The sequence below is a fragment of the Molothrus ater genome, chromosome 2, assembly GCF_012460135.2.
Source record: "Molothrus ater isolate BHLD 08-10-18 breed brown headed cowbird chromosome 2, BPBGC_Mater_1.1, whole genome shotgun sequence".
NCBI lineage: Eukaryota > Metazoa > Chordata > Aves > Passeriformes > Icteridae > Molothrus > Molothrus ater.
In genome coordinates this window covers 79,320,900-79,446,832 of record NC_050479.2, presented here as the reverse complement: position 1 = coordinate 79,446,832, position 125,933 = coordinate 79,320,900, and the positions used below count along the sequence as shown (strand labels likewise).

At 38.7% G+C, this 125,933-nt stretch overlaps 2 protein-coding genes across 3 annotated transcripts; one reads left to right on the top strand and one right to left on the bottom strand.

The window, feature by feature from the left end:
- Positions 1-49,199: 49,199 nt before the first annotated feature.
- On the top strand, positions 49,200-89,774 carry DEUP1 (deuterosome assembly protein 1). Its single transcript, XM_054514099.1, has 14 exons — positions 49,200-49,261; positions 53,592-53,763; positions 55,091-55,186; positions 60,356-60,481; positions 63,377-63,490; positions 65,887-66,099; positions 70,134-70,279; positions 70,893-70,998; positions 72,596-72,793; positions 73,783-73,869; positions 76,371-76,570; positions 82,984-83,125; positions 87,866-87,907; positions 89,392-89,774. The coding sequence occupies exons 1-14, from the start codon at positions 49,218-49,220 to the stop codon at positions 89,560-89,562; spliced, it is 1,857 nt and encodes a 618-aa protein (XP_054370074.1). The 5' UTR covers positions 49,200-49,217; the 3' UTR covers positions 89,563-89,774.
- A 6,394-nt stretch (positions 89,775-96,168) lies between these two features.
- On the bottom strand, positions 96,169-124,736 carry SMCO4 (single-pass membrane protein with coiled-coil domains 4). Of its 2 annotated transcripts, none has more exons than XM_036393755.2 (2): positions 124,597-124,736; positions 96,169-97,249 (listed from the first exon to the last, which is right to left on the bottom strand). In XM_036393755.2, the coding sequence occupies exon 2, from the start codon at positions 97,115-97,117 to the stop codon at positions 96,938-96,940; it is 180 nt and encodes a 59-aa protein (XP_036249648.1). In that variant the 5' UTR covers positions 97,118-97,249; positions 124,597-124,736; the 3' UTR covers positions 96,169-96,937. The 2 variants fall into 2 exon arrangements, with proteins under 2 accessions (XP_036249648.1, XP_036249640.1); XM_036393747.2 differs by having other exon boundaries at positions 124,548-124,635.
- Positions 124,737-125,933: the final 1,197 nt, after the last annotated feature.

Sequence of the window (125,933 nt, the reverse complement as noted above, 5' to 3'; positions counted from 1 at the left end):
AATTCACATTTTCATTTCTTGGTAGCCATGACTGGATTCAGCTGTGTTATATATAATATATGCTATACAGCACATAATATGTACTGTGTACCTTATATCTATGTATCTTAGCTTGCTGTTTGAAATTATCATGGCAATAAAAATATATGAGGCATCTAAGAGCAAATGAAGATCCAAATAGTTATTTATCTTTTCAGGCCTGTGAGAATCCTTTAAAATATGGTTTTAGATTTGAGCTTTGTAACAAGGGAAGCCTGTTTGAACCTGGAACTGTGAAGCTCTGCTTGGCAAAAAAAGTGAAGGAAATTTTGAAATAGTTTAATTTTTGACTGGGACTAGGCTAGATGAGTCTTCTGCTGCTGCTTCAGCACCAGATCACCCAGGAGTGGAGAGGCAGAAGCTGACAGGAACAATTTGACAGTGCTTAATGAGAGGACATTTCTCACTCAGCCACTAGATTTTGACAGCTTAGCTTGAAATCTTGTAGTGTTTGCATAAGACAAACAACAAAGAGTATTCACAAGTTAAGCTGACACTATCCATCCAAGTTTTAAAATGTGAAGAGCTTCAGTGCTGGAGAAAGATTTATTCTTAGATTTTACTTTAAAATTGTTGAGCCTGTTTATTTTCCTAATTACCCTGGCAAATAGTCTGGGGTTTATATTTCCATTTCTGTTAAAAATCTTCTGATACTAGTTCTGAAACAGAACTTTCCACATATGTGGGGAAAGGCATTGCCCATCTGATTAGCTGTGGAACTGGCAATGTGAAAGGAAACAGATGAAGTAATATTTTTCTCTGCAAATTTGCCTGACCAGACTAAACTCACTGGCCTAAGTAATTAGAAGAAAAATGCAACAAAGATAGCTGCAGTATTTTTATCTAGTTAGTGCTTGACTTGGTGAGACTCATCTGATATACAGTGATTGTGTCTTTTTTAATTATCACAGTTCTCTTTTCCTCATTTATTGTTCTAAGAAAACTGTTGAAAGAACTTCATTTTAACTCTGGAACCCATAGAATTAGAAATATCAATTTCAATCTTAAAGGAAGTTAACATAATTAATGGTAATTTTAAATTTTTCATTTAAATATGGTGGGACCCGACTCTCACTGTATCATTAATTTTTGTTTTCCAGTAACTTTTGTCTGGAATAAAAAAATGTAAAGGAATTCAATAGATGTGATTTGAGGACTGGAGGCTCAGAATTCCCATAAAGCATGTGTAAGGTTGTCACAGTGGTGACACTGGCTACATACACTCAACTGATGTTCTTGAAGATTTGTACTTGCAGGTCATCTTACCCAAGACCAGACTTCCAAAATAGCTTAGCTTCCATTTAGGCCCAAAAAATACACAGTCAAGTATTTTTGGGTCCATTTCAAGTACTGAGGTGGTTTTGGAGTCTTATTTCCACAGCTTTCCTGAAGCCTAAAGTGTGCAAGAGTGTGGTTCTGATTATGGCGCTGATTCTGGTCTGCCAAAGATATTTGGAAAAATCCCAGCTAGCTCTCTGCCAGGCGATTCTCAAATGTATCTGAGAAGCTCTCCCAGCACAGCTCCCAAAACACAGAGTGGGTGAGACTGCACCAGTTTCTGCCTTGTTCCTTCAAGGGAGAAAAGCTGACAGCTCCCAAGTGCCCTCAAGCCACGTGTCCAGCTGGCAACACATAAGTGCACTTTCAAGTGCTGAAGACACCACACCAGTTGGCTCTGAATCAGCTCTTACACCACTACGGACACCCCAAAATGTGAATATGCAGAAGAGTAACCTCATTGCAGGGCTAAAGGGGCACCAAACATCATCCACAGGAGACCCATGTTCCAGTCTAAGGCAGTGTGGATGCCGATGGACAACTTGCTGTCTGCTGGGTGGACTTGGCCAAGAGTGCCAAGGGCCACACTCATTGAATTGTGAGACTGTGGCCTCAGCATACTGTCTGGATGCTAATGAGCTGTAGCTCTCAGAAATGCAGCCCTCTTCACAGCCTGAGACACATTTAAGTGTACTTTCAAGTTACTGCCAAAACTTGTAGACCACCTGCAGTTGAATCAGAAAGCATGACGAAACTGCTGAGTTAAGGTTGCATCTTCAGTTTATATATACTTTTATTTTCAAAGTTATCCCTCATTTAGATGGTGAAGCAAAAAGAATTGTTTTAGTTGTTTGGAAAACAACCACACTACCAGGCTGTAAGCCCAGAAGTAGAACTACATAATATGAACCATTTCTAGTAGCAGCTTGATACCTTATTTAAAGGATAAGTTTCTGCACCAATGCTACATTCGTTCTGCTGAAGTAACCAGACCTGTACTGACTTACACCAGCTGCTGCTTTGGTCTCTTTGTAAAAGTACATAAATTCTTTAGACATATCCATGGTTGATGGTATGGGTCTTTTATGAGTTAGACCAATGGGTATTAATTTTTCCTTGAGATTTCTTATTTTTAGATCTATACATTAAGTACCATTAAGCAGTCTTTAATTTTAAACTTTTGTGTCCCATTATATTACTTTTAAATTGTCAGCCAGATGATATAACAGGTAACATGATGGACACATCTGGCATCAATTAAGACTTAAAAGCTAATAATAGTCTAAAAATATAGATGATTGGAATTACATGAGAACAATTTTGTCAGAGCATCTTTAGACATGTGTAGGTCTATTATTCTAATGGTAAATGATCTTATCCTATGGCTGTCTTGCTCTACTCAAGTACAGCTGAAGGTCAGACAGATATTCCAGCCTTGAAAGTGGAAGAGACCAATAGAGGGATTCTTGTTCTCTAACTAAAAGTAAAAAAAGTTCCTTCTCAGTTATGTTTGTTGCACATTGGTTGGAGGCACTCTACATCACTCCTGCATGACAAACAAGAAGCAGGTAGAAAGGAGATGAGACATGCACATTGAGACTTGCAGCTTTTACATCTAGCGGAGTTCTCTGTGGGAATGGGAGAAAAGAGAATGTTTCTGGTTTCTTGACTAAAGCCTTCAGTGGAATAAAGTTTCACAGGAAGTTTTTATTATTTTTCTACCTTTTTTCTTTTTGTCTTCTCTAACTTTATCTTCTCTGTACTCCAAAGAGTTTCATTTCCCTCTTGTCAAGCTGCTTTGTTATTTTTCAATTTAAAAAATGCAAAAAATAAAACTGAAAACTGTTAGGATTGTTCATTCTATTGCATGTAATGTCAAAAGATGAGAAATAAAATATTATCAAAAACTATGAAAACTTCTAACATATTTTATTTCTAAAAGTTGAAAGAACAAGTGGTTTTTGTTTAATTGCTGAGATCAATAGATGTCTAAATGAAGAGAGATAACCCACCTGCAGTTGAAGGAATCCAGCTGAATCCATAGGAAATTAGGCTGATACAGAGATCAGTATTTTTTTCAGTCTGACCAGAATAACTTCTATAATTTCTATTCCTCCTGTTGCTCTATTCAGAACTTTATGAGCATAAGTTTTGTTTAATTGAAACTTTCTTACCTAATCTACACAGAAATGATTGAAAGTGTTGGACATAGAAGTCCAATAATGGCTGAATAAAGAAATTTATTCTCCAAAACTTTCTAGCTGTTTCTCATATCTCTGTCACTATACAGCAACTTCAAAAACGTTTCACCCCTAAAAACTGGAATCAGTAGATAATTAACACTTCCCACACAGGAGTAAGTAAGTGACAAAATAAGTGCTTAGGCTATTTAGGCTATTCCTAAAAAGAAAATAAAAATAATTCTTTCCAGAAAAAAAAAGTTTACAAGAAGGGATTTCTATCTGTGTCTGTCTGCATGCATGTGTATGAGGAAGATTCTAGTCTGACAGGAAAATTACATACTTGGCAAAGAAAAGCTTCCAAATATGGGGCTTGCCTTTCTGGGTAGATCTGAATGTCTGATTGTCATATATAATGTTTTGAAAGGTATGAAATATGTAATTTTGTAAGACAGCAGGACCCAGATCCTGCCCATCTCTGAGAAAATGGCCTAACAAAGCCCTGGGTAAGAACTAGCAGTTGCCATTATTCAGAATAACCCTCAATTTGCCTTGTTCTACCACAGCAGTCATCCCCTGAGATACCAGGGATCCAGAGTCTGGAAACCATTATGCATTAAGCAGTGGTGTTTCTATTACTGTCTTTACCAGGTCACACTGAGCAACAAAGGAGGTAGAAAGTCTACTGGCATTTTATTCAAGAGCTGTTCCAGCAGCAGAGCTCAGAGCCCACATCTGACTGATAGTCAAAGACCACACCTTTTCATCTACTATTACGTATTTCTAACTCCCCATGCACAGCACCTTCAGACCCTTTGTAATTAAGTGACCAAACCACACCAACCCCTAGATTACACATTTTTATTCTGTTTCATACAGATGTTAGGTAGTGTGTGGAGCAATAAACATCAGGGTATACCATGGTTTGTAGGAGTGGTAGCACTGAGTTGTAAGAGCCACTCTGCTGACTTACCAACAAGTACCCAGAAAGTCTTAATTTCTGCATGTGGCACAAGGAGACAAGAGAAGATGCTAAGAATTTGTGTCAAAGTACTTGTATTTCCCACTTCCACTCAGCCTCACACTTCTCCACAGGCAAGGCTGTGTCATTCTCTGAGGAGTACCTGGGACACCTCCTACCAAAACAAAGTTAAAGCAAAATGCAGGTGGCCCAGTCTCCATAGCACACATCAAAATAAGCTGCCCATTAGTACCTGAAACTCATTTCCCAGGTAAAATGTATCAGTCATGGCATTCAGCAATATCTGCTTCAGAAAACAAGGTGAAAAAAATCTATCTCCAAAAGATGACTTAACAGTAGGAAAGGTCTCTGTGAGCAGAATTAGCCTTCTCTCCAGTGGAGGCACCCACACCCATCTCATGTGGATTCATTAAGAAGCTCCTGTCAAGATTCCTTGCCTTTGATTGTCACAGGCAAATGCAGCATGGCAGGTTTTGTTCTCCCAGTATCATTCAGCTTGAGTATTAGGTAAATCAGGCAGCAAGGAAGGAAACGTGGTAATGGCACAGCAGAAATCACAGTGAACTGTCGCCTAAACCCCTGTGTACTGCAGGCCAAGAAGGATAAATTCAGCAGAAACAGGTGCTTTGAAAGATGGTCATTTCAGTCAGAGGAGGAGAAAATCTGAGGGGAAAACTCAGAGATGGGCTTGTTTAGTCTAACAAAACAAGAGCTGAGACATGGCTGGCTCAGAAGATAAACAGTGAGCAGAAAATATATGCAAGGGAAAGCTAGAACATGTAGCTATAACAGGTTGTGAATAAGTTTTAATCTTCAAATTGGAGGAATGTCTTTGAACTCTTCCTGAATTAAAACTACTTTTCAATTTTCTGGTTAAAAATGAGGATGATGCATGATGTCTTTCTGTACCATGAGAACCTGAACCCACTGATCCAGCAAAGCTTTTCACAGTTCCCGAACCTCTATTTCAGAATTTTAAAGAAAACTCTCCAAATTTCTTGACAAATTTTCACAAATATCAAAAACATGAAGAACTATAAAGGGTTCAAAAGACCTGAATATTTGTGGAAAAGAAGCTGTTTGTTTTATTATTAGATTTCCATATCTATTTAAAAAGTGACATCTAACCTAAATGCCTTTGCAAATCACTTTCCAATTCATGTCACAATTTCAAACTTTGTGAATAAGAGCAATTGAAATCTGTTCATACCACTAATTGTTACCTTCTAAATAATATCGACAGATCAAATAGATGCATCAATGAACATGTAGGTTCAATTAAATTAAGTATTATGATGCTATAAAAGGAGCAATAATTACATTTAAAGCAGATTATACTACATGGAAAAGGAAATTTTTATTATATCATTCTTTTGATTTAAACAAGAATCAAATGGAACCTATGAAAATGCTGAATGCCTTAATGAATAGTTAAATGCACAACAATAGCTGGATATTCACCAAGAAGCAGTAACTATTCAAGAAGGAATATAGCCATATATAGCCAGAAATATTAAGCAATTATTTATAGGTAACAAATTAATCTGTCAATAGTGCAAAGGAGAAAACAAAGTCTTTTCCGGTTGCTACTGTTTGGAATCTGTCACCAGCTTTCCCTTTGATCTGACCCTGTCTCACTGGCAATAGTGTGGAGTGTTTGCTCAAAAGCTCAGCTGCTGTAGAAGCAGTGCAGCTGCTTCTGGGTGACCCCTCCCTCCTGGGGTCTAGTGCTAACACTGGAGATTGCCTCAGGGGAAATTTCACAGGAATTGTCACCAAGAAGCATTCTGTTGTGACTCCAGTAGGTGAACGCTTATCCATGACCACAGGGTAGAAACTCTTTTGATGTGCTTGTGCTTGATTTACAACTGTAGTGTATTTGTAATGGTTAATAATGTATTAATTCTTTCATAAACCTTTGAGGAACAGAATCTAAAGACCTAAACCAGTTTAAAATTTTTACATTCCTGGCAGTCATGGTTGTCTCAGAGGCTTGTAACATTTTTCCCACATTCCCCAAAGATGATTATAAATTGTGATTCTTGGAATTTTAAAAATGTGTCATGTACTGCAGCCACAGATTAATTTTGGTCAAAAACCAGTGCATATCAATGTAGAAGATGAACACATTTTCTCATACAGTCCTGTCTCAAAGTAGTGAACTAGCAAATCAGAGTTAACGATTACTAGTGTGACAGATACCTATAGTGTACAGAAGTTACTAAACCACAAACATATACCTTATTAAATTAAAAATAATAAAATAGGGAAACACATTTGGAAACAGTAATTTTTAAGAGGTTCAGAATGAGAGTGAGCATCATTCTCTGTGCCTCTGTTGTCTCTGGCAGCTCCCTTGATCATCATCCCACCTCACATGCCATAACCTCTGACAGTCTCTGTAAAGTTAGTCCTGCAGGGTACTTGAAGCAGGGAAAAAAAAATGAAAGCAGAAGCTGGATTGACATGTCCACTCTATAAGGTCTTACTTCATTTCCCTGAGCCTTCCTCATAATGAGCAGAGGAAGAACTTGAAAGTAATTCAGTCTTGAATACCACTGCTATTCCTCTTAACTCCTTCTATGGCCCCTGCAGTATGTGAAACACCAAAATTCCAGTTGAAAGATAAATAGATGTAAGATGAGACAAGGGATTATAAACCCACCTGTTCACCTCTTCAATTTTTGTAACAAAGTGCTTTTTATCATGGCTTTGGTTTTTTAGGGTTTGTGTTCTTTTGAAGGGACACAAGGTGGTGGGGTGGTATATTATATTTAGATTCAAAAAGAGCAAACATTGTCAGGAATGGACTTGTCAGGGAAAGCTGTAGATCGGCTTTCTGGGAATTTCTCATTTCCTCCGTTAAGTTTTTCTGCCCTGCTTTCCAAGCAGCAGAAATAACATGGCACTTTCATTTCCACCTAGAATCCAAGAAAAGAGATGTCCAATGGAGCTGACATTTTGGCATTTTGGACTTACAATGAGAAACTAAGTCTTTTAAAAACTATTATTTATCCTTGCAGGAAAATGGAGAGCCATTAAATAGCAATGGCAAACATTTCCAAGATGATGAGGATAATATTTAATTCACTTTTATACTGGTGTCTGATGTGATTTGAAAAATACATATACTGTTTCTGTTAATGTAACCTTGGAACAAAGACAAGAATGAAAAAAGCAGCCTCTGTTTCAGACCTTGCAATATGCCAACAGAGTTTAAAAACACAGTAAATTATGCAGCTGTCAGGTGACATGTGGGAGATAGGGATCAGAAAAGTTCAAGCTCCTCTAGTTTACTCCAAATGATGTTTTCCTCCAAAGATGATTAGGCTCTTAGGAAACACCTGCAAATGTAGACCTAATTAAAATCCTGACTTGCCTACAGAGCAGCTGACTACCTTGCAAAAATGCTTTTTCTGTAAATCTGTGTCCTTGTTGCACTTCTCTTTTTATTCTGTGAAATTCTTCTCATTTCACTTCTGTGGACACTTCCCTGAAAAGAAGTGGAAAGTCGATGCCAAAAAATGGCTCTGCCTCATAAATTATAAACTTCTGGCTGCCTTCTAATTGCACAGCACACCAAAATTCAGAACAAACCTTTCATACTGAAAGCAGACAAAACTAACCTCAAATATGAAATATTTTCACTGAATTTTCTAAGAAATTTTGATGACACCTGGTCTCATACATAGTTACAGTGGGGGAGATTTCACCTCTTGCCAAAGACCCTGTGTTTGTGCCTCCCAGCTTGGGAAACAGGCAGGAGGACACCAGTTCTTGTCAGAGCTGGTCTCACTGCCACTCTACATTTGCAATCCATATTATTATCTATATATCCAAATTATCCAAGTCCATATTATCCAAATATGCTGAATATTCTTTTCAGGAGCCACGTTTTTGCTGTGAGGGCTCAGTGTCTGCCATTCACCAGCAGTAATAACCAGACCTGCTCTCAGACCTTCCCTGCTGCCGTTACTGTGGGCTCTGCTGCCATCAGGTGGAAACCAGCATGAACTCTAAGGACCTCACCTCAAAAACCGGGGGGTGCTGGTGTATGAATGCCTCAGGAGTCGCCCTGAGGCTGCAGGAATGGATGGATGGATGGATGGATGGATGGATGGATGGATGGATGGATGGATGGATGGATGGATGGATGGATGGATGGATGGATAACCCACAGCAGAGTGTGTCTGATAGCTAATCTGGCTCCTCCAAAATATTCTGCTGGAGACTGTGCCATAGGGCAACCAGTGAGTAGTCATGCAAGTCTGCTCTGTGACAAAGGAGCACCTCCTCATCCTCATTGAAGTGCTTGAGTCAGCAGGGCAGTTTCTAATGCACAGACATATACCCAAAATCTTGCATAGACTGAGATGTCCTTCAGAGTGTCAGGCAGGAGTGCAGCAAGGGCAGGAGAGATGGGGTCTCAGAGTGAGAGTGAGGGCAAGGGCAGTGCCATTCCTGACCACAGAATCATAGAACCAGAGAATGGTTTGGGTTGGAAGGGACCTTAAAGATCACCTCATTCCAAAACCCTGCTGAGGACAGGGATGCCTTCCACTAGACCAGGGTGCCCAGCCTGGCCTTGAAGACTTCCAGGGATGGGACATCCACAACTTCTCATGTCTCACAGTGCCCAGTCAGAAAAGCACAGTAGGTAAAGGGACAGTGACTGGTGTCAGCTGTAGCCCAGCCAATGGTGACAGGCAGGTCTCAGTCTGTCAAGTCTGCCCCCAGCCTGAGCAAACAGCACAAGTATGGGCTGGTCCCAGTGACGCCTTCCCATCACTGCTGCTGAAGCTGAGCTGCTTTGCAGCATAAGCATTCGGACCAGCACCACGATCCCCTTTGCTTCCCCTCCCTCTGGGCATACATATATCTCACAATGACCTTCTTGGTGCAGAGAGTGACTTCTCTGTTTGTGCCACTGACAGCGCCTGCAGACTTACCTGGCTGGCTTCTATGTGCTGCAACATCATTTAGAGTCATATTCAACCCACAGATGTAAGAAAATATGCTAAAAAAGAAAATAGCAGAATAATTTCTGCCTTGTAGGTTTTTGTGCTAGCATGTATTGCATACTGCAAATGGTGCAGAAATATTTTTTAGGCATCAATCAGTGAGTGAAGAGTGCAAGGAGAGCAGCAAACAGCAAGCATTTAACTCTTCACACAGGAGCAGCCCCATTTCCCCTCCAGCACCAGGCACAAGGTTGGCCAACTCTCCAGCACAAATCACATCACCAGCCACAGTAGCCATCCAAGCACCCTAAAATGTTACATCTATGTTCAGCTGTTATCTCTCACAATGATAATTTCTGAGGATAACCTGTCTCTGACAGCAGGTTTCACCTTGGAGCCAAAGACACTTTCCCTAAGCCAACTTAACCACATCTGCAGACCAAACTACAATTCCAAATGTTTAGAATCAATGTTGCCCACTGAGAGGTAATTTGTTTTCAGTTTAGTTTTTCTGGTTCATGCTTGCCCAGGATTCAAGAATTCAAGAATTCAGTTAATCACATGAAAATTTTAGCAAAATATTCATCCATTTGAGTATTTATGTGGTGTATGGGGCAGTAGTGCTGTGATCCCTTGACACATTTAATGCTGGATTTGTAGCTAATGAGAGAACTTCTATATACTTCTTATACTTTTTATAAACTGATCAGGTTCCATCCTAAACATGCTCTTCTATTCACTTTAGTCTTCTTAAATTTGCTTTCCAAGGAGTTAAAAATTTTCCTAACTTAATTCTTTCACGAGGTTGTTTGAGCATTTTCACCAATGTTGCATTTTAAATCGTCTTCACTCAGTGAATATTTTCTCCTTTCCCTGACATGTCAATCCATATATATGGAGCAGCTGTATTACTTGATAACTTTGATTTGGAAGGATAAACAAGCTGAAGTCTTGCCAGATTCTTCTGCATTAGTAATATCAAATAGGCTTGTATTTGCCTTCCATTGCACAAATGTGTATGACCAAGTAAAAGAACGGCAATTGAAAGTAAGAACCAAAAATACTGGAGAAAGGGGTAGGCCACTCAAAGCCCTGTAAACAGGGGTGGGATTGTGGTAGATGTCTGTTCTACAGCCATATTGAAAAACCACAGCAGGGATTTAGTCTGAATGGAAATATAAAAGCACTTATATTCAAATGTTCTACAAAGTAAACTGCGACAAATAGTTTTGGTTTACATGGAAGTCTCTTATTCAGTCCTAAATTAAGTGTTTCATTTAGTTGTCTTTTTAATTATTTGGTCTTTTTGTAGGCCTTGCACTTCACTTTCTTTTTTAGAAAAGAACTCTGTAGGCTTCAGGTAGATAATGTCAAAACAAATAATTTAGCAATACCAAATATTTCATTCTGAAAATGTTAAAATGAAATGTTTTGACATTTCCCCGATTTATCCTCCTCTTCTGCAGTCTTAACTATTTATCAGATTTGATATGACCTCACAGTTTGCTTAACTAAAATGTCAATTTTTGGCAAAGTTATTGATCATCAGAACAGAAAATGGTCCCTATCTACCTACTGGATCTGCCTCATCTTACTCTTCATCCTGTCAAAAAAGGTGGTTTATGGTCATATCAGCAAAATGACAGGTGAAATCTAGAGGGTGAACAGGTTTCAGTTATTATCTGCTTCTCCGAATAGAAAAGCTAAGAAATACCAAATGTGGTCGCAGATGGCAGGTTTAAAAAAAAAAAAAAAAAAAAAGTATTTTTACCACAGAGTTCCTTTATACAAAATATTATGAAGACTAAGAAGTTTACATGGAGGAGAGGGATGAATTTATGGAAAAGAAAGCTTAAGAGGATGGCTGAAAACGCAGACATCACCTGAGGCTCAGAAATACACCAAGCTGCAAACTGTTGAAGGCTGGAATAACATTTTGGCAAATGATTGTTGCATACCTCCTCTGTTCCCTGTGGATGTACCTCTGGACATTTTCTGAGGAAGGATACTGAGCTAGACAAACCCTCGATCTGACCCACTCATCTGGGCTGAAGTGCGTTCATGCAAATAATGCAAAGGAACAGAATTAATGAAAGAACCAAGCTCGGCCGCTCTGCCCGTTGAGCACAGCTGTATTTCAATGGTACAAACCTTATTAAAAATGTCACATTTGATGTCTGCAATGCTCTTCTGAGTTCCTACTGAAAAGTGAGCAGCTGCCCATCTGGGAAGCTTTAACAACCCCGATATTATCTGTGTTATTTCCCTATTGGTAAGCTTATGATAGCTTGACCTATCAAACTGTTTACTGTGCCATACCAGTCTACTTTATTTCTTTTTGTCCTATGAAGAGATTCAGATATATTGAAAACAGCAGTGTCAATAAATAAGCAGATGCATCTGCTAATGTCTTCTGCCAAGAAAAGGAGAGTGGGGAAACCAACATTATTTAATTTAGACATTTACTCAATAGCTTTAAGCCCATCAAACACCATTACTTTATAGTTCCCTTCACTTTGCATAAACATTTAGCACAGCACAGGGGCGGGGCGGGGGGGGAAGCAGCTCCTCAAACCCAGCTCTCTCCACTCAATGCTGATTTCAATGCATCCTTTAAAGAAAGGACTGGCAGCATTAGTCTGCTTTCTCTTCTGAAATGAGCAGAGAGAAAATTAAACTGATAAGTTTTTTTGAAGCCTCAGTCCTTAAGCATCATGGTGACAGCTGTTGGTGTCACTTGAACATGTAGCCTTGAAAAACTACTTGAAAATCTGCTCTGTGATTCATAAACAGCATGTTGGAATCACTGTCAGTGGAGTTGAAGAGCCAATGTGTGGATCACTGCAAGAAGAGTCAGGCTACAGAGAGGAAATTCCTGGTTTTGTAACACCTGTAATAGTTTTTCCATTAATTACAACTCAAAAGACTAATTTTTTTTGCCACTTTTAGAGACATAGGAAGTGTCTCCTCAATGAAAAAGATGGTAATGCAACACTATGGTTAAAATTTAAATAAGCTCTCAAAGCCTTCTTTCATGGATCACATGTTAGAAGTTTGTACACATTTAAAAAATTCAGTTGGTATCTTCTGATTCACAGCTGCATTAAAAAATGCAAATGCTCAATATTGTCAAAATAGTATTTTGTCTGTCAACAGCTCCTGATTCCATTACTGGAATAGTGTAATTCTGAAACTGGGAGTTTATTATCCATGATGGTGAAAGGGGTGACAAATGTCACAAAGGGCTACATGAGTCACATACCAAAAATCAGGGTAAGGTTGCAAAAGAAACATTATGCAATGACTCACTGCTTAAGGACTATGTTAATTAAGTATTAGTCAGGGCCTGAAGTGTCACATTGAGAGCTCATTTCAATTTGTGGCCCCAGTTACAGCTACAAACAGTTGGAAATGAGCCCAGTGAGACACAAAACACAGTGCTGAAGTACTGGGGCACAGCTCTTCAAGTTGTGCATGCTATTGCACGATGGGAGACAAAATGAGGAAGAAAAGCGAGGGTGGAGAAAAACAGTACATCCATAAGCATTTGTACCACAGAGAGATGCTGCTGAAAGAGGAATAGTGAGAGGCAGGTAGGTGTGGAGAAAGAGAGGAGGCCAGTGTTATTAGAGAAGGTGCCAAGAGAAATGGTGGGCTCAGGATGTAGGAAGCCCACCCCTGCCCTGCACTGCAGTAGTCTACGCTTGCCTCTACCCCAGTGCTCCCAATGCAGTGCCAGCCACTCAGACTGGACAGACCTCAATGAGGCTGGGATTTGCTCTCAGCCTAAAGAAAAGTTCTAAACTAAGTCAGCTGTTGGAGTTGCAACTGGGAAGCTGATCCTAAGGGTTTTCTCTGAAATGGGATGTTGTACTGATGCAGCAGTGGCTGCTATGTGGGTGTTCAGGAAGTCCCACTGGGTTCCTTATTTCACCAGGAAAAGGTTTCATTTCTGTTTCTCAGTTCTCATTCTGTAAAATGAGATTGTCTCCCCTCCACCCTAAAGGATTTTGTGACAGTAAATACATGCCTGGATATTCTGGTTATAAAAAATCACATGGAAAGTTGTAAAGCTTTTTTGTTTGTTTGTTTGTTTTCAGAGTAGGCTTTAAAGTTTTAAAGCAATAAAGAATATTGGTCATTCACTGAATGAGGGAAAAGTTGATGATAAAAGACAGCCTGCAGATAAAGTATTTGATAATGCCTGTGATAATTAAAAACCATGCAATAATGCAGCTGGACAAGAAGTCTGACGTGGAATTGTGCAGTGCTAACCTTGCAATTTTAATAACATTCATTTACTCCTGACTGGGTAGCACATCACATCAGATCACATTCACTCCTTAATTGCTCTAAAATATGCAGTAGGTCTTTGCATGTAGTAAGATGCACTTTTTTGAAAATATCTTTTTTCTAAGATGCTATCAAATACTTCAGAGATTAGAATCTCAGAAAACACATAAGGAACTGAAATTACTATTTGCTTCATTGTAGCTTTGTGCATGAGCTTGCTCACAGACACAGTGATAGGGTTGATGAATCCATATAAACTTTTCTGATGTGCAGTCATACATCTACAAGTAGACACACACATGCACACCCCTGCCTCTCTCATTGGAACTTTCTTTTTGCCTGAGTCTCTCTCACTGAAGGTATTTTAGAGTTTCAAAACAGCCTCAGTTTTGTTGTCCTGCACTATATTTTTCTTCAAAAATGTTTTCCAATGTTTGCCATTTCCTCCTGGTTTGGTGGCCTCTGCAAATCTGACAAGAGGGCACATTCTCCAGTCTGTTGGTAAAGATGCTAAATGGGACAGGTCCCAGGACAGGCCCATGCAGTATCCCATGTGTTATTGGCCTCCAAGGTAGAGTGTGACCCATTAAATGTGACCCTTGAAGCCCAATCATGCCACCAGGTTTTCTGATTTTGTTTTACCCCCCTGCAGCTCACAGTACCCTAACTTGAATAATGCTTTTTTTTTATCCTGTCCACATCCCCTGGTGGTATGAACGTTGATAAGGGGCATAAAGGAATTTGTGTTCTCCTGGGAGATAAAGGAAATTGCATCCTAATAAATATCCTTACAATAAGACTTAGCAGTCTTATTAATGCAATGTGCAATTGTGAAAATGCTGCAAGACAGACAAAAATCCAGGTTCACATGGTGTAGGAACACAAGAAGACAACAGTCATTAGTAGAGACGTTGAAAAAAAGAAGATGCCTTAGGAAAAAGGCACTGAATGCTAATTCTCTGCTGCTTGTCATTATTTCAGGGAAACTGGACTCTTTCCAAAGTCAGGCACTTTGTGCATTGCTGTGCAACAATGAAAGAGCCATTTGGGGTCAGCAGTAACTGTAAAATGAATGGACAGCAAAGGAGTGCCTCATTGTGCTTCAGTGCTTGACTGAAGACAGGAGAACATTTGATGATCACTTTTATATTCTGTCTCTGAAGCTGACCAGAATTAAGCCGAGCCAAAATGTTGATGGCTAATGGGATGCCACTGAGATTCAAATGTTACATAGAATCCCATGGTATGTGAAGAGCCATATTTCTGTGGTCTAATTCAAAACAATTACAGAAATGTAATGAACACTGTGTTAGTGCAAAACATTGTTCTAACAAGATAAGATGGAACACTTGTGAGAGCTGAAAAAAAGCCCAGCTGGCTGAAGGATCAAAAGGTTAAACATATTTCACCATTGTTTGTAGTTTCCTGCAGGAGTTATAAACAGAAGGATCTTTGAGAAACTTAAGCAAGAAAAATAGCTACAGCAGCACCTGAAACTACAGTGGGCAGAGGAATTTCAATGGCATTCATTGTAGTCTGAAAGAAGAAATTGCTCACTTCACTGGGTGAAATGTATTAACCTCTAAAAGGCAGTGAGTCAATAAAAATGATTTAAGACTTCTTTCTGGCCTGAAATTCCATGAAGCTATGAATACCAGATGACACCTGTGCAAAGCCAACTGCTTATCATTCACACCATGATCTGCTTTGTTTCGTCAAGTATTAAAAGGACAATGTTCTTCTTCTCTATCTGCCTGTTTGCACATCTTAAAAGAGTTTGTAATCATATACCAGAGACTGACTTGTTGCTGTCCTCTGTGCAAACTGCTTGGAAGCTGTGAACTTGGGATACCTACACAGAATCACAGCTGTGCTGCCACCAGCACATGATAAAAGTGAGAATACGACTAGTCCCTGGTTCTTTTATTTTTACCAAATTCTTCATTCCAAACTAAGGATTTCCCATAAACCCCATAGCTCTCACAACACTGCCAGGACATAAACGGCAACAGTGACTTCAGATTGTGACCCCTGGTTTAGTCCCACTACAAGACACAGAAGGAGACAAGGGCATCTTTGAGTGGAACAATTCTTGAGCCATAAAGTTTTGAAAAGATCTTCCATGATCCAGGAAGAAAATATAAGTGCCTCTTAGGGACTTAGGGAGACTTAGGGGGAATGAATATTTTTCCAAAAGTCAGATGGATTGGGAAGGTTGACAGGCAGAGAGGGGAATCTTCTCTTGGGAATCCTCTCTTGGTGCTCAAGCTTTGGTTTTATGGAAAGCACTGCATGTCTCTCCCTGGCTGCAGCAATCAGTGGCTTCCCTGGAAGATCAGAGGAGATTTTATCACCCTGTGCCACATCCCAGTCAGAGGAGTCAGTCTGCACCTTGTGAAATGCCATGAGTTTTCTGTTTTCACCTCTGCTGCTTTTCCCTCACTTTTTCCAGTACAATCTAACAGTCACCTTTCTGTCCAACTGTGACTCTCATACCTCAAGGGTGCTGGGGCAGTTTTGTACCCCTCTAACCAACATGCTGTCATCCTCCCAGCTTTGCACTCCGTACTCTGGACCATTGCATTGGATTTCTTACGAGAAGCCATCGCTACCACTGTGTGAAACACTCTTTTTGTCCTTCTCTTCCTCTTCACCCCTTGTTTTGTAGCTTTTGATGTATAACATTATGTTAGGGAACATGAATTGCCTAGTAGCTGCCAATAGGAGATAGGTAGCCAACCAGCATTATCCAGTGATACATTTGCAAAAAACTGAGGAGACCATTGGCATGGACAATGTGTATGTAATCAAACCAAGTTCTGAGCAGTATGATTAGCACAAGAAATAAGAATTATTGATAAAGAGGTGGAGTGTGTCAGGGTGAAACCACATAGTTACTGTAGAAGGAATATCTGGGAGAGAAAACCAGACAGAGCACCAGAGACAACTCACAGGGAGTGCCCACCACTACCACCAGTACCAGAACTACCACTTCACCTCCCAGCTAGCTGCCATGGAAGATTCCCTTTTCTGTATCCCTTTCCCTTTTTTCTTTCTCATATTCCATTTCTCCTTTCTTTTTTTTTTTCTTTCCCATTTCCTTTTCCCTTCCTAATTTTGTGGATCTTTTAATCTTTCCTTGAAAATGGCCATTCCTGCCAGAGCTGATGTCCCTCAGCTTTTTTATATCATCAGTCATATACAAACACACTCTCTGTAAAACATCTATGTGGATGTTGTTGGATTAAACAGCTGGGTAATGAATCACTTCAGTGATTTATTGCTGCTGCTTGGGGTGCATAGGGTTTCCATTTACAAGTTTTGTAATGATTTCCCATGAATTAATGCAAATTAATACCTGAAAAGCCTAAAAGGTCTTGATTCTTCTTGTCTGTTCTTTCTGCATTTAAAAACTCTTGTCCACAAAGTTCTGTATCTTTGTCTCCCAACCAAACACTTCTTTCAAAGAACTGCGCTCTCTGCCTCTCTCACTTTCCTCTAATAGCCTGGAAGAATTCCTGCTGGATAGTTACTGTCTCAGGAGTACTACAGGTCATCTCTGAACACTGTTTTGTTACTCATTTGTGGGAGGCAGCAGGCACAGTAGACAGGCAGTAGACAAGGCAGTATACAGAGACTCAGTCTGCTGGGGTCTGCTCCTGTGCATGACTTCCTTTTCCATCTTTGGGCCTTAGTTTCATTATCTGTGGTAAACAGAGTATTGATGCAAGGTTCTGACAGTTATCTGCAAAGTACCTTGACTCTAAAAATGAGAAGGGACTTAGATAAGTATGGGTGTTTTTGCTAGGTAGAGATTGTTGGCAATTTAATCTTTATTAACAAATAGGTCGTAAAATTAGACCATTGTGAGGAGCTTATTTCATTTCACCAAATCTAGGAACTTGGTGACAAAGGAGAAAGGAAGCTCCTGGAAAATGCATGGAGATGTGTCTGGTAAGGTTCTTCTTCTGTTCTTTTATACAATCTGTTCAAATGAAAAATCCCTCATTCACAGCTAATTATTAGAAGTGTGACTTATTTCACCTGATTTATCCGTACAGAAAGTAGGAATCTAATTCAGACATCTAATTTTCTGCTATAGTTGAGAGGGAGATATTCCTGAATGAGCAGTCTATCCAGCTGTGAGGATACTACCCTGCACAATGGCATCATAATCTGGCATCTGTTTTTCTATTAAACCTACTGTAACTGCAATGCCCTGGCATTATTTGTACAGTTTTGTAGTTTTGCATTTCTTTGGTTGCCCATAATCTTTTTGTGAAAAAGCAGTCTGCTGAAATCTCCCTTCTCAGTTTGTTTTTCAAGACATGTCTTGTTCAGTGACTCCAGAAATTCTTTTTACTATTCATTAAATTCATGATTTGACATTTTTTTCCACATATGTGGATTTTTTTCCCATTTCAAGTACTTTGAAACTGAAAATCATCTATTTATTGTTTGTGTGATAGCCTGAAATTCTTCTTTATTAATCATGTTCCATAACACAATTTCATAAGCAATTTTTGTCAGCATGTTTTCATTTAATCCTAAAAGAGTGAAAATAGTTAAGACATCAGTCACTGCACTACTCCTTAAGGAACTCCACTCCTGACTTTCCTCTGCATAGTGCATTCCCCTTCAAAGGGGACTTATTGCTGTCTCTCCTCCATCTAATTCCTATTTGCCTGAAATTTCTTCCACTAATTTGCATATTTTCCAATTTCCCATACGGCTGGTAGGCCAGACAGATGACATTGATGCCATTTCTTTTGTCTAGAAAATAAGTTGGCAAAGAAGGATGTCAGGCTATTCAAATGCGGTTCACATTCAGTAAACTCAAGCTGCAATTTATCTCATTCTCCATTTTTTCATTGTCTTTGGCTCCTTTTTCCATGGAAATATGTGTCAGGGCCCTGAGGGCACTCATAGTAGTTAATTGCCTGATCAGCCTTGCCTGAGGCCTCCACCCACCCCTGCCAGCTCCTCCACAACTGCCAGCCCTGCTTGTTCCCTGACAGTATTTTCTTAAACTTCTCATTCCTTTGGGATCAGAATAATGGGCCTGAGCTACACAAAGAACCATTCCTAAATAACATCACTGGGTTTTCATGTTTTCCCTGACTTGAGGTCTGTGTGGATGCACTGCTATTAGACCAACAGCTTTGTGTATTCTCAGGTTTCTTTGTAGAGGAATCTGTAAAGATCACACTCTGTCCCTGACCTGAACTCACCAATTTCACGGACATTTTTGCATGTGCCTCAGTTCTGGTAATTATTACTTCTACATTCTTAATCACAGAGCTATCCTGCCTTTGCCCATATGTCGAGCATCATCATCTATCTTTACTAACAAGTGAGAAGTTGTAAGTAAACAACAACAATTAATGCTTCATCAGAAAACTCTGTGTAGACCCTCCTTCAGTCAGCTTGTTAGGTAAATCCCAAACTTAGAGGCCATTGAGAAAATTTGAATGTTTAAACACTTCAATCTACTGGAAACCTGCATCCAGTTGCCAAGGTTGCTGTCACAAGATTAGTGACATTCTGCACTTCAGCTCACATATTGCAGTCTTCAGGCATCTCAAGGAGCTGACACAGCTGTCAAGAGACAATTTCCAAGGCTAAATATTGGAGCTTGCATTTTAATACAGTACATTATTACCAGCAAATATTCTCATCTAGCAGCCATGCACCATATGGTTACCTAGTTTCAAGCAGATTGGTAACCCCAGACTGCCTTAATTCAAATAAATCATGGCATCCTCTTAAAATATTGGAGACTGCGTCTGTTATCCTGCACCTGTCACTCCTGCAGCAATAGGATGATTTATGGTTCTCAGCTTCAGGGTGTTATGAAGTGGTAGATGGATAGATGCACATGGCACCATCACAGATGGAAGTGTAGCAGGGTCATAAACTTCAGACATTTCCTGATAATATCAAAGCTCTCTTTTTTTTTGGGAAACACACCTAGGAACTGGTTACTCGCCAACATTTCCATGATTGTTTGATAACTGGAAATGTGCTTAATATCTGGTTTAACAAGCCATATATTACATGAGGTTCACTTAAAAAAAATTTGTCCACACTGGAGAAATTAAGATCAGTACATAGCTTTGAAGTACAAACAAGAAAAAACTCTCTAATTATTTGTTGTTTTCAATTCAATTTAAAGGTGATTTTGGTGGAATTGAGCACGCCTGTGTGTGTGTGTGTGTATGTATGTACACCTTAGAGAAAACAGACCTCCTACTTATTCAAAAAACAGCAATGAAAAATATTCACGACTTGGCAAATAAAAACAACAGCAATCTTATTTTTAAGCTGCTCTTCCTTAAAGATAGAATTAATTACACCTAGCCTGAAAAATTTAATAAAACATGTGTGTCTTGTGGCCCTATGGACAATGAAGGGTAGTTCCAATCAGGTTAATAATACATGCTAAAGAGAACTACCTTTTAAGTAAATGCAGAATACTTTTTTCAATTGTATGCCAAAATTTCATCACTAAAAAGAAGATCAACCCCAAGACTTTTCTAAACATTAAGGTTAGGAATATATTAAGGTTAGGACATAGCGTGACTTGCTCAGTTTAAATTACTAATTCATCTGTTTGCCCTATTTTTTTTCACAAGGTCCTTGCCCTAGCTTTCATCTACCAGTTGATCAAATAATCATATATTATCAAGAACCTCTTGTTGATGTCTGCACTTTTCAAGGTATTTAAATATAGCTGTTAATGTTTTTGATTACAGACTGTTTGAACACCATGAAAATAATTCACGTAGCTTGAAGTATTTCCAAACATCTTGAAGACATTTACTTTGAAGAGTCTTGTTGTTTTTACTTTATGATTTCAGCTTTCATAATTATCCCATTGTATGTTTGGAGAGCAGCAGAACATGGTTTTCTCCATTATCACATAAGATAATACCTTAGACAACAAGGTGAGGAGGATCAGAAACACATTTCTATATAGTCATTCCTCTCTTTAATGACCAAATTGGAGCAACTGAATTTCACAGAATCACAGAATCACTAGGCTGGAAGAGACCTTCAAGATCATCAAGTCCAACCCATGCCCTAGCACCTCAACTAAACCATGGCACCAAGTGCCACATCCAGTCCTTTATTAAACACATCCAGGGATGGTGACTCCACCACCTCCCCAGGCAGACAATTCCAGTACTCAATCACTCTTTCTGTAAAAAACTTTTTCCTAATATCCATCCTATATTTCCCTTGGTGCAGCTTAGGATGTGCTTAACATTAATTTCTAATGCCACATATTTCTAATGTTACACATTAGTACAGGCAGATAATTTTTGATCGTGTTTTTCATTCATTTCAAGAATCTGTAAATGACACCTGAGTTGGTCTGAAATTTTCTGTGAAAAAATGGTTATATGAGAAGCATATAACGCTTCACACTACTTTTTTGATGGTTGCTTGCCTGGTTCCATGCCAACTTGCTTGCTTTCTCAGCAGCTACCAAGGGACCTAGAAAAATTTCAGATTCCTCAGCTTTTGAGCTCTGTGACTACAGAGGATTAAATACAATAGCTAGATTCATCAATTCTTCAGAAAATTATTGGCTGACTAATGAAAGAGCACTAGATTAGTTACCTCTACATTTTGGTTCTTAAGAGCTTCATAGTGTCCCAAACAAAAAACCCTGTTAGAGCTCCAACTGCAAAACTCCCAGACTCTTCTACAGGCCACCAGGCAGAATATTGTGGAGCAGGAGACCTCTAGATCCCTGGAGTATATCTTCAGGTAAGTATTAAGGAATTTTGACTCCATGAAAAGTTCTGGAGTATTAATTACTCATCCCTGTTCTCAAAACTACTTTTTAAGATGCAGAATTTGCTTTTTCAGCAAGCTATGAACTAGACACCATGCACTAACCAGATGTTACTGAACATCTCAGTAGACATCTCACAGCTCACTAGAGTTTTCATATTTTTTGATGCCATGCTGCAAGATTTTCAATGTTTTTACATATGCAAATTTTCAGCTAGAGGACTTTAAAGCCTTTACAGAACAGCCTATAGACATCTCATTCCACTGATTTCAAATGTGCTTTTGCATTCTGTGTAATGAAAACAAACATTTCTGAAGTTATCATTATTGCCTCTGGCAAATACCCTGCAACAGGAGACCATGTTCTGCAAAGTAGAAATTTACCTATATATTACAAGAATTACTGATGTTCTACCATTGGGCTTTAGATCCCAGAAGGTATTCAAAACACAAAATTATTGTCAAACTGTGAGCAAGTTAGCACTGTTTTCTAAAAATTGCATGTATGGATTCCCATTTCTGAATGGAAACTGGTCTTTAATATAACATAAACAAATTTTAGGACAGCCAGACAAATTCTGTCTTGACAGAAACACAGTAAATTCTCTGTATTTTTCTGACAATGAATAGATTGCAAATCAAGACAGATTTACACCAGTACTGAGCAATGGAAAAGTACCAGTCTTGGAAGAGATATAAGTTAATTTTTCTATTAAAATTGAGCTGGCACAGACAAACCACAATTCTCAGTCAACAGCTTTACCCATAAGAGAAACAAAATACTACGCCAACCTTATGCTTTCAAGTGAAAATACATTCTCAATGTTATTAGTTATTTAAGGATGGATCCAAAACCTGTGGAAGCCTGCCATGTATTTTAATAGACTTTGGAAAAAGCCTTTCAGAATCATAAACAGATTAATAGTAAATAGAAAACACTACAGAAAGCAATCTCAATGATTGTTCATTATTTTAGAATGCCTGCTGTTGGAAAACTACCTATAGAATGGAACTAGCTATAGAAGTTATAAACATATTTCTGATTTATGAAACTCTATGTGCAGAGAAACCTGTACACAGAAATAAACATTCTTCATGTTTTATCTTTTGTTTTCTGCATTGTATACATAGGCTATTTCAATCTGAAACTCAGCAGCCTGAAGAAAGCTGTACAGTTGGTAAAAATTCTGAATAAAATATAAAAGGCAAAGAAATCATATGTCTGAAATTCTGAGAGAAAGCTTTGTTAAGTTTAAAATGTTTCTGTAGATTACCAACAATTATATACAAATGGACTTATTTAAGAAATCAATGGTTGTCAGATTTATATTCTTGGAGGAAATTACTAATGTCACCAATTTTCTAAATTTTCATAATATTTTTATATTTAGTGGTATTCTAATAGTTCTAGATTCTTTGAATACAGTAATAATGTAGTAATGCCAGGCTTCATGAGAAGCTAAACTAAGTTTCTAATCCCTAGAGCTAAAGAGAAAGCAGCATGCCAAGGCACAAAACCAAAAAACTAACAACAGCATCAATTAAATCTACAGGGGGGTTTTATCCCAAATCATACTTTTTAGAACTACTAGGATTTAGCAGCTGTTAAGAATACAAAAAATTCTAATCTTGCATAATTTGGGGTGTTATATTCTCATTATGTGATTATATCCTCATTCAGGCTTTGTTAACCAATGTAATTTGGGGCTGGATGTAGGATTTTGTTGGTGAGCCAATTTTTCTTATGTTACTGGCCCTCCGTTTATTTTTCTCCTGAGATGTATACTTGTCTGAAAAGAAGACTGGAATCCCTGGCAGTGCCCCCAAAGGAGTCACTTGAGCAGAATCAGTCAAAGAGAGAACAGCAGCAAGTGTTAATACTTGGTTCAGAAAATATGACCTGCTGGGGGAAGTTGAAAGAATCGGGATTGTTTAGACTAAATGAAAGAAAGGACACCATGTTTGTATGCTCTCACATAAAATATTGCCAAAAAGCAGAAAAGACTAAGTCATTCTGCATTCCTCTGATGGACAGGATGAGTCACAGGATTAAGCTGCAAGAAGGCTCGCTTAGGTTAGGTATTTAGTAAATGTAATTTGACACAGTTTTACAATAGCCCTTTAACGTGTCCCTCAAAAACCCTATCACTGAATATGTGTTAGGGAAAAAGCTGACATAGAGAGGATATTCCTTATACTACTGGTAACAGAAAAAAAATACAGCATTCAATTTTAAATATGATCAGCTTCCTAGGTTCTTTAAAATATGGAAAGAAAAAAGACCAAGAAGGCTGAAGAGTAGAAATTCAGAGGTGACTTACAGATGTTTTTTCTGTACCCTTCAAGAGTACATTTTATCATAATGAATCCATAATTATAATTATAATAATGCAGGATTCCCCACATGCTAGAAGAATTGTCCCATCATTCCCATCCAATTAACAAAAATTAATCATTCTTTTCTTGAACCACACTAATCCTGTCCCTTTTAAGACATTAAGATCTAATATATACACTCAATCACAAGTTTCATATAGCAAGTGTTTGACATAAAGGGCTCATTACGCCAACCACTGAAATTATAAATTAACTTCTGCCAATTGCAACTTCTTTTTTTAATCCACTAGAAAAATTACGTAGTTACATATATTTACTCTTTTTACCTGGAGATATCAAAATACTTGAGAAATTTTAATTATCCTCACAACAATCTAACAAGATAGCAAAGTTTTAGTGTGACCTACTTAAATCATAAGAAAATTGAATGACAAAGACTAAGTCATTTTCCTCAGATCATGCAGAAGATAAGTGACTATCGTTAGAGCATATTAAATAATTCTTCTTTTCTATTTACTAGATAGTGCTTCCTCTCTAACCATGATAATGTCACAATTGCTTATTTATGGCAGAATCATGCAGAAGTAATTCCACTACATTGCAATAACTGATGGAAATAAAATGAGAATCTGGTCCATCAGGTGTGGCATTTCTACTTCTACTGTCATTTGGTCTTTCTCTCAATTTTAACATACAAATTTTGTGTTCCATAACAGCATCTGAACAGATTGAGCTTTCAGAACATCCAATTCACTGAAGCTGAAAGTGGAATACTTCACTAGGGAGAACAGACTCAATGCAAGTGGTTAAAGGTCAGCTGCAAGGTATTCTGCTTTTTAAACTGCAGGTGGAAATCGTATTACTTGTGCAGCACCATAATAGAATAGCTGTCCATTAGACAAAAGTAGCAACGCAGAAACCTCATTGTTATAACACTGTCTTTCAATAATGTAATTACTTCATTTACCTTACAGCTTCATTTAGGTTGGAAAACATCGAGTCCACCCATTAACCCAATACTGTAAGTTCACCACTAACCATGTCCCTAAACTCCCCATCTACCTCTTTTACATACCTCCAGCAATTTTGATTCTACTACTTCCCTGGGCAGTTTGTTCCAGTGCTTGACAATTCTTTCAGTGAAGGCATTTTTCCCAACATTTAATCTAAAAGTCCCCTATTACAAGGCCATTTCTTGTCCTCTTGTTGTTTGTCACCTGGGAGAAGAGACTGACCCCAACCTCTCTACAACTTCCTTTCAGGCAGTTGTAGAGAGCAATAAAGTCCCCTCGAGCCTTCTTTTCTCCAGGTTAAGCACTCCCCACTCCTCATTGAACTTGTGCTACAGACCCTTCCGCCAGCTCCATTTCCCTTCTCTGGACACGCTCCAGCCCCTCAATGTCCTTCTTGCAGTGAGGGACCCAGAACTGAACACAGCACTTGTGCTGTGGCCTCACCAGTGCTGAGTACAGGGGATCAATCACTGCCCTGATCCTGCTGGCCACACTATCACTGATACAGGTCAGAATGCCATTGGCCTTCTTGGCCACCTAGACAACAAGCTCATGTTGAGCCACTCTTGACCAGCACCCCAGGTCCTTGTCCACTGGGCAGTTTTCCAGCCATTCTGACCCAAGACTATAGCACTGCCTGTGGTTGTTGGGACCCAAGTGCAGGACCCAGCACCTGGCCTTGTTGAACCTCATACAATTGGCCTCCGCCCATAATGCAGCCTGTCCAGATCCCTCTGCAGAGCCTTCTAGCCCTCCAGCAGATCGATGCCACCACTGCCTGTGAACTGACCGAGGGTGCACTTAATCAAGATTTCATTTTGGTGAATCCAGTGAATCAGTCTTTGATAAGTTTACATTTAGTTGTCTTCAATATATTTTTGTCTCTTGAAGAGTTTTAAAAGTATATTAAGTTTCTGAATTACTGTTTCTAGGCTTCATCCATACCCATAACAGCATAGAAACTAAAAAATTCTAATAATAACTTTAATCAATATTCAATAACTCTATTTTTTTCTTGTCATTCTGGAGTGATTCTTAGATGTTTCTGAATGCTTCAAGAACTCCAGTTCCAAGTTACTGTAGCAATGACTGTATACCATTGTATACTCATGATATCTTTGACTACACCAGATTTCTCAAAGTCCTGTCTAATCTCACCTTGAATGTTTCCAGGGATGGGGCATCAGCTCCAATCTGGGCAACCTGTTCCAATGTTTCACAGCTCTCATAAAAATTTGCTTTCTTTTACCTACTCTGACCTGACCTCTTGCAGTTTAAAAACATTGCCCCTTGTCCTATCACATTCTACAGGTTCTATTAAAAAGTGTCTCTCCATCTTTCTCCTTTTAAGTACTCAAAGGCCTCAATGAGCTCTCCCTGGAGCCATCTCTTCTCCAGGCTGACCAACCCCAAGCTCTCTCATCCCATCTTCATATGAGAGGTGCTTCAACCTCTGTTCAGCCTCATGTCCCTCCTGTGCACTTGCTCCAACAGGTCTGTGTCTTTCCCATACTAAGGACTCCAGAGCTGGATACAGCACTGCAGGTGGAGTCTCATCAGAGTGGAGTAGAGGGACAGAGTCATCTTCCTCAGCCTGCTGACCACGCTGCTTCTGATGGAGCCCAGGATTCACTTGGCTTTCTGGGATCCAAGCACACATTGCCAGGTCATGTCCTGCTTTTCATTCACCAGTAGCCCCAAGTCCTTCTCTACAAGGCTGCTCTTGAACTGGTCATCCCTCAGCCTGTGCTGATACTAGGGCTTGCCCCAAACCAGCTGCAGCACCTTGTACTTGGCCTCTCATGAGATTCCCATGGACACACTTCTTGAGCTTGTCCAGGTCCCTCTGACACACCTCTCAGGCATGTCAGCTGCACCACTCAGCTTGATGTCTGCAAAATTCCTGAGGGTGCACGAAATCCCACTATGTCATCAATGAAGGCAATAAATTGCACTGGTCCTAATACAGACCACTGAGAGACACCGCTCACCACTGATCTCCATCCAGACACTGAGACATTCTCCACTTACCCTCTGGATGCAACCATCCAACCAGTTCCTTACCCCTGAATAGTCCACCCATTAAATCCATACCTCTCTAATTTTGGCAGAAGGATGTTGTGGGTGGCCATGTCAAAGGTTTAGCAGCAGTCGAGGTAGATTACACCAGCAGCTCTTCACTTGTCCACTGATACACTCACTCCATTGTAGAAAGACACTAGTTTACTCAGGTTCCTCCCTGTCCTCCATTTGCCCCTATGTGTCTTGCTGACATTTGAACCTTTATGCTTCATCCTACTAAGCCATTCAGATTCTTGCAGATAGGAACAGATCTACAGCAGATAGGAACAGATTCTGGTTCTTCAAATGAATGGGTTTTGTCCACCTAGCAGAATACATGCAGTAGGCTTGGTCCAGCTCTGCTTTACTCCTTCTGAATTACTGTGCAAAGTAGTTGTAGAGTGTTTTATTAATAGCCCAGTGGCTTTCATTGAGGGCTCACTTAGCCATCTCTGCACTACTTCTCAGAGGCCCACTTAAGATGGTTCAGCAAATAATTCTCAAATGTCCTAAACTTCCTTCAGTGAAAAACTTTCAACAGCAAACCATTATCATAAAACTGGATCCATAAATTCCTTTGCAAAAAAATACAACAAATCAAACAAAAGAAGTGAGTTAGTCCTATGATATTTTTCAAATAAAACTATATCTTTAGGAACACAAAGATGTTTGTTACTTTATTTCTGAGCTCTCTACAATGACTTTTCGATATTGAGGTGTCCATAACAGTTCATTGTTGTGACAGACTCTAATATCTAATAGCCCTTTAACACCTCTGTGCACTCCAGTCTCCCATATCTTTTCATAGTAGGATCTATACATTCTCCCTGCCCCAAGGGCACTAACAAGTCTACAGTTCTCTTTTGCTCTTATTTTGCTTACTTTTTCTAGGAAGACAGCATGATTAATGTCTCCCTAGAAAATGTCAGGCAGCATTCCACTCTAAGTCAGCCAAACCAGTTCCCTTCTAGATTGATTAAATAAATCAGTCCTTCTATTACTACCAGCACTATTATTACTCATTAGTTGTACTGCAGGAACACTGCAGCACCTCAGTTCATCTTGTTAAGGCACTCCAGCAACATATAGCAAATAACTGAACCTGTTCTCATGGAAAAAAAAAAAGAGAAACAATGGATATGACTAATACATGAGAGGAAATGCAAACTAATAATGGGAAATATTTTATAACAAATTGATTGCAGAGGGGAAAAGAGAAACAATGAATGTAATTTTGGTGACAGGTAGGCAAGCTACTCATTATGTGTAATTACAAACAAATACTGTCTTTTTCAAAATATGAACATGCCAGTCTGGAAAAGGCAGTGCATCCTGGAGCAAAGGGAGAATCCCGTTTTTCTTCTCCAGGCAGGAAGGCTTATAGTAAAGCAGACACAGAACCTGCAACATTTGTAAATTCCTTCTGTCCTATATTGTGACTTTAATTACAAGATGTCCGTGCTCTCCCAGCTCTTCATAACCAGCTTGGTATTTTGATAGTGTGATCTCCCTAAGGGAATAAACAGACCCTTGAATCCTTAAAAGTCCCTGTTGAAACAGAACTTCACTGACATTACTTCTTTTCAGGAGTTCCCATTTTTTTCATATCCAATATCATCTGCCCTCTGGTGCATTCACATCCTGAACAGTGAGTATGGTCATAGTGCTCAAAGGGCAGTAATATTCTGAAAAACAATATTCAGAAAAGAAACCTCAAATGGCACTGTGTGGATGCAGCTTTCACTTTCTCCTTGGTGCCTCTAATGCAAGATGTTTACTTTGGCATATTTGAAAGACCACGCTGTTATTTGTCCTAAAAGTTGCTACAGATTGATTTGATAATCATGCCAAGTTCTTTCTGTTTCTTTCTGTCTTCAGTCCTAATAATTCAACTCATTTATCAATGGCAGTGAAGGAATGCAATGCCTCTTGCTGTGCAGCACTTGCAAAGTATGAATCAAAGAACTTTATCAATTTACTTGTCTAGAAAGTGCTATGAAACACTCAGCATGGTTCTTATATGTTGTGTTTCTGAATTCACACAATTGTAACTACTCTATTTTGCCCACTTTTCTTTCACTGTATTTTTCAGAGCAGTCCTTGACACAGACGCATTCAGCCTGCTGAGGATACCCTACCCTAATATCTGCACTGAAAAGCAGATCACCAGAAACAGAAAGGTTAGCTTCAATCCTTTGTCAATTATAAACTTATATTCTGTTGTAAAGAAAATAAGTTTGAGGAACACTCAGAACTGTACGATCTAAATCTACCTGCACCTATTTCCTGCAACATTTAACTGAATCTTCAGGTGAAATCATCATAAATGTAAATAGAAAGGATCAGTGTTCATCTGGAAAAACTCTGCTCATTTGCACATTGAAAGTGCATGGTTACCATTTGCATGCACTTTCAAACCTCACAGTTCCTTGAAGAATGACTCTTTATATTGCATTGGACACAATCTGAACGAGTGTGACTCATTTGCCTGCGCTTGAGATCTTGACATATCACAACACAAGAGCTCCTAATCTAGAGTCAATATACAGTTCATTTGGAATAGGAAATCAGTTTGCCATGCAACAAACTTAATAGGAGGTGTGGATAAACTCTGAAGTGTCTGAAAGACCCACAGAAAATAGCACTTGATCAACAAGGGCAGGTGATCAGAAAGAAGGTGTGCAAAAATGAACCACTAACACTGGAGCTGTATTCATGGAATTTGATGTCAGAAGGACATCATTATTGTTTAAGTTAATCATAATAGAAAAGAGTTGGTTTAACACATGGCAAAATGATGCAGCTGGCAAGGCAGCAAATGCACTTCTATAATTTGGCTGCCTTTTTATAGGAACTGCATCTTACAAACCTGTGTAGCAACACAAATTCTGCTCTGCAGCTGTGGTAAAATCTACAGCAAATACTTTTTTATTTTCTTTGCAGCTTCAACAAAACTAAAAAACTGAGAGAAAGATTGTAAATAATGCATAATTGTCTTTATTTTGGTTCTTATCTTATAAATACTTTACCTTATTTATCAAATAGAGGTAATGGATTTTTTCTCTATTCCCTTTTAAGTCTGTATGTTCATAAAATTGCAAGTTTTATTGCAAGGATACAAGTTTTACAATCCCCTTATTTTTACAGTGATTAGTATGCATTTAATCATAAGTATTTGTTAATTTTTTCCTTCCAGTCCTACTTCAGTGCTGAAGAATCTCATGTACTGATATACAGTTGGGTCCACTACAAACCAGTAAACAGAGCACTCATATATTTTGATCATTTTAGTCTCAGTAAAGCGAAAATATAAATTCATACTAAAGTATACATATCTTAGGCAGCAAGACAGCTGTTGTGTTAAAGTACAATGTCCCATAGGATAAGGATTGCCACAGCCCCTGGGTCCTTTGAGGAAATTCTCTCTCTTCACAATTTCAGACTGTGCCTATTAATGCTACAAATGTCCTGTTTTCATCCTTCCTGTTGCAGTCTGTTCATACTTTCTCCTGCAAATAAAGCATACCCTGTAATCCGTTTCTTGAGCAGAAGTAAAAGCAATATATTCAAGCCCTGTAACATCCTAGTTTCTTTGATCACAGCTGGGTGGCAATATAGACTAAAAAGACTAATGACTTAGAATGAAAAAATATTCCCCACACATTCAAACACATTTACCTACCATTTGTACACCTTCCTTAAGTAACATGAAGAAATTCATACAGTCTTTTTGGATAAAACAGGAGTTAAAAGCAGTGGGTACCAGATAATTGTGATACTAATTACCTGTGATTTTCTTTCAAGCTTTTGTTTACCTCAGCTATTTGGATTGCACTTTATCATTAGACTGCCTTTTCTTTTCATGGGTATACTTACATTGTGGGCTCTGTAAACCAATTATAACAATGCTTTTGAAAATCATTTAGTCTTTAAGTCTATGAGGCAACAAGGACCATGATACAAGATTCTTTTCCTGTCATCAAAGCATGTCCTCTTCCTACCAGTCTGTAGAATTCATCTCTCATTAGTTTTTCCCTCTGGCTTTGAATTCTTGTACACACAGTAGCTTGATTTATCTCCAACAAAAGTGATAGAAAGTACACCCTAACAGAGACCCTCCAGACTTTGGAGGGGTCAGTTTACCACAACTATTTTTTTCTAAAGTTTTCTAATCTCAAGGTTATGATGCAAGAAATGTCTCACAGCATTAGTGGCAAAGTCCAACATTTGGCCTTCTGATTTCTGAAAGACGCAGAAATCAGACATAAAAAAGATACACACTCTGGTAAAGCCAGGTTACAGTTCAAATATGGCTCTGCATCTTGTGTTTCCTATTGCTTTCTCCAGTGGGACCCTTCAATGTGATATGGAAAGTCAGAACACTGTCAATGTGGTGTAAAAGGACAGTGTAAGAGAATTTTCATGTCAATACTTCTGGCAATGAACACAGGAAAGCAATAGTAACATTATGTAAACTGTGATAATTTCTAAATACTTCTAAAATCCTTAGTCATTATAACAGTCAGTCTTTTGTACACAGAATTTGTTCATCAAAAAGAGGAGACAATAAACTGAATCAAAAGCTTCAAAATGTACTAAAAATGTAGCAGCCATCAAATACAATGTGAGACAATGGGAGAGGAAGAGGGGTTCAGCAAAGCTGGTTGCTATTCAAGGATCACTTCCTCCAGGCTCAGGGAAGATCCACCCCAACAATTTAGAAACCAAGCAAAGGTGGCAGGTGGCCGGTAGAGGTGAGAAAGGAACTCCTGAGTGAACGCAGACATAAAAAGAAGTGTACAAGAGGTGGAAGCAAGGGTGGGTTAGGATGCCAAGGCCAAACCAGAGTTGAATCTGGTGAGGGATATGCAGAGCAACAAGAAAGGTTTCCACAAGTACATTTTCAGCACAAGAAGAACTAGGAAAAACAGGGCCCCACTGCTGAATGAGGCAGAGGAACTGATGACAAAGTACATGAGAAAGGATGAAGTTCTCAATGTCTCTGCCTCATTCTCTACTGGTGAGCCCAGTCTTTAGGAATCCCAGGCATCCCAGGCCAGATGAAAAGTCTGAGACCCGGGGAAGACATACCTTCAGAAGAGGAGGATCAGATGAGGGAACCATTGAACAAACTGGACGTACAGAAGTCCATAGGGCCAATGGGCTGTCCCCACAAGTACTGAAGGGGCCAGCGGATGTCACTGCAAGGCTACCCTTGATTATCTCTGAAAGGTTAGGGCAGCTGGAAGAGGTTCCTAAAGACAGGAAGAGAACAAATGACACTTATCTTCACAAAGAGTACTGAGAGAGGTTTGGAGAACTACAGGCCAGTCAGGCTGGCCTGTAACCCCAATAAGATGATGGAGGAAATAATCCTGAAAAACATTTCCAAACTCATGAAGGACAAATCCATGCTGACTGGGACTAGTCAGCATGGATTTACAAAGGGGAAGTCATGGTTAGCCAACCTGATAGTAACCCAGCTTGATGGATGAGGCAAGAGAAGTGAATGTTGTTTAGCTCAATTTTCATATGGCTGTTGATGCTGACTGTCTCCCTTAATATCCTCATCAACAACCTGACAAAGTACAGGCTAGACAAACAAACAGAAAGACGGATTAAAAACTGGTTGAACAGCCAGGTCCAGAGGGTTGTGATCAGCTGCAAGAAGTCCAGTTGGAAGCAAGTCGCCAGTGGTGTGCTCCAGAAGTGAATGCAGGGGCCTATGCTTCTTTAATGACCTGGGTGGTGGGACAGAGTGCACCTTCAAAGAGTCCAAATATAATACAAAACTGGGAGGACTGGCAGATTGGTGTGCTGTCAGAATAGACTGGATACATTGGATGAGAGTGACCTCCTGAAGTTCAGAAGAGGGAAGAGCAAAGTCCTTCGCCTGGGGAGGAATAAGGCAGTGAATCAGTTCGTGCTGACAAGGCAGACAAGGACTTGGGGTTGCAGCAGACAACAGTGCTGACCATGAGGCAGGAAATGTGTTGTGGCAAAAAAAGTCAGCAGCTTCTAGGGCTGCATTAGGAAAAGTGCTTCCAGGAGGTGGAGGTCCACTCAGGGATGGTGAGGCCAGATCTGGAGTACGGAGTCCAGTGCTTCCCAGTACAGGACAGATATGAACTTACCAGAGTGAGCCAGAGCAGGGCCACAAAATTGATTAAGGGAATGGAACTTGTTTCATAACAGGAGAGGCTGAGAAAGATGGACTGTTCAGCATGGAGAAGAGATGCCTCAGGGAAATCTCATCAATAAATAAATATAAATGCCTGGTGAAAGGGAATGAAGAAGAAGCAGTCAGACTTTGCACACTTGTGCCCACTGATAAGACAAGAGGTAATGGGCACAAATTAAAAAACATGAACTTCCATTTGCTTTTGCGCACTCGGCTTGAACAGTGGGATTTGACTTGATCTAAGGAGATTCTTTCCAAACTAAACAATTCTGTGATTCTTTGACAAAACAGCAATGAAAAATCAACTAATTTATCCTAAAGTGATGCTGTTCATAAATCAAGACACAGTAAAACATGCTGAATGCCTCATTCTCAGGAAATAAAATAATAATTTGGTCTTACAGAAAACCTAGTATTGCAAATGACTGGAAGAAAAGCACAGTGTTTCTACAGAAACACTATGTAGCTCTGGAAACCAAAATCCTCTGTAGAATTATGAGTATCAGTCATTTTGAATTATATTAGAATACATTATTGTGAGGAAAGATAGCAGAGTTCTAAATCAAAGGAAATACAAATTCTGCTCTCTTTTAAAAGCCCTGCTTTTCTCATTAAGAAAGCCTTAAGAAAATTCAAAGCTTTCAGAACTTACTATTATTGAAGCACAAGATATCTAATGGTAACTGCCAAATTAAGATGGTCAGGTTGAACAGTCTGGTAAAAAAAGAACACATTTTTAATATATCATACCTCCTATGATGTTTATCCTATTTAAGCAAAGAGAAAAAAAATTCTGATTTTTGAACTGGGAATGTAGTCCATGCCTTCTGATTCTGTTTACTCTGTTTCTTGATATAAGTTTTAGAACAGGCATCCCTGTATAATGTCTGATAAATGAGGCTTGAGATCCTGTGTACATTCTTAGGAGTCACTACAGTGCAAATAAATAGCACGGAGGGCACAAGGTGAAAAAGAGATAGAAAAAAAAAAAGAAATTAATTTAAAGTATAGTCTCTGTTTCTGGTTGGAAAAGGAATGGAAGGTTGTTGCCTGAGCTTCAGGAGAGTCATAGCATGCTGGAAAATCTGGCTAGACTATGGATCCCCAAAGCCATGAATCAGAAGGCCAAAATTATCTTTTTCTCTCATTTCCAAAAGAGAAAAAAATCTGTTGGTTATGAGGTCAGGCAGAAGAAGGCAGGGTTTGGCTGCCTCAGCACTGATGTCTGGTACTATAGTAGACACTGTAAGGTAACTAAAATACTAGTATGTATGAAATATAAAGGAAAATATTCAGGGAGCGCAGGAGCCCATCCAGATGAGAAAGAAATCATTTAGGGGCACATACCATTGCATTGTTCACAGTTACAGACCTTCAAAAGATAATACAAAGCTCCCTAGATTTCAGTATGCAGTCACAGAGAAATAATCATCTGAGAAAGCAGCATACACTCACATTAACTTTGTGCCCAAACTAAAAGCTAATCCATAGCAGTGGACAAGATAATGACTGATCAAGATGTTAGAAAAATTCTCACATGCAATCTATGGATTCTGGAAAAAAACCCTATGGATTAGGACAGAATTATTTAAGCCACTAATTATTAGTATGACTGCAACCTCGGCAAAAGATCTGCCAATAATAGAACAGAAAAAGTCTGAGTTTGTGATCCTACTGGCAGAATTATTGTTGAAAATTCACAAGTTAAGGTATATACATTACAATGAACTGTAGAACTCTCAGATGGGTTTGTTTCCATACTTCCTTTCATCCAAAATTATAAAATAAGAATAAAACCGTCCACTTCCATAGCACAGTATAATGAATAAAAAAGCTGAAAGTTATTTTTACTTGAAGAGGAAATATGCCTCTCCCAGTCTGAAATCACTGCTCTCTGAGAATAAATAGTATTCTAGAACCAGTGATGTCTGAGCATGATCTATGCAATCCAAAGCAACCAAGTTTGCCAAACACTTCACAGCTAACTAGCTACGATTCCTAAAAGCATCAGAAAATAGAATGAAAATAAGGGAATGTAAGAACACCAAAAAAGTCACACAACCCTAACTGCAGTACTATCTTCTTAATCAAAATTAGTTATGTGTAACTCATCTAAAAAAACAGTAACTTCCAAGGCAGGAAACCTTCTCCTTCATAAACTGCTGTTTAGAAAAACCCCACTTAGATCTCAAAATAAAATGCGCATAAATACGCTGTCAATAATCTGGCTTCAGGGTTCTCTGAGAGGTTGCAGTTTTTTACTGGTAAACCAAATAAACAACACTTGAATAATTACTCTTAGAAAAATGTCATGCTTTTCAAACAGATGTTAAGGACATAACACTTCCTGTTCCCCCACATTCAAAACTGTATTCAAAAAGCAGTCTTTTCAAAAAGAAAACAGCAAGTCAAGGAATCAAAATTCTATTAAATAACATCTTTCACTTTCTGAGACATTGTTTTGACAAGCTTCTCTATATCATTTCATTAGCAGCAGCATTTTTAAAGAAAGAAATGTCACATTAAGTAATAGGACTACATATTCAAGCCACCTGTGTATTTTCTTCTACACTAATTTCTCTAGATGGTGGAAAGTATCACATTGATGTGAAAAAGGTTTCCCGAGTTTAAGATTCAGTTCACTTAGCTTTAGACATATAATGTACAGTTTTCTATGTAAACAAGGCATTGTAATTCTCCTTTATAGTCACTGGACAGAAATAAGGACTTTGAAGGCAATTTTCAACAACTCATTTTAGTTATAAACATAGGAAGAGACTAATGGGGCCTAGAATGCTTATTTCTGTTCACAGACAGAAAGTCAGAAATTTCGGCTATGTAGACAACAACTATGTAGATCTTTCCAGGTCTTAAAACTTAGTTTAACTTCATTTGACCTAAAATCATAGAAAAGCAGCACGATTTATAACCAGATTTTTAGGAATTTGTTGCATACCTAAATGGCATCTTCACAGAGTAGGTAGACAAAACAATTCCTTCTCTAACTGGGGACCAAGGACAAATGATCCAAATTTCAGGCCCAAGAGCATAACAACAGCGGACTGAAGAGAGAAAACCAAGAAGGATGAGACTTCATAAGCTAAAGCTATAATTGGACCATTAGCTCCAATATGCTAATCGACCACAACTTATAGAAGTGTGAGACCCTGTGACAGGTCTCCCATTTTGTTTCTGGCACACCAGGTGGGACACAAATCCACAATCCCTGGCTTAGGAAGCCAATGCCTTATCCATTGCGCCACTGGGACCTGTCAGGTCTGAGGGTTCATGTCCTTGTGTGGTCACCAGAAACTGATGCCTTGTCAAGGCTGACCATGAACAGAGACTAGACAGAGTTAAAGAATAAAGTAGGTATTTATTAGGAGGCCTCAATGGATACACCTTGAGCAGTACAAGAGCCCAGCCAGGGCTACACCCAAGATGAACCCAAAATGGTCACAAAATGGATGACCAGTCATGGGGTCATCCCATCCACACTAATTGTCCAATTATAACTTTAGGGTATGAAGTCTCATCCTTCTTGTTTTTCTCTCTTCAGTCCACTGTTGTTATGCTCTTGGGCCTGAAATTTGGATTATTTGTCCTTGGTCCCCAGCTAGAGAAGGAATTGTTTTGTCTACCTACTCTGTGAAGAGAACTTACTATTCCATAATATGAAGCTCAGAACTACACATGAAAGCAGTACAGAATCTGAGAAATACAAAACCTAAAACCTGAGGCATCATCTTCCCTAAACTATGCACATACCAAACATGTACCAACAATAACTACCTTTCCAGACAGTGAGACGGATGCAGAATTATAAGCCTGAGTGCACACTAAAAATGATAGAAGGTATTTCCAAATTCACCATTTGTATAACAACATGTCAAGTTTCATAACTAAGAAAAATAACCTACTAGACTCTGAAAAATTACAGAAGGCAGAAGCAGAAACATTCACAGGTTTGGCTCCATGTGGCAGTAACAGATGACTGGCCATGTGGCTGGAAGTGCTCTTGGAAAAAAAAAAAAAAGTAACATTCACTTCCCAAAACTCTAGGAAAGGACAGCAATGTTGTGAATCTGTTTAGACAGCACTCTCTAATGCTGCAAATATGGTTACTCTCTTTGCACTGATAAAGAATTCAACACCTCACAAGGACACATACTTTTTTTTTCCCCCAAGGGTTTGGAAAAATTCAAGAAGAACATAAAAAAAAAATTATCAGCATGTCAGTTGGTGCTTTGATCTATGGAATTCCTTTCAGCAGAAAACTCAGTAGGAAAAACTCTTTGCACTCTATAACAAGAACCATCAAAGCAGCTTAATTTTAAATGGTCAGAACTGGCTGATTTTTAGCACAAAGATGCTAAAATGCAACAACGACATTTACAATGTTTCTAAACAAATAAACTATTATTTCAATAATATATTTTAAAATGTATTAAATACCTAATTTTCAGACATGGTATTGCTTAAAAGCCATATAAAAAATTCTAATATCCCACTGATTCTGAAAATCTGAATGCAACCCCTCTGATTTCAATGCAACTCTAATAGTCATTTTGTAAAATAATCAATGACATGTGTTGAACCATACTGGAAAACAGCATAAAAATGCAAACCACCTTTTCATTACAAGATATTAACAGAAACATTAGTTTGCTTATATTTATTTTTCTCTGTCAAGAGAAGGCAAGATGAAATTGCATTAAACTACTTTTAGCTAAAGTGAATAAGAAGAACAATCTGTGAATGAAGAATGTATATGAATAATTAATTCCATGGCCACTGAGTTATTGAATCCCAGACATAAGAATTATTGGATGAGATGACTTGTTAACCAAGCCAAGACTGTTTCTTTCGTATTCCATGCACAACAAACAGGAAATGGTCACTGCTGCAACAGCCGATGATAAAGGATAGATAAACAAATGAGAATATAATTAATAGTATGTCAAATTTCTGTGTCTGGAAATTAATCCAAATAGTTTGCTGAAAAGTGTATGAAGCCTATGACAAATTTCAGAGTTGAGTCCCGAATTCATGAGTTCCAAGAAACACCTTTTTTCTCTAATTCTTAAATTTAGGATCATAAATTTGGCCTAGATAGTTTCTTTTTTTTGCAGTGACCATACATAAGATGGCCAAAAATCCATTGGTCTCAAGCATCCTCAGATACTTCAGGTGATCTGTTATCCTATTGAGTAGCTACATTGACATAAGTGCAAGGTTTCAGAAGGAAGCATGAAATGTTTCAGAAAAATTGCTATCATGCAAGTGTGGCTAGCCCCATCTGACTGGCCTATATACTCTGTAGAAATAGGAATTTTGGGAGTTGGAGAAATGAAACTAAGAAAATCTTGGACATCACCACTGGTGAAGTCCCAGATGACTGGAAGCTGTCCAACGTGACGCCCACACGCAAAAAAAGGTGGGAAGGAGGATTCTGGTAACTACAGGTCATTTAGCCTGACCTCAGTACCTGGTAAGATGATGGAACAGTTTATATTGAGTGTCCTCACACAGCACTTACAGGGTGGCCAGGGTATCAGACCCAGCCAGCATGGATTTATGAGGGGTAGGTCATGTTTGACCAGCCTGGTCTCCTTTTATGATCAGGTGACCTGGCTGGTGGATGCAGGAAAGGCTGTGGATGTTGTCTATTTGAATTTCAGCAAGGCCTTTGACACTGTTTCTCACTGCACACTCCTGGAAAAGCTGGCAGCCCATGGCTTGGACAGGAGCACTCTGTGCTGGGTTAGGAACTGGCTGGATGACTGGGCCCAGAGAGTGGTGGTGAACAGTGCTGCATCCAGCTGGGGGCCAGTCACCAGTGGTGTCCCTCAGGGGTCTGTGCTGGGGCCAGTTCTGTTCAATATCTTTATTGATAACATGGATGAGGGGATTGAGTCTTTCACTAGTAAATTTGCAGACAACACTAACCTGGGAGCGTATGTCAATCTGTTGGAAGGTAAGAGGGCTCTGCAGACAGACCTGGAATGGTTGATAGATGGGCAGAGTCCAATAGGATGAAGTTTAATAAATCCAAGTGCTGAGTCCTGCATTTTGGCCACAATAACCCCCTCCAGCGTTACAGGCTGGGGATAGTGTGGCTGGACAGTGCCCAGGCAGAAAGGGACCTGGGGGCACTGGTGACAGCCGGCTGAACATGAGCCAGCAGTGTGCCCTGGTGGCCAAGAAGGCCAAGGACATCCTGGCCTGTCTCAGGAACAGTGTGGCCAGCAGGAGCAGGGAGGTCACCCTTCCCCTGTACCCAGCACCTTCAGTGCTGTGTCCAGTTCTGGCCCCTCAGTTTGGGAAGGACCTTGAGACACTCGAGCACATCCAGAGGAGGCAACGAGGCTGGGGAGGGGCTTGGAACACAAACCCTGTGAGGAACGACTGAGGGAGCTGGGGGTGTTTAGCCTGGAGAAAAGGAGGCTCAGGGGTGACCTTATCACTCCCTACAACTGCCTGAAAGGAGGCTGTAGCCAGGTGGGGTTGGTCTCTTTCACCAGGCAGCAACTGACAGAATGAGAAGACACAGCCTCAAGCTGGGCCAAGGAATATGTAGGTTGGATATTAGGAAAAAGTTTTTTATTGAAAGAGTGATAAAGTATTGGAATGGTTTGCCTGGGAAGGTGGTGGAGTCACCATCTCTGGATGTGTTTAATAAAAGACCGGATGTGGCACTTGGTGCCACATGGTTTAGTTGAGGTGTTAGGGCATGGGCTGGACTCGATGATCTTGAAGGTCTCTTCCAAACCAGTGATTATGTGATTCTGTGATTTACCCAAAAATCACATCATTGAGGTCTATCTGCTTGTTGAAGAAAACCTCCTGAAACCTACTGTTTCAGTCGGTAGAATCTAGACTGGCTATAAAGATGATTAAAACTAGCCTTTAAAGATCATTATGACTTTGAGAGAAGTAGGTAAGGTAGAAGGTTCTTTATAATACTGTGAATTGAGTGGGGGAAGCTATTTTTAGTCCTCAATTTTATATTTGGGTTCTCAATTTAAACTACTGGGAATGTGGAGAGCTGAAAATATTGCTTTAATATCTCCCCAGCTGTGAACTTTCTCTGATAAGATGGAAAATACTAATATCACCTTATATGTACGCAGCTGCCTTTGTCCCAGAGGATCCTAGGACATCAACAAGCTATTCATAAAGAAAAGTATATTCACTCAATCATAGATTGCAGCAATCAGGTAATAGTCAGGAATACAAAAGAAGTAAAAAAAGGAGAATAAACAAGGACATTTTGAGCACTGATCTCACACAAATCCCTTTGCTTATAGCTCACGATTAGACAACCCTGTAAGATAATAATTATTCAACAATTGAATTTGGAAAGTAAGCAGCATCAGAAAGGGAAAAAAATTGAGCCTTTCCTGGGATGTAGAGGATGCAGAATACAGCATTTCTAGTCAAAGGTAAATTTTTAGCTCAGTGTTCCTAAACATGTACAAAGATGTGCAAGATAACTATGGAGGATAGGAAAGTTTCAGAGATGGAACTGGAATTGTTTTAAGGCAGAGGAAGAATATTCAAGATTGTGAAAAAATCACTATAGAACAAATCCATGGTGCCTCTAACATTACTTAATAACCATACCATTTAACAACAAGGTAATAAACATGTTATTTAGTAGTTGGTAATAAGTAAATAGTAATTAATAACTAATAATAATTTAGTTATTAGTAATAACCATGTTATTTAGTTATTTAGTTATTTAGTTATTTAGAAAAAAATAAGTTCCTAATGAACCAAGATCTTTTCTGCAGACAACTGTTCACAGTACATCTGGTTTTATGCACCATTATGAGAGTGGCTAACCAAGTTCTGGAAATCCCATTCAAATGTTCTTCATCAGAACAGGTGCAAAAGTTTGAGAGGAGGATTGATTCTTCATTTAGTGTTTGTTCAGTTCCCTGTTTCAGATAACCTGTAAGCCTTTCCTGCTCCAGTAGCAAGGCAGTGTTCCATGTACAGCAGTGTGCTTATATCCCCAATGGACTTGACAATTAAGTAACACATGTACATCATAAAATTGCACCAAAAAGCATAAACACTATGTAATGGATATGATTTCTCCTTCTAATGTTCCTTTGCCCAGCATCAGTGTATGTACAGCTAGCAACTAGCATCCCAAACAGCTCCCAATACACAAAGGTAATTTGGGTCCTTGCTGGCATTCATATCATTCCTCTCACTTTAAGAACTACTGTTGTCCAACTCCCTTCCTCATGTGCTCTGCACCTCCCTTGTCTTTCATCTACCTAATCCTTCCTCAGCCTCCCTCAACTCCTCCCTTAATCCTGGTGTTTCTCATGCACCACACTTATATCTGTAAGGACTGCTGGAAGACCATCTTCATCCTCAAGTATTGTGTTTCAGATAGGAGGAAGAAAGCAGAAGATAAATATAATTGCCCAAAGGCCAGAGACACAATTAAAACCAGGGCTGATTTCTATCCTACTTTCTTGTTTACCACTTTACAGCAATGGTAGCAGGTGTAAAGGTCTAAAGTATGCATATACACAAAAAAAAGTACACAGAAAATCCTGATCTAATTGCTATTTCCTAGAAAGAGCAATGGAAAAGGTAACTTGTCGGAGGTTGAAGTCCATGACATTCAACACTCATGTTTCGTGTTTCCTTGTTCCAAAAACAGGCTCAACCCTGGCAAATTATTCATGAGAAAAAATTTGAAAATGTCCAGTAGCCTGAGGAAACCATTCCTTGGATATACACTTTGCTGTTGGTATCTTCATTGCTTTGCCTTAAGACCTGATGGAGGTCAGGCTGAAGCTAGCAAGTAGCAGAAGAAGGCAGGTTTGAAAGACCTAGTAAGGAAAAATACAGCCCCCACCCCAGCTGGCTCAGCCTAGCTGGGCAGGGAGGTCAGCAAGGGTAGCTGCTCTGAGGAGAACTCTGCCTTATGCCCCAGAAATGCCAATCAGAAACTTGGCCAAGCAACCCCCAAGCCATGAAGGGGCAAAGGCTTGAGTCAACTGTAGCATTTTTCTTGCCACACGTACTGTGTTGGAAAATGGAATACTTCAAGAATACTTCTCCAAGAATCTTTTACTCTAGACAGTCAAACACTCAAAACAAGTATAAGATTCAGACATCTGTGTTTGTGAATGCTTGCATAGCCAAGTGTCTGTGTTTTTCTCCATGAGTCCTGCACAATTTTTCCCCACTACTTTGATTAGCTACCCTAAATAAAAAACAAACTGACCATGGCTTATATCTGTCTGGCCAGTTAACCTTTTGGATAATAGCAGAGTGCTTATAATATAATAATTAGTTACGCCTGCAATAAAGTTGCAATGTAGTCTTACGAGATGGTGGTGTTCGGGTTGGGAGAGAAAGTCAAGGATTAAGGCTCCACCCTTAGAAGTAATTGGGTAACTCTGATGAACAATCCTCATTTTTAGCTTGTAGAAGATGTAGAGTATTTCTGTTAGCTTGAATTTTCTAGGAAAGCTTTGCTTGCTTTTGCTTTTTTTACCAGGAAGGTGAAGCAAAGTTTCCATTGCTGCTGGTGGTGTTATGCATTTGGATGCAGTTGGTCCTGCAAGGAGCACTCACACTAACCCAGGTCTCATCACTGTGAGCTGCCAACTGCTAAGCACAACAGGATGTTCAAGCCGATGCAGTATTTGCTCAGCCCAGACTCAGCCTTGAGCATGTAAATGCTCAGAGCAAGTGTCTGCAGAAGGCAGAGACAGCAAGCACTATGATTAGAATTATGGCTCTCAAGGTCAGAAGGGTGAGTTTTGATGTTAGGTTGATAAAAAGCTCTTTTCTGTTTCTAGAGAAAAGCAAAATAATGACAAAGCCAGTATCCTATGCGCCTCCCTCTGAATCCTCAGCCAAATATCTCTTTACAGTCAAGTTAAATGGGGGCTCTACTTTTCCAGGCAAGCCAAATAGCTCAGGCCTCATCATGCACTTCTATGGAAGATAACACAGCAATACTTTTTAATTGCTCTACCACTGTACCCCAATACTAAATCTGAAAATCATGATATTCAGTTAATTAGAAAACTAAACAGGGACTCCAAAGACAAATAAAATTAGTTAAGGCAGAGCACCTGATCACTCAAGCATAACCTGAAAATATCATCTTAATATAACCAATATAGCACTGTATTCTATATGAATACATTCTTATGCAAGTGAGCAATTTGAACTCCCATAACATCTACTCAATTGCTATCTCTGAAACCCCAAATGACAACTTAAATGTCAGCACTGTTAATTATTTCTCTACAAGGAATTTCAACAGAACTTTCACTTAATGTCCTTGATTCAAAAAATAAAAACTTAAATCTATGCAACATTACAAAACTTCCAATTATACACTCTTCCATCATTAAATTTCAATATGACCAAAAGTAGCTTGTACAATTGTAAGCACATTTGTGCCATTGAAAACTAAAACTGTCAAACTATCACAAAATAATTTACATTCAGGATGAAAACAAACCAATTTTTTTCCTGTAATCCTCTCAGACAATAAAAAGTCAAATTTATGCTTCTAGAGTGTTTATTTTTTTTCTATAACTTGCCTATCTTAACCAGAATATTTTTTAATAAATTCTTATGTCACTATGGCACAATATAGAAACTGAGGCAACTGTGACAGGATATAAAGCCACAGATGAAACGTACAGTCTCAAGTTTAACAGTCTTTTTTTTAATTGCAGACAAGATCACAGACAAGATCTGATAAGTAAAAACAAGTTAACCAAGAAGTATTTTTGTCTATAGAGCTAGAAACCATCTCCATGCTGCCAAACCATAATATATTTTTATATTTTTATGCTTCAGTAGGAATAACTACAAAGAGAAGACTATGCCATACTGAAAGATGTTGCAGTAATTCTAAACGCTATTATGAGTTTCCAAAGAAATATTAGAAGCAAGCTTTAAACAAGTGATTGCTATTTTGTGTGGAAAATATCTAGCACTATACAGATAAAATTCAACAAAGATCTTAGGTCAAAACAACCTCATGCAATGCCGCAGGCTAGGGTCAGAATGGCTGGGAAGCTGTCCAGTGGAAAAGGACCTGGGGGTGCTGGTCAATGAGTGGCTGAACATGAGCCAGCAGAGTGCCCAGGTGGCCCAGAAGGCCAGTGGCATCCTGGCCTGGATCAGCAATGGTGTGGCCAGCAGGACCAGGGCAGGGATTGTCCCCCTGTACTCAGCACTGGCGAGGCTACACCTCAAATCCTGTGCTCAGTTCTGGGCCCCTCTCTGTAAGAGAGACATTGTGGGGCTGGAGCGTGTCCAGAGAAGGGTAACGGAGCTGGGGAAGGCTCTGGAGCACAAGTCTGGTGAGGAACAGCTGAGGGAGCTGGGGGTGTTCAGCCTGGAGAAAAGGAGAATCAGGAGGGACTTTATTGCTCTCTACAACCATCTGAAAGGAGGCTGTAGCCAGGTAGGGTTCAGTCTCTTCACCCAAATAACAAAGGATAGGACAGGAGGAAATGGCCTCAAAGTTGCACCAGGTGAGGTTTACATCCTAAACCTCACCTAGTGCAACTTTGAGGCCATTTCCTACATTAGGGAAAATTTCCTCACTTAAAGCCTTGTCAAGTACTGGAACAGGATGCCCAGGGAAATGGTGGGGTCACCATCCCTGGACGTACGTATGAGATGTGTAGATATGGTGCTTGGGGCCATGGTTTAGTGATGGACTTGGCAGTGCTGGGGTAGAGATTGGACTCCATGATCTTAAAGGGTCTTTTCCAGTCTACATGATTCTACCATTATTTTTTGTCATCCTTAGGGACACAGAAAGACTAATTTGTAAGTGTCACAAAAACAGGCCTAATGGCACCTTTATCTCCTGTTTGCATCCTCCCAGAGCACTACCCTTAATTTTCAGGTTTCCTTTTACAGGATAAATTCTTAAAATTCTCCACTCCAAGGTTTCAGCCTCCAGTGTGACATATCAATTGGTTAACCTGGCAAATCCTACTAAATCCAAACTCTTCCTGTTCTTTCCTTCAGTGATTTCATAAGCAGCTTAAGAAAAGAGTCGTTTTCAGTTTAAACTAGAAACAAAATATTTAGAAACAGTACTCTTCATCTATGTCTGTATTATGTCAGGATTTAGCAGCTCCTGCCAGTAAATTAGTTAGGCACTTTCAAAATCTTCAGGCACATTTTATGCCTGTCTCATTTTCACAAGCAGAAATCCCTCTTGCAAAGTTTTTTTTTTTAATGTCATTCTTCTGTTATTGCTTACGTCTTAAGGATCTTTTTCATAGATTTTATTGTCTCTCAATGACTCCTGCATAGTTGTTGATGGATGGCTTATACTCAGCTATTCCTTTTCTTTTCTGTAAATTAAGTTGCAGTGTCCATATGCATTCAAGCTAACATGCAGAATGCAATTAATAAACTTTTATAGAGCTGCTATGAATCCATCACATAAATATCACTAAAATCGTGTGGTTTCTATGCTAAAGAAATGAGTCTGTTTCTCATGAGAATTATACTGAGCTTACTGGAACAAAATGTTCAATCAAATCTGTCATCTGAGATTGCAGAGTAAGTTCCAAATATATCCTGTAAATACAATCTGTATTTAAAGTTAAGTACACAAATGCACTTAGGTTTTACCTGCTATTACATATTGCACTACAAACCCAACACATATTGAAGAATTTAAGTGACAAATACCTAGGAAGGATAACTAGTCGGTATATAATAAATAAATATAATTCATATAATAATTTATCACTGAAATTATATCTAAATTATACTACTCCTTTAACACCACCACTTTTATCCTGCTCTGAAAATATTCTATATTGAATTGTGTATTATTGCTTTATTATTAGAAACTCTCACCTGCTAGGTACAGAATCCAACATTTTGACTTGTTAAATTCCATCCCATTAATCATTGCCCAATCTGAGATCCCTCTGCAAGGTAGCTTCCTAGGTAAAACCTAGCTCCTCTCATTTTTGTAAATAGATCAGTGTTGCACCTTGTCTTGTTTGACATTTCTTCACTCTCTGTTGTGCACCTGCCCTGATCTACTTTTTTTTCTTCCTGCAGAAATGCACTTAATGCTTTCCATGAATTTTAATCTAAAAGATTATTTGAAATTAGCTTTTTTTTTTTGGCTGACTGGCTGTCACAATTTGTAAAGCATGTTCTTTAAAGTCAACAAATAACAGTTATGAGTCTCACAAGACAAGCTCTAGTCAAGAGATTATGTGGATGAGCAAAAGCAAATAAAAAACGTCAGAAATTTGATATGGGAGTTTTTTAATATAGTGGGGGAGGTATTTGGATATACATAAGAGAGTTAGAAATACAACTCCAGCTAGTGGCAGTGGAATTCTCCTTCTAAAAAGGTTTGAAAATATAGAAGAGTAATTTAAAAATTATTCTTCTGTATATTTTTAAGTTGCTCCCCCCAATTCCATTTAGGCATGACAGATGGAAGTTAAATTTCTGAATAACTGATTACCACTGAGAGAGGGTAAGACAGGGAAGAAATTAAAATATATACACTGGGAATATGGCTGAAAAGTTAATTTCAACTGAACAGATGAAAAAATAGAAATTTGCTGGCAGTTGCATTAGAAATTACTTTTAGTACATAATACTTCAGATCATCTCAAAGCTCTGTATTTAAAATAAATAAACCCAAATTTCACTATTTAAAAAATCTTAGAACTATTTCAATTATAAGAAATTATATTTGAAACATTAACTCAATTACAGTATGTAAATAATGAAGTAAAGTGTAAGGAAGTATTAAAAGTGTAATGAAGAAAATGTTTTCAGGGCTCAGAGTGCAGCAACTGGTCCTACAGCTTTCTCCTGTCATCCTGACTGGCTTGGCTACAAGGGAAAACTCTTATTTTCTAGAATGAATAGGCAAACCTCATCAGGCAGTTCCTGTCACCTATGCTAGGTAACCCTGCCTTGGCCAGGGAGTTGGACAAAATGATCTCCAGAGAGATGATCTCCAGAGGTCCATTCCAGTCCTAATATTTCTGTCATTCTGTGATTTTCCTGAAACTCCGCATATAATTTTATTTTAGTCTCTTATTTAAAAAAATAAAAATAAAAATCATTTTTCAGAGCTTGAAACAGCATTTCTGCTGATATGAAAACCATCTGCCACAGCAGAGTATGTAGGAACCCAATGAAATAGATTATTCCTTAGAACTGATACTAAAGCTTCTGTTCACTTGGTTAATTTCAGTAAACATATTAAGAAGAATAAAGTTAAAGCTGGACATGTAGTGCACAGAAATAGACTAGTCCTGAAACTGCTCTGTGAAATTTCAAGACAATACACGCAAAGTGAATGGTACCATCCTGGTAGAAAACTTCACTGGTGTTTGAAGAAATTTAAAGTGCTACAAATTATTACTGCAAAGAGCTGAAATAGCTGTGATTCCTAAAAGCATTTTGTTGTTCAGTAAGACAGACTGAAGGCCACAAGAATGGAAAGGCATCAGGCCTAGGTCGTTTGCAAAATAATCTGATAATCATTCGATGGCCTTTGACAAAAGCATAGCTAGTCATTGAGGGAGGAAAGGGTAATGATAAGCCTTTTCATTATCTAGTAATAACAGAGTTTTAAGATGAAGGGGAAAAAAAAAAAGAAAAAAAAAAAAAAACACCTTGCCTACTGATTTCCGAAATTATGTAAAGGAGAAGTACATGTTCTTCACCCCGGGTGAAATTTTCCCGTAGTGAAAGTCACTCCAGCTTCCTTCGGATCGAAGGAGGGATGCGGGCAGTGACCGCGGGACGCCCGCGCCGCTCCCCTGCGCCCGTCGGGGCCGGTGCCCAGTCCCGGCCCTGCCCCGGCCCTGCCCCGGCCCAGCCCCGGCCCAGTCCCGGCCCTGTCTCTGCCCTGGGCCAGTCCCGGCCGCCTTCCCGCCTCACCCGCCGCCCTCCGCGTTACCGCGGCGACAGGCGGGCGCTGCGGCGGGACGGGCGCCGGGGCTGGCCTGGCTGCGGGGCTCGTATCGCGGCCACAGCGGGGGCGGCGGGAGCGGAGAGGGGAGCACGGCAGGTAACGGGAGCAGAGGGGGCGGCGGGGGAAGCCCGGGGGGTGCTGTCCGTGCCCCGGTCTCCTCAGGTGCCCGGCACACCGTGTGCTGGTGTCACCTCAGGTGTCGGTCTCCTATGGCTGGTCCTGTGGCAGCATCACCTCTGGTGCCTGGTCCTTTTTCAGCCAGTGCCCCTCTGGCAGCGTCACCTCCGGTGTGGGTCCCCTGTGGAGGCAGCGCCCCTTTGGCAGTGTCACCTCAAGTGCCTGCTCATTGTGTCATTGCCCGCACGTCTGTGGGTGCTGGGACCCTGCCCTTGAGAGCCCCACTGCTCTCCCCACCAGGAGTTAGGAATTAGGGCTGTTTCATGCTCCCCCGTCACCCATACTGTTCTTGTTTGCAGGCAGGCATGCCCCCAACACCCTTGTGTCCTGCTGGACCCACAGAACCGGGCCGGTCACAGCAATAGCCTTGTTCTGATGGTCCTGCCGAGGTATTTGAGGGCTGCGTGTCTCAGACTGCATCTGCCAGGCAAGGCAGTGACCAGACAACAGGAATTTGTGTTTGAGAGCAGCTACAGCCGGGGTGCAAGTTAATCACGATGTACAAAGGTACACATGTTTGATGAGTGCAGCCATGGATCTATGGCAAATTAAGATTCATGTGCTTCAGAGTGTCTTTGCAAATCGTTGACATCACACAACAGGGAATGATCCAAAACAAATTTCCGTATGGAGACCCAGGGCTAGGTTCAAGCTCAGCGCCACCTCTGGTGTCTCAGTGTTGCAGCAAGTGCAAGAATTGCTGTCAGAGCTGAGCTTACTCCCGAAGTTTTTGTCTCACCCATTCCAGCCTGTAATTAGAGCTGCACTCCCCTGTCCTTGTTGTTTTTAATGATAAAATTGCATAATATGAAAGGAAAGCACAGAACCATCCAGTTTGCCCTACTTGGTTATGTAAATGAATGCATTTAAGAATCTGAATTATTTGATTTTTGGTGTTTTAACAGGTTAAAACGACAATCAGTGGTATGGAGGAGGACTTAGAAGTGTTCCAGGAAGAAGCTGTGACTAAGTACGTGATGAGTTACTCTCTTGGGAGTTGAATATTTGACGGAATTGAACTATATATGTTTATTAAAAATGTGAAACTCAAAATATTAATGATTTTGGAAGCAAACTTGATTCTGTATTTCTTCTGTTTTCCATGCAAACTGGAGAAGTTGCTGATAATTAAGACATCTTGTTGCTTTGGCTAGTACTCTACTCACTGTTTCTGTTAGTTATTTTAATGTTTTAAATATTCATACCTGAACCAGAGGTGGGGGGGGAGAATAAAAGCTATGTAGAGTTTTTTTAAGAAACATTAAGAAACGTTATTTCAAACTTTTTTTTTTTTTGTAAAAGTACTTGGAGTTGCTAGGCTACAGCAATAAAAACTATATATCACAGCTCTTAAAACATTAAGAATCCTGAAAACAAGATTCATTGCTAAAGCCCTAGCCTTATTTTGCACAGATAATAACTACAACTGTTCCCCCGAAGTATTAAGTGCACTTTTCAAAAGAATACATAATCATTTTTTATTTTACATAATCCAAGTTTAATTCTTTTAATGTTAATCTGAAAAATATGTTAGTGTTTAGTTAATCTAAAAAATATGTTAGCACAGTCTTTCTAAAGAAATGAGAACATGAGTAAGATTTGATGTAGGAACTCATCCCATTCAGCAATTTTAAGGAACAAACAAACATAAGAAGTACTTCCCCACTTAATTACTTAAAACAGAATATTTATCCATCATAATTTTGTAAGTAAACTTACTAACTACTTTTCAAATAAACCAGTTTATTCTGCCATTATTACCAAGAAACAACACAACGTGATATGACACATATTAAGTGTAAAAGTATTTTGAAGCCATTTATTATATTGAACAATAGTTTTTGAGAAATAAAAGAATTAAAAGTATATCAAGGGAATCGCAGAAGTTAATAAATAGCCTAAAATACACTGTTAGGGAGCCCTAACTTTGATCAGATATCTAGATAAGTTAACCAAAAAAAAAACCACTCACAGAAGAAACTTTGGAATTAGAATATTTGAAGAGGAAACATTGGAATTAGAATATTTGAAGAGAAAAGCAGAAATGGAAGCCAATAAGTTAAAGTGACCTGCCAAGCCGTTAGAATCAAGCCAACTACAACAGTAACTTCTATCAAGCCATGGAAAGACATGCCAAGAATAACAGGAAACTGCCCAAATTAGGAAAAGCTTAAAATTTAACTAAGGAAGACCAAGAATTCCCGGAAGACTCCGCCTGTAATATGCATGTAATAATGATGTAATCCTTCTTCAAAATTGTATAAAAACCTGCTTTTGCTGTACATAATTCAGAAATCCATTTAGCGATTTCTCCAACGCGTTGCCAATAAATACCTCCTGCCTATAGACCTCAAATCCAGTCTCTGGGCAGCTTATTATCGCCTTTTGGGGCAAAATTCGGCATCAATTTCTTAAAATAAAAGGGGCATGATCTCTCATACCTTATTCTGGCCCAAGAAAGTTTTCAATGGGATTTAAAAGTGTTCTTTGAGGGAATTCTTTTTTCATATCATGGTTAGATGATTTGTAAAAGTAGCCATATAAAAACTTGAATTAGAAAACCCCAAAAGTATTGCTATTCTTTGACTACAAGTCAGAAGCCTATTTCAAAAATTCAGAATTCTGCCTTTCCTTTATTTTAATCAATATATGAAATTTCAGGCTATTTGCAGATGCATCTAGAAGAATTTGTCCCATCATAAACCATAATTCTTGCTAGCTAGTTAGTTCCATTAACTATACAAAAATGCTGGAAGAGTAGTTTAGGATACATCTTCACTGAAAGGAAACAATTTCAGTCTATGCTGACAGTATTCCAGGGATAATACAGTGCCTTTAAAACTTGGGAAAATGGCTGAGTAATGGTGGTGAAAATCATGACAATTACATTCCAGCTGCTAGGACTCATAAATCACAAATTGTCTATGCATAGATGTGTATGATTCAGTGTGGTTGAAAGTTGTTAAATGAGTTGGTTGTAGTTCTTATAATGGAACTTTGGGGTAGAAGATTCTATCAGAACTGGTTTGTATATTTCCTATTTTTAGAGCAAGGTTTGCAATAATTAAATTAATTAGTATTGACTGTAGAAGCTGTGGTAAATATCCAAGCCTAAGGAGTATACTATGTAAGATGGAATGTTTTACTTTTGTTTGCATAAATATGGCCACACTTACTTTCCTATTCGTGAGCAAATGTAAATAATGTGGGAAGAAGGTATAAATTCAAGACAGACAGTATGAACCAATCATTTCTTAAATAATCTGGTTTTAAGTAACAACTTTATTCTAGAGTGTATGGACAATACCGTTCTTTCTATCATTCATTTTTCTGTCTGTTAGGAAACAATCACAAAAATGCAGACCTGTACAAAACTCCAAAGCAATAGATAGATAAATAGAGCTAGAAAAGTCTAACCAGTGCAAAAATCCTTTGTGATAACAAAAAAGGCCTGGAGGTGGTGAAACTTTTTATCTGGATTTTTGCCTAAATTTGGAACCATTTTGTTTTACATGAAGATAAATAGTTATTAATGACAGTAGATCATGACTCATCTCTATTTTCACTTATATGGAGACAGAGCTTGCCTACACCACTTTAAAATGAGATAACTCTAAGTGTTTTGAGCTGTTTCAAAGTAAATGAACAAAAAGAAAAAAAGTAGATGCCACTTGCTGAAGTACAGGTCATTACTTCCCTGTGTGGCAAATCCATTCGCGGCATGCATTCAGCAAACTGGGAATGCTGAATCCACATGGGTAAAAAAACCCATGCATACTTCTTTGCTTATGGGAAAATTTCTTTTTGTGTGTTTGCTTACACATGTCTTACTAAAGAAACCATTGCATTCCATATCCAGTGATCAAAATAAATTCTCACAACTGTGGTGCCAAAAATTTGGCCATATTCTGAGGGAGCTAACGAGCACTCTTTCCAAAACACTGGTGGACTAAAGCAATAGTTATTGCAGCAAGTAGCACCTCTCTGCTAGTGAGTGGGGATAACTGCAGATCTGTCTTCAATACCAGAGCCTTGGTACAGAGTAGTTTTGGTAGTAGAACAGCAGTAGTAATCTGCAACTTCACATACAGATTTCCTTTTGCAGCTGCAAATGTGCTTAGAGGATCCAGGTAAGAAATTAAAGAAAATGAAGACAGACTGAGAAGCTCTTTCAGAAGGGGCTTTTCTTTCAACTGTTCCCTTTTATGTAATCATGACTCTAGATTCAAGAAGCATGGAAGAACTGTTAAGAGAAATTTTTTATTAGCAGCAAATGTGGAATTTGCCATGTGTGGGAAGATCTGAAAGAGGCAGGTGAAATTTAAGAGTGAAAGGTGTCAGCCATGATGGATCTGAAAGGGTAATCTGATGATCTAGGCTAAAAGTTGAATTCTTACTTGTATAACAATGTTTAGATTATCCATGTGACACAAGATAAAGCAAGCACCTGTTTCTGAAGGCTAAAATAAGACAGCTGAGTCATTGCTGGTGGTTCACCAAAGTGTTGCCATTAGGGGAGGGTGAAGTGCACAGGTCTTTACAGCAGTATCAAGGAAAAGGTAGTCCTGATGTAACAGGTAGACATGATAAAGCAGTATCACTTTATCTTCTGTTTTCAAAATCCCATTTTATATTCCACCCAGAGGCAGCAAAGTTTACCCATCATTAATGCTACTTTTGAGATGGGTTCCAGGCACTTAGGAGAGGGGTGTTTTTGTTTTGAGTGATATACATCACTTGCTTGCATTTCGGTTATTGTCATCCTGTGATTCATATTAAATTTCAAATCAGCATTACCAACAGTTTTAACATTAAAAAGTCATTAAGATTTATGTGTGCATTTAAAAAGCCCTTCCAAACTTAACATTGATACCATCACAGTTTCAAGGATTTGTGGATATAAAAGAAGTTCTAAAGAATTTAACTTCAAAAAATCATGATAAGTTTTAATTATGATGTTATAAATCTAACAAATTCACTCAAATTTCTTGTAATAATTATCAAAACAAGGGATGTGCACAATTTAAGCACCAAATAAAAGATTTGTGATATCCACATTAAGGAGCTGTTTTTTTAAGTTTAGTGCAGTCAAAAGTTGAGCATGCAGGCAAACTCAAGATTGATGAGTGAGGTTCCGCCTACAGTTGAAGGCATCATTTAACTTTCCCATTTCTTTCTTTCTGTTGTTGAAAAGTGGTTAGTTTGGTCACAATTAAAACAGAATTGTAAATAAATGTAAATAAAAATTTGTATCCTCCCTTATTCCTTATTTGAAAAAATAAATTTCTTTATGTTTTTAGAGCTTCTCCATGTGAAGCTGAACTTCAGGAATTAGTGCATCAAATTGACATCATGGTAAACAGAAAGCAAGTAGAATGGGAAAGAAAGATGAGAGCTTTGGAAGCAAAGATGGATATCCAGGATCAAGAATTAGCAAGTGCCCAAAGCAAACTGGATCAAAAAGGTCAAGAGGTATTTAAGAATATCACATTCTATAAAGAAAGTATTTATTCTTGTAGTTTCTTATTAGCATGCTTTAAATTCTCCATAAGACCATTTGTTCTATCATGTAAAAATACCAAACACCCCTTAAAGGTCACTAATTATCCTTAGTGTTTTGTTTTAAAGTGTGCTTCTGTTCTGAAAAGTGATTGTAAAAATGTCATTGAAAATCTCATATTTCTTCTATTTCCCTAAAGTCTACATCAAATATTCTCGGGTTAGCTGTAAAAAGATAGTTTGGTGTTTTTTCTAAATGCCAGCATTTCATCAGAAAGTTTAAATGGAGGAATGTAGTTCAAAAAGGTTTCCAAAATCATGTCTTTGTTACTCCTGTTTATTCCTGGTTTTTAACATTTTACATAATATACTGTCTTTGTATGATAATTTTACTCATTGTGAAGACTTGAAATGTATTACTACTTCAACTTTCATATGAAACTTAAAGCCCCAGTGTACCCGATGTTGTCTGTATTTCACAGTCTTTTCTTCTGAATAATTATTCAGAAGCATCAAGAAATCCTTGCATAGGGTTCAGTTCTAGTTCAAGCCGGCTGAATTTTGCACGAGGGAATCCTTGCGTGAGCTAGGTGGCTAAATTCCCTGTGGGAGTTTTGAAAATGGAGTGACTCTCCCTAATGAGCAATTAGGAACTTGCCCTTAGTCCCTGCAGTCAGAGGAACCAAGAGAAGAATTCAAGTCGCCCATCCTGAAAGCATCAATTTATTTGCTGTACAGAGACATTATCTGAAATACCTCAGCATATTCTACCAAGCTTCCAAGTGCCCCCTCCAGAAAAGCACAGGTGCGGTGTATGCTCTCTGTCATATTTCTCAGGTCGCTGTGAAACTCAGTAATAATTTATGATATCACAAATGGCACTGCACTTAGGGAGCTGAAATGAGTCCACAGTGTCTTCTGGTAATTTGTACATAAATACTGGAAGGTAATTTGTATCATTTTATAAGCCAAGCAAGGAAAATTTTCACAATGGGGAACAGCGTAGTTGGGTTGAAAAAGCTTTCAGGAATGGTCTTTCATGACAGACTTGTACAATATTATGACTAAATCATAACATCAGCATGTAATGAGATTTTTTACCATAAAATTCCTGGTTTGATGTTGACAATCTAGGTCTGTGGTGTGCAGTTCTATTATCAAGCTACTAATTTAATACTTATTTTTAACATCTCTTCTTAAAGCAGTGATCTTCTTTCAAAGTTTCAAATTACTTTCCCAAAAATTGCGTATTTTGAAAAATGTCAGAAAAGGTACATTTGAATGCTTATTTTAACTTTAGGTGGGACTACTTCAACAAGAATTGGAAAACTTACAGAAAACTAAAAATGAAATGGCTCAGAGTTATGAAACTCAACTTCAAGCACTGAAATCTCAAGTAAGAAAAATGTCAGTTTGATTATTTTGTGATTGCAGTATAAAAAACTTACACATGCCAAATTGTATAGATGTGCCATCATGGATTTGGGAAAGATGAATCATGTCATACAAATGGCAAATGGCTACAGCTTCCTACCAGGCTCCATTATAATTTATGTACTGTCATGTCAAAACTCTTTGGATGGATTTTGATGTGGATGTGACATCTGTTATGAAGACAAATACTTGATTTCCTAACTTCAGACTAATAAACTAAAGCCTTGGTGAATGAATAAAATAAATAATTGGATTCATGCTAATATGAGTCTGATGCATGTTAGGCGTTTTAAGATTTATACTGTGCTTATCATGTCTTTGCTATATCTTTTTCTAGTTTTAGTTTCTCTGATTACACAACTGTTAAAGTGGCCTGATAGCTTTCCATAAGGTGTAGATTTCCTTTGTATCAAAACTGGAGTAACCCACATTAATGATGTTGGGAATTTGTTCTGGCTTTATTTATTTCAGAGTGTTCGTGTAGCCTAGAAAGCCAGTTGTATCCTGGGCTGCATAAAAAGAAATGTGGCCAACAGATTCAGGGAGGTTTTTCTCTCCCTTTTCTGCTCTGGTGAGGCCCCACCTACAGTGCTGTGTCCAGCTCTGAGGTCCTCAGTATGAGAAAGATTTGGACCTGTTGGAGCAAGTCAAGAGGAGGCCATGAAGAAGATCAGAGGGGTCTGGACCAGCTCTCCAGTGGAGACAGGCTGAGAGAAAGGACCAGAGTTTTAAACCAAATGAGTGCAGATTTACACTGTACTTGAGGAACAATTTATTATTTTTTTCAGTGGGGGTGATGAGACATTGGAAAAGGTTGCCCAGAGAAGTTGTGGATGCCCCATTCCTAGAAGTGTTCAAGGCCAGACTGGATGGGGCTTAGAGAAAGCTGGTCTAATGCAAGGTGTCCCTGTATATGGCAGGGGTGTTGGACTAGATGATCTTTTAAAGGTCCCTTTCAACCCAAACCATTCTATGGTTTTATGATGCAGTTTGGCTGTGTTTGCTCTGCACCTATCTGTTTGTTTCTTCAATATTTTCTACTTCAATCATGAATATAAATTCGTAGCAAACTTGAGTTGATTCTGTTTCTCAGATTTTAACAACTAAGGTACACAACTCTGCATTGTTTTTCCTGCTACTTTTCTGTTCCCTTCACTGGATTCTTCTACCAGAGATGTAGTGTTATAATTCAGCATTTCCAGTCACCACACTTAGTATATAGTGATGTCAGATTGCATAAATTGAGTATCATTATTTTAATTTAGAAGTACACCTGAGTCCATAAAATGAATAAATCTATTACTTATTTTTAATGTTATGTTGTATTTAATTTATCTTTTCTTTTACAATTGAAAATGGATTTGGAAAACAGTTCTTTAAATAGGCAGTGAATGCTTTGGCTGTTTTGTAATTAACACTTCTAATCATTTGGGAAAGTAGCTAGGAATAAAAGCTGGTTTATAATTTACACAAATTACGGAAAAGCATCATCTTAGCATGATTGTTGGGAAGATAAACACACATAATGAAAAGGAGTGTTACATTTTATGTATAAGTAGTAAGGTATCTTTTAGCAGTGTAGAACTATTCTCAAAAATATAGTAAAGCTCTTTTTTCTTTATAACATTTGCTGCTATATTTTTCACTTCTTAATTTTTTTTTTATCCTGTGCTAAAAATGCTTGAGTTTATGTTACATGTTGTTGCTAATATCTTCACTGAAATTGAACCCTCTGAAATTGAGAGTCCAGGCAATTTTTCATAAAGATTTATATTTTGGAGTGTTCAATTATCCTACAAGTCCTTTCCATGGGCAAATACAACCTCTTTTCTCTTTCATTTTTGAAGAACCTGTCGTTTTCTAACCTACAAGCTTTTCTCTTTAAATCTGGTTATATTTCTTCCTCAAACTATCTTTTTTAGTTACCACTCAGACCACTTAACCTTTCTTTGGGTTTCTTGATTGCTCCTTCTTCTATCTTTATGCAAGATAAACTTGATAGAACTTTGGATTTCTAGCTCTTAAGAATATAGGTCACTTTCCCAATCCATGTCTCCAAACATTTCATTCTCTCAGTCATCCTATTCCTCTTTCTAAAGGTTCGAGCACTGATGCTGTTTGCATTTTATTTTCCAGTGCCCATTCCTCTCCTTTGACCAAACCATATGTCTTCATGAAATATCCACCTCATTCACCTTGACTGTAAAAGAAAACTGTTAAATGCCTCTGTTAAGGGGCCTGCCTTGATTCTCCATGTGATAAACAGAAGTCTGCCTGTCAGAACAATTCCTAGCACCTTTGCTAGACAATAGGACTGTCCCACTCTGCTCCTCTAGCTTTTGCCACATCTCATTAATGAATTTCTTTCCTGAATTACAGGGCTGCATTTTCTGCAATGGAATGGCTTTAATGTCCCAAATTCTGAGCTACACAAACTCTTATCTAAAATAAAGACCTTCTGTGGCAATATTAATTTTTGCCTTATCTCCTTTGATTCCCTTCTTTCAGTTCTTATTCTCACTTGGAAGTTATACCACCTTCTAAACGGTAGAATCTTACGAGCTACAATTTAGTTTTGCACAAATTGTGTGTTACTATTTACCAATAGAATTGTATCTTCTCTACAGATGTATTCTTAAAATCCCACTGAAGATTTCTTCCTTCCTAATCTTGATAAAAATAGTAAGGATGATTTTTTCTAGCTGTCAGAATGCTAGGCTATTCAGAATGAATTTCTTTTCTGTTTAATGAGCAGTATTCCCTCTGCATTGATTGTGTGCCTGTTGAATGCAGTAAAACCTATATTTTTCTTGTATTAGGAAAATAATTCCTAGTATATAACCTGAAACTCCTAGGCTACACTGTTGTATTCATTCAAACATGCAGCATTTTGTCATAACTAAATAGCAAAAATTTCTGAGGTTCGTCTCCATTACTTTGATCCTTTTCTTTTTTATTTTAATATATTAATGCCTAGTAAATATTCTGACTTTGAAAGTGATGGAAATCTCTCAGCAAAAGAACAAGGATCCTTTCTTGCTCTAAGAACTTTGCAGCTAATTTCCTCACTTAGACATGTAAAACCTATGTCTGAGCTATCCAAGCTCCCTTTAGAATCACCAGAAAGAAATGGACACCCCCAGAATACAATTTGTGTCAGTGTATGACAAGAATTTAAGACAGCTGGAATGACTAAGCATTTACAGGCAGATTTTTCTGATGCAGAGTATCTCAGGCTTGTATGTGTAACTTTCAGAAATCTAAACTAAGATGGATTCTACCCCAGAACTCACTAAAATGCCTCATATTTTTTTATAACATGCACAACATGCAAACAGAACAACTTGGACCTTTTAAAGCAAATATCTGGCCTTAAATGAAAGGATTTTGTCTTTCAGTCTGGTTTCCAATCATCGTAACATCCAGACAACAATTTGCCTTTAATATCCTACTGTCATTAAATATCTAAGATTCAAACTAAATGTTCTCATTTTGGCCACTCTGTTCCATTTTGGACTGATTTACCAAGTTGTTTGGATACTATATTTCCTAGCCTTTTTAGCATAAGCATTCCAATACCCGTCTTATCTGAACTGATTCTTCCCAGGCAGCTCACATATGCCATAACATATTCAAGAGCAAAACTCTTATTTGCAAAAGGATATCTTTCTTTCAAGGTCAATGAGTTCCATGTTGTTTGAGCCTGGATACTCTGACTCATTTTAAATATTTTATCTAAACTCTGTTCTCTGACAAAGTCAATTTCAAATATAGGCAGCTTCACTGCAAGACTTTTGATTTGGGTTTAAAGGTGATAACTCAGCTCTGTTATGCCCATGTTACAGAATTGCTATTCAGACATTCTGAGTTCATGAAATCTGTGCCTGGGCCTCTTCATATCATAAAACTTCCTAGTCCAGGACAATCTGTCTTCTCATCATCTTTTCAATTAGTTTTTGCTGTCCCATATTATGATTCTCAAGCTCATCTCAAATGTGTCTAGGAAGTTTCCAGATTAATTTTTAATTTGTTTCTGTTCTGTATCTTTTCTAGACTTCTTTTTGCCGTGTTTGTTATCTGAACAGACCTCAATTGCTCATTCAGTGTTGACTCAACAGGATTCCATTCCATTTCCAAACAGTAGTTCACTTTGAGCTGTTAACAAATATATGAGATTTTATGGATTTTGTTTGGGTGTACAAAGAACTTTATGTGAGAGTCAGGTTTTTTTAAAGTCATATATATTTAAATGTAAAGGAACTGAACAACAAGAGACATGATCAGTATTTATTGGAAGCTTCTTTTCTGCATAATATTCTTCCCAAAGTTCTTTCACTCAACTTTCCACAAGACAGTATTTTTAGTGTTTCCTTTATCAGTACCCTTGGCTTTGCATTTTTTTTCAAAACCAAATGTACATATTCCTAGCAAACAGTATCACTTTTCTGTATCAAATCTGTAAACAGGCACTAGACAGACCCTTTGTTTTTTGCAGTGTGATGTGAAAAAACTGATGTTAAAACTGGCTGTTTTTCTGGAGAGGCTGGTCCTTCTCCTGGCACCTTTTCTTCTGTGTCTCTGACTCCTAAGCCAAGCTTTCATGGTGACATGTAGGCAGTGTCTGTTCTATTTAGTGTCTAATTCTGAGACCCACACAGTGGTACCAGAAGAGTGCCATCATCACACACATAACATTTCAACAATTTTCATCATAAGAAAGAACACACAAATTTAGTGTACATTAATGATAATCTTTCATTCTGACTAGTGAAGCACCCTTTAAATTGCCAACACAAGATGGCAGTAAACAAGTATAGAACAATCCAAATGAACACCGTAGAGGAAATGACTCTGGGGGTAGCAATGCCATGGAGAGCTGCAGCAGAATTAAGTAGCTGTCAAATGAACCCATTCATTTGAACAGTTAGTTAACATTTATATGAGAGCATAATCTTGTTCATCTGTGATAACTTTTTTAATTGATTTTAATGTCATTAACTGATTTTTTTGTTACATTGATTAAACATTTGGAATGCTAAAGCTGCAGTTGGTGATGCTAGTTTAAAGAAAACTTTGGCCATGTGATCCTTCTTCATAGATTCTGCATGTTCAACTCTACTTATGTTTTTAGTTCTCAAAGTTGATACATAGCTATGAAAAGCTACAGTTAAAACAAAAAAAGCTCGAAAGCAGAGAAAAATGTGAGGAAAATCTGGAGACATCATCTAACCCAAGGAATTTATGCATGAAACTTGAGGTAAGAATAGTTGTCATTATATTTTAATTTTAATATGCTTCTAGAACTAATCTTTGATTTAAAATTGTAAGCTTTATTTTGCTCATAGTTCTACAAAAATTATATCATTGTCTTGCTTTGGCAAGAATGGTTCTTAGTTTTAATATTATTTAATAGCAAAACTTTTGTAAATTTAACTATAAATAAATTTTACTTTTTTCCTGATGAATAGATGTGTACGGGATAACACAGTCTCTTTTGGGGGATGACACAGTCTCTTTTGAGGCATGAGAGCTTGTACATGTACAGGATACTGTCACATAATACCTATCATTAATTCAAGTTTTATAGACCTCAGGAACAACCTTGAGCACATTGGACTACATAGAAAAAAGTTTTTAGGATTGGAAAACTGCTTGTTAAACCTATATCCTGTCAGTACCCATTTGCCTGAAGCAATCCATGACCTTGACCTCAGTGCCTGATTTCCCTAGGCAATGTATGAGGAAGGACTGGGCACTTAAAAATACATTCGAATCCAGCATACTGGCTGGGGGACTAGATAATAGATGCTGAGAACAGGGTTCAGTCATACTCCCTATCCCTTTGGACATGGGCTGGATTTTAGTGGACTTATTCTTGAATACAGGAAGACAGTGATTTTGTTCATAATTCCCAGCCTTGACTTCTCAGAGGTTACTTTATGATTAGTGGAATAATATGATAATAATATGTGGAATAATATGATCTGTGGTATTTATTGGACCAGCGGGAAAGTTAGGCAAGATAGAGAGCTTGTAGAGAGTGTGCCCGCAAGTGGTGTCTTCTCTCCAAATGGCTCTGGCTGCATTCACTGGGCCAGAAACTCATATCCAGTATTATTTCTTCTAACTGAGCAATATCATCTCTAGGTATGCTAATTTTTGCTGCTTCTTTTTTATCTGATAAATTTCCTGATATCCTGAGCTAAATGAAACAACTTCAAAAGGAAGAATTTTGGAGCCTGTTGAAAAATAACATTTGTCTGTTAGGTAGAAAACTAACATGGGAAGATTATACTTCAGGTTCAGTCTTGAAAGATTTTTATACTGAGCCCTCCAGTTATGGGAAGAACAGTCTAAGCAGTAATCTGATGAAGCATAGGATGATCACAAAGTCCATGTTTTCTCTGTCCATCCTTTGAGAAGAGCATAATAAAGTAGTGTGTGCTCCACGTGCTTGCTGGGCTGGGTGACGTAGGCAAAGCAAGGAGAGTGGAACCAGTTGATATGGGAGCTGCTTGCCCAGCTCTAAGCATGGGGAGGACTTACATGTTTATGATGTAGATTTATGATGTAGATTTGGACACTTTGAGGACTTTGCAATCAAGAAATTCAGCACTAGTAGATTTTAAGTAATCTCCTAATTTTAACCCAAATTAAGCAGGGTCTTAGGATCTGTATTTTGGACTTGCCTTGTACATTATTCTGTAAGATATAGGACTAACTTCTGTGACCTTCAGGTTCCTGTATCCACATAGACACATCCCAACTCTGTCTGTGTTGGATGTGTCTATCTGATGTTGGCTGATGTTGGCTGTCTGATATTGGCTGTCTGATGTTGGCTGTCTCCTCCACATGGAAGTTCTCATCATCAGAAAAGCTACGATGCTTTGGACTGCAGCATAGCTGCCAACATCAGCTACTAAAAGAATAATAAATAGGTTGTACATCTATCATTGATATATCACTACTGTCAGCTAATTTGAGAATAACCTTACTAAAGATTAAAATGTGAAAATAATGCAAGACAATGCTATAATTTGATTAATTATGCAGTATGAAAAATGGGTGCTTGGAATATATTCAGCAAATTTGAGTATTCAGGAAATAATTACTGTGGTGAAAATCTACTAAGCTCAGCAGTGCTTTAGTAAGGCCTTGAACCTACAGTCCTCATTAAGTAGTCTGAAACTCTGTTTATATCATGTTTTATAAAATAGGGAGACGTTTACTGTTATAAATGCCAAAGCAGATATCAGGAAAGCTATGAAAGAAGATTTGTATTAATATGTGTTGAGAAATAGTCAGGTTTTCTTCAGTAGCAAAAAAAACCACTTATTGTTTTAAATTTGGGGAATATGCCAGTTTAGCTTAATTAGAAAATATCATCTGTCTTTTTGAAACAACATTTCCATTAGTTTTCAATATATAAACCAGTGTACTGTTATTTTGCTGAATTTTCAAACTAAAAGAGCAATGGTTCTAGTAACTGACATTTTGCTTATTTTTAGGGTACTGCCTTTAAAATATATTTGTGAACATAAAAGGTTTGGCATGAGTTTAAAGCGTACTCAAATACACTAAATATTAATGTAAGTGAAAATACAAAACCAATATTAGATAAATCTAATATAATACAATTTCTTAAACAGCTTTTTGTTTAAACTAGATGAACTCAGAACCTGAAGCAGTGATTTTAAAGAGAGCAAGAAGTAAAATTTATTCAATGTGGCTGCTGTCCCATTAAAAACCAAGGTGAAAAGTGAGCATTTTGTGTCTGAATATTAGGGGTTTGATTCCCTGCTGATTACCCTGCTCAACACTGATACAGCTTTAAAGTCACAGGAACTACTATCCAATACAATTTGTGTATCATAGTAATCAGTTTATTTTATTGTTTTTATTCATTTATTATGTTTACACTCACTGTTCTCAGATCAGTAGCCCTTAAGACTGGTCTTTCTCTGGTGGGGGTGACTGGACGGCTGGTTTATAGAATTGTTCTTTTTTTAACTTATTTCCAAAATTATGGAAAGATTATGTATTACTTTTAAAACTAGGTATTTCTTAGAACAATACAAATTACAAAATTCTTTAGATTGGGGAAAATAAATATTTCCTCTATGTTTACTAGGCTTGTTTTGCTGTCTTTCAGGGATTTCAGGCAAAATCACAAGAATGGGAGAAGCACAGGACAACCTGTGTAAATAACCCTGTTTATGTAGATATGCAACAAAAATTATTGCCTGAGAAATGTAATTTATTTCATGTAAAATTCCTACCTTCCTGCTCTAGGAAGAAAATTAACTCTTTGCTCAGCTACAGATTATTTTAACTTAATTTTTAAAAACTAGGATTACAGCGAATCTTGTGTGTATTGGTAGTAAATATATGGTAGGGCAGAACCATACTGGAAGATCTTATGATACATGCACTGATTTTAATTTAGTTTTTGTCATGAAAGTGAGAAAACAAATAAAGATCATGATGGAAATGTTAATATTTCTAAAAAAAACCCCAAACAATTACAAAAACCATTGACTGTTCTGTTTTGCTTTTTAAGCATATTATAGATACACTTTTCCATGTTATTTGCTAATATGCCGTTAATTTGACAAGTTATTAAAAAGTATCTTACCAAGTAAATAGCGCATGCCATTGAGGTATTGACGCAAGTATAAAGTTCCTTCAAATCTGATAGCCTTCCTTTTTTTGAAGATCATAAATATACAGTACCATCAGTTATGCAGAAAAATGAATTTTCATATGCTACTCCAGAATCACTCTTGGAGTTGTTTGTTGGATCACTTAACCCCCTTTTTTCATATTTTTCAGCTTTCTGGTTACTATGCAGTTCTTTGGTTGACTTTATGACTATTTTCTACTTGCCAATTTGCTCATTGCTTTTTTATAGATAGACTATTGATACTGCATATTTTTATTTTTTTAATTCCTTCTAATCCAGAAAAAAATGTTATTTAATGCTATCATGGTGACCTATCCTTCTCTTAAAAAAAACCCCAGAAAATAACTTACAAATTGACTGCACCACAAGACAGCTTGAAGATTAAGTAAGGGGAAGCCAATTATGTTGCTCACTGATAATTCCCTTTTCCACTGTTACTAAGCTCATTGGATCTTAATCTAGTGAAACACTTTCTTAACAATTCCTGTAAGACTCTTTACACATATCCAGAGTTTCCAAGGATGACAGTTATGTTTTGGGTTTAGCTGCTGAGAGCATTATATTCCAGCAATTGAGCTTTCATGCAAATGTGTTAAAAAAGCAAGTCTTTGACTAGACAAAACTATGGACTGATGACATGTTGATTGTACAGTTAGACAAGTCAAAATAGAGTACTGAGGGTGACGATTCACATTTTTCTGTTGAAGCTTTCAATTCCATCAGTGAACTTGCTTTGAAGACAATTTCCTTCACAACTATAACATAACACCAACTATTTTTTTAAATCCAAGTCTGATGGACTGTTACCCTTAGCTGTTTCAAAAGTGTTAATTGTTCCTGCATCTTTGCCTGAAATTCGTCTTTCATGAGATCTTTGATTTCCAGTTGCAGTCTTGCAGTGTATTTTTCACAGGATATATTGACACTTAGATATATAAGAATCCATAACTTGGATGTCAAAGGGACCTTCATTTTTTATCTATAGAAATGAAACTTAACCTGCAAATTTTTTTTGGCTTTTTATTTGATATGCAGCCAGTGGTCCATTCTGCTTAGGTTCTCAGCCAACACAAATTGTGGGGACGTAGTCAATAACATCGAAAACTGTCTAAAGTATGACTTTTTGCAATCCTTGTCAGTGAAATATGGTATTTTTAACCCTATTTATTTTAACTTTATATTTTCTTGCCCAACTTGTTCTCTGCGCATGATGTATGATTTCCAGGTCATATTTTGTTGTCATTTTTCAAGTAATTCTCAGTCTTCTGAAAGATTAGTGCTGCTTGTTAATCTCCCAGTAGTGGGAAACAGCAAAAACAGTTGCCATAGTAATTATACTTCTTAGAAGAAATTCTTCTTCATAGAAATCCAATGCCTGTGGATTCAGAAATACTGGCAATACCAATTTTCTGAAGTTTTGTGTTCAGGATTTTAATTGGTACAAGAAGCTGCATGGGGTGTAGGACTCTGCCAAATGTACGAATGATTCTTTCCCAAGTTTAAGGATAATGATCTCAAAGAAGTGCAGTTCCTGTAGTACCTGAGCTGTTTGTACGTGACCTATGTAATGGTAGCCCTCTAGTCAAAGGTTAATATCTATCCTGAGGCACACACACACACAGCTCCTACTGAGTTCAATGTATCAAAGAGGAACATTTCTCTCAAATTATTTCTCACAGGTAACTGAGTAGGTCATCATAATCACCTTTTTCACATTTGAGGCTGATTAACATTAAGTATTAGGAAAATACACAGCACAGGAGAAAAAAATCCTTGAAAAGCTCCCGTGCCCTTGAAGGTTTTTGAAACTTTTTTTCTAACTGAGGGCAAGTAATTCAAACTGTTTGAATTGTATCATCTTTTCTAAGCAAATCGAGGTGAAGACAGGAATAGCCTTATGATTTTAGTAGTAACGATTTGGTTAGAGCAATTTACATACAATTATTGAGTTTAATTTAAAATATTTTCTTGTTTTATAGAGGCAGAGCCAGAATTATCAACTCCAAATATGCAATAAGAAACAAAACCAAGAAGAGCTAATTACCTATACCCAGCCCAAAAGTGAAAATGATGATTCGATTATTGAAAAGCTAAAGGCAATTGTGAATGAAATAGCAAGAAACAAGAATAAACTGGCAGAGGAAAACATGAAACTCCGTGAGGATCTAAAAATGTACCAAAATCAGTGCCAGGTAGTAATGTTTTTTTATGATGACTGTGGAATTAATGTTGGAAAATCAAGATGAGATGCCTACATAAATATACATTAGGTGTATTCTGTTCTTGAGCACAGAATAATCTGGGAGCAGTATGGGTTGAGTTTTTTGGTAAAACAGAAATAAGTTTTAATTGTATCAGTATATTTTTTCTCTTGTCTATGTATCTAGAGTTTTATAACTCTCCTATATCCATGGCATCTACTAGAACTTCCCCTAGTTTGGTTCCTTGAATATAAATGACTTCTGTAAAATCTCTTTATCTGATTTACACCTTGTTGTTCATTGTGCCATATAACTAGTAAATAAGTATATACAAACATGTATGCAATATTTTGTTTGTTTTGAAAGGAGATTATGCAGTCAATTTAAAAAAATTTTACATTTCTGGCTATTGTAAATAACCATCAGGTTTTATCCCTAGTTCACTGTTTTTCAGCATAGCACTGATCTATGAAGGCAGCCATTTGCTCCTCTTCTTTTGGTCATGGTATATGAATTTTGACAAGATTGAGATAATACAAGATCTTTACAACCTTTTTATTATCTCTGTTTGAAACACATCAGGAATGAGATTCCTGTTGATTTTTTTTTCTGGTGACATATAGCAGTTATGCTTTTGCTTATTTATTTAAGCACTTCTAGGTTCAGTAATATACTGAATGGTGTATAGTAACTTCAAGTCTTTTTGGAGAAAGATTTGTTTCTGTTTACAGATAGTCTCACAGAGTGATAACAGCGTATGCAATATACTTTACAGGAATTAGCATATATGTGGCAGAGGTTAATTTCAGATTGTGTTGTCAGAAGAGCCAAGTTTATACATGCCATTTGCACATTAGTTCATTGAGTCTTTTGCCTGTGCACAACTTATCAGTGTGCAAGCAAAACTTCTGTTTTGGGGCCTGTTAAAAAGGCTGCCATCAAAGCAGTGGGACTAGAATATGCAGTGCAACAAGTCATGGCAGTCGGAGCAAGTGGATACAAGCTGTACAGTGGAGGGATTGTGCCGTCACCTTGGAGAAAATCTTCAAGCAGGAAGAATTTTGGAATCATGTATTCAAGAGAGTTCAGGAGCTGTAGGAAGCTTGAAGACACTTTAAGTAGAAGTGGAGCTGGATGTACATAACAGTGTCATCTGAAGGGCAGAAAGTTGCAGAATAACTGTGTTGGTGGTGTGGAATGCTGTTATGTTAGTTAGAAAAGCTGCATTTGGAAATAGCTGCATAAGGGAAACACTGATGTCAATGTTTGATGAAAAGGAGTAGCTCAGGGAAAATATTTTTTTAGGAATGTCTGTATGAGAAAGAAGAAATTACAAGGCCTGTTGTCAGCCAGAAAAAGTAAGCAGGTTTATGTGAAGGAGAATTAGGTGGAGGATGGCAATAGTTGCACATGATATGGGTAGCAGAGGAAGGAGTAGATGGGAATCTTGGTGTGGAGAGCTCTGATGGCAATGAAAGCAAGAATTGTTGAGCCTCATATATTCCTTTATGCCTATGATCATTTCAGTGTGCTTCTAATTGTTTCACTTATACTATTAATTAGCAAATAATAAAGTGAAATGTATGGAAGAGCAGTTTGTTGACTTTACAGAAAACACAAAGTTTAAAAGACCTAAATGGAGACTGCAGTCTATTTCTCTACCCTATGAATTATCTGACAAACTTATCTGCAGGCATAACATGAGAGGTAACCTGAAAATATCACACAAGGGTCTTGGTTCTTGAAAAGTCAGCATTAGGTCAGCTACTGGATACTAATTTATGTAAAAATACACCATATAATTATATTTCAAAGGTTGAATAGTGTATTGGGTTTGTGTTGGGAAGGTTTTGGTAATGGGGGCACTCCAGGGATGGCCTCTGTGAGAAGGTACTTGAAGCTTCCCCCATGTCTGACAGAGCACTGGAGGGGAGGAGGTAGAGAACTGAGGAGTGAAGGTGAGCCTGGGAAGAAAGGAGGCATGAGGAGAAGGTGCTCTAAGATTTAGTTTTTATTTCTCATTAACCTGGTCTAATTTGATTAGCAATAAATTAATTTCTCTGAGGTGAGTCTGTTCTCCCTTGGCAGTAACTGGTGAGTGATCTCTCCCTGTCATTCTCTCCAGAAACAAAGAAAGAGCATTTCTCTTGTTTCTCTGCCCTGTCCAGCTGGGAGAGGCAGTGACAGTGTGGCTGTGGTGGGTACCTGGCATCCAGTCAGGGTCAACCCACCACAAACAGCTTTGAGTAGAATTAGAACAAGAGCTGATCAGGAAATTTTTGGGAGTTCATTTTGATTGGCAAGCTAGTAGAAGCAAAACTTTTCACAGAAGGAAAGAAAAGATTTAATGATTTTTTCAACTTGAAATAGACTCTATTTGAGATGTTTTCTAAACAAATACTAAAGTTTTCTGCTTCAAAATTAATTTTCATTTTAACCTAATGCAGTAGATATTTTCTAAAATAATAAATGATGCATATTTCATTTTTTTAAACTGATATGTGAAACTGAAACTCTTGACCTGAAGTTCTGTTTCAATTATTATTGCAGCTGCTGCTGTGGCTACTGTTGTTCCTGCTACTATTTTAATTCACAGGAAAATAAAATTTATGTAAATATGTGTGCTGACTGCAGTCTATCACAGAAAATATGACTTCTGCCACACAATTGTGTGGAATTCATTTCCCTTATCCATCCTAGAATGAAGTCAGAGGGGTAACCATCTCCCAGGTTCATGTGTTATAAAACAATTGTGGCTATTTCTTGAATGTTGGAGTCATGAAGAGAATAAGCAAGTCTTACCAACAACTTTAACAGTTTATTAAGCTTTATTTCACTTGAATATACCCAGAATTGCATTTTGATGTTTCAAAAAGCTATCTTGGTCTTAATGTAACAAAGGATAAGATGAATGAGTCCATATATGCAGCCGTCCCAGAAAGAAAACTCAAAAAAATGCAAAAGCACTTCATATCTGTCTTCAGCAACCCTTTCAGCCAGAGATAGACCACAGGCTTCTTGGGAGGAGGGTCATTCTCATAGGAGCCTCTAGGGGAAATAAACCTTTGAAGTTCCTCCTTCCACTGCAGTTCCACTGCAGTTCCTGGAATCCACTTATCTTTTGAAATTTTAAAGGCTTTATTTTTGCTCTTAAAGATGGAAGCTATGTTCAAATAAAATGAAGAAATTATGAAAAATTGGAATGTTTTTAGTGTAATAGTTTGAAAGGTAAAGGATCAATATCCTTAGAATAATTTTTTTTTTTCAATCTGAAACATGCTGTAGGATCTTAGGTGAGAAGCAATACATATTCTTTGGATATTACTATTGCAAGCACTGATTGTTATTGTTACTTTTGTTATTTGTGGGTTATATTTCCAATTTCTTATACTTAGTATATTTTCAGTATATTTTTTGGAAATTCTGATATTTTTTGGAATTCATGTTTTATCATGCCAAATGTAGTATGTGTCTTCAGGTTGTCTAGCACACTATCAATCAGAAATAAAAGATAAAACAGAATAAGGTTTGTCAAGTCCCTAAGAAAAATCTTTTTTTTGATTGTTTGAAAATTTTGTGATGTTCATTTAAATAAGCAATTAGCTCCATGCAGATGGAGTAGTTTTTAAGAAGATTTGTGCAGCCTTGTAGTTTCTAAAGTTTATAAATTTGGAAATGAAGAATTGAAGCCACTTATAGCACCAATTCTGGCATGTGAAACATGTTCCAGGATGCAGAGCCTGCTAAAACAACCAAGCGATATATTTTAGATGCATTTAGTACAATAAAGAACTTCTGAATTATGTTTCCAATGATAATTTCAGAAGCAGATTCATTGGAACATTGCAAGGGCTAAAGAATATTCAGAATCTGATTTTTAGATGAGAGGAACTGACATGGAAGCAATATGTTTTTCTGAAATTAAGATCATGTATGTACAGGTATTGAATATGATGTGTTAAAAAAGCAGCATTTTAAGCTGTGTAATTTTATTTAACTGTTTGTGTGTTTGCTTGTTTCTTTAGAACATGGAGGCAGACATCTCAAACATGAGAAATGAGCTTCAATCAAGGGATGGTCTCTGGAGAAAGATACAACTTGAATGCCAGAAGTTGTATATAGAATTATTGAAAATCAAAGAGTATAAAGATATACAGGAAATTCAAATAAGGTATGGATGGCGAAGACCTATTTAAATTAACAAGTAGTTCTGAGCTAATGACTTTTTTCTTACATTTGTTTTAAATTAAGTCTGTTTGAAAAGATACTCTGGATTCAAATGTCAGCTTCTAAATTTTAGCTGGATGTTTTCATTGACAATTATATCAGACAATTTCAGGCAATAGATGCAGACTCTGTTAAAAAGCTTTAATGATGGCTAGATTTTTACAAATCAACGCATTTACGATATTTCTGCCTATATCTTTACAGTCTTTCATTTTCTCAGCATTAAAACACTTGGAAACAATGCAACTAAGATTCTCCCTAATCTACTTTGAATAAAATCATCCTGGTTTTAGGGCTTATCTAATCTGCTGTAGCCATTTCAAATTATATGAAATACCAGTCTGTAAGAGCTTTCAGGAGTCTTTCTGCACATAGTTGTATTGTCCTTGATCTCCCAAAATTTAGCCTGGTGTAGGCCAAATGTTGGTTATGTTTGGGAGTATTTTTTTCATCAGCAAGCAGATGTTCTACAGTTTTACACTGGGGAGAGGATACTACAAGGTGAAGAGTATTGAATGTTCTGGTTTTTTCATGTTTTGTTTATTTCTTACTTAAAGGCATCAGTCATCTCATGTTCAGCTTACTGAGCAACAAGAAGATAAAAACCCTGAGTTATTGCTATTTGCAGAAAGTCAAGAATGCCAAGAAGAAGAGCTGAACAAGGTATTTCATATCATTTCCAGATCTTAACTGCAGTATAAGATTTTTAGGAGAGGGTACTGAGCTAGGGTATGTGCATGTACTGTAGAGAGAAGGAGAATACATTGTTGGTACTGGAGAGCTTGAAGTTTTTTATGTGAAAAAGATTTCGTATATGGTTGCATTCAGTTGTGTAGCTGTAAAACTGACATTCTGCTTCTGTGCCTACCTACTTCAATGAAATAATGGGAGAGAACATACCTACACATTATTGTGGTTCAGATGATAACATGCAACTAAGAAAGCCTCCAAATCTCCGATTAATTGGTAAGCTGTAGAGCTAAGCTGTAATTTGTAGGTGGTCTCAGAGGTAGGATATGCAAACAGATAACCGGTACAAGTCACTGTGGCAGGTGCTCACACAAGGCTGAGCTTACCCAGGTACCTGCTGCACAGTGTAGGGCAGAGCTCTCTCCTAGGAGCGGTGCATCACATTGCATTGCACATTTCAGAAGGGCTGTGAGCAAGCAGCAGTGGCATGGCACTGTGGAACAGTGTATGGCTTGGCAGGCTAAAATACTTTGGAAGTAGAGGATGCTCAGAACTCATCCTACAAGCATGTTGTGGTTTTGCCAAGTAGCAATTTAAGCAAAATCACAGAATTGTTAGATTGGAAGGGTCCAATCACTCTGCCACCTATAGCAAATTACAGGAATGCTTACCAAGTGGGTTTTGAACTTCTCTGTTTGGATGCATCTGACTTGGGTTCATCAGTTTTGGCATGACAGTCATGATCTAGCTCTTAGGTATTTTGCATCTACATCTATTTTTTTAATTCTAATATTTCTTGCTGTTTGCATAAATAAAATCAGAATGCAATCTGTTAGTCCTTGTGTATAGTACTGCAAAAAGTTCATAAAATGTCTTCAAAGGTTGCTAGACTGGGTTTTATTGTTCTGTTTCTTATACAATAAAAAATCTGTCAGTACTAAATTGTTGGTTATAGTAGAAAGATTAGGAAAATAATTTTTGTGTTGATACTTTGCAGAACTCTGCACAGGAGGAATTGAAGAAAGTTTGACCTTAAATTTTAACAGAAAATGGCAGGAAAAATTCTCATAAAATGATTTTCCATATATACCCTTTATTTCTAACATAGTTTCTTATTAAAGAACCTCTAGATTGATTTATTTATATTGCTTCTAAGTTAATTTAAGCTTCATCTAACTTTTTTGAAACTTAAGTGCATTATTATAACTAAATCATACTTAAATTTATCAAATGGATATTTTCTTGGATATTCTTTACCATGAATTTTAATTCTATACATGATTTTTATTACTTTCTTTTAAAAGGTTAACTGAAGTGTATTGTACTTTGTTCATTTCTAATATTAAATAGCAAATTAATGTACAAGAGAAGTGAGAAAATATGTAAAAATAGACAAAGCTCTGTGCACTGACTTCCAAAGACATTTTATTTTACAATTTCAGAATCTCTTGTTCAGTTAGAAGAGTTGGTGTCTTGGAAGCAACAGCAGAAAAAGTCACTGATAAGTAGCAAGTGATGCAATCATATTTACTGCACAGCATTTTTTCTTTTTGAAATGTATTTGCTACAGATAAGAAACCATGTTTATCAAGAGGAGCAGTCCCATTGCTCTGAGCAGGAAAGAATGAAGACAGAAATCTCTGACCTGACAGAGAAGCTTCATCAGAAGGAGATCACTATAGCAACTATCATGGAGAAAGCTAGTCTTCTGGAAAGACAGTTAAAAATGGAGTTAGAGACAAAACACAAATTGTTAACAAAACAGCAGGTATGCAAGTAGGCAAAAGCAGCCCACATCATTTTACTCCACTATTGATAATGACATTCATTATCTGTGGAAAAAAAGACATCCCATTTCTTGCTGTAGTTTTTATCAGTGGTGCTGTAATATCTGTGAAGTATTACAAAAGCAGCCAAATTGATGCTGGAACAAGAAATCACCAGTAAATGTCAACTGTACCTCCAAATAGAAATTCATTCTGACCATCACATCTAGTTGTCATTTTAACATGCAAAAGATCTTGAAAACTTCCAGTTTGTTGTTATTACATATGCTTTAAGTTTCTAATTTTTCAGTGTTTTCCAAAGCTTTTTGAAGAATGGTACAAATATGCATAGAAAATTCTAGTAATTTTATAGCTGGAAACTGTAAGATACTAGTGGGGATTTCAGTGAAAAATGTTTGTTTTAAAAAAAATTGTCAGCTTCATTACTTAGTTTGTAAAACAAAAGAATCACCATTTTTAGAGGTTTCTGGGTATCTCTGTGTTTATTGAAAGGGTCACTACATGTGGAAAACTGTGATTGACGTAACACTTTACTTTTGACAATAGTAAAGTTAGTGTTTGGGGAAAATGAGAGATATCTCCTGTTGTGTGGCACTCTTTACCAGGTATTTCTGTATCAATAAAAGAATAGACATAATTTCTAGATGTCATGAATAGGATTTCATCTAGTTTCAGTGGCCCGTAAAATCTGTCCTCTTTCTATGTAGTAACTGCATGTGAACTTGTTTTGCTAAGTCATTACTTCTTTCAAAAAGGTAAATAAATTCAGAGGTATTGTATTTGTATTTCTTTTATAGATAGTTTAATACTTCTTCCTACTTTGGTATTGCTAGATTTAAAAATATTATAGTAAGTTTTGTAGTTACTAATGCACATTTTGTAAAATTAAGCTTAAATATATCTGTACTCAGTGTTCTTTCAGTTGAGAGTAATATTCTTGTATTTAACTAAGATCTTAATCTTTTCCTAGTTGTTGGAATTCCATTACCAAGTTATCAAATCTGAAAACACACATCTAAAAGAAATGGTGGAAAACCAGGAGTGTGAAAGTTGCACGGTAAATTTTTTTAACCTATGAAGTATGCAGAATAGTCACTTATATTTATTGTAAATGTAGATTAAGATCATGGCAGATTTAGAGATTTCTGGATTGCATACATTAAATAAAAAAACAAATATCAGGTGTGCAACATAATCAAACCAAGTGGTATTCACACACAGCCTGAAGATGAGTATAGCTAAGAGTAATTTATACCTTAATTGTATTAAACTACAAGTAAGTTAAATTTTTCAGTAATTGTCTAGACACTAAACAATTTCTGGGAGCTTATTTTTTTGTAAGTGATACCACTTATTTAAGTTTAAACAGTCATCATTCTCACAGACAAAAATATGCCCCTTTTTTAATATCTTACCCCTTTGTTCACATGGTATTTAAATAGCAGTGTAAAAAACTGACACATTTTGCTCCCACCCAGCTTATTTTCAGAGTCTAGTATTTATATCTCTCCAAACAGCAGGGCTTTAAAATTTAATTGATAAAAAGTGTGCCATAAGATCATCTAGAACTATGGTTTGTGATGGTATAATAAATAGTATATATACTGTTTTCCACAAAAAGCTTCAAAAGATCCCCTTCTTACAGAACACCTGCAGTTACTGTATCACGAAAAAAAATCCCACTGGAATGTTGTTTGGAAATACTGATGTAAATACATTTTGGGGGGATCTGTAGCCTGTGAATTGTCATGAAAGAATGTTACATTTACCCACACCCTTAAAACAGCATGGATGTCCATCAGTGATGTCTTACCTACACATGCATATACACAATTATGGATATCTGTGTGTGTATATTTGATATATTATTGTGGAAGCACAGATGGATGTGTGTCTATGCATGTCTAAATCTTCTCTGCAGTGACACTTTTCTTGAAGATTGAGAAGAGCTGTCTGACAAGGGTCCTTGGAGACATCACATGTTTGTTATATTTTAACAGTAAAATCCAGTTACTACACATACCAAGGTCAATACATGTTTCAGTAGATTTGTGGACTTAAAAATTCTTTGCTGCTTTACTAATGTATTGTGAGGATCTAAACATTAGATTGTGATATATTTGATATTAAGATTCTAGGGATTTGAGAGATTTTTATGGACATGTTTGTGCTGTACAGTGCAGCACTACACAGACCTCTGAGACCAGTGCCAGCCTAAGCCAGTATGGTGCAATGCATCATCAGGCAGGGTTACTTTGATGTCAAAAGCAATGTAGCTGGGCCAGCTCAGTTTTGGGGCTCATGCAATTATAACTTTACAGCTGATTCTAGAGCTATTGGTGGTAGGATGACTTAGTGCTCTCCTTCTCCCTAGGTTCTGCCACTCCTCCCACTTGTGAGACATAGCTGAACCCGTGCTCCCCCATAGTTGCACAAAATATTAAATTTTATTATACCTTCTGGCATTTCCATGCCAGCTTGGCTCATAAATTCACCCTAAAACTGAGGAATGCAAGGTTCACAGGAAGAGATGACATCAAATCGGTGCAAGGAATAGACAAGCTTTCGAATGCAGGAGCACAGTTGTGCCAGCAGTGTACAAAGAACCAAATCTGTATTGAGTTACTGAGTTCCCAGAGAATAAGGTAGATCTAGGAATATATGAAAGCACAAGTTAATGAAATGCAGGGGGTTTTAGTCTTTTGTATGTAATCTGATAAACCTTTTGAAAATTTGCTGGTGATGACAGTATACTGTTATTGCAAATATATTACACAATGCAGTGCAGTACTCTGCAGAGAGATAGTTCCAAAATAGCTGGCTCAGGTGTGCAGCATAGGCTTTGTGGATTAAGTGATAGAAAAAAAGGAACAGAGTATCCTGGCTAGACAACTTCCAGAGCTAATCTCCATCTTCCCTTCTTGATATGCTAGTGGATGGGGCTCTTTAGCCCCTGATCACAGTGCAACTGTGGCTGGCACTTTCAGTATTTTGCCTTGCACACCGTGTGGGCTAACCCAGCTGAGAAGGAGGGTTTAGTGACAAGGACAGAGAGCACTGGGCTGATGTGGCTTTACTCACTGCTTCTGAAACTGAAGGTGACTGTCTCAACACACATAATAAATTGAGCCTTTACACATACTCTGTATCTAGTGTAGTAATTAACTCCTATAATTTTCCTTGTTATTTTTGGAGGAATTGTTACTGGAGGGAGCAATAGAGTCTGCAGATATAGCTGTTGTGGTTGCTTTTATGTCATCAGTTCTACAAAGCAAGTGATAAATTTACAACAATAATATTTTGAATGCATGTTTGCTGAGAAATTTTAATTTGTTTTATTGTGTTATAGAGGCTGTTATCCCTTCTTTTCTATTTATCTACTGTGATTTTTTTTTCTGGAGGCAATTCTCTTGGTTTGCCCTAAATGTTGCATGATTATATATGGTAGCTAGGTCTTTTCTTTAGCATAGAACATTGTTTTGTGTTTGCTTGTTAAAAATATACCCATTTACTGTGGAAAAAATAACTACTTAATGATGGCATTATCTCCGTTCACAGTGTATAGATTTATGTAACAAAGAACATGGAAATTTCACAGCTTCTGTTCACAAAATGAAACATGAGAATTTAGGACTACAAAATAGCCTTGCTAAACCACAAAATGACACAGAAACATCGATACTGAGTTGCATGGATACATACAGAGAAACAGAGCACAGCTGCCAAACCCATTCAAAGATGCAAGAAAAGGAAGAGAGGTAATATTTAGATTGTACACATTTATGAAACTTCTTGTAAGTGTTTTGGAAGGTCTGACTGGGCCAAACTGTCAAGTTTTTTGCCGTTTCTGTTCATTCAGAACTCCCACCAATATAACCATCAGATCTAGTTAGTATGTTTGTAAGGACTTCTGCATTTTTCTGCATGGCTAGTGGAAATTGGCAATAAATGAAGTCTCAGAAATGTTTAATATCTGTTTTAGTATTTAGCTCATGAAACTTTAAAAACTTTCTATGTGCTGCTCAAGCTATTCTCAGTTCCAGGTTTTGCAAGGTAGAGCAGACTGTAATTTTTACTACCAAATAAAAACAAGACAAGGAAAGGCTAGAAAAATCAACATGAGCGGTAAACTTCTCGACGGGAGGTTTTCTTAATAAGCAGTTTGAACTATAGGCCCTGCTGAAAAGCTTTGTGTCCTCCAGTTTCATTTGTTGGAAGTTTCATTAAATGTATTTTAATGCCTTGTCTGGCTTCAGTGTTCTTGGGTGACCTGATTTTTAACAGAAACGTAATTTCAGATGCTCTGAGTAAGTCATTACTACAATAAACTCCTTGTTAGGGAAAAATAATGAGAATATTCAGACTCATAGAAAGCATTGTACTGATGACTTTCTTCTTATTTCCCTGTATTCAGTGAGCCAATGAATTACCTTCAAACATATTATAATCATGCCATTGCAATTAAAAAAACCAAAAAACAACACCCTGCTAAGCAGTATTTCACAGTACAGGAAAATAAAATTAATAGGAAGCTAAATATACTGATTATTTGTAATAAAGAACTGATATGATAGCACTAACATGAAATAGTTCTGTGAAGTAAAGTTGAAATAGTTGGAGCCAAAACTGAACATGTTAAGACTTCAAACTCATACATTTAGGTTTTGGCAAAATTTAAAAATATTTTCTTTCTGCAAAATAGAGCAGCATCCCAGTAAATGTAGTTCCATAGCCTAAAATTTCTTTTTAAAGAGTGTTGTTTTGTGTTGAATTATATTATATTATTTATATGTATATAAAAATAAAGAGATGTATATATGTTATAATAAATATAAGTATATACATATATGCATATACATAATGCATGAATATATATACACACAGATACACCCATCTTTGGAAGTGGCAGGTATGGCTGATTTCCAATGAAGTTTGAAATTATGTTGAAGATGTTGCTGAAACAGATACTTGTAAATCAAAATACAGATTATTCTGCACCAGTAGGTCTCATAACTTAACAAAATTGGTCAGTAGCATTTTTGCTCATGTTTCAACTCCTCTAAAGTGAGGAAAAAATAAGACTTTTTTTTCTCCATCTTCTCAGGATTTACACTTGCTGTACATAAGAGACCGTGAAATTTAATTTATGAGAACATAAATATTTGATACAATAAAATTATGCATGTAATTTGCAGGACTGTGATTTCATAGCTGTTGGAAGATCAATCAAAACTGTGAGAGAGGCACCTGTGAGATTTGACCTTTCTCACAACAGAAATCTCAGCCAGACTACTGACACAATATAAATTATTATTATTATTATTGTAGCTAATATGATGAAACAGATATATTGAGCCTAGATTTCAGGACCTAAATCATTCATTAGAATTCCTAAATGTAAAGCTATTCAGATAAATAAATACACAGATTTTAAAACGCGCAAATTTGACATGTACTGTGTAGCCAGTGTTTTTATGATTGGGCCCTCTCTGTACTATCAGTTCTCTGTTCCCAAGCAGGAAACTACCTCAGAATTTTTCCAGAAAACTAAAATTAAATTTTCAACCATCAGATGTATGCAGATAAACTAGGAAATTGGTGTTGGTTAAGTTAAAATCTGGGGTATGTTTATTTTATTCTGAGCATAAACCCTGTTATTTCTGGTTTAATTTGCAGTTCTGTTTCCATGGTAATTATGGCACTGGAGAAAGGGCACAAAAGACTTTTTTTATATGGTAAAAAATTAGAAAACATGGTGTTTGTGCAAGGGACAGGTGTATATTCTACAATATTTTTCAGTTGTTTCTCTCAGTCAGTACTGGAATCCTGGGTATGAGCACCATCATGTCTTAGAGAGGAGACCTTTAGAGAAGACACAGGAAATTGCAGGAAGTTGTACTGGCAATCCAAAAAGCAGAATGATTTCTTCTTTCTTCTGTATACAGTGAATTTCTAAATATTAGAAAGTAAGATATGCAGAAATAGCATCTTTTTGCTAAAAAAGGACTGTGCCCACGTTCTACCTATAACCACCTTATTTAATTACTGTTTTCTTATGTAATTATCTTACATCTAATTGCCATTTACATAAGCTTTCCCCACTCTCAAGATTTCAATCCTTTGCTTAGACCTTGACCATATGCAGTTGATTTAAATTTGTGCACGGTCAAAGAGAACTCTCTGATGAAGCTGATATGTTCAGTTTGTTTCTTCCAAAATTAAAACATGCCTGTGAGTTATGAAATGAAAAGCTATTTATTTTGCACAAAAATACGCACAAAATAGTTAACTGATCAGGCCAAAGTGCACTTCCATCATGTGGGGAAAGTGAAGGGTAAATTCTAAGGCTTAATCCTGCTAAGGTAGCTGGGGATCACTTAATACATGTGTGTTTACAGTGAGTATCTGTGTTCACGAGGTTTTTGGAGATCATACAACTCTTAGTCACACCACTGTATCAGTTACTGCAATAGATAAAGTGGAAGCAGTGAACACAATTCTTCAGGAAAAGGCTTTTTATCCATTTTAAAATCAAGCTAGCCGTTATACTTGCCAGGTAAAAGGAACAGCACAAATTCTTGAAGACATTCTGGCCATTAAAGATCTGTAGTTTTCTTTCTCAACACTCTAGCTAGGTCATGTCAACTAGCAAAGCTGAGTAAGGGATTTGGGGTTTTTGCATCCCTGAAGTCATTGGCCACCCAGGGACCAGGAAGATTTTATGTATGAGTCAGGAAAACTAGATCCTGTTTAAATTTCCTTTGTGAGAACACCGTTCTTTCATTGCTTGTCCCCTATGTCACCGTGTCAACAGTGATATTATTTGTGTGGCATGTGTACATGTTAAATAGACTAGGACTAATCCCACCAAAAGCATAAGTTGTTCAGCTGCAGAAATAGTGTATTTGCATTGGTAGTGTTAACAAATGGACAGCTTTTCACAAATTTGTAGATTGTATTTAAAGTAGATCTATGTTCTTAGATATTATTTTGCACATGAACTGGTAGAAGTTTAAACCACAACTGTGGAAACCATCCAGAGTAAAGGCCCAGTATCCCTGTCAAAGTACCTCAGTGTAGGGGTCATGTTTTTCCAAAATACCAAGCAGTCCCAGAACTCTATGGATTACACTAGGAGTGGGAGAATGGGAGTTCCTTTTAAAAAATCAGTCCCTTTATTTTTTTTACTTTTTTTTGGGAGGGGAAGTGTGGTATCTGTTTTTATATTCTAAAGGTTACCATAACCCAAGTCAAGTAGGCACTCAAGTCTGAAAATTCTGTTCTTAGAGGAATTATAACACAACAGTAATAATTTTTATTAAATACATAAAGAAGCAGTTCTGGCAGAAAGAAAAGAACACAGACCACATAGACTTTACTATGGGTTTAGAGAGAAAATTACTTCCAAAAAGGTCAGAACATGAGATTTAAAAAAAAAAAAACTGTGATTTTATTATTCATGCCATCTATCTTCAGTTGTCGCAGGCTTTTTTTCACAGTGCCCTTCATCCAAACCATAGATGGAATTGACTTTAAAATAGGGAGGAAAATAAAGGAAAAAAAGTATTCTCCTGTGCCCAAAGAGCAGAGTATATTTATGTAAAGAAAAGCATGAAAGAAAGGAGAAAACTCTGCGTCCACAAAGGTAAACATTTTAGGTGATTTAGAAATCTGGAAAGTTTGGTGAATAGTCTGAGAGAGTTTTATGTTAGCATGTAGAATAGTACTATTATTATTAGAGTAAAAATAAAATTATAGTAACAAATAGTGATACAGCATCATGCATATAATTTCCTTTGCCATAGCATTCAGATTATCTTAATCACAGCTTCTTTTATAATCAGAGAAAAAAAATATGTTCTTCATTAGTTCTCTGAGTTGTTCTGCACAGTCCCTGTGCTGAATACTCAGTTTCCTGGTTTAGGGCTGTTGTGGTTTAACCTGGCAGGTAAACAGCACACAGTCACTTTCTCACTCCCCCACTCACAAGGAAAGAATTGGAATTTAAAGAAAGTAACATTCATATGTTGAAATACAGTTTAATAGGACATAAAAATAAGGTAGTAGTAATAATAAAAATGACAATAATAAAATAATAATGCTATAATTAGAATACATGAAACAAGTGATGCCCAGTGATAACAGTGCAGTTGCTCACCACCTGTCATGATGCCCAGGCAACCTTCCCCCAGCTTTTTATTGCTGATCATGCTCCCATATGGTCGGGAATATCCCTGCGGTCAGCCGGGATCAGCTGTCCAGCTGTGTCCCCTCCTAACTCCTTGTGCACCCCCAGCCTCCCCTCTGGTGGGGTGGGATGAGGAGCAGAAGAGGCCTTGGCCCTGTGCAAGCTCTGCTCAGCAGTGACTACAACATCCCTGTGTTACCAACACTGTTTCCAGCACAAATCCAAAACACAGCCCCCTACAAACTACTGTGAAGAAAATCAACTGTGTCCCTGTAAAAACCAGCAGAAGGGCTTCTGTAAAAGCAGGTCCATCAAGGCTTCACAGCCACTCTCTCCCAGCAACAAATATTTAAATTAAGATTAGAAAATGATGGTGTGATCTTTCTGCAGAAAACACTGTCTTCTCCCTGCACTCGGCAAGTTCATTTTCTTTAAAAAGGAAAAAAAAGTACTGACTAGCACTGCATACTCTTGAATACTTATTAAATTATATTTTAGTGGCAGAGAACATGCCCTTAAAAAGATTTTATAGCTGCATTTCAAATTACTAGAGTGTTTTAGGATATTTGCAATGATAGAATCTGTTCAAACTGCTATCATGTTTTAGTAGTTACCTCCCAAGATTAAAACTTCATCGTAAGCACAGACATCAATACAATGGAAATTTTTATCTCAGCTAGAAATACTGTAACATAAAATTTATAGAATCTGAAATAAGTTTTTTTGCATGTTTTGGTATGTAATACAAGGAATGATGCAATTGAAAATTAGTGTAATTTCACAGACATCTGGGCAAGTGAGTCTCGAAATTGTGTGCTTGTATCAATACAGTATCAGAATTGTTCAGTTAACTGTTCTGGGAATGGGAGGAAAATGGCTTTCTTTTTTTTTAAGTTGATAGTAACCCTAATAGTTTTTGCTTTACAGAAGTACAGATGATTAGAAATATGTACTTGCACATCAATTCTGATCACTGAGATACAAGAGTTCTGGAAAATCATAATAATGTGCTTTAAATTATTTTTTAAGCTTGAAGATTTCATTTATTGTTACAAAAGCAAGTTATTGTACAATTTTTCAGAGAGTGCATTTTAAAAATCTAATAATTTTTTTATATTAATATCCAAAGTGTTACCATTAAATCAGTGGCAAAACTATCATTGCCGTAAAAATGCAGAATCAAAGATTCTTGTACTATTTTTGTTTAAGTATTTATTCTAAATTCTAGCCACTTGAACATAGTTGTTTAAGATACTATTAGACCAAAACTGACTAATTATCCAACCACTAATAATAGGTTTTTTCTCTCCTCTTGCACTTTCACATTTTAATTCCTCTATTTGTGTGGCTGAATTCACTCTGGTTCCTAGACATGTCCAAAGGATGCTTGCATAGCTTTTTCCACTGGAAAAAGGAATGGTAGCCATTAGCAAAGGATAGGTAACAAACACTTAAGGAGAACTGGCATCTTCAATACCTGAGGTGAGTTTGTGTTTTAGCTCGTTCTGCCACAGTTACACCAACCAAGGCAAGGTTCCTCAACCTAAGCTCCAGTGAAAGGGTTTAAATTAGGGGATTTAATTCACAGCTGAAGCAGACAGAGAAAGCACACAGAGAGTTTTACAATAACCTAGGTGGAAATTGCTAAATTGCTGCAATTTGGTAATGCTGAATCTTATGCCCATGCAACTTCATGCATGAAGCAGTTTGAATAGCTAAGAAATCAAAACTTTGTAAACAAGTAAAATGAAAAATCCTTGGCTTTGCTGTGATAGCTTAAGAGTTTTAACTGGGTTTCATGTGTAGATTTTTTTTTTCTTTTAGATCCTTCCAAAATAAAGATTCATGGGAAGTGGAATATCAACAGACTGCTATGCTCACTGCTTGTGGATACCACAGAAACTGCACTCCTGCTTTGTATGGCCACTGCAATATCACTGGTTCAAAAAGTGATCACACTTTATCTTCTCATCCACTTCACAGAGGCCATGAAAAGAAAATAGATTATAAATCTCCATTACCACCAGTGGGGTATCATTTGGGCCTTCCTGGGCCATTTCCTGAAGTGGGCAGAACAGGCAGCTTTCAGAGCCCTGCTTACAATGCGGAAGAAATCAAATTATTGGTAAGTAACTATTTTCCTGTAACACATATATTCTCAAAAATCCATCTGTGGACCAAATGCAGCCTTGGAGAAGCCAAAAATTAGATCACTCTTGTTGTCATTATTATTTATACAGTGCCAGCCCAGCAAAAATAGAAGTACCTTATCCTAACAGAAATGCTGTTTTTCTGGATATTAAACATCCCCTACTGAACCATAACTCTGTTATAACAATAGTGGTGATAATTACCTGCCATTGTGTGACTGTGAGAAAGATTTCTACATTTTATTGGCTTCTATATTGGGGCACTTTGCTTTGCATTGCCTATATAAGAGCACTCTGCTTCAAGTGTATTTCCATGATACCTGCAAACTGACTGCCTTAAGTGCTATTAGACAAATCAAGTTCCTATTTGATCTACATCTCTTTGACTGATGGAAGAAATCAGAAAAATCATAGCAACTATTTTCCATATGTTAGCTATTGTATTTGAAAAGAAACAGAAATTATAAGTGCTGTGATCCTTATTTTCCTTGAAGTGAAAGAGTAATAGGACAGCATTCTTTCTTTTTGTCTTCATAGTCTGGAGACTATCACTCTCCATGACAAGTGGGACAAGTCCCACTTAGCCTAGGACAACTTAAGAAAATATTTCCGTAATTATTTGGCTTTAGAGCTCCCCTAAATTTGAGATTTATCCTCTTCCTTAGTATTTTCTCTTCTACCTTAGGCTCTACTACAGGCCACTATCGTTTTGCACTTGACAATTAGCACTTTCCTGACCTCAAGCCACAAAACCATACCATCAGTAAGCAGTGAAACTAAGAATGTCAGTGAGGAATGAACTACAGGCCTCCCTCTGTCCAGCTGTGATGCATGGATCTTTGTAACCAGGAGATTCTCAGCTGCAGGGCTTTGGCTGAACCTATAGAGGCAGAAGAGGGAAGAGTTCAGCATTTATTAGTGGGGTTTGACAGGCAGTTGTACCTGGGGTTGTTGTACCCCGGTTCTGCTGTCCGCTTCAGAAACACATGCCCAGCCTTTGCTATCAGAGATGTGGCTGCTGCAGAACTATCTCCATAGTCCAGAACCTCACTTTTTTTTGGGAGGGGAGTTGTGGTATCTGTTTTTATTATCTAAAGGTTACCATAACCCAAGTCAAGTAGGCACTCAAGTCTGAAAATTCTGTTCTTAGAGGAATTATAACACAACAGTAATAATTTTTATTAAATATATAAAGAAGAAGTTCTGGGGGAAAAAAATGTGATAGGAGGAACTGTAATGATGGTGTGCTTGTGAAGCAGGGATTGCAGGGTAGCCCTTCACTGACCGTGGTCCCATCAGCTTTGTCCCAGTAGTCTGAGAACACTGAGAACCATGTCGGCCCAGGTACTTGACCTCACTTCCATTTTAGATTCTTATGTTTCACAGGAACTTGAAGTAAACAGCTTCTGGTTTCTTATGGCTTGAGATTTTTCCTCTTTAAACTGCTAATCATGAAAAGAGTCATTTGGACTTTCCCAGATGAGTCTGATAAACACCAGTTCTCTCTTCTGTCAGAAGTGTCAGACAAAGACATCAAATCACAAAGCTTCTGATTCCAGACAGCCTGGAAAAAATGTCCCTTCTGAGACACTTCCTCAAGCTTGAGGGAAACTATTTCCCAGCTGGCACTCAGGCCAGGGTCAATGCCAAGACTTTCCAGCTGGTGTGTGGGCAAACACATAACAAAACTGTTAAGCAAGAGATATTTCTCATGCAGAGTCTAGGTTCAAATCGGTGGCATTGCAGCAGGTACAAGTTCAGACCACTGAAATTAAATGATCACTCAGGCTGACATTGGATACCACAGCTTTATTGCAGAAATCATTCAACAGTCTGTTACTCCAGAGTTGTGTGTTCAAATGCAAAGCTGTTCCAGTGAGGAGAAAGAGGGAGGACAATACACAATATGTTAAACCAGAGTTCTTTGACTGAGGTCTTCAGGGGTGTAGGACACAGGACCCATGTGAAATCTCCAGTATGTTCAAAACTTCAGAAAATCTTACAAGCACTATTTTTCTGAAGAATATTTGTAGCACAAACTGCAAACATCAAATTTCCAGGTGATGTCCTGATACCTACCAAAATAACTCTTGGTATTGAGGGAAGAGAGAAAATAGTCTGTAGTCACTTTAGACAGTGACTTATGTCTCTCTCCTGGTAAAGAATCTTCAGACAAAGATTAGTAAATGTTCCACTGCAACCTCTGCCCTTTCACATTCTTACTTAGAGGTGACATGTATAGAAAGAGTCATAGAAAGCTCAGCTGGGATTCACTGGAAATTCCCATAACCACAAAAATTCTTGTTTCAAGGGTTTCCAAATCTAGGGAAATACTTTTTCCTCTAAACAGTACTTTAGGGTGTGCTCTCTTTCTGAAATTAACAACTTCAGAAAATGATTGGTTGATCTTTTAGTCAAAAGATCAACCAATAAATAGTTTCTCATGTTTCTCTTGAGATGATAGACAGTTGTTTGTTCTGGCTTTAAGGCTTGGAAATACAAGACTTAAGCTGTAATAATTCAAATTTAAATTAGGCATTAGGAAATTTTCTAGCATTAGTATGGGAACTCGCTTAACAAATAGATTGCAATGAAAAGTTGTGGCAATTCTACCCCTGGACATCATTAGGAATTATTTTGACAGTCTTGATCCTACCCTGAGGCATGCTATAGTCCATGTCTCTCACTCCTAGGTATTACTATTTCCTAGCTACGTAGGCCCTCTAAAAATCTACCTATGTCACTCAGCAATTTTCAAGGCATCTCAAATTTAATTTTCATATATGAGCAGAAGCGCGTTTAAGACAGCACCTGCTGCCTAACATGTATTGCAGTGTAGAGTTAGAGGAAACTGCTCCAAAACATCCCAAATTTAGTCATTGTGAGACTAAAATTAGCCAGACCAATTTCTACTCTTGGTACTACAAAATCTTTCCTGGAAAGTAGAAGCAGCTAAACATGAGAAGACTCTAACACTGGGGTTTGACTGCTCATGATTTGACCAGTAAGTACTAAAATATCCCACGTGTTAAAGCTTTCTCGCTGCCCTGCTGAAGGTGCATCCAAGAATGCTGGGACAACTCATGGGCCAAGTAAGAGATTACCTCTAGGCAAATTAATTAAGCAGTTCTGTCTCTCTCTCTTTGAGAGAGCTAATTTCCTGAATGGCTCCTCCCCAGCAATCCAGAATGAATTCTTAACCATTTTGGGTAGTTCTTATTTAAGGAGAAGACATACTTAGCACATATTTAATCTATAGAAATATGCATCTCTGTCAGGTGCATTCCTTCCTTTCCAGCAAATGATGAGGTAGAAAGGTGCTTCTCATTACTGGTATACACCAAAGAAATATGAGATCAGCTGACACTGTAGAAATGAAAATATAGAGTCCTCCTTGCCTTATTACCCAAACAAGTTAGAACGAAAGCTTATGATGAACCCATCCCTATCCAGTTTCAGTTAGAAACCCAAAAGACATAAAAGCAGTAATATCTGAAAAAAGAAATTCAAAACCAAGGACTATGAATCTTATCTGAGACACGGATTAAAGCCCTTTGTTTGTGGTTTTTCTTCCTCAGAGGCCAAAAGTAAAGACAATAAAGAACAGAATGAAAGAACAGACCAGAGGCTTGGAATGCAAAATGCTGCTAACAAGGAATGTTGCCTTTTAGACTTGCTTAGATAAAACCATCTCTCAAAGTGCATGAAAAACAATGCATTAGGGACCTATCTAAAATCATAGTCTGTGATGTCTGACCCTCGGGTAAGGAGCTGTGAGGAGCCATGACCTGCTTATTCTAAGTGATAAACATTCTTCTCTCAGCTCTGAGGAAATTCAGAAATGTCTCATTCAGAGTTTACAGTGTATTTCAAGAGGAAACACATCAAAGTACCAGTTGAAGCAAAGGACATTTAACAGTTTGGGAAGATAGCTTGATTGTGAGGCCAGTCTGTTTCCAATCAGAAGTCAGTAATTCTAAGCATCATTATCCTGAATCTCTAAGAATCTTTTCTAACTAGATTTAAATTTTCTGAGACTGGCACCTGTGTAAATCTGCAGTCCACAAGGAAAAGTCTAACATGACATTTTTCTCTAGGTGATGACACCTCCTAAATTTGTATTTCAGATTCAGATTTTCCCAGTTTCTCATGCTTCTCACTGAAGGTGTTTTATTTGCTTAGCATCGAATCAACGATTTCATTTCTGGTATTTAGGAAGGGGAACACATGGTGATTCTTTAGGAAAAGCCTCCAAATTCAATGTATTCTTCACAATACAAAAGCCTTCTTCAAATAATTTAAAATAGTACTAACAATTCTGTCACTGAGTCTTGACATCACGAGGAGATGTATTTGTGACCTAGCCCATGAAGGAACAAATGGCATGTAGCCATGGCATTCAGAATGTCAGGAAAAACTCTTCATATGGGAGGAGTGATAATTTATGAATGGGAAATCATGCGTGTGTTTATGAAGAAAATCAAAGGCAGGTGATGTCCCTCCATTTTCTTAAACTTTAGAGGATTGGTGTTCTTTCTTATTCTTGCTAGTACTAGGATTGAGAGGAGTGTTATGGTAAAAAGTGATCCAATACTTTTAGGTTTCTTATTCATACATGTCAAATTAAGTCACTTTATCTTGCCGTCATTTTAAAACATTCATTTGGAGCAATTGAGAAAAGGAAGATTCTGCTTTTTCTGTGAATTTCATTTTAGGAGCCCTATACATCAGGAAGCCTCTCTCACTCAAGAAGGATGGTATTAAACTCAGAATTTATTTCCAGCTATCACTCACTTCTGTACTTTGAAAAGAAAAGGGGTTTCCTATAGGAAATCTCTAAATTTCATCTCAGAGTCTGCTGCAAAGGGTTTCAATGGATTGGTGCTTTAGAGCATTTTTCTAGTTAGTATCTTTTAGCCTTAAAAGCTGCTAAAGAGCAGTTTTCAACAAAGTTAAAGTCCAAATCTGTCTCTAGTTTCTGTGGAGATAGGGAATACCCCATTCTGATACAGTGGAGCCTGGAGTAAAAATTTATGGATGCAATATAATTGGCCTTTTCCGCAGACCGTCTGAATATTTGAATTCCTATTTGATGTGCTAACACATAAACTTCAAACATTTTTAAATTCTAGAAAAAAACCCTGAAATTCTAGATTGATAACTTAATCAGTAACAAAAACTATTTAAGATATGGTTTAACTAAGATTAAAGATGTCAATCATTTTTCCCAGTTTATGACAATATAAAAATAGAAGATTACCTCTCTTTCTATATTAAAGCCCCTATCTTGTATAGGGGCTTAAGTATAGGGGGTAAGTATATAAGTATAGGGGCTTAAGTTTTTTCCTCAGCCAAATCTTAAAAATTCATTTCATAAAATTGCATTTATCTCTACAAAAAAAGTATTGAATGTATTTAAACAGGCATAGTATTGTTAGTAAAAGAAAAATTATTTCATATTTCTTTTGATAAAGATATTCCAATGAATGCATCTTAGGTATTAGCAAGAAAATTAACAGAAATTGGTGCCTAAAAATTTAGAACTTGTTCCAACAAAGATTCACACGTCCTTAGCTTTATAGAACTCTGCATCCCATGACAACCATCTAAAGGCTGATTATTGGTATGGTTTCAGTCTGAGTCTACTAAATGCTCATTAAATGGAAAGAAGATTTTTCAGTGAATTACTTGCAGTGAAAAAAAATTTAGTACATTCTCCAGAACGTCAGGGCTTGGAGTTAATAGTTCTGAAATGAGCACAAGTTTTCTTCCTTTCCTCAGAAAGCATCATACCACAGAAGCAGAGAGCTAAAATTACAGGAGACAATCAGCAGTATCCAAGATAATTATACTCTGTCATTCCAAAAAAGATTATTGTCCTCTGCCCTGGTCTACATTATACAAATAACTAACATAATCTGTAGTTGATAGATTTTGGAGGTTCTGCAGCAGCTTAATTCTGTCTAGTGGGATATTTAAATTTTTAATGGCCAAGCTATATCCTAATGCTATGAATATCAGAGATAATCAAACACAACGCTCAGTCCATGTCATTTAGGCACATGGATGCCTTTAAAAATGTATGCCTTTAAAAATGGTGCTTTCTTGAAGAGGTGTAAAGCATTCTAGTGTTGTTAGCTGCTGTAGGTCAAAATGTTTTTCACATCTAGAATTTGGTAATGCAAACACGTTGCAGCACTTGCTGGTTTTTCCTAACCATGATTTTCTATTCATTGCTCAGTCTTCCCCTGAGATGTCCTTCCTTGCAACAACAAAAAAGTTCCTTCAAGAGGAAGAGAAACACACCAGAGAATTTGAAGAACGTTTAAATTCACACCTTGAAGAGCTGCAAAGATATTCTGAAAATACTCTAAAAAAATATGCCAGGATGCAGCAGAGCAGGCATACTTAAGACAGTCACACAATTAAGAAAAGCAAACCAAGTAATCACTCATGAGTTTCTCAGAACTAAAATCTGCAACTAGCTGGTTAATGTATTTAGGCACAGTGCCAATAGCATGTATTTGTAACACCAAGTTTTCAAGAAAATCATCATTCTCCTACAGATTTAAGTATATTGTAACTTGACTATATGACAAAATAAACTCTGAACATATTCTAAAATATACAGGTGGGTTTTGCACAGTTAAATTGTGTGCAGCAGACACCCCGTTGCAGCACTGTAAATTAAGGTACTTTAAATTCTGTAATGTACAGAGGGCTAATAAGTGGAATTATTCGCTTGAAATTAGAATCAACTAAGAGAAATTCTCTAGATTGTACAGAAAAATAATAAAAGCCTTTAACTATGGCTCAGCTTCTGGCATGAAAAGCTTATCTATGCTCTGGTGGTTCTTTGCTGCCCTGGGCCTCTGGAAATGCTGTTCCATGAGAAGAACATTAAAAGACCAAGCACATGTTTGGAAGCCACCCATATTTCCCCTTTTACCAGACCTATGGACTTCATCTGGAGTAGAACCTGATCTCATGCACTTTCTATTTAGACTTTAGAATTTTTAAAGCCTGTGTTTAAAAGCTATTTTGGATTGAAGTTTTGTTACCACGTTGGCTCATTGTTTAACTGTATTGGAACAGTGAGGAAAAACTTTAACTTCAGACAACATGTGATCAGTCTTAGGTAAGGCTCTAAATTCTTTACATTTTCCTACATCATAGGAAAACATTATATAACCAAGCAGAGTTAATTCAACTACATGTGCCGAAAATCTGCATAATATTGAGATTCCTTTTATTTGCAATTCACACTGAATTCTATTGCTGTGCAAGCGAAACAGAAATTACAGACACTGTTGATGAACCACCAATTTCAGTGAATGAGATACTGAAGAACTGCTTTCCACCATATACTGTTGCCAGCTTCCTGGGAAAATCTGGATAAAAATAATACCAAGCTGTCAAACTGCTCCAGTTTGTGAGTAAAAGAAGTCTCATTAATATTCAGGACCATGGCTAAAATGTAAATTGTTTTTCGATGCTATATTTCCACTAAGACAAAATACACTACATCATACTTACACAAAATACCAAGATTTTAAATACCAGTTTGGCTCAGCTTGCAGTAAAATGAGCAATGAAGATGAGGACATCAAAGAACCTTTTACAGGAAAATTCAGGAAAATTACTAGACTCAGCTGGAGGAACAAGGACAAAATAAAAAGATGACGGAAGGACATCTGAACAAACTAAATATATACGTACCCTCAGCTTAGGGGGACATGCAGTTTTAAATGAATTAATGAAGAAATTCAGAAACCTCTGAAAATAAAGCTAAATTTTAAGCTGGGAAAGATCTGTTTAAGCAAAAAGACAGGAAAATACTGCCTTTCAGAAGAGCCAAATAAATAGCCAGCTAGCCAGTCTTTTGCATCTCTCAAATTCAAACATACAAGATGACAGTCTGCTCCAGATCTTTAAAGAAATGTATGTGTCTGCCTCCAGTTCAGGCATGAGGACGCCTCTCAAGGTATAGATCTGTGAGATGATGCAGAATGAGTGAATGAATCATCAAAAATTGATACGATGGGTTTTTTTCATAAAGCTTTTTAAGATCTGGGCAGGCTACTAATTTTGGCTAATAAAATACCAGAGTTAGTTTCAGCCTGGCTTTTGTGCAATGCCATATAATAAACTGCCTGTGAGAAGCACTGAAAACTGTGAATTACCTATATCTGAACAGCCTACTTGTTACTGTTACTGCCTGCTCAGAGAGCACTGTGCCACAAATGTGCTGAGACATGATGGATCAAGGTGCCATTTTTTAAACACCTACTAACCAGAAAGGTTGTCCTTCTCTTTCTCAACCAAACAGCAAAAGTTTTCATCTGACAATCCCCAGCTTAAATGAGCCCATTGCTACCATAGTATAGCTGGAGCCAGGCCACTGGTTTGAATACTTTAGTTGCATTAAAAGGCAGAAACTCAACTGAGCAGGTGAGAGGTTTCTGAAGGAAGATACATCTTCCTGATGTTATCACACCAAAAAAATCTTTTTACAGAATGATGGACAGCAGAAATAATAAAGACTGAGAAATTAGTCATTTATGGACAGGGGTTGGACATGGATGTATATTATTAAAGAATGAATAATCAGAAGGGTCCAAGGCTATAAATTCCTCCAAACACCAATAAAAATAAAAATAAAAAAGGTATTAATCATTAGGCTCATTTAACAGGACAAGGTGCAACTTGCAGGAGCTGCAAATTGCCCAAAAATACAGAAAATGTCTATTCTACTTTGTGAATAGCAAGGCAATGGAAAATTTTTGTAAGCTGCTGAACTTTGATGATTTTTCAAAGCTGTACTGAAAAGCAATTTTTTGGCTCCCAGTTGAAAGACTTGTTTTAAATACAAAGAACAATGGTTCAGGCTGCCACCAGCTTTTTTTTTTGGCTGAAGGAAAAACAGAGGTCAAATGCATGCAGTTGCCAACATGTTTCATCAAGATGTAATTTTGAAATAGTTGGTGGCATAAGAGCTGCCAGAGCATTGCTGTCCAATTCACTTCCAAAACTTTCTCAGAGGGGGCTGAAACAGCAGTTACTGAATACTAAGTAGCCATTTAAAATGGCTCACATGAAAGTTGGATATTTAGCACATTTTCTTCCATTTCTTACTCTCTTCTTTTATGTATGGAAAATTTAGGAGTATAAGAATGTAAGAGTGTCAGACAGTGGGTACTCTGAGCCAGTGTAGAGATGAATGCAAATGGCAGCAGCAAAACACAGTGCCAAATGAACCCAAAAATGAACAAACAATCACAGGCACGGCTCTTGCTTTTCCATGGGTAAGACTTAAACAACAGCCAGTAAATCTGTGCTGTGATCAGAGACAGTACAGGAAGTGCCTAACCCCCAGTGTCACTGCTTGGGCTTTATTGTAGTGGAACTGGTTCTAATTCCTGGTTTAACAGCACTACAACAGCACACAGACTCAAGCCCACCAGCACTCAATAATTCACAGCTCAACTAAACACGACTGGCAGGAATGAGAAGAAGCCGTCAACAGAGCCTGCTGAATGCAAGAGTCCCGGGTGACTCCACATCTACAGCCTGTCCTGCCAGCCATCACAGCCTGGATTACACTGCCAGCTCAGGTATGTGCTGAACTCCTCTCTCTCCTGCTGCTCTCCGCTCCTGCGTCTCCCACAGACTCAACAGCTGGCAGAGTGTGCTGGGGAGAAGGTACTTAGCTTGTGTCATTCCCCTCTGGCTTTACAACCTACAACAGCCAATTACGTCATGCACAATTTTTTATTTTCTCTGTTTAATTCCATTCAAAATAGCTATCCACTAGATTTTACACACAAACTGCCTTGTGCTAGGAAAACGTGGGTTTTTTCTCCTCACACACAGCTTCTGCTGAGAAAATGCTAGGTTAAGCAGAGTTCATTGGAGTTGGGTAAACCAATGTGGGAACTGTGTGTTGTTTTTCCCTCGCTGTGGGGATCAGATCTCAAAGTTCTCTGTGTTGGAGTTACTCTTTAATCACATGGACACCCTCAAATCCATAAATAGGCTGTAATTTAATGTACTGCATCTAAGTTTCTGCTAGTGGATTGAGCAATGCCCTAGACTGTGATATGCTGCATTCCTGTGTCCCTTCCTAAACCAACAGATGAATCTGTTTCTTTCACCTCTTTCACAGCTACAGGAGTGTTCAAAGCTGTACATGAACCATCTGGGCACTGAAGGTAAACGGGCTGAAAAAAGAACAGTGCATCTTCTCTGGTGTGTGCATTTAAACTGAACATCAGTGAATAAGTAAATATTCTCTTTGTAGATGGATTGAAACATGAGACCAGGAGCCAATCTCTCGGAGTTCTTAAAATACGTGTAGTTCTTCCTTCAGACCAGAGGCAGTGCCACTGGCTTCTCCCACCTGGCTTTGGGGAGCTGAGGCCCTGTGTAATGCAACTGGGCATTTACCCGCTGCAAGAATGCTTGACATGATCGCTTTGTTTTCTTAGCACTTCGCAGACATTTATAAAACTCCATTCAAACCTTGATGTTTAAGTATTTGACTCAGATTTGATTTATGCTTTGAAAAATCAGGTTTAAAAAACTGCTTCTATAACTTGATTTATCCAAAGGCAATGGCAGGTTTTTAATGACATCACCTGATAATGAGCACTCTTGGAAATCATAAGACACTGCTGAAGAAGTGTCTCAGCATGAGTTTTCTGGAAAATGCTTGTAATAAATCATTCAGTTTTGCCCACAAGCTACTGTATGCTGGGAAAAGGTTTGAAACCCTATTTCTAAGACATTTTTGAAGGCAATGACAGTTGGAGAAATACATACAGTTAAAAAAACAGAGGCACAGTTACACCTTTAGCTGAGAAGCTCACACAAGTTGACATTTGGGCAACCACCATTTATTTATTTCCCCATTATTACTCAGTGATTTTTGACAGTTCCTGTCTGCAGAGGCTTCATACCTTTTTTCCAAATCCACATTCTTATATTCAATACTAGCAAAAGGGAATTTGGTGGAAAATGTCAGAATCCAACTTTATTGTTTACTAGAGAAAAAAATATTGGGTTTAAGTTGAACTGTGAAATCAATTCCAGCTTCTACATAAGGAACTACATAAGGAACCATTCATAAAGTATAACACTATTTTCCTCTCAATTAGCACTCAGTAATATTGCACATTTCAGAGAATTGAAATACACATCTTTAATTAGCTATAGGTTCATATTAATAGACATTTGTCACTGAAAATATTATTATTGTGACCTGAAGAATTTACAGATGACAAGAGATAAAGGAAGGGCATAAGAAAAAGCAGCAGAAATGTAACATCTCATTAGAGGAGTAATCATACATGTTATCTAACCCAAATGACCTTTTACCTATTTAGTTATTATCAGCAAGTTCATCAGTTCATTGCTCTTATGTCACAGACTCCACTCTTGCAGAAAATGAAGGTGGGGCAAAACCACATAAGGACTCTGAACAATTTCAGGGAAGGGTCTCTGAATTATAAAATCATTGCCTCGGCTCATAAAAAAACCCTGCAGGTAAAAGGAACTGAAATAAGCTACAACTCAGAGATGGGGAAGTCACAGGAACTTCATTAGAGCCATCACAAAGTATTACAGAGCAATAAGGGTCAGAAATCCCTGGCTAAGAATCTATGGAAGAGGGTGATGAGGAGGAATCTGTGCAAGAGGTTATCAAAAACTGCACTTCTATTCTAGACACCCGAGACACCAAGTACCCTGCAGGACATGCATATTTAAATTGCACACACTTTTGGTCACTTGCTCAGGCACAAATTTTATTCAAGCTGAACAGCTCAGTTGAAAAAGGTGCAAACTACCAGAGCTCCACTACAGCCATCCCTGACTGAGGATAAAATAAAAATAGGACAAGGATTTGGTGCCTAGGAGAACAGAAGCAGCTGGGAGATGACAGACTAAGCAATTACCATTACAGATTCATCGTTTCAGAGCTCCCCAGCTGAAGGAGAGGGAGCGGTTGTCAGTGCAAAGCACAGATAATTTCAGTGTCAGCACACGGCCCGCTGAGCACAGGGGTTGGCCAGCAGCCTTCCCGCTGGCCGCTCTGCGGGTAAATGCTCTGGCAGTCAGACCACGCTGGCCATGCTGTCTGTGCAGCTCGTTGTGCACATATCCCAGCTATGATGCCACCTGCGGGGGGGAACAACCTCACAGTTCATCCAAACCCTTTCTTTAGGTTTTAGTAAACTTTGTATTTCAAAAACATCTCAGTCTTCAGGGCCAGTTTTATTCTGGACACTCCCAACAGCAGTAGCAACGTGTCAGGAGCCACAGCCACTCCTTGCACCATCGGGTATCTGCACCATTCCCAGTGGAGCCCGTTTATAGCCAGCCATAGGCTCACCCTGCTGTGGGAACATGGGCCTTAGGGCAATGTACACTGCAAGGACCTGCATTTGCTCGCCTGAAGTGGTTTTTTTTGTAAAGCAACTTTGGCTGGCAGCAGCATTCTGCACAGGAGCAGTACATGAGGGTGATGCAGGAAACACAGCCCCCTCTTTCACTGGCACCTCAGTGAAGAGTCCCGCTGACTTCACTGGGACTATGCCTGAGCCAAAGACTACACATGAGGGAAAGACACAAGGGACCTTTAACTTTCAGCATAGAAATATTTCCTGCCATGCACCAGTGCACTGTAGCATCAACATTCTTCCTTGCTTGGCCTGCATTTAAGCAGCAGTGAAGAGTTCTCAATCTCCTTCTCCAAAATCTTCTGAAGGTTAATGCCTATTGAGTGCCTTAAAATACTTGGATGAGAAAGGACTGTAGTAGAACACAGGGTCATTCAGGCCTTTTGATGAGAATTTTTAGCTTAATTTCCTAGAATTAAACTGCCCAAGCTGTGCTCACAGGTTCCTTCCAATGAGGGGATGGGGGCATGCCAGAGGACAGCAGCTACCTTCAGCAAACATGTCAGAGAGCAAAGTTATACTGTTACTTCTCTCTCCTTAATAAAAGAAATAATCAAGGGTTTGTATGCAAAACCACCTTTTTATTGCCACTTACACAGTTTCAAATATTGAACATTCAGATAAGCAACTGTGTTTTGTAGTTTGTTATTAGTTACTTCACCAAAACCTGGCAGAATCTCCCTGTCCAAATTCTGTACGATTCCATCCAGCAGGTCCTGAAGTATTCACTTTGCATGTTGGCATCTCGCACCAAAAAGAAATTCTTTTTGAGTGAACTATATAGTGGTTGATGAAAAAATTATTACACAATGTAGGCTCTCACAATGTCACATTTTTTTTGCAAAATAATTTGAAGATTCCAAGTAAGACTTCTTTTATTCAAAAAATAAATATATCCTTTCTGAATCAAAGCACTTCATATGACATTAAGTACAAAGAAGAAATGTACTTCTTTGGAAATTCTGAAATAGACATACAAGAGCTCATGGGAGCAACATTATCCGTAACAGTGATAAAAGCTGAAAGCTGATTTTTTACAAATTTATAGCAGAACACGATTTCCTTTTACAATATAGAGCTTCAAACAGCTTTAAGAAAAACACCATTTTTAAAAGTCTGAAAGGCACATAACTGGACCATAAAACGTACTAGCACATTCACTAATACGTTTTATGTTACATTCCTAAAGAGAATCTGTGGGACTCTAGCCAAGAGAAAGACTGAAAATACCAGCAAGATCCTTTGCAAAGTACTAAAAGAGTGGCAGAGAGTTCCTTTTGGCTCTTGGTAAAATTAATATCCCAAAGCTAGAGAGTCTGAAAAGCTGCATCATTCAGTTGTATTGGGACGAGTGGCTACATAGACAAACACGACAATCAGCAGTACTACGACAGCCAGTGTGGGAAGCACCACAGTGGTGATCTGTTGCCGGGCCTCTTGCATTGCCTGTTTTCTCTCCTTTTTATCTTTGGAGGTCTCTTTCTTAGGTTTTCCTCTAAGCTGCCTCATCCTCCTCTTTGGATCTTTTTTTTGCTGAAATGTGGGACCAAAGGGAGTAGAAGAGCAGAAGATTGTCCAAGGTCTTTTGAAACAAGATGCTGAAGAATTCCTTTTCTGTTGAGTGCTTGGCTGTGCAAGAGACTGCAAAAGAAAGAAAACAATTCTTTTGAGCAAGATCTACACATATTCCAGTCATTAAAAACATTTACAGCTCCACTTGGTAAACCTTTCATCCAATGGACACCAATGCAGCTTCTTTCAAGGAAACAGAATCATGGAGTTCAGCTCATCCACACAACAATTCCCCCATAAAAACCAGAGCAGTTCATCATGGTGTGTATCAGTCCAAGGACCCTGAACTTGTATTGTACTCTGTTAAGCCAGAAACAAAGCCCAGCACCATACTGGTTTTATCCTCCAAGGTAAACAAGGTAATACAGCTAAAGACTTAATGAAAATAATCTGAATTAGTCTTGCATGAACACAGGTTCCAGCTGCCCTTGAAGGAGGCAGGGAGGAGGCTCCCTGCTCAGGGGCTGTGGCTCCCTCAAACCTGCAGAACAAGGAGGGGCAAGCACACACCCTGCCACAAGCATTTATCATCCACAACAGGTATTTATTGGCATAAAGAGTACTCCAACAGGAAGAAATGGGGAGAAAGAGCTGCTTAATTTAATACTTCTGTTCTGCTGCCACACAACAAAGTCTAAATCATAACATGACTCAGTGCTGTCATACTTACTGCAGCTGCCATTGACAATTGAAAAAAAGTCCAAGCAATAATGAGTCTGCTAACAAACCACTGGTGTAGATAAGAAGTCATCAATAAAGTAGAATTTAGTTGTTCTGAAGTATCTCCTAGACAATTTTTAAATACAGAAGTATACACAAAGTGAGATTAACAAAAACACAGCATGGTGTGAAAGCCTCTCTGAAACGAGAGTTAGTAGGGGCTTAGTATTTCCAAACCCAAAATTTTTTTGCCCCTGAGCTGCGTGGAGCTGTGCAATTCTCTGACTGCACAGCGAGGGTGGATGCCAGCCACTGGATATATTCTTCTCCACCACATCCCTCAGTTCTGCCACGGCACAACAGCTGGACACAGGCCACACATAAATAAACACAGATTTGGAGGGTAATAATTACTGGTATCAAATACTAAGTTGAATTGAAGTAAATGATGAACTCAGGTTTTTCCATCACTCTAATATACTCAGAATAAAATGTATGTAGAAATTAGTGGGTTACTGCAACTTCCTCTTTTCTTTCCCTCTACTTTAAATCAAAATGTAAAGAAGATTTTAATGTGCTGCTGTAGATGAGGAGCATATGTCAACAAGTAAAGGTGCAAAGCTTAGTTCACCCCAAACACGATTTCCTCTTGATGTGTCATCTCGGTTGATGATACAATTTGTCTTATAACTCACTTTTTCAAAAAACTAGAGGTTTCACTGAGAGTGAGATGCTTTATTTTGGTGTTGCCACTCAACCTCATCACAAAAGCAAAACAGAGCTAAAAACATTCAAACACTCACATACAGAACAAGAATCCTCACCTAGAGGTTATGTGCAGCTACAAAGGACTTTTCATCCTTCCTCACAGGTAACAACCTGCCTGCTGTGAATCTCATCCAGACAATTACTTTGCATCATTTAAGGTACAATGTGGAATAACTCTGGTGAACTTGGACTGAAAGAAGTGACCAGACTATCACAGCAAGCCTGTGGTATTAGAAAACCAGCAACAGGCAAAGACTCAATACTTCCGGCTTTATATGGTCCATCCTGGATGCAATCTAAACAAATAAACAAAACCAAAACAACCATAAAAAACTTCACTCCCAACAGAAAAAAAGGCTCAAGCATGATGAGATCTCAGTGTTCAGCTGGATTTGTCAATTTTATATTCTCTGCCTCTCCATCTTTCAGGAAGTTGTTTTCTGATCATAAACTTAGCAATTTCAGCTTACCGTTTGAGGCAAACCCTTCATTTTGGTTTTGACAGAGCACAAAAAGGGAATTTTGATGCCTAAGATATTTTTCAAAGAGGAAACAATAAAATTTAAGTCTTAAAAAGAATAATTTCCTTCTGCACAGTGCAACATTAGAATCAAAATATGTAACAGATTTAGAGACCAGAAGTGGTCAATGAACTTCACAATGGAGAGGTAAACAGGAGCTGGATGGCACAACTACACACAACACCCTGTTCCCATCTTTAAATCAAATGGGCTATGTAATTTCTAAACTTCCATAGTTTTCTTCTCAGCAAATCTTCAACTCTCCCTGACTCAGGATGAACCTTTTGATATACACCACCTCCAAGCTATGGGTTTCTGGTTTGGTGGTGTTATCACTTCCCTAATTCCTGAATTTCCTCTGGGGCAAAACAAATTTTTTACCCCTTCCATGTCTATTCCCGCTCCTCCTCTGCTCACAAGATTTATTACCAATCTCTAGAAAAACTACTATGCAAAATAAAGTTTTACCTTTGTCCTTTGGGATAATTAGCCAACCAGAGCATTTCAGGCTGTATTTTCATATTATTTCTGTTTCCTCTCTTAATGTACATCTGAGGGTTTTGTATCTGGATTACCCACAAGACCCAAGAAGTGATGGACAGTAAAAGCCTCTAGGACTTTCTGTGTACCACAGTAACAAAGAGGAGCTGCCATGAAACCAATCTCTCTAACAATAAATGTATGCCTTGCTCTGTGCACCATCACTTACTACCCAGACACTAAAAACATCAGGATGGTTTTTTAAAGTCTCTTTTGAATGAGTATTTCATTCTGAAGCAGAATTATACCAAGTTAATTACATACACTGGCTAACATCTGACAGCTTAGAACAGCAAGCCTTCCCGCAAACGTCAGCACCACTTGAATTGCAAGCTGACACTCTCCAGTTTGGGAAGCTGGCATCAATCTCCAAATACATATCCAGTAGACTGGATAGCATTACTTGGCTTTGCTACTGGCAGAGATAGACTCACACAGAAACTGACCCAGAGTTTTCAGAGAAATGAGCCTTAGGGTTCATCTTAACTGAACCATAAAATGGACATGGTGAATCTCTGCAAGTTGCTGCCAGGGTCCTGCTGCCACCAGGTGCCCAGCCGTGACTGCCAGGATTGGACAGTTGCTGCAAGAGACAGCAGTTTCCCACAGGAAAAGTGCAGGATGTTGTAGATTCTGCTATGTTCATCCTGGAATGAAACAGCCCTAAAAAACCAGTGCTGAGCTGGATACGAATTAACTCTACAGGCCATGTTGTACAAGCACGTTCAGAGTGCTTTACACTGCCAAGCCTCTTACCAGTCCCCGTGGACTTCACTGACTACTAAAAATTATGGGAAGAAAGAAACAGATCCATAAAGCACATCAATGCAGTGACAGGGGCAGGATTACAACATTAGGGTCTTGTTCCCTGTGGCGTGCACAGTCCGTGAGAACAAATGATCTGACATTACTGAGCTACATCCTCCCTCAGCCAGCAACCATTCTGCTTGTGGTCTGGGAATGCTCAATGCCAGTGAAGAAAGGAAGGAAGAAATACAGCACTGGGATGGGTGTAATTAACAGTCTCATTAGCACTGCTCATTTAAAACATCTCAGAGCAAGCCACTATCAAAAGGTCAATGAGAAAGTGTTGTCTCACAGGTAGTTCAGTCTTGTGCAGACTCAAACCTTGCTGCAGAAGAACTGGAAGCTCACCTTTCCTCCTCAGACAGAGGCTGAGTCTCCTTTCCGTGCCGGTCTCCCCTGAACAGGGGAGGGCTCTCTGCCACAGGCTGCACACATCCCATCCTCCTAAGGCTGCTTCCCATGGGTATTAACTGCTCAATTGACCCAAACATCTGGCAAGGCAGAAAGTGATCACCAACTGCTCCAACTACTGCCTTAACTGGAAAGCCAGCAACTCCCTCAGCAGGGACACAAGCGGAACATCAACAGAAGGGATTAACACTATCAAAAGTGGCATGCCTGTAGTCCACAACAATATTACAGCAGCCTGGCACTAGCCAGACATGGTAACTTCACCTTACTTTTATCAAGTTTGAAATTTAAAATTCAATAATAAAATTGTAAGGGGTGATGAGGTTATTTTTAAGTTCACTATAGCAAAGTTTCCCCCAAAAGCAGAAACCTGCTGGCTAGAAAGAAACAATCTTGATTGCCAAGTCAAGAAAATGGGTGTTGACTTGGTAAAGTTGTTTGAAATGCCCATCTCACAAAGCCTACCCCAGCTTGATACTGAAGAGCTAAGGTTTCCAGGAGAAAAAAACAGTAAAAAAGTTCAGGCTATGGAGAAGAAACCTAAAGAAAACGTTCTTCATCGTTCCTCATCATTAATCCTTCTTCAACATAACACAAATTCACTAACTTTGTATTCTGGGTTGCCTACTACAGCAATTACATGCCTCTTTGCCCATCATCAGCATTGCTTTTTATATACAAAAGTGTTCTTCATTCTGTCTTCTGGGTTGAGTTACTCTGAACTGTCTCTGCAGAGCTAATGTCAAAACCCAAAAACATGAATTGGTGGACTGAGTCACTGAAGTCACTCATACCAATGCTGAAGTATTTGACAGCATCTTAAACCAAGTCAATTGTGGCTAAGCAGGGACAATTTTATACCAGAATGCTGTAGTGGAACCTGATTGATATCCTTCCAAATATACCAACAATCTTCCAACCACATCTATGTCAGTCTGTCATCTCCTTTTTTTGGTAAAATTAACCCTGAGCTTCAGTAATCTGCAGTTAAAAGCTCCTCACACCACACAAGGCTATTCCTGTGAGTCTTGAATGGCAGCCTCAAGTCAGGCTAGACCACTGCTCATGGATTATTGCAAATTTGCATATGCAACACATGCACAAAAGATTTTGTTTATCTGCACTTAGGGTAATTGCATGTCTCAATGTCTAAAGAACTTATTATCACCAACCCTACAGCATGAATGTATTAACCATGTTAAACTGACTGATTTTTCTCCAAATCCAAAATTACAAGTGTATGCAAGCCAATTTGGCTGAACCTGGCTTCATGATCCTGCTACCGACACTGCAACATTCCTGGAACAGCAAAACAACTTGAAATTCAAACAAATAATCTGACAGGAATTAATTTTTATAATTTAAATTTTCCCTTGGGGTATGGATGTTACTGAGACATTAAAAATAAAATCAAACAACAAACCAGCAGACAATCTGGACACACAGTATTCAAACTGCCTTCCAGCAGTTGGAAAAAAGGACAAAAGGCACCTAAGCAGACAATACTCTTCAGATTATTTGAGCATTAAAAAGCCCCCAAATCAGTATTTCCCAATCACCAAGGCACACCAGCATCAGAGTTGAGAAGAAGCCAAACCAACAAACTTATCAGCTTGTTACTTATGTTTGCTGCTGGGCTGATTACTTCAGGGTCATGCAGCCAGAGCTGCTGCATGGAGGCTGGAAGAACCATTGGGCCCAAAAGCTGGAAAGAGGAAGTAGGGACCCTATCCAAGGGCAAGAGGAAGCCTGGCCAGCAGGGAACCACTGCTCAGCACTGTGTGGTCATTAAAACAGGAGCACTCCTCATCCTCATGACAAGACCATCCCTCCCACCAGAAAAATTGGATTGTTCCTTGAGTGCTGCCGAAGCCCAGGCCATGGCACAGCATCCTCTCCTTGCACAGTCCCAGCAGAACAGACACAGGGGCTCTGAGTAGCCAGAGCAGCAGTGCAGGGCCCCCTACACACAAAGCTTTAATCCACCTTAGCTCACGGAACTTCAGCTGCCTGCAGCCGAGGCACTGACTGCTGCAACTGGCACAGCAGCTTCTGGCAGAGCAGAAGGAACCCTGACATGCTGCCCCACCCAGCCTGGGGAGCCCAAAACCCACAAGTTAGCTGAAGAAATATCATTCTTTTTTCCATCCTTAACAAAAGTGGGGTCTAAGCAACAGAGACACTTTATTTCCTAGCTTTGAAAACAGGCAAACGTTTTGAGGTTTTGTAATGAATGACTGAACTGCATGTAACACTGTTACACAAACCATGGGTACTGTTTAATAAAGGACAAGTCTTATTTTAGGCTACCCCACAGAATCACAGAATTACACAATCAGCTGGATTGGAAAAGGCCTCTGAGATCATCAAGCCCAACCTGTGACCAGACATCACCATGTCAAATAGTGGTCAAATAGACCATAGCACTAAGTGCCACATCCAGTCTTATCTTAAACCCCTCCAGGGACACTGACTCCACCTCCCTGTGCAGCCCATTCTGAAGTCTAATCACCCCTTCTGTGAAGAAACTCTTCCTACTGTCCAACCTGAACCTCCCCTGGTGCAGCTTAACACTATGTCTGTCCTCTTGTCCCGTCACTGATTGTCTGGGAGAAGACTGCAAGCTCTTTTTAGGTAGTTGTAGGGAGTGATAAGGTCACCCCTGAACCTCCTCTTCTCCAGACTGTTTCTCCATGGAACACAGATTTATTTTTTTTATCATTACTTCATAACTGATTTTACCTTGAGGTGACAAACCACATTTTGGATGGGGAATTTTCCTTCCTGAAACTCTAAGGTCTGGCCATTGCAGGAACAGCATCAGGAAGGTCACCACTTTCTAAGGTGATTTGGCAAGATTAGACATGCAGCTAAATGGGAATTTTGAAAAGCATTCCAGTAGGAGTCTGGAACAGATGTACAAGCAGGAATACTGGTGCATGGAGCTCTAGATGACGTCTCCAGAGAGTACAGTTCTGTACACAGCCTTTCCATCCACTGAGGTCCAACTCCATTTTAGTTCACATTTTAGTTCTGGCAGATATGTAAAAAGTCCTTTCCATCTTCTCTGGAGAACATGTTCGTCACTTAGTGTGGCTATTACCCAGGTAGAACTTGCAGCAGCACTTGGACCAGTTTGGAATTCATCTCCCACACAGAGACAGAAGCTAAACCTGCCTGTGTTTGTGTCAGACCCATTATAGGCATCCAGTGCCTTCCTTGCAAGCTTGGCTCTATGGAGGAAGCTTTTTGGGGAGAAAAAAAGACAAAAAAAGCTTGACTTTAACAGTTTTTAGGCAACTGCAGTAGTAAATGTCCAACAGTATTTCCATCACATTCAAGCACAATTATTACACTTCATTTTTGACACTAAAAGTAAAATTATAGTTTAAAAAAAATCTTCATTATTTGACTGGTTCTACGTAATCACTTCTGTGAGTGACAGAGCAAAGATTTGTCACCTTGACTAGGAGTTCTGAACCCTAACAACTGGGCCTGCCCAAAGGATTAGCAAAACCCTTCGATCCTAATCACATCCTCCATCCCTCTCTCAAACCTCCCCAGACAACCCACTCTAAACAACACAAAAGCAGTTCCATGGCCAAGTGAATATTCCAGCTACAGGAAGGCTTCTTATGGTACTGGAACACAGTTCTGTGCAACCACTAAAGAGGGGAACTTATTATCAATTGCATAAAAAGCCCCAATTTTTAATTTGTACAAGCCATCTCCTAATAAAACAAGCAATGACTGCAGCAACAGCCAAAAAAATAACTTTTCCTCTCCATGATCAAAATGTTCTGGGTCACGCATTCCTTCTAAACTGAAGCTGCACAGCAGAATTGATGCATACCTGAAGATAATGCCTGCAATGCTAAATCTGGGATCCTCTCTTTCAGTGACACTGTCACGATTTCAGAGTCTGCTAAAGATGAAGAAAAGCATTAAGAGAAAAATTTTTGCTCTGTGAAAAATGATTTTCACGTTACAGCATGAGGCCAATTCCTAATATCATAAAATTTTACCTCAGTCTATTTGACTGTAGCAAGGAATTACAATTAGCAAATAAGAAGAACCCTGTTTTCAAGGGTGAAAGCTTTTAATTATACACAGAGCAATATGGAACTATTAAGATTCTGTTTGAAGTCAGTTTAACATTATTCTTTAGTGAGAGGTGGTGGCTTTTTTTCTAAAGCTGAATTGACCCATCATTACTGCAACATCACATTTACTGTAAATGCAGCTTTGAGAGTCTGCAAACTATTCACAGCATTTGTAAAATGAAAGCCATCACTGAATGCTGCCAGAAAGTCAGAGAGAGCAAGGCCGCCAAAGCAGAAAGCTATTTCTGTATGATTCTCACAATTCTAAGGACTTGGGTATAGCAAGCAATCTCCATTAGAAACAAAGAGCTGCAGATCTCTGCATTTGGGGAGGCATTGTTAAACAGAGGCCAGGTGACCTGCAGTGCCAATCTATCTGCACTGAATGCAGCAAAGAAACCGAGCAGAATGCAATTAAAACAAAATAAATAAATAGGCAAGTTCTTTTGCTTCATGAACAGGTGGATAAATAACCCGTATTTTTCCTGGTAGAGAATGAACATCTAGATGACTTTTGCAACAGGCAGTCCAATGAAGAAATACAACTAATGTTTACTGAAAACACAAGAAAAATAAACATGTAATTTCTGCCACTGCATTAATTACATTCCTAGGGGAGGCTGTAAAAGAAGAGCTTGCCATTCTGCATCTCCACAGCTACAGATGATCTTGCACATAAATGCAGTAAACCACAACATCTAGCATATGACTTGGTATTATGTGTTTGCTCAGCTGTTTTCATAAAAGGTAATTTTCTCAGCTGTTCCTGACAAGGCTCCTTTGGATACAAAACATTTATCTTTCCAGTGTATTTACATAAATACAGTCAGTTTGTAAACAGCTACACTAAATAAATAATAACCTAGTCACCGGTGTCAGAGATCCTCAAAATTTAAGCGCTGCTTTCCCAGACCAACCTCTGGCATCTGCCAGAAGGGGCAGCAACAGGGACCTGGTGTGAAAACAATGTTTCTGTTTTGCAGTTCAGCTGTGTCAGCCCACCCAGATCTCGAGTGTCACTGCTCACACCTCAAGCTGAACTGTCACCAGAGGGTAGCAGCGCTCCGACCTGGATGGGAAACACACTTTTCCTACATGAGGTCTGGTTGCTGCTTCCCCTGTTCAAACTAAGGGGTTCCCAACACAGTCACTCTTTCTGAGACAGCCGTCACTATAAACGCCTTTGAGACAGATCCCCAAGGCATGTGCCGGGCACAATGCCAGCAAGTCCGAAGCCTGATGTTACAGTTTTGTAATGCAAACAAGAGAGTTGAGGGACTGTCACTGCTTTTCATTACAATTCTACTGTCTTTAAAACTCAGGCACTGAAAATTCATTGCAGGCTAAAGATTAGCAGGCAGAAAAATCCTTGCCCACACCAAGCAAGGATGGAATGTTAAATCGAAAACCACAGAAACCACAGAGGCAAGAGCTGAGCCTGGGCAGCAGGTGTGTGTGTGTGCGCACTGGAGAGGAGAAGGATGCAGCGTGACTGACAGAAAAGCTGGAAGAACACTCCAAGATAGCACAAATCTAGAACATCCAGAAATGTGTACTTCCTGACCACAAGACAGTTTGTGCATGCTGGATCAGAACTGTTTGTGAAACAGTTTGTTTCTTCAGAAGGCACAAAGGGAAATCTCACTCTTCTAGCTCAAACATACACAACTATCTGGCACAGGAATATGCAAGATGGATGTGCACACACCTGGGCTCCTGAAACCCCCCAGACAGTCCCACAGGGGAAAATGGACAGCACTGCACTGACAAAAGCACTTACCATTTTATTCTATACAGTATCTTAGAGATATTCACAGATTTAAAGCAAGCCTGATGCAATGTCAGAACACACTGAATGAGGGATTCAGATCTCAAACTCATCCCCTTTGGGGCTTGTCTGAAGTTCTGGTTTTTCAAGCTTTTCTTGGCACAGATAGTTTTCCAGTAGGAGGCTGAGGAAAGACTGCTGGCAACATGCCTGTATCTCCCTGCTTCTACATGTGACAGGGAAGACTGCACGACTCTGGAGAGTAACTAAATCACACAGAAATCAACCCAAATATGATCGATGAAGTGGGTACCTGTTACTCCCCTCCTCACTCACTTTCTTAGCTTTATTTTAGAGTTTATGCAGTGCTGCCATTTGTCAGATTTCATTCCCACCTCTGCTGCTTTCTACACAATCACTTCAATCTGGATAATCAAGTTATCAGTGAATGAAATAAAAGCCTCCACCTTACACTGGATGAGTGCTACAGTTTTAGGCTAGAGCTCTTCCTCCAGCAGCCAGAAATCTACACCCTTCCCAAATTCATTTCAGTTACAGAAATGTTCTCAACATCAGTGTGAAAACAATGCAATCAGGACACCTTTTTTTTGAAAGGGGTTGAGGGAAGGAAAGATAAGAAATGAGACTTGCAACACAGGATGGGTGGGGAAGTTTTTCTTCCTACTACTGGTCTCAGTAAAATCTCATTCTGTTTACTCCCCAGCTTAAACCTGAAGTCTCATTACATTTCACTAAACAATCCCACATTATAATAAAGCAGTAGGCTTTCCTGCTATGATTGATAGACTCTATGCAATTATTTAAGGGGAAGGCACATAATTACATACAGCTGGATTAGGCTGATCAAATCCCTGTTAGTGTCTGTCAATATACACATAATAAGACAGCGTGACATTAATGTAAACTAATTTAAATGCAGAAAGTTTAATTAAGACTTAATAAAATTACAAACAGAAAGAAGAAGGTTTTGCACATTCTAACCAAAGGGAATTGCTCAGCAAAGCCACCCTATAAACACAAACCTGTTTTGCCTGATCAGCTCTGCAACACTGATTCTGGCACCACCTATTTATTTATATATTCTTACTTACAGTTCAACTGCCAAGACTTTCCCCCATCTCAAAAACTTGGAACCAAAAGCAAATGCTGTGGAGCCATGTGTGTAACAGAGTCCATTATGAATAAGCCCAGGTAGTCAGAGAAGGATTTCTCAGAAGTTCCTCTACAATGCTCAGCAAGCAACTATTGATCAGTATCACAGTTCAACATAGTACAGTACAAGTGACCTCCTTTAAAAGCACTTAACAAGACCAAAACACCACCTCCCCCTAATGCAACACTAGTCACATTCACCCCTCTCTTCTAGTTCTGTGCAGCCTCCTTTTCAACTCGGGTTGTTTTTAAAGCAATCTGCTACATTCACAGTGTCATTCTCAGTCACCAGTGATACAGGATACTGGATACTGCACTAACCCCAGCAAGCTTAGTGCAAGACCAAGCTTCACTCCCTCCTGCATTGTTCCAAGGGTAGTCATGCTTGTGCACTGTCTTAGTTGTCATTTTCCTGCAACTCCTAAGGATGTGGTTGCAATGATTTCCTAATGACAGCTAAAATACACTGAATGCTCAGTATGGCACACCAGCCCTTTGTGTAAGCCCATGTATGCAGGGCCAGGGAGATCTGGGTATGAATGCCAGAAGTCCAGTTGTCTACACATGTTCCCTTTCCCCCTTCACTCAGAGAAAATTTCCAGCCTAGATGCCCTTGCTGTTTCTGTGCCAGGCATTTTCCAAGACAGTGACCCAACAGGAAGGGTGCAGGAGCAGCTGTGCCACTGCAGACCTTCCCTCCACCATGAAGGATGTTATGTGCTTTGTTACTAAAAAATAGCATAGCAGATCTTACACAGAGCAATTTGCTCTTCCCCAACGCACTTATGCTAAGATTTCCTGGTATGTTCCCTGCCAAATTAAATCAATTTGAGTATCTTGTTGAAGAAAAAAACATTGCAGATTTTGATCTACTTTTATTAGTCTGCCAGTTGAGCCTGTTGCTCTGATCTGGTTTACTTGATGATTCCTTAGCTGCTATGCTCAGCCACTTCTCTGCAGAGGCCCTACAGTATTTCACAGATATTAGAAAGTTCTGAGTAAGATACAGGGTCCTCATCATGGCCTTATCCAAAAAGGGCACAAAAATTCTGAACGAGTCCATTTCACAAACACGAACATTTCCTGCAGAATTAGATCCTCTCAGCAGGGGGAAGAGGAAGAGGGAAACAAGAAAAAACCTGAGAAATGTAAGTGCTAGAAAGGATTACAGTGCAATCTCCTGGAAAATATATTAAAACTCAATACCATATTAAAACTGATGAAAAAAATTAAGCCCTCCTGTGTTCAATCACATCCCTCCAAAGCTCTTGGCCAACCTCTCCATGTTAGAGACAAATCACTGTTAGATAACCTTTTCTGAACAAGTCTATCACTTATTCTAGTTTATGTTCTGTTTCCTTTGGCAGCACAGCTATTTAAGTCATCCTTCTAATCCAGAGCCTATGGTAATTTTTCTTTTCTGTTCTAGGGCAATTCTTCAAAGCATCATAAAGGAAAATTTAATAAGCACCTCAATTTGTATTGCTTTCTATTTATAATACTGCAAGCACCTGCTGCTGCTGAGATCTTAGCACATATCTGTCTTACTCTGCATAGACTGATTGGGATTAATCTTAATAGTTTCATATTTTAAAGTAATTTCAAGAAATATTGCTCCAAGCTGCTGGGTGGATTGGTTGGGTTTTTTTTTTTCTCTTTGGGGTGTTGCTTTTTTAGTAGGTTTGGCGTTTGTTTTTTTTTTCCTTCAGTGTTTTTTGGTTGGGGTTTTTTAAATTCTTATTGTGGTACCCTATTCCTATTGTGGTACCCCCCTAGTTTTATTAAGATAGTGCTGACCAGCTCTTAAAAATACAACTCATTTTGCTTCCTCGTTTAAACCAGCCACATTTGATAAGTGTATTATATATATTTATCACTTTACTGGAGCACTCAGTAGATCCCTCTTGTCAATTTAACAGCAGGCACTCAACAATCAAACCAAGTTACTCCCGGAACCCCAACAGTGGAAGTCAAGTCAGCACTGGAGAGCTCATGGATGGTTTTGGGAGCTGTGCATGTGCAGGGAATGGGTGTTTAAAGGTTCCTGCCATGATCCAGTACATGAAGGGTTTGAATCACGTATTATCTGACCTTCTCTCAAAAGAGGGATATATTAGTTTTTAATCTTATCCAAGCGCTTGCAAACACCAAGTGACAGCTAAGGCTACACAGTACAGGAGTAAAGTCCTATGTCTGACCTTTCAAGAGGGGCTGAGGAATCATGTCCTTAGGCACATCTTCAGAGTCTGTCTTCCACAGCTTACAGACAGAATATTAATGGCTGCACCCTGGGCTGTGGACATCCTGGTATCTACAACATCAACACCAACTGCTCTTGCTGTTATTTCATTTGACAAGATGACAGATAGGAAGTTTAATGCAGTGGGGGGAGAGGAAGAAAAAAGTTATGATGTAGTGCAAGTAGGTGAGCAAGACAATGAAGCCCAGACAGAAAGCAAAGGAGAGCCCCCTTAGTGTGCAGGGAAAAAAAAGAAACAAAATGATATTAAAGACAAAGTAGTACACAGAAGAAAAGCTGCATGGAAGTAAAATGAAGTCTGAAAGAAGTGGATGGAAGAGTCCATCCATCAAAGACGACCGACATCAGTGATGGGTCTCACTTCTGCACTGTGTCTGCTTTTAGAGGCTGACAGCTGAGGCTTCTACTTCTTATCCATCTCCTGCCTACGTATTTAGGCGTGATGAAGCAGCTTCCTCCACAACCAGTTGGGAGACCTCATGGAAGACTACACAGGATACTCTGCAGACAATTTAATCTCAAAAGTGACTCTCATTCCCATAAACTCCTACTCCAGAGGGGCTGTGCTTTTGGACTCCCTGCAGTATATAATATGGGCTTTATAAGGTAGGATTTTAAGTATTCCCATTAAAAACACACCTCTTTATCAACAAAATAGAGTTTGATTGCTGTTTTTATTCACCCCAATCAAGGCAAGATTGTTGTTAACTTCATGACAAAAGCATGCTCATGAATATGTAAAACAAAGTTTCCAAAACTGCTTTTAACTGCATTTGTTGGAAAATGAGGCAAATGGAAAGGCTCAGAGACAGGAAACATCATTGTAAGACAATTAGTAGTATGCTCTCCTCTTACTTATCAACAGCAAAAGCCAATACGGACATTATCTTGGGAATCCATGGATTTTTACATTTTCTCTTAACATGAAGATACAGATTTCCGCAGAAAATAAACGAAGCACAGGGAGACGTTGCATGTCATTTATAAAGAAGAGGTGCCATTTATCCTTCAGCTTCTGGCTGTGGATTCCAAATTACTGTCCCAAAACATCTGTAACCTTCATGTGTTCTCATCTTCTTTCACAATTACTTCTTATCATGTGCAGAGGTCTTGAACTTTTCAACAGCTATACTGAGTAAATCAGCTATAAACAGACATGCTATTGATACTCCAAGCCAACAGCTAATCATGATTTCTAGTCTTTCAAGCAAATAGGACAACTTAAAATGGCAAATATTGCTCTATCTACTCATCCATAAATTAGGAGTGACAATTGCAGATTATTACTCATTCACTCAGAGCGTTTGTTTGGCCCTGAGAGAACTGGCTTTATTCCAAGAGCTGGCAAACACTGGTTAATATACATGTAAATGTTTTATTTCTCTTGGAGTAGGCAATTTCACAAAATGAAATACCGAATTAAAGATGACCTCAGTTCTTCTGCTGATGCCTGTCTTGGATGCTGTGCTGCTGGAAGCCTTTGCAAGCTTTTTTCCACACCAAGTCAACAGGGAAAAAGACACCTTTTCTTTTCAAAGTGAGACAATTTCACTGTGGAAACATGAAAGCTTTTATATAAATATTAATCACCACATTTGTCCTGGAGTTAAGTGGATGGAGACTGGCTTATATAAGGTTGCAGTACTGACTTGGAAATAGTGAGTGAGATGTACTGAAATGGTTCTGCAAATACTGCTCCAAATAAGCTGTTCCTCTATACAAGAACTGTGGTGCAAGGAGTAGATTAGTGACCCCAATATTTACTCTGAGGGTACTATAAATCAGCACGTCACTCCTGAGAGTGAAAAAGGGGAATTTCATCCTTTGAATTTCTGGTGTAAGTGTAAAGAAAAGGAAAATGTTCATTTCCTCCAAAACTGCAACTAATTTGAATGGGGAAGAATAGAAAATACTAAGAAAAGGAATGGAGGTTCAACACAGAGGGGGAATAAACAAATATCTGAGTAGAAAACCTGGCAGTGGTTTAACAGAGCCTTTCACTAACCAGACCAAAACCTAAGTATTCTAAATAATACCAAGTGTACTGTACCCATACAGACCCATGGGAGCATGGGTCTCCAAAACCCAAGAGAATCAACAAACATGTTCTGTGCACTTCAAGATGACGACAGGATACACCATCTCCAGTCTCAGATGGACTCTGAGAACCATCTTTTTCCTACAAAGGGGTGGAGGTACCAGATCTGCTTACTCCTCCTATGATAGAGTCCATCAGCCATTGCTTACCCCTCTTTCCCACAGAGAAGTGAGATTTCATTTCACAAATCAACCAAGATTTGAAACTAGAACTACGACTACAAAGCAGATTTCTGCGAAGGGGAAGACAGAAGCATAACCTCTTATCTACTGTGCTGTACCATAGGTATCACCTCACTTTCGTCAAGGGCACACTGAAGTTTCAATCAGCTGAGGACGCTAAAAACAGTTCAAAGTTGTTCATAAACCTAAACAGAAATGACACAGTATTAATATATTTCACAACACCAAGTATAGAATCAAATACAAAATAAGGTACAAAGCATGGCTGAGATCACAGTAACTTGATGGAGCCCACAAGCAGAAAGCATACAACAATTAAGAAACCCCCAACTATCAAGACAGTTGCAGTCTAAATTCACCTCCTCTGAGTAAAAGGAATAGAAGATGAACAAACATTGATGGGAAGGAACTACCAACAGATGACACCTTCAAAAGATTCAGGACTATATTTATGTGGCAAAAGCTGATGAAAAATTTGGTTCCCATTTGGCAACTCATCTTGATTGCTATTGCAGTGCTCCACAGGTTTCAGCCAGGTCTCTCCATGGACATGAACACCTATGGATACGGAAGGGACACCAGATCTGTACTTTCTGGAGATAAATACATCAAAAACTGCAGACATTAGAATTGCTCTGCTTTACGTTCTGCATTTTAACAGGCAAACAATTTGGACTTTACAGGCTACTACATTAACTAAAGCTGTTTTTGAAATATTTTCCATTATTTCTTCCTAAAATGTTATGTTTCTTTTTCTTCTCACCTGTAGAAAACTACTGCTGGAGCAACCACACTAACTAGTACTTGACATTACTTTGAAACTTGAACCAAATGCTGCACTTTTCCATGCTGCTTTCACACAAAGCACACTCTCCCTGCTCTTGTGTGCTACTGCTTACATGGCACCTGGAGATCTCACAAGGAAACCTGCAGGAACAAAGGGCAACACAACAGAACACGACAGTGCTGGCCTCAGCTCTGAAGAGGATTTTAAAATTTATAGCAGGGTCTCACTTGGCTGCTTGGTGTTCTGCGTGGGTGAAATGAATACACAAGCCAGGCGGAACTGCAAGAGAGGCGCCTATAAAAGGTGACAGCACTATTACCAGATAAGCCAGCAGTTAGACATCACTGATTACCACACTGGACAGAGATTTTAACTCAGCTAGAGAGCAGACAGCTAATCGGATTTCTTAATGGGCTTCTCTCAGTTTCACTGGGGCTGATGCATGCTGCATACAGGATTTGGAAGATTTTCCCCTGAATAGCACATACTGCTTTACTACAGCATTCTGTTACCATCTTGGCTTACGCTTATATAAAATACCAGATGGAAGTTACATGAACAGTCATTAAGAGGTTGTTAATCATTACATTCAAGCCATGCCAGGGCAGCAACAAAGCTGACCTCTTGAATAAATTGAGCTTGGATACAGGTAACATTGATTTTCCAAAGAGGTTTCATTACTTAACTCTGAGATTGTGATTTCTTTTGAGAGTACGAAGTTAAGAGCTAATCCACTATTTACTATTTATTTTCTACCAAAGAGAAAGCAGTCCATTTAAAATGCAGACAATACAATAGATCTCCCTCCCTTTCATTGTTCTCTCCCCTCTGAGAAAAACTCAACTTCATAGGACTTCAAACTTCAAGGAGGAGGGGAGGAACCCAGAAAAAAAAACCAAAACATAAAAACCTTTAAAAAAACCCAGTTCATCTTTATTCTACAAGCTTTTCCTCCAACACTGAAAACCAAATGTGTATTTTCTCCCAACTATTTTTATCCCTGTATTGTTCTTAATCCTTTCCTAGAAATTATGGTTTTTTAGCACCCAAGTGAAAAACTTTATTTTGATGAAGGGATAGGGACTGTTTGGAGCCCAGTCGGTTAAAAGGCATGAGATAAACATCTTGATATGCTACACAATACTGAGCCTTTCTGCTGTATTTTCTCCTTTCCAACTCATTCTGGTTTTGTTTTTAAACAGGTATCAGAATCAACCAGGCGACTATTACAAGCTATACCATTAAATTCAAGAGTTTCCTCTTCACCTCCTTCAAGTATGATAAAGATCATCCATAAAAACAAAGTGATCTGAGTTCCCCATTTCCTACAGGTATGCTAGTGCTCACTCAACCACTGCAGTTATGTCCGTGACAAATGGAGTGTGTTACAGAGTTGGGGTTTCCTAACTTTCTGAAATTACTGTTTTGACTTACTCACATCTTTGAGAATGCAAAACTTAGTTAAATCTAAGAAAAAGATCTAGGGAAAAAAGCCAGAAAGAGACAAAGTTTTTCTGAAAAGAAAAAATATACAAAACCTCCAGAACACACATCTTTTACAAGGGGCAATTTCTTACTCTCCTGTTTTGAGAGCCTTGCCTCTTTCATACTTAAGTAAAGTTTCCCCAAAGCAGGCATCACTGCTTGCATTCATTTGGAACTTTTATGTAAACAATGTTGAAGTAAGAAGTGGAAAGCCAAAAAAGGATATTAAATCACAGGATATATAGATCCTAGAACCTTGTATGCATCTTTTTCAAGAGAAGAATAACAAAAAAAAAAAATTGGACATGAAAAAGAAATAACAGGAGGCAAGAATGTGGAACATGAAAGGTTTTTTGCTTAAGGTTCCTCATGTCTTAAGAATTTACTAAAAGATGATGTTAGAGCACCTGAATTTCAGTGAATTGCTTCTGAGATGGCTCCTGTTGCAGCAGCTTTTGCTGGAATATTTCACTCTGGCTGCCAGCCAAATCTTTGCCATGCTGATGCCAAATAAACTGATACCCAATTTCAAGGACAGATGCTGTTGTGTTGACACACAATTGATACGTTTATATTCAGGGCTCCCTGGAATTCTGAAGCACTTTATTCACAAGAAATGTAACTGACAGCAGAATTCAAAGGGACTTGCCCATAGCACTGCACTGCTGGTATTGTCTGACTGGAAGGAAGAGACTGACAACTGTCCAGGGTGGTCAGGAATAACGGAGACCAAAAATTTTCCAGGGCAAAGGAAAATATGGAGAGATATGGCCCAGCAGTAAAGGTTAACCTGCTCAGCTAGAAACCTACATGCCCAGAGAAACAGGAAATCTGAAAGTTTTCAACACAAGTCACATATCCCTTTCCTGCAGAGTTTCTAACTGCATAGGAGATGGAAGTCAGAGAAACAACACAGCATTGAATAACAAATATGTCCATAATCTTCTTTTCTCTTTGACTTCCTTGGTTTCCTAGGCAGGAAACAGATTAGCAACTGTTTAAAAAATATTTACCAAAGGTGTGTTTCAAAGAAAACATTATATATACCCTGATCCTTGCATGTTCACTCTCCTGTAGACAATTTGTAATAAACTTTCATAAAGAGCATTTATTTTGGAAAGCAACTATATCCCTTCTCAAGCTAAACACACACCTTTGCATCCACTGTCATTCTTAGAGGAAAAAAATGCCAGTGATATTACAATATATGCTACAACCTGAGGTTTTGGTAACAGTGTCATATTATTTTCACACAATGAATAAATATATGGGTGGAAATATTCAGCAAAAGGTTTGTACCCACTCATTTCACAAGGGAAAAGAACCAGCAAAAATAAAATTTGGCATAAAGTAAAAGAGCAAGTAAATGCCACATGGCAAAGTTTTCAGTCATTTATCCAGATAGTATCATGCTGTCCACTACATGCAGTATACTCTACCATGATGCCGTTTTTTAATTAAAATAAGGTTAAGCTTAAGAATACTTTTGAATTGCACTATATGGGGATTATCAAATACACTTGAAGTTTGCAGATGAACTAACTGAATACATATTTTGTTGACAGTTTCTTAAACAGTATTTCAGAGCACTGATCACAGCCCAGAAAGCGTCTGCAGTGTGATACACTTCTGCTGCTTGAGAGGCCTCATCTAGGTCTCAGATATTGTCTGTACTTCTCTACCAGTACCACAGGAAAGATTTCCTCTTCCAGTCAACTCTTTTCTTTCCACTGCATGAAAAAGGGACTGATGTTAATTCTTCAGACTTTGCACACTATAGCTCTTTCCTTTAATTCTTCCTCTCCTGTGCTTCTCAGGGTTGCTAAGGGCAAAACTGTCACAAGACCTCTCTTCATACTGAATTTCTCCTTCAGGAGTGCCCAGCACAGAGAACACAGATGAAGTTTTACAAGGGAAAAATGCATTTATCATCAAAGTTCCTATCTCTCAAACCCCCAAATTTTCCAGCAACACAGAATATATAAAATATCCAGGTTTATGTCCTTGCAAAAGCACAAAGTGCTTGAAAAGGTCAAGGAAGTGCATTAAGCAGAAAAGCTTTAGGGGCCAGGGGTTCTTTTTCCACTTCTGTGAGGCATTAGGAAAGAAAACCCCAAAACAATTTTTCCCAAAACATATCCAGAAGTTAAAAGTCAAGCAGCAATTGCACAGGTACTTTCTTTCCAAAACACCTCAAAACAACCAACTTAAAAAACCAAAAAACTACAGAACAAAAAACCCATCCCAAAGAAATCACATCCCTCCCCAAACCACATAGAAATTTTTTCAGTCACAAAGGATAGCTGGGACTAACCTCCCACTGGCATTTGGGCATTTCAGGAACATATACAGAGAATCATAAAATGGTTTGGTTTGGAAGGGACCTTAAAGATCACCTTGTTCCAAAAAGAACACAAAAAAACCAGCTAAGCCAGCTGTCAACAGCTTTGATTTACCAGAACCAGACGTGGGGTATGACAGGGTGCTACACCACAGGCAGACCCATCCTCCTCACTCCTGTTCAGAGAGGACCAGATGCAAAGCAGTTCCAGATGCTGTGCCTAAGCCAAAGAAGGCCATTCTCTCAGCGCTGCATTTTACACTGAGCACAGCAAGGAAATAACAAAGCTCAAAGGCTTATACAGAAGGTCCTGCTCCTGTCTAATTACTTGGAAAGGTGTGCAGAAAAGTGCAGGTGAGGCTGCAAGGCACTGTATAGCTACACTGTGTGTTAGGATGGGTGTGATTTGTTCAGGAGGAGATCAGTGCTAAGATGTACAAACCAACTTGAATATTTCTACTTGTTACTGAATTTGCTCCAAAGATTTATTCCTACAGCTCTTTTGGGGTGCTTGAAAACTCCCCCTGCTCCTCCTTAAGCACATACTAAAGTCAATACCTTTTTTTTTTTAATACAACATCATATTCAGTAGTAATAACCCATCCTGTTATTAACAAAGGCCAGAATTTAAAAAGTCAAATGGATCCTCGCTCCTACTTCTACTATTGGCTTCTGTATTTTGTTGTGTTTGGACACAGAAAAGAAAGGTTTCACTTTCTCCCAACTCAGGAAGGCAGTGCTATAGCTGGAAGACATGGGAAGAAAATGATTGTATACAAATATTTCTGTTTCTCTTCCTCAATTTATAATGCAATTTAAAAGAAAAGCAAAAGTGTGTTTGATGGACATTACTGTACAATGATTTTAACATCCTAAGCAAATTATCAATAGAAAGAACTAAGTCATGCTCAACTTTTAAAAGTGTGAGAGACTTAGCAACTGTTCAGGCAATCAGATTTCAGATCAAATCTTACTTTTACAGACACCATTTCCTGTACTCTTAAGTATTTCTCTTACAACTGTGGGAAAGACTTAAACAATGCAGGGAAACTGTTTGCTCTGCAGACTGAAATAATAATTCAGCAGGAAGAACCACCATCAAGACTTTTGAGTATCGGCATCAAACCCTAACGTTAAGGCAAAAAGTTGGCATGCAGCATTTTGCTCTATGCTAAAGTACTGCATCACAAGTAACTCTAAGACTCCAAGCCTTCAAATGTACTTCACAGGTTATAACAGTATAAATACAAGCCTCTCCTGCAACAGTTATGAATTCAGAAAACTCAGGTTTTTTTGATGCTGTGCAGCATTAACACCTAAACCTCTCAAGCCACTTCAGACACATTTATCCTGCAGTTTTTGTCCTAAATTATGCTAGAGTTTAACTGTATATTTTTCCATTCAAAGTAGGCTGTGAAGGTTGAGTTGATGGCCAGAGCCAGCACAGTAAGTGCACAGGTTTCTAAGCAGACCTGAATGTGCAAAGACAACTAACCACAGATGAACTTCCTGAGCCTTCTTGTGGCATGACTGCAGGCTCAGAGCCATATTTTATACCGGCACCACTAAGACTAATAAAAGGCTCTGGGTTCTTTTATCTTATTTGTATCATGAGAGCCATGTACCTAATCTGTGTTTGAGGGTGCACTTTTGTAACTAAAAAATGCATCCTGCAGCTTCCTTCCTTTTGTTATGCTTCTAGCTGGGTGCCAAAGTAAAAGATCTATCCTGATGCAATGATGCTACTGACATATTACCAGCCATGTTAAGAACAAACACTTGAGAGGCAGAGCACTACAGTGAATTTTGGTAATAAATTTATGTAACACACTTCCCCCTCCAGACCTGACACTAAGCACTGTACCACGGTCTCCTTTCCAAATATACAAGCAAAGCCAAGGTGTCAAACCAAACTGACACTGGGTGAAAAAGCAGTGAGACCAATTTATAAACCAAATGCAGTCTGAGAAAGAGATGGGATATACACCCTGAGGTCTAGTACATCCAAACCCTGATTATCCATACCTCTAGCATGACACAAAACCCAAAATCAACATGACCTGAAAACAAGGGGTTTATGCTTAGCAACTAATAAGGCTAAGAAGCCTTATTAGAGACCCTTCTCAAAAGAACCTATCTTAAGGCAGATGGTACTTGGAGTGTTAAAGCCTATCAAGCCATCTCCTCTCATTTAACATTTTTTCCCCAAGTTTATCATCATACAAACATGATGGTAAACTCTTGAACTCTTTAACTGTAGTGCATCTTTATTCTTCATAAATTTTTTTAGATCAGTTTATTTAAAAAAAAAATCACAGCAGTACCAAGGCAGGACACAGTCACAATCAAAATGGACTGGGTTTCTTACTGCCAGAGTTGAAGGGGTGCCCATGTAAGTAAACATAAGACCACATCATTCTGCACTCCCCCTCACTACACCAGCTCATTTCAGCCTGAAAAAGTCATTTGTGCCTGCAGCAGGGCAGGCCACATTTCTACTCTTCATGTGACAAAGACACAAACACATTGGTTTAGGCAGAAGCAGCTTTTGCACTGATGTTGCTCTTTATTTTCCACTCTTTTTGTGAAATACAGAGACAATTTCTGAGCAAAGCCTTTCGGGAAAGAGCTTTACTCAAAATCACTAGCCCTCTGTCTAGCACAATAAGAGCAGAGAATGTAAATTAGTTTCAATAAAAGCAGCTGGCAATCAATAAGAAAGGGCTAGTCTCTAAGAGTAAAACTGGTTCCTCTAAGGATAAGAGTTAAAAGGAGAAAAATGTAAGAAGATGAATAAAGGAAGAATAAATGTAAACAACATAGCTTGTGCACAGGAGAAAAATCTAACAATACAATTTAAAAAAAGCAGAGAAACTGTCAAAGGACAGCTGAGGTAAATAGGAAAGAAAAATACCAGTGCAAATAAGAGGACCACAAGAAAAAGTCTAATGGAAAACATGGGCAATCCAAACAAGATAAAATAAAAATCATGAAAGGGATCAGAAAAGAGGTTAGCTGGCACTAAGGCTTAGGGCACCAGTCACGAGTTCACATTCTAGCCTGGTTCACAGGCTTTGGTAAGTCCAATAATGAGTTTCAGCATTCCTGCTTCCACGCATCAGGCTGTTTCACAAAACCTTGTAAACCTGTCTCTTCTGACCCTCTGCTGTAACACAGAAAGTCAATACCCACCTGAGCAGATGAGAACCCACCCACCCAGCAGCCAGACTCCTCTGCTGTGTCCCTTTACCTTCACATCCACAGGCACCTGCAGAGGACTGGGAAAAGCCCAGCATTATTGTTACTACCTATTTAAAGGAAAAAAAAATCCAAACACTCAAGACTGACACTTTCACTGAATTTCCATATTATTGTGTCTCATTTTTGTAAGTCAGAGACTGCCTTATGGTCACAGAAGCAGCTCTTACAGACAGGGCAAAAATACAAGTGTGGCTCTGTTAGCAACCTCCACTCAAGAGAAACCTAACAGTCAACCTAACCTGCAGCTGGGCATGCTGCAAAAGTCAGTGTGACAAATCTCTTACCCTCCATCTTCCACCTACAAATCCAGCCCAAATTTCTGCTTTTATCAACATCTCCCACTGAACCTTGGTTAAGGTGGAAGTAAGGTCCCTATCTTGCACATGCCTTTAATACAGCTATGAGCAAACAGGAAGGCAGGCAGGTACTTAGCAGCTTTTTTATCCCCAAAGAATCTCGCCACAAAACTACACAATGTAACTTCTCTGGCCCCAAGAATGCAGCCCTTGTCAATGAAGTAGCTACTAACAGACATGAATTGCAAAAAATGGCGTTTTCTACACTCACTGGAAACTGCAGGGGAAAGTTCACTGCACTGCACACTCTTTCATTCACATTAAGTTTTGACCAGCATACTGCTGGACTCGAAAGATAACCCTTCTGACAAGTCGCTCATATATGTAAAATTATGCTTGTACTTTCAGAACTTTAATGCAAAGTCATTTGATTGGGGTACGCCCTACCTTTTGAGAAATTCGACAAGATTTTAATGACAACAGTGGTCAGAAACTTCCGGGTACACTGAATCCCAAAAGCTCACACTTTTAAGAAAGTAAGAAGTGACTAACTTATTTGCATCTAAAATACAACAAACAAAAAAGGATAAAGACTGAAAAAAAAACCATCCTGAAAGTAAACCAGTGACAGGGCAAAAGACAACAGAGATAATATTATGACACATTCTCATCCGCTCAAGATACATATGTGCTCAAAGGGCTCACAAATTTCTCACCTCTGGCTGCTTCCTCCATTCATTATACAAAGCCTGATTCCTCTCTTACCTACAGTAATTATTTTATGGTTTGTCTTAACAAGTAAAAATATGTCGCTCAAAAAACCCAAACAAGCAACCAGAAGGAAAAAAAAAAAAAAGGGCTGGGGAAGGTGGTCTGCACTGTTGCAGGATTTTACATCTACAACTTTATTACCTGTAGCTACTGATAAAACAATAAAACAATTACAGCATTTTAACAGCACATTTCCCTAAGGTGGTGAGCAGTTAAGACCTTTATATACTGAAAGAGATGCCCTTCCATCTTTGCATGGCCTATCAGCCACAAACAGGATTAAGAGCTCAGCAAATCCTCACACAGGCCATATTTGTCCACATAACTCTTTCCCATAATGAGCAGAAAGGAAGGTAACTCCTCAGCTGTATGTGGGACTTACTGGGAAGCTGTTACTGCTATAACTTTTAAAAAATTAAAAAACCAACAAAAAACCAAAAGAAACCAAAAAAGAAGCAACCCAAAACGGCATCGTGGACACCTCAGGACCTTTCACCCTCTAGAGAACAGTCTCACCTTGTTACACAACATGTGGACTTAGAGCCCTGCCACTGCTCTGGTGGCCCTGTAAAGCCATCAGCCTTGGGGATCTCCAGAGAAGACAACAGGCAAGACCTCTTTGCAGGATAATTTCTCCAAGCATTTTCATAATGAATCAAAACTAGAGAAATCTATATTGACATGCAGCACAAATTCCTACTGCATGTCACAGATGTCAATCCACCCAGGGATGCTTCTTGCAGTTCATGATGCAGAGATTAGTATGGAGACAGAGATCATTTTATTCTGAAGTACCTGGACCTGAATGAGATGCCAGATCCATTCTCAAAGGGCTCAGATGGCTTTGGGAGCAGCTGAAGCACATCTGTAGCAGTAAAAGCAAAGACCAGCCCAGCTTAGCAGAGAGAATTTGTGGTTAGCTCCCTCAAACCCCAACAGCACTGCAAAAGATCAATGTATCTGTCTGAGCACAGCCCCCATGACAGCAGTGCTGCCTGCTGAATCAGGACCCATCTCCTGTGACTTCCTGCAGGAGTTCATTCAGCTTCTCCTCACCACTTGGTGGAACACCATCACTGGGACAAGCCCTGCTGGTCTTCAAAGCAACAGGAAAGGGAGAAAGATGATGGAGAAGGAAAATTGGTGAAAACAAACAAGGAAACTGCATTACATTACACACTGCCATCATCAAATGTATCTACTATCCAATAAGATAGGTCATATCACCTAATCACCACAGGTATCTTTTATATGTATACATATACAAATATATATATATATATGTATGCAAAAGCATTTCTGTTGTTATTTACTGCATAGAAAAACATGATTAGATTTTTAAAAATATTGAAATTATTTTGCTAGCATACAGACCTAGTAGCAACAAGTGAGCACACAGTCCACTGTCTTGCTGCTACTGCACCCACAATCCTCTCCCAACAAGCAGCAATGAGCTAGGGAGCATTACTGAGGGTTGTCACCTCACACAGGCCCATTTCCACCCCACACTCTGGGGTAGCTACAAAGCTCAGATGGTGTTCCACAGACAAGAGGTGTGGGTATGCAGTCACTACTGAACATTTGATGTTCACTGGTTTGAACACCAGCCAGTCCCATCAGACTGTGAACACCAATCATATCCCAAAAAGGTGTAATGTGTGCTCAGGACTCCCTAGGAGAGCTTTCCAGTGTCCACCCTGACAGCATCTGAAGCTGCCCAGCTCTGCACATTATTTGTCTTTATCTCTGTGCATCTGTCAGTGCTGTCCATGCTCTTCTGTGCTGCCCTGCATTTGTGGCCAACAGCTCTGCCAAAACCCTCTCGAGGAGAAGAATGGAGACCTATGCAAGTCCAGGCTGGAAAATGCACTAAAGAAACAGTAGTTGTCCCAAAATATTGGGCAGTATTTGATAGTTTCACTTCAAATTCCTGTTGGTAGATATCCCTTCCACGTTTCCCACAAAGCATTAGGGAAACCAGCAGCTAAAATTGCTGTGCAAGGAGCAGTTCATTTATCTGACAAAAATCAGTGAAATCAACAAAGGTTGAGAATAGTTTTCTTCTTAGCTTTGTCTTAGGAGGTCTGTATGTTATAAATAGGCTACTAAAAGGCAATTAAGAGACAGAGGGAGAGCAAAAAGTTATTAAAAATGTACCAACAGAAACTCATTTCACTTTTTTTCAACAGGGCATAGGGGAATTCCTGTAAGACTTCTAGTTCATTTCAAGGAGGAAATTCTGAACGAAGCTAAAAATAACTGACAATCAAATTTTCAAAATTGAGAGAAACACGGAAATCCCCAGAGGTTCGACCCGAGGTGGCACCACCCCACAGACCGATAAAAATATCATACAAATTTAGGCACGATAGGGACTACGGAACAGAAACCATTCTGACAAGAGAACATTTAAAACAGTCGAAAAATAAGAGAAAGGGTTGAACTATAGTCGGTTTAGAAACTCAGCAAATAAATTTTTAAGGTAATCAACGATAAGGAGAACCACAAAACTATGCACCGAACTCATGACAGCTCATCGCAGGGACAAAACACGCACGAATTAGGGCACGGTGCTTTCAAAAAGAGACGAACCCCACGTTTTTACATTCAGAACAGATCGTTTTCTTTCTTTCTTGGGTCACCTTTAATGCTTCCCTGAGATTTTTTTTTTCCCAACAGGCTGCTTAAACATAGGTCTCGGTCGTTTTCTGGCACAACTGTACTCGCGACTGGGAATCGAAATTAAGTCGATTAAAAAAAAAAAAAAAAAAAAAAAGCAACAACACACACAAACCCCGAAAGTCTTCTGCGAGTCTTCGGAGCAGTTCTTTTCCTCGCCAGCCTCTCAGCGGAGCTTCCCGGGGGCTGCCACCCAGCGTGGCCCGGCGGCGCCTCCCTCCCGCCGTCCCCGGCCGGCTCCCGGCTCCCCGCCCGCCCTCCGCCTTCCCAAACTTTCCGGGCTTATCCGCGGCACCCCGGCCGCGGGACGGAGCGCTCGGAGCCCAAGTCCGCAGGAAGTTGTCCCGCCCGGGAGCCGATCCCGCTGCCCGCGGCTCCCGCGGGACACCGCGGGCTCGCCCCGTGCCCCGTCACGGCGCTCCCCGCCGCCCCCTTCCCAGCGCCTCCCGCACCCACCGGCCTCTCCGGGACAGCGGGAGGGAGCGGGGCCGCCAAGCGCCCTTACTTGGAGTTGCGTCCTCCCGAGGGACGGGAAGGGCCGGGCAGCGGCGGGACAGGAGCAGGGTCCGCAGCCCCGGCCGCCGACAACTTCCCCGCTCCGCCGCCACACGTGGGGCTGAGGCGCGGGCTGCGCTCCCCGCCCGCCGCTCGCCGCCGAGGACGTGGCAGCTCCGGCCCTCCCCCCGGCCCTCCCCGGCCGCGCCGGAGGCTCCTCCCGGCCCCGCTCTGCGGAACGCAGGGCGCCCTCTGCCGCCCGCCCGGGGACCGCCGGCCCCAGCCGCGCCCGGTCCCGCCGCCCCGGGGAGCCCGGCCCCGGCGCCGGTCCCGGCCGAGGGCGCCCCGCGGGCGGGGAGCTGCGTGCGGCACGCCCGGCTCCCTCAGGTGTCGGCTCGCCCGCCGTGTGGGGCGAGCGCGCAGGACAGGGGAGAGAGGTTTGCAAAGGCGACCGCCGAAATAGGTGGGATCAGGAGAGCAATTCCTTTTTTTTTTCCGCGTAGCAGCAGGACGGAAGCGCCTGTTGAGTTGATCAAACTGCGATAACGGGCCGAAAATAAAAATGGAGGGCCGGCTCAGCGTCCTGCGGGAACAGGGGCTGTCTGGGTGTGCTGAGGAGCCCTGTCGTAGGCAGCCTGAGCCGCTGTCATCTCTGCACCAGCGACACCCCAAAACTGCTTCCTGCAGCTGCTGCCCAGCTCCCGTGGCTTGGGCTGACTGCCACAGAGACTCTGCTGTCTTACTGCGGAGAAGGGACCTCTCACCGCGTTCCTAAACAGACAGTAGCTGTAACTGGTGGAAAATAGAAGACCTCAGACATCTATTTGTCTTTTCTTCTTGTCAGGATCACACATTTTAAAATAAAAGACTTTTTTGGGCTTGTATTGGTTGCAGCGTGCCTGACACAGCTTTCTGCTGTGTTGGGAGGAATCTTGCCCTTCTTCCATGTTAATAACAGCTGCAGAACTCTTTCCAAGCTTAGCGGTTTCATCCTTTTTCTCACGCCTTTCTTAAAGTGTTTCCTGTGAGAGTGTTCATGACAGGCACCTTAGTGTAACCTTAATAAACCTTCTAATTGAGTGGTCTTAGACTGTTGTGTTGTCACCTCCTGTTGCTCTTCTTTCTGCTGAAAACATCCATTTCTCAGAGTGCTGGGCACGGTCTTAATCTCAAGGTGCACTGCCTATTTGAGGTTAGGTTCTGACTTTGAAGTCATAAAGAAGTGCTGTTGCTGATGTTCAAATAATGCTGAACCACTTAGGGCTAAGGCAGAGAAGAAATAAATTGTGCTTTTCTAAAACATCTCTCACACTGTGGTTATCTCAAAGGGCTTTATTAAGTAATGTC

Excerpts from the sequence above, each read along its gene's own strand:
- DEUP1 (XM_054514099.1), top strand. The coding sequence starts at position 49,218 with ATGGAGGAGGACTTAGAAGTGTTCCAGGAAGAAGCTGTGACTAA. Across the intron at positions 55,187-60,355 it reads TTCAAGCACTGAAATCTCAA|TTCTCAAAGTTGATACATAG; the intron begins GTAAGAAAAATG and ends TTATGTTTTTAG. Across the intron at positions 70,280-70,892 it reads ATACAGGAAATTCAAATAAG|GCATCAGTCATCTCATGTTC; the intron begins GTATGGATGGCG and ends TCTTACTTAAAG.
- SMCO4 (XM_036393755.2), bottom strand. The coding sequence starts at position 97,117 with ATGAGGCAGCTTAGAGGAAAACCTAAGAAAGAGACCTCCAAAGATAAA.